The following is a 144,179-nucleotide window of genomic DNA, read 5'->3' on the forward strand; positions in this document are numbered from 1 at the left end:
TCATGTCGTGCCAGTCAGTCAAATTTCTGCTTTTACAAAGTCTTTTTCCTCTGCACAAAATGCGGCATCTAATAACAGAACGTAGCACGCTCAGCTCCATCATTTACCATTCTCTATACAAGGTGTGTATTGGCAAGCATTTTGAACGACGCGGAATGCTTTTCCTTGTAAAAACTCGTTCGTGTTGGATTCAATATGGTCCATCGACAGCATTACTCTGCTGTTGCTCATCCGGTCTAAGAAATTGGGTGTCACGTAAACAGGCCTAACCAGAACAACGAAGAGACTTGGAATTAGACACCTCGCACCTGACATCAACTTGGAATAAGCCACTAGTTTTAGATGATATGCAGTTGACGTAATAAACTAAAAATTTCTAGGTTAAACGCTATTCGTTGCCTCCCTAAGTATGCAGTCTCACTTCGCAGTGCAAGTATAGCATTATAGTATATATTAATCAGCTGTCTCAAGAAACACTTTGAAAGAGCAATTATATTCTTACTATGGCTTCTCTACTGGATAATTGGCAACATAGTAGAATATGTTTGGCCACTACGTTACCGTCGAGTTACTCCCTGGACTAATTCAGAATTACTCTGCTAAATTCATTTGATACTTCCTTGTTATTTTCAATAAAAGATGTGTGTGATTCTTATTTAGGACATCACACTGAGTTATAAAATGCGTGATTTGATTCCAGGAGGAACGTTCCATGCTAAGTGTACACCTACTCTCATATATCATGTTGTGGATTTTCTGTGTAATAAATCAGCATGTCAATGAGAGCGTACTATCGGCAGCCCTCGCTCTCTAGCTAAGTGGTAACGTGTCCCCTGTATGGAAGGAAATATGTGTGAGGTCTTGTTTCCAAATTCGCTAGAGACCTAAACAGTTTGTCAGTTTTTACTTTCTCTGTTTGCAAGTTATAATTGTCCAGTTAGAAATCTGTAAGAAAGTCTTAATTTCTCTGTCTTAAGCATTCTCAATACGTCGATTTAATACCTCACTAGATATAAAGGTGAAAAATTTAAGAAACTTTTACATTGTGCTCTTGCTACAACTTATAATTTTCTGCTTACGCCGGCATAAATTTTAGTCTTTTGTGAATGCACAGTTTAATTGATTTATGTGTGGCATTGACTAATTTGTTAACTGGATTTTGTTTTAGGTCTAACCTCACTGTCAGATTTACACACTATGTGATAGTCTCAAACTGCTTATTGGGAATAAAACAGGACTTCAAATAGACACAGATCAGAAAGAGGTCAAAACTGCATATAATTTTATTAATGAATCATATTTTAAGCAGGGTTTTCTAACAATGATTTCTATTTATTAATGTACGCCTACGTCGTAATGTTATCAACGTATGTTGTTCATTTTAATTCATTCGTATTAGAACAGCACATATTTGAAGAGTTTCACGCTGATTTACTGATTATAACAGAAGAACCTAAGAAAAAAGTTTCTCCTCAGCAACATACAGTGACGTCTGTATAAGATATTTAAGTGACTAAGATTGCAAGATCACAGATTAATGTAAGTCAGAGATAATCCATTGCAGATATGAAATGCTGGTACATTAATATCCGGTGCTAACGCCAGAATGTTGAACGAAAGCACGCAAAGGCACGCAAAGGTGCATTCATTGTGTTGTACAAGAGCTGGAAGTCAGTTTGTGGGGTGGAGTTCCATAACTCATGCACTCGGTCGTTCTATAAATGAAAGGTTAATGCTGTTTGTAAATAAAACTGGAGTTGTCATCCGTTGATTTCCATTATGTGCTGAATTGGAGAGAGATCAGGGGATCGAGTAGGCCAAGGCAACATGTCGCACTCTGTAGAGCCTGTTAGGCTATGGCATTGATATGTGGTCGAGCGTTATATTGTGGGAAAATACCCAATTCAATGCTGATCACGAATGGCGGCACAACAGGTCGAATCGCCAGACTGGCTTACAAATCTACAGTCAGGGTGGATGGGATAGCCTCGAGAGAGCCCCTAATGTTCTACCAAATCATAGTGCAAACCATAGCTGCAGGTGTTGTTCCAGTGTGTCTAGCAAGTAGACAGGTTGGTTGCAGTCCCATAACCGGCCTCCTTCTAACAAACATACAGCCACACTGCCACCGAGGCTAAACTAGCTTTCATTAGAAAAAAAAAAAAAAACAATACACCTCCACCCTGCCCTTCAAGGAGCTCTCGCTTGCCACCACTGAAGTTGCAAATTGAGGTGGTCTGGTGTAAGCGGACAGCACGCTGCAGGGCGTCTGGTTTGGAGCTGTCCTTGAAGTAACCAATTTATAGCAGTTCATTTCGGCAGTGTTCTGCCAACTACTCCTCAAATTTCTGCTGCTATAGTCATACGGCGAATACGATGATCTTACCTCTCGGCAATGTAAAGTGGCCGTCCAGAGCCCGGCCTTCTCGCGATCGTACTTTCTTGTGATTATCGCTGCCAGCAACAACGTAAAGTGGCCACAATCCCCTCCGAACCTTTTTGCGGGATCGCACAAGCGACTTCCCGATTCTCATAGCCCTGTTGCACGACTTCATTCAAACACAGTGAGGTGTTGATAGTGGCGTGTTTTTCACCTTAAAGGCATTCTTGACTAACATCTCACCACGTGGGACATCAAAAATTTTGTAAAGCTCACGACCGTTACAGCTTGTATTTAAAGCAAATCCGATCTGCATTTTCACAGTGGCGCTACTAGCGCCACTCTTGTGTGATTGGTGGGAAATACAAATATGTCACATTTATTACACCCTTTTTCCGTATCTTGTTCCGGTTCCTTTATAACAGTCAAATCAGATTCCTTAAAACGTTTACCTGTGCCAAAATCAACAATTCATTGCTAGAAAAATTCTAGAACTTCCCATAAAAAACGACGATTGACAAATATACTTGTAATAACCTATCTGACCGCATGCCAAAACACATCTCTACGACCTTATGCACGAATCTACATTTTTCAACAAGTGTTTAGTGGAAAACGTTCTTGACACCATATGCTACATGACAGATTACAACGCTCTCACCTGAGGAGAAACATGGTTACAAATTAATACAGAAAAGTGTGTGCTCAATATCCCGGCTTTGTGATTATAACGTGCTATACTTAGTGCTACACTATATATACACCAACGGAAAAATGGAGCAGAAAAAAGGCTAATAATATGTTCGTCTCTAAAATACTGTGAAGGAAAGTAAGCAACCAGCTGTTTGAAGCCTGCCGGTGTGGCCGTGCGGTTCTGGCGCTTCAGTCTGAAACCGCGTGACCGCTACGGTCGCAGGTTCGAATCCTGCCTCGGGCATGGATGTGTGTGATGTCCTTAGGTTAGTTACGTTTAAGTAGTTCTAAGTTCTAGGGGACTGATGACTACAGATGTTAAGTCCCATAGTGCTCAGAGCCATTTGAAGCATTTTGAAGCTGTTTGAATCCTAATTTTGTTTTCCTAAGCAAAAATACTAAATGCTTTTACCCACTCTCTCGCTGTAGTTAAGCATTCATGTTTAGCGTCTCCTTCTCATTGCCATTGTCTATGTACATCTGTTCCATTGTTTCTTTTTTCACACAGTGGTTTGCAGTATATCCCACTGCCACGGTCTCCACTCTCAATTACACTCTATCCTTTTGTATTTGTTTCCCACTGCCACTGTCTTTATCGTATTGTTGCAGCTCAGAAATTCTGAGTGTCAGTTTTATCCCCTATACCCACGTGTGTAAAATTTCGATTGGCAATGCGCCCTCCCACATACCTACATGTTAAAGTTCGCCATTCAGGGATTAGACAATCCTCCCTCCCCCCAAACTTATGCACAGTCATCTCTCATCTATGGTTTACGTTTTCACTCTTTCCTCTCTCCTTTGCTCCCATTGTTTCTATCTCCATCGATCTTCCTTTATATTTTACTACCACAGTTTCTCACTGATCGTCAATATCTTCTCTTCCTTTGGCCCCCACTGCTTATTATCTTTATCCATCATTCTTACTTTTCATTACCACTTTCTCTCTTTTCCATCACTGTCCCCTCTCTCTTTCTCTCTCACTGGCAGTGGCTGCTCTTTCTCTCTCTGTTACTCTCTTTCATCATAAAAAGAGCGCATATGTTCGCATGCGAAAATTTTCGGTGAGGAATTGGAATGGTGTTGATGCAGTTTCTTCCCCACATTTCTGTCGGAGTCTTTTAAAGAGGAACATATTTGCCTTTTTTGTGCACTGACAGGAGCATTTTCCGCTAGTTCAAATCCATTCCCTGCTACTATGTTGTGTGCTACTTATGTAAAACACATTCTATTGCTTAGGAAATTTGTAATAGTTTATTTATGGCCTTCGAAAAATTCATAAAAGATGTAACAAAAAAGTACGATACAAATTGCAGGACACATTCCTCATACGTTGGCGAAGAAATTATGTTACATGAACACGAGTCTGGAAATGCTTTGTTTTCATGTTACAACTCATTTTCTCCAAATCACTAATCATGGGAAACATACCCGAACAATACGCATCAGCATGCCACATGTAACTCTTCCTCGCAGGAGACGTTCAATACGCCCTCCGTGGCCATTGATACATGTATCAACCCGCCGTCGCAGTGAAACTTGGGTGCGCTGATGTATTACTGGAGTATTGCGTATAATTTATATAATATTGACACGGAGACTCTGAACATCTTGTACTGCGATCCCATACACAAGAGCTTTCAAATGCCCCCAAAATATAAGGCCTGTGGGCTTAGGTCCGAAGAGCGTGGAGGCCAGGCAATTTGTCCGTCTCTACGTATCCCTCTGTCATCAAATATGTTAATTAGAAGCCGACGAACATTAACACTAAAATGCGGAGGTGCTTCATTGTGCAAGAAGTACATGTTCTGTCGCACAGCGAAAGGCACATATGGTACCAGATCTTGCAGAACATTCTCTACGAAATTATGATAACTTTGTCCGTTGAGCCTGAGTGAGGCCCTACCAAACAGTGACAGACAATGCCGGCCTAAAAATCGACAGAAAATCTTTCTTAATGACTTGAATTAACAGCTGCATGAGGACTGACGTCTGCCCATACATACTGATTGTGAAAATTTACCATCTGATCTCGATGAAACAAAGCCTCATATGTAAACAACACCATTGCATTAAAATTAGGGTTGACGCTTTGTTGAGTAAACGACTTTCAGAAGAGTACCCGTGCAGGAAAATCAGTAGCAGATAGTGCCTGCACGCACTGTCAATGGTATCGATGCAGCTGGTCTTCGTGTAATACTGGTCGGACAGTTATGTAGTCAGCTTTCAGCGTTACAGTTGCTTGTCGTGTACTGACTCTAGGGTTGTCGTCAACCGCATGAAGAACTGTCGCCTCCTGTAGCGGTGTCCGCGGCCTTCTTGGCTTCTCCCGGACGCGACTATGAGGCTTGAATGCCTCATGTTCCCTAAGACTACGACCAATGGCTTCAATCGTTTTACTGTTGGGGAACGTTCGGCCTGTAAGTCTTCCCCGGTTCAGACGTTGAGAGCGCAACCCCCTTGCAGTTAGCTAATCCATACATCAAATGGGCATCTACCATCTCTGCATTTGTATACACTACGATTGCACGAGCCAAGTCTGAGATTAACTCTGCGTGGTAACCAATGTGATCGCTGACACAGTTGATACAGTTGATGTTATCTGTAAACAAGCAATGACGTATGACGCATTGCAACAGGGACATGTAAAACAAACCACTGGCGGTGCACAACGTAACCAGACGTGACCAAGACTGCAAGTTCCCCATGATTCCAACGATGTGTTCTTGCGAGTTTCTCATGATTAATGACTTGGAGAAAATACGTTGTAACGTGGATACGAAGCATTGCCAAGCCCATGTTCATGTAACATAATTTCTGCGTCTACATTGTTTCGGATTCTTTGTTCATCGAGCCTAGTTCATTGTAAATGCCCAGTTTACGATTTATATACTAAAAGACAAATATTTTTATTACATTCGAAGTGTTTCCCGTTTTACAAGGATTCTTCATTCATTTTAAGTTTTATCGGGCACACTAAGAACCACTTTATCCCATTTTATGTCACTACACTACCATTTCGAGCATATTTGTATCTGACTAAAAACAAAGTTTTAAGAGCTAAGAACCATTGCGATGACCCAAGATCCGTGTCCATCGAAAACTACATTTACGTCTCAGTTCTGATATTGCCTTCGTATTTTGCGTGCAAAACGACGGTAACTTAGAAACTCTGGATATCGATAACGGATAGCGATAGCAGATAATTTCTGACTTCCGCTAGAACATTACACGTGGTAAAAGTTTCGATGCTCTTTCATGAACAGAAATTGTAGAAGTGGCCATCCCCACAACTGCAGTGTTTTGTATTCATAAAAGATAGTTTTCGGAAGTTCTCTGCCGCGCGGGATTAGCCGAGCGGTCCCGGGCGCTGCAGTCATGGACTGTGCGGCTGATCCCGGCGGAGGTTCGAATCCTCCCTCGGGCATGGATGTGTGTGTTTGTCCTTAGGATAATTGAGGTTTAATTAGTGTTTAAGCTTAGGGACTGATGACCTTATCAGTTAAGTTCCAAAGGATTTCACACACATTTGAACAATTTTTTTAAGTTCTCACAGTAACTACTCATAAACAAATGGTGCTTTTATAAGCCACCTCAGTTCCACCAAAGACCACGCCTAATGCAAAAGAACCACTCAATTTGCGCAATTTTCCTGGTTGGAGCATGCGTCAACTATTTAAATTATGACCCTGTGCTATAAGTTGGTTACAGTACGCCTGTTCTTCCGATAGGCATGGAAATGGTCGCCAGGCCAAGGGCTGTCCAAAGAATTTGACCCCCTTCTCTGGGTTCAACAGATTCCAAGACATACGCCCTGAGAAACGGTAATTTCTCGAGCGGTATTTGGGAACTTGTTAGTACCATGCACTGTAATGTCTTTGGAGACAGGTCGAACCACGGTCACTTTGCTTCTGTTAGCCTAATCCTGCCAGCAACAGCTAACTGGAGGAAACGACAGAGAAGAAAAATATCAGTGAGGAACGTAAAAGTTAGAAGTTCAGACATTCAGAGATTGAACTAAAGGAATACGACAGTGTGTGCGTGAAACAGAAAGTAAGCTGGGTTATATAAGAGAGTAGCAGAGACTGAGAATCAAATTGGAAAACTCGTACTTTTCTTTGTTTATCAGTGACCACCTTCATCCTCGCAACCAGATGATTGATGCTTAGACGTCTCAGACACAGCATCCAACGCAGAAACTAGAAATAAAAGAAGTGTATCGAGATGTGCGGGTGAAGTGTGATCCTGCTGATGGGAAGATCTCACAAAAAGTACAGTCTGAAAGTAAAAGTATTCCTAACTCCCGTGCTTCGTCTCAGAATACACAAGATGGAGGATGAAGAGTGGAGAAAATGTGATTGCTTAGAGTACATACTTGTGTTCCAAAGATGTATTAATTTTACCAACGTAATAATTAATGTATGTATAATTACATGTAAAAACTTAAGAGAAACTTATGTGTTCTTGTGTTTATTTGTACACACCTATGTAACTTTTATAAGAAAGGAGAGTAAAATTAGTGTCTGAGATTATGGGCGAATCTTCCCCCGATTAGGGACATGTAACGGCTAAACCGTGAGAGGTTTCACGACAGAAGGTAAGAAAATTACCCAAGTAGATAACTTCTGTTGAGGCACACAGTGCAAGCCGCTCTTGTCAATCCATTAAGAGATCACGCGCTTTGAGAAATCTCTCATTTCACGCGCACAGATACCAAGCATACTACATACCGATACAATATCAGCCGAAACACTGATATATTTTTTGCTATGCACTGCCCTCCACTACGACGTACGTAAACGGTAAGCAATAAGTAACGACTGACCTACGGAGCACAGGGAAAGGGTAACTATGAGAGCTTCTCGTGCAGAGGTTCTGTGACTACGTCTGTAGAGCGTTACTTTGTACCAAGTCCTAGGTTCGACCCCTGGTCTTAGCGGCCTTTTTATTGTAGTATATGCTAAAACTGTTAGCACCGACAACATTTACCTAACATGTAAAAGGACTGTTCGGTATCTACAGCAAAGTTCCACTGGCCGTCCACTTTCTCTTCGTTTATTTGAAATTATCAAATCTGTAGAGAAGATTTTCAGTTTTATAAAATAAACATAAACAATTGTAACAGAATAATAAGACAAAAATTGTATCACACGTGTAGAAGTGATAATAATAGTAGTAATACTAATAATACTAATAACAATAACAATAAACATAATAAAAATACTAAGGCTAATAGAACCAAGACAATAAGAATAATAATAAGAACTAACGTTCAGGAACCAATTAAAGAACTGCAACACACGCACAGTGTTGTTCATTCAGGAAGAATTATTTCACAGTAGTAGTTACCTACAAAGAAATGTATGAAGCAAATTATTTTCGTACACTTAGCACATCTGAGGAATCCCATATCTGCGAATCCAACCTGTATATTGCAGAATGGAAGTTTGTGTCTGAAACAGAACGGTGTCGAAGTTTCAAAGGATCTGGGTTTATCAACGAGTTTTTGCGACGGAGAGATTTGTAGAAGCGTGAACACAACTGATTGTGAAGGACTGCAGCTCAAGAAGGTTATTCCGTTGTTTCAGATTAATCTTTTCCGGAGAATCACGAGCAGCATCGAAGATTTTGTGAATTATGTGCTTGTACATTCTGAAGAAATGGAGATCAGGCGGTTGAAGAATGGAGGTTGTGTTTGCTGGAATTAAGTAAACTGTGATTTCGCCTTATGACCAGTTATTTGTACATTTGGGTGACGTAGAATACTGGCATATTTGCAGGGACTGTAAGACTCCAGAATTATCAGAAGTTTCCCTCTAGGGATGTCTTCCACTATCACTTCTTGTAGAAATATTCTGAACAGTTTTTTGGTCATTTCCTCCGGAAGAGTGAATGGAGACGACTAAACTTTGTGCTGTGAATATGGACTGACGTATAGGACCACTCAAACGACGAGACTCTTTTATGGATTAAAACAGCTTTTGAGTAAGTTTTCCTGTCTGTGGGAGCAATGGAATAAATGGAATAATTGTCTACGTACGGAACGTCGCTTGAACAGACTTAACAATCCCTACAATAACTGTAGAACCACTAGCTGCAGGAATGTGACTATTTCGTCTATGTCTCAGATATTTGCATCTGTGTAGGCTCCCATGGTTGCAACAGTTGCTTGTTGCTAGTTGCCTATAATTTTTTGGATGTCGTTTCTGTTCTGGGACGTTTTCACTGTAATAAAAAATTTGACTTTACGGCTTACAATATCGTTTTTAAGCTTCCAGTGCAAGACCAAAATATTGCCTGCTTCAAATCTTGGGAAATCTGACTGTCTTGTTTCTGTTTTGTGCACACAATTTTATGTCCACGTCGCGAACACATCGACACTCTTGGCGACGCTATTTAAAGGTCTCCATTGTCAAATCAGTGAGCGACTTCCTACTGGGGCAAGTGACCCTTGAAGTAATTCAGATTATTTTTTAAAGTATTTGGTTTTATGTCTTTAACATATATTGGAGGACACTAGACATGTTGGTAAATAAGAAAGTAACGATTGTGAAATCAAAGAGTATCTTTTATTTACGTCATGTGATATTTAGTAAAAGACAGTTAAGTTGGTAAATAAAAACGTAATGATAGTGAAATATTTTATTTAGCAACGTAAGCCTGTTTTTACCATATATGACGTGCTCTCACGATTATTTACTGATTTGTTACAAGATGGTGATTTTACATCTGGCATTTCAAGCAGAAACAATATTCTTCTTAATTTATGGCCAACCATGAGCATGACCACGCGTTAAGTGTCCTGCGATGTATGTTAAAGATAAAAAATCAAACACCTTAAAATGAAATAGAAGGCCGAAACTTTGGTCGTACTTAGAAAAACAATGAAACAGTCAAATGGCGGTGTGTTCCTTTAAAAAAAGTAGTCTTTGTTGCTCAGCGACATCAAAACTCTTCGTTCAGGAAAACTGGAGGCGGGAGAACATTAATGTTGACCAAGCGCTTCAGAGAGAGGCAGGGCGACACAACGGGGATAAGGGTCTAGCAAAATTGAATGCTGGTAACGTAGTTTTCGTTAAGAATTTCAGTGCCCAATGGAAGGACGGTAAGAAAATCTCAGATACGTTTTTATCTCGTTTTGTGGAACCTCCTAAGGCTAAAATGGACTCATCCCAGTTAGTCTCATCGTTCAGAAGTAATCCACAGTAATATGAACCGTGCTCATCTAAGCCATGTCAAGACTGTTCCTGGTGCTTAAAATTTTGTTAAGTCCAACCCTGCTTTGATTTAGTTCAAGGGGTGGTGAGAAATTGAGCCGTACCAGCTCTTATCGATACCGCACCTGATAATGCTCTTTGGCTGTTAACCAGCAATAGCTTTGCGCGCGGCTCCCAAGTGGATATGCGCAACTACTTTAATCGAGCCTTTTACAAATGGACCGGGGTCACGGTGGACGGTATATGTCTGGTGGTCAAGAAGGAAATATAAGTAGGCTGTTTAGGTTCTTATATTGGTAACGCCACGTAGCGCTCTGTATGAAAATCACTAGCTGTGCTGTATGCAGTCTGTGGCTAGTTTGCACTGTTGTCTGCCATTGTAGTGTTGGGCAGCTGGATGTTAACAGCGCGTAGCGTTGCGCAGTTGGAGGCGAGCCGCCAGCAGTGGTGGATGTGGGGAAGTGAGATGGCCGATTTTTGAGAATGGATAATCTGGAGGTGTGTCGATCAGAAACAGTACATTTGTAAGAATTGATGTCATGAACGGCTATATATATTATGACTATTAAGGTAAATACATTGTTTGTTCTCTATTAAAATCTTTCATTTGCTAACTATGCCTATCAGTAGTTAGTGCCTTCCGTAGTTTGAATCTTTTATTTAGCTGGCAGTAGTGGCGCTCGCTGTATTGCAGTAGTTCGAGTAACGAAGATTTTTGTGAGGTAAGTGATTTGTGAAAGGTATAGGTTATTGCTAGTCAGGGCCATTCTTTTGTAGGGATTTTTGAAAGTCAGATTGCGTTGCGCTAAAAATATTGTGTGTCACTCTAGTGAACGTTTGAGTACGTTCAGTTTTGCTCAGCTGTTTGAAAATCATATCATGTAAGAGGTTTATCAGCACAACAATTAATTAATTTTTCTAAGGGGACGTTTCATATGTCGACCCTTAGCCGAGGATACATCAGTGAAATCTTCTGATTTTTTCTTGTAGTTTGTGTAATTAGTGTAGATTTTGTTTATTGCTAGCGCGTAAATGTAGAGAGAATCTCCTTCGTAGTTGCAGTCTTTCATTGTTGTACAGTAAAACAGGTGTGGCACGCATGTAAATTTGCACCAAGTATTTCGCAGCTGCGCTTGCAATTAACTAGATATTATTTTCAGTGCTATGTTAATGTGTTCTCTTATTTTTGCTCTTCAAATTGTGTTTTTCTGTGTTGTCGTGTGAAATATTGTGACAATAATGGCGTGTGAAAAACGTAATACTAGGCTCCAAAGTAAACTGAGAAATAACAGTGAAGACGAAGGCAGTGTGTTAACGCCACCATGTAATGAATTAACAAATATTCAAAGTAGTAATTTGGTAACTGTGCGTAGGGAAATGGAGCGGGCGTCAAATAATGGTGTAGGCAGTGAAACAAGTAGTGAACAGGGAAGCATTATCGATCGATCGGTCGGTAACAGCTCGCCTCAGGATTCCGAAATGACAGGACACAATCTTGCAAATACTGAAGATTCAGGTTTTGCGTCCTCACCGTTTTCTCAAATAAATCAAGACACATTTTCTGCTTTTCAAAATGCGAATATTGCCGGTTCAAATGCACTGCCGAATAGCACTGAAGAACATATTTCAGACACCAGTGCACTGTTATTACAGTTAATGCAACAAATGGGACAAAGGCTACAAAAGTTAGAGACAACGCTTGAACAAAATCAGAAACAAATGAGACAAAATCTTCAAAAGTTAGACACAATGGAACAAAATCAGAGACAAAGACAAAGTTAGACACAATGGAACAAAATCTTCAAAAGTTAGACACAATGGAACAAAATCAGAGACAAACACAGCAACAGTTAGACACAATGGAACACAATCTTCGGAAGTTAGACACCACACTTGAACAAACACGTAAAGATTTAACTACTGAGTTACATAACAATGAATCGAAATGTCAAAAAGCCTGTAATGACGTAAAAACACAAATTTGTGAGCATTTTCAACCTATTTTTCCCCGCATGAAAATGCATTACAGAATCACGAAGCTGCCATAAAAGAACTGCAAACCATTGTTCATGAAAATAATGAGACCTTGTGGGCTAAAATTGACTCTGTTGCATCTACCGATTCAGTTACGCAACTTGCAAAAACTCAGGAAAACTTAAAGGACACAGTAGATTCGATTTCAACACAAATGGACACTCTGAAACTTGGTTCAGAAAAACACACTGAGGAAATGTGTTCACTATCGGAGAAAGTAGCCGAACTTTCGGATCAGTTCACTAACTTATCTGCAAAGGTAGATGATGATCTGAATGATACAAGACCTGTAGCCGTCACTGACACAGAAGAGTATGAACAAATTAAGAAATTCAAACAAAATCAGAATCAAATTAATGCGCAACAGAAAAGAGAAATCCGGGAAGTACAAGATCAGTTGGCACAAGTAATACAAAAATTACATATTTCAGACGACACTCGCACTCCAACGCGGGGAGAGGGACTTAGAAATACGGAAAAGCCACAAAATAATAGAACAGGGCATTTCGGAAATTATGAAAGAAATTGGCAAGGAGCACCGAATTTTGAGATGGAACCGCCGACACGACGTAACAGTGACGGATATGCTACTCGCCGACACGATGATTTTGACTATAAGCTGTTCATTACTACACGTAAATTCAAAACATTTAAGAATTCCGGCAACGACATTCATCCACAAGTGTGACTTCTTCAATTCTATGATTGCTTTCCTCCCAACTGGTCTTTAGAGCACAGATTAGAATTTATGTGTGGCTATTTAGAGAATGAACCAGCTGAAAGAATGCGATCGGTCATTCACGATTGTCAGTGAAGGAGAATTATATCATGCCTTCATTGTCACATAAGAAGAAACACTTGAGTCACAAATTCTTTCTAGTTTACAATGGACCTTACAGAATCCGACGTATACCACATGATAATTGCGTTGAAGTTGAAACTCTGCGTACTAGGAAGAGTAAAGGTTTACACCACATTTCTCATGTAAAACCATTTATTGACAGATAATCTGCTTTTTAACTTAGTCTTTGCAATTTTCACTTCACGCTACTTGTATAATTTGTCCCACTGAGAAACTGTTAACATGCAACTATGTTTCAAAGCTAACTAACCATCCAGTCAAGAGCATAGGTAACTTAGACAAGTAATTGCGAATGCATTGTGATTGCGAACAGACGACGCAGTGTTGTTATTTATACATTCCTCCTTGTTAGTTGCACGATTACATAACGAATATATGGCTTACATACTTAGAACATATACCAGCACTGCTAATGAAATTTTCATGCAACGTTTTGGTTTGCTTGAGAGTGGATTCAGGATTTGAGGTGCTTTCTGTGAAATGCCAGATGACACAGTGGTTAGTTTGTGTGACAGCTACACGATTATATCACGACGTTACTAATGAGTGACAATTCACAATGTTGCTTTTGCGGTGTATCTGTTTGATATCTGCACAGTTTTTCTGAATTCTTCTGTAAAGTAAAACATGTTTTAGTGGTGACTTTTGTGCTATTGCTACAAGGAGACAGCCTTTTCCGTAGCACAACAATACGTTACAGCACAGTACTTTCCTCATCACGGCAATAAGCGTAATAACTAAGAAATCTATACGCAAAGCATTTCACTTTTGTGTATCATGAGGTAAGTACATTGACTTCTGCAGAACTTAGCTTTCGGAGGACAATAACTACGACACTTCCCAGAGATTATCTTACAGCAAGACGCATATTTAGCGCTACAGGACACGTACTTGAGTGATTAATTTTGTACTTAAAACATTTATTTTTAGAGATTTTTGAATTACAAAGAAAGTTTTCGTGATACATTTCATTTCATTGCTGTAAGCTGTAATACCTGAGGATACAATTACAATAAACCTCAGGGGGGTACACGCCTACTTTGTGTATCATGTGTCTGGCAAGCACAAGGAGCCCTAGCTAATATGGTATTTGCTTATACAACTTTACACATCGGTACCATATTTCTCTAACACATAAATTACACAGCTATCTGATCATTTAACTGAGAGAGACAAACCTTTTTGCTACGTCAGTGACACATGTTTACGCAATTACAGAGTTGGATTATTTCACACTTAAGAAATTGTATTTTGTCTGTACTGTGTGAACTCTTCATATTTTTTCGGAACCATTGTGATACTATGAGAGCTTTGAATGATGTATTTGGTAAGGGAGCATGATTTTAAAGTACGTTTGAAGCAGATGACACTTTTGACATGAGCAGAGAATTTTGTTAGGTTTTGAAATTATTGGAGGAAGCTACGACGATTTTGAGATTTGACTGAGGTGTTATGATGTTATTATTACGATGACGATGAGTATTATGCTGCTGAGGTATGTTTATGATTAATAGGCTGATGCTATATGAGTTATTTGATTATGCTACTTATCTGTTATGATGCAATATTGAAGAAGTGTCGACGAATAAGGTAAGGAGTAATGAGTAGTGGTTAGGGACTCTGGTTTGTGAAAAAGGTTGTTGGAAACCAAGAATCGTACTTTAAGAGTTATGAAATGTATGTAAATGCGTGAATGTATTACAATGCCGACGAAAATTTTTTGGACTCTGTTATGTCAATTGGATTTTGTCTCTACAGATTTGTAACGCAAATTCTTGACCTGTGAAATATTTTTATATGAGACTGTCACTGTAGCGGAAACTGCTGTCGTAAATATTTCCGTAAGAAAGTTAAGTGACCACCTGCACATAATGCGACGTGGGCACCCAGGTGTGTCAGACACCTGGAGAACAAGCCTTTTCAGACGCTCAGGTAGAAAAGAAAGCCATTAGGGTGTGCCAGAGGCACAGGTGGAAGAAAAGGACAAAGGGAGGCCATTAAACTCGCTGTTGACATACCTTTGTAGAGGGCATCGCTAATGCGACACGCTCGTTACTTGAAAACATATGATTTTTGTAATGCGTTGTGGGCACACAGCTGTGTCAAACACCTGGAGAATAAACCATTAGGATGTGCCTTTCATCGCTAATGCGACACCCTCGTTACTTAAAAATTTATGATATTTACTGAAATGCCTAACGAAATGACAAGAAATATTTTTACATCTGCACACCTGATTATGACAAGAGTCTTTGTACGAGAGTTGAGAGCCATTAACTTATGAAATGAAATGTCACATGACTACTGAATGATATTTTTATGCTTTGGTTTGTGTAATTGCTTATTTCATTTGATATCTGGTTTCCAGCTGTGTTGCAGCATTGCTTTTATAAAATGAGATGCATTTGCTAATGTCAACTCTTTCTGTCAACAGATCTATTAAATGATAATTTTGTAATCCACATTCTTTAAAAAAGGAGCACTTGGAAAGGAAAGAACAATAAGAAGTAACTCGCAACAGTAACACTTAATTTTCTTTTCAGGTACATGGTAATATTTTTTTTTACAATAAGTTGTTATGGTGCACCACTTTAATTACATAGACATTAAGATGTGAATATGCATTTCCCTTGTCTGCATTGTTGTTTTTCCTGTAATATTTTTTCTGCTTGAGCTATGTCATGTTTAGGTATAAGTTGCTGCTGTTTGCCAGGCATAGTGTTATTGAATTTGACTTTTGCTAATTTATGCTGCTAGCTTTGCCAATTTGCATTTTTTGTCATTGCTGTTGGTGTTAATTTGTTATGTGATGCTGCATTGCCTCGTCCCTTGGTATATATATCTGAGCTCAGTAGATTTAAGTTAGCTTAAGAGGGGGTAGACTATATAAGAAACTGACTATGGAGAATAGGTAAAGAATGCATTGCGAAGAAAGATTTGGGCCCAAATGAGTATTGTACAATCAGAAATAATTATTTTGAAAGAAATATGAATAGAATACAGGAAGGAGGTATAGATAGGACTTTTTGGGAATAATGACGAATGAAGGGAGATCTCCAAGAAGCAAAGAAAGTTTTGTTTGCCAAATACTGCAGTAAAACAAACCCTGTCCTTTCCTTGTGTTATCCCACTATGTCTTTGTGTACCCTTGTGTATTTGTTTTCTTCCTGTCTCTGTGTAGTTTCATAGAATTTTTTCTTCTAATATTAAGCTACATTCACTATGATGAGGAATACTGTTCTCCTCAAATATAATTGGCATTAATAATATGGTATTTTCTTTGTAAAGATGTTAGACATTATTTATTCTGTTTTGTTTTAATGCTCATGTGTGAAGTTGACGTTTCAAAAGTGATTCTGATCTTTTATTTTTGTACTCATGTCATCATTCCTGTAACACTGATGTATATGTTTATTTCTATTCTTTTGTAAAGCCCCTATTACTACAAATAGTCTCTGTATTGTTATGTTCTTTAATGATGTATTTTGTACCTTTGTAATTGTATTCTCATGTTATAAAATTGTAATTGACACCAGTTCATCTAATTAAGTAACTTGTATGTTACATTTCACTGCACACATTTCTGTTGGTCATAGTATATGGACAATATGTGAGAAGTAGGGACTGATAGTGTTTGCACGTGTGTTGATAATTCAGCAAGGGACTGGATAACAGCATTGCTGGTTCTAAGGACAATTAGAAAAAAAAAACTTTGTGAGTGCACAAGTGGTGCTTATGGACTTGCTATATTATCTGCAAGACTCTTTGATGATGATTGTGCACCTGCACAGTCGCAGCAGATGGCTGCTGGCCATCTCTAACAGGACTACAGTGGGTCTGCATCTTTGATGACTCACCAATACCATTATTTCTACAAGGACTAGAGTGGGTCTACACCTTTGCTGACTCACCAGTACCATTATTTCTACAAGGACTGCAGTGGGTCTGCACCTCTGGTGGCCCACCAATACCATCATTTCTACAAGGACTGCAGTGGGTCTGCACTTCTGGTGACCCACCAATACTGTAATCTCTACCAGGACTACAGTGGGTCTGCTCTGTGACGACCTACCTAACAATCTTCTTCAAAACGTCGAATGACTCTGCTGTGGGTTTGCTTTGTTGTGGCCCATTAACTGTCAGCATGTCAAGAGTCAGCACTGTCTTTGCGTTGGAAGGACAACACTACTTCTTCAAGACTGCATGGAAATCCACTACTTCCGTGTGCATTGTCTTTTACTGCTCAGACTTTGAGAAAAGAAATGGCAGTTTTACTCTGATGAATGATCAGGACTGTCTTTATTGACTGTGAAAAAATTTTAGCTGTTGACTAACATTGTATCAATAAGTGTGTGCATTTGATATCTTTGTTATTGTAATTATGAAAAATTTTATCAAATCTTTATTGGCCACTGCCCAAAAATATTTTGTAAAATTTTTTTGTGGGGAGCATGGGGGCTATGTAAGTAGGCTGTTTAGATTTTTATATGGGTAATGCCACGTAGCGCTCTATATGAAAATCACTGGCTGTGCTGTGTGCAGTATGTGGCTAGTTTGCATTGTTGTCTGCCATTGTTGTCATGAACTGCTACAGCTGGATGTGAACAGCGCGTAGCGTTGGGCTGTTGGAGGTGAGCCGCCAGCAGTGGTGGACGTGGGGAGAGAGATGGCGGAGTTTTGATAATCTGTAAGACTGAATGTCAATTATGAATATTAAGGTAAATACATTGTTTGTTCTCTATTAATATCTTTCATTTGCTAACTATCCCTATCAGTAGTTAGTACCTTCAGTGGTTTGAATCTTTTATTTAGCTGGCAGTAGTGGCGCTCGCTGTTTTGCAGTAGCTTGAGTAGCGAAGATTTTTGTGAGGTAAGTGATTTGTAAAAGGTATAGGTTAAAGTTAGTCAGGGCCATTGTTTTGTAGGGGTTATTGAAAGTCAGATTGCGTTGCGCTAAATAATATTGTGTGTCAGGTTAAGCACAGGCTTGTATAATTGTTCTAAGTGAACGTTTCACATGTACAATTGTTCTAAGGGGACGTTTCACAATCATAGAAACAGACAATATGGCAACCAGAACTATTATTGTCACGGGAAACAGAATAACTTCAGACGCAACGGACAAGAAACTACAGGAACTACCGACATGACGACAGGCGATATAATCATAACGACAGACGATATAATCATAACGACAGACCTGAATTTAATTAGAACTGGCGGGATTCTAACAGGGCTGGGCCCTCTTGGCAAGGCGAATTTGTAGAAGTTAGGTCTCCAAATCCCAATAACGACGCGCGCCAACAAAGAGACAGACAATGACTTGGACCGCAGGCAGCCACGTTCGCCAGCTGGCTCAGAGAAAAATAACATAGACGCTAACCTTGAGAAAAATTTTAGCATTCCTTACCGACGTATACCACATGATAATTGTGTTCAAGTTGAACATCTGTGCACTAGGAAGAGTAAAGGATTGCACCACATTTCACATGTAAAACCATTTATTGAGAGATAATCAGCTTTTTGATTTAGTCTTTGCTATAAAATTTTTCACTTCACGATACTAGTACTCTTTGTCACATTTACAAACTGTTAACATGCAACAATGTTTTGACGGTTAATATCCAGTCAAGAACCAAGAGAACTTATTTAAACAGAAATTACATACGCATTGTTATAGTGAACAGATGACACGGTGTTATTGTGTGTGTACATTCTTGTTTGCTAATTGCACCATTACGTAATGACTATAAGGCTTACATACTTAGAACATATACTCCTAATGAGATTTTAATGCAACATTTTGGTTTACTTGAAAAGATATTCTTTATTTGAAGTACTTTCTGTGTGATTAAAGATGATGTAGTATTTGGTTTCTTTGACAGCTACACGATTATTTGACGACGCTACTAGTATGTGACACAATTTACATTGTAGCTTTTGCGGTGTATCTGTTTTATTTCTGCACAGTTTTTCTGTATTATTCTGGAAAGTAAAACATGTTTTAATAGTAACTTTTATGGTATAGCTACAATGAGACAGCCTTTTCCATAGCACAAGAATACGTTACATTATAGTACTTTCTTGATCATGGTAAGGTACATAATAACTACGATATCTATACGCAAAACATTTCACTTTCGTTTATGATGAGGTAAGTATATTGAATTCAGCAGAACTTTACTTACAGAGGACGATAATTTACGACACTTCCACAGAGATAATCTTACAACAAGATGCACAGTTTAGCGCTACAGTACACGTATTTGAGTGATTAATTTTGTACTTAAAACAATTATTTTTTAAAGATATTTGAATTACAAAGAAAGTTTTCTGTGATACATTTCATTCCATTGCTGTATTCTGTAACACCTAAGGGTATAATTGCATTAATCCCCAGGGGGGTAAATGCTTACTTTGTATACCATGTGTTTGGCAAACACAAGGAGACCTAGCTAATATGGTATTTGCTTATACAACTTTACACATCGGTACCATATTTCTCCAACACAGAATTACATAGCTACCTGATTATTTAACAGAGAGACAAACTTTTTTTTTTACTACGTTAGTGACAGATGTTTACGCAATTACACAGTTGGAGAACTTCACACTTATGAAATTGTATTTTGTATGTACTTTGTGAATTCTTCTTGTTTTTTCAGAACCATTGTGATACTATGAGAGCTTTGAATGATGTATTTGGTATGGGATCATGATTTTTGAAGTACGTTTGAGGTAGATGATACTATTGAAATGAGCAGAGAATTTTCTTTAGGTTTTGATATTATTGGAGGAAGATTTGGTATGGGATCATGATTTTTGAAGTACGTTTGAGGTAGATGATACTATTGAAATGAGCAGAGAATTTTCTTTAGGTTTTGATATTATTGGAGGAAGCTACGACGATTTTGAGATTGGACTGAGATGTTATGATGTTATTATTACGATGACCATGTGTATTTTGCTGTTGAGGTATGTTTATGATGAATAAGCTGATGCTATATGAGGAATTTGATTATGCTATGTATTTATTATGAAGAAATATTGAAGAAGTGTTGACGAATATGTATATGTGTAATAAAGCAAGAAATAATGAGTAGTGGTTAGGGACTCTGACTTGTGAAAAAGGAAGTTGGAAACCAAGAATCGTACTTTAGGAGTTATGAAATGTGTGTAAATGCGTGAATGTATCACAAAGCCGGCGAAAATTTTTTGGACACTGTTATATTCATAGGATTTTGTTTCTACACATTTGCAACGCAAATGCTCGACCAGTGAAATTTTTTATATGAGACTGTCACTGTAGTGCAAACTGGTGTCGTAAATATTTCGGTAAGAAAGTTAAGTGACCTTCATGTAATCTGTCGTGGGCACCCAGCTGCGTGACAGTCACCTGGAAAAAAGCATTAGGGTGTGCCTTTCAGAGGCACAGGTGAAAAAAAAGAGGCCATTATCCTCGCTATTGACATTCCTTTGTAGAAAGCGTCGCAAATACGACACGCTCAAACTTGAAAACATATGATTATACTGTGGAGCTCTAAATTTATGATATTTACTAAAATGCTAAATGAAATGATGAGAAACATTTTATATCTATTGTCTTCCTAGTTGAGAGATTGCTTATTTTGTTTAATATCTAGTTTCTAGTTGCACTGCAGCATTGGTTATAATAAATTTTAGTAGATGTACTAATATCACTGTTTTCTGTCTACAGGCCCAGTAAAGAATAATTTCATGGTCTACTTTCGTAGAAAAGAGAGCACAAATAGACATTTCCCTTCACAGGAATTGCAAAAATAATTTTTTAACAGTTTGGTAACTTGTCTGCTACAGTAAGTTGTTCTGATGCATCACTCTAGTGTTAAGATGTGACATAGGTATTAAACATGGCCATTTTACTGTAATAATTTTTCTGCTTGAGCTTTGTCATGTTTAGGTGTAAGTTATTGCATTTGCTGCTGCTGCTTGCCAGGCATAGTGTTACTGAATTTGACTTTGTATTACTCTGTTAAGCAGTTTTACTACTGATTTATTTTTCTTGTTGCTGCAGATTGGCTCATTTTAGTGATAATGTTGCATATATATATATATATATATATATATATATATATATATATATATATATATATATATATATATTGCTGCTTGCTTTGCGAATTTGCATTTTTTGTCATTGCTGTTGGTGTTAATTGTTTTGTGCTGCTGCATTGCCTCGTCCCTTAGTTCAGCATCTGAGCTCAGTAGATTTAAGTTAGCTTAAGATGGTGTACGCTATATAAGAGAACGAGTTGTGATGAATTGGAAGAAATCCATTGAGAAGCTATAAGAAAATGGTTTGGCCAAAAAGTATTTTGAAAGAGGATATGAAGAAAAAAGTAGGGTTTAAGGACAACAGGTTTAGGTACGATTTTCTTGGAAATAAATGATGAGGTAAATAATGGAAAATAAATAATGAGGTCAGAAATATGTGAACATATAAATACAGAAAGCATGCTTGGATAGGATTTTTTTGGTAGAAACAAATGTTGAAATAAGACGAAAGATCTATGGAATGAAGTTTTGGGTTGGACTGTAGTACCAAATGTTACCCCAAAAACGATCCCTGTCTTTCCTTTCGTATTATTCCGCTATGTGTTTATGTATCCTTGTGTATTTGTCTTTTTCCTGTCTTTATGTGTTTAGCTAACAAGATTTATGTTGTAGAATTTTTCAAATACTATATTATTTTCTTTGTAAAGATGTTTAGACATTGTTTATTCTGTTCTGTTTTAATGCTCATGTGTGAAATTAATGTTTCGAAAACTATTCTCATTATTTTATATATTCACTTATGTCATAATTCCTGTAACACTGATGTATCTGTTTATTTCTATTCTTTTGTAAAGCTTGTACTACTACAAATTTATCTGTATAGTTATGTTCTTTAATAATGTATTTTGTACCTTTGTTATTGTATTCCCATTTTATAAAATTGTAATTGACACCAGTTCATCAAATTTCTGATGGTCATAGTATATGGAAAATATGTAAGAAGTTGGGACTGTTAGTGTTTGGATGTGTGTTAATAATTCAGCAAGGGACTGATTAACAGCATTGCTGGTTTTAAGGACAATTCCAAAACCTTTGTGAGTGTACAAGTGGTGGTTTATGGACTTGCTATATTGTCTGCAAGACTTCTAAGGACAATCCCAGAAACTTTGTGAGTGCACAAGTGGTGGTTTATGGACTTGCTATAATGTCCGCAAGACTCTTCGATGGTGATTGTGCACCTGCACAGTCACAGCAGATGGCTGCTGGCCATCTCTACAAGGACTACAGTGGGTCTACACCTTTGATGATCCATCAGTACCATTATTTCTACAAGGACTGCAGTGGGTCTGCACCTTTGGTGGCCCACCAATACCATACTCTCTACCAAGACTATACTGGGTCTGCTCTGTGATAACCTACCTACCAATATTCTTCAAAACTTCAACTGACTCTGCTGTGGGTTTGATCTGTTGTGGCCCATTACCTGCCTGCATGTCAAGAGTCAGCACTGTCTTTCCGTTAGAAGGACAACACTACTTCTTCAAGACGGCATGGAAATCCACTACTTCCATGTGCATTTTCTTTTACTGCTCAGACTTTGAGAATAACACTGATATTTTACTGTGATGAGCGATCAGGACTGTCTTTATAGAATGTGAGAAAATTTTAGCTTTTGACCAACATTGTAGCAATAAGTGTGTGCCTTTGATTTCTTTGTTATTGTAATTATGAAAAATTTTTCAAATCTATATTGGCCACTGCCCAAAACAATTTGTAAAATTTTTTTGTGGGGAGCATGGGGGCTATGTAAGTAGACTGTTTAGGTTCTTATATTGGTAACGCCACGTAGCGCTCTGTATGAAAATCACTGACTGTGCTGTGTGCACTCTGTGGCTAGTTTGCATTGTTGTCTGCCATTGTAGTGTTGGGCAGCTGGATGTTAACAGCGCGTAGCGTTGCGCAGTTGGAGGCGAGCCGCCAGCAGTGGTGGATGTGGGGAAGTTGATGGCCGATTTTTGAGAATGGATAATCTGGAGGTGTGTCGATCAGAAACAGTACATTTGTAAGAATTGATGTCATGAACGGCTATATATATTATGACTATTAAGGTAAATACATTGTTTGTCCTCTATTAAAATCTTTCATTTGCTAACTATGCCTATCAGTAGTTAGTGCCTTCCGTAGTTTGAATCTTTTATTTAGCTGGCAGTAGTAGCGCTCGCTATATTGCAGTAGTTCGAGTAACGAAGATTTTTGTGAGGTAAGTCATTTGTGAAACGTATAGGTTAATTTAGTCAGAGCCATTCTCTTGTAGGGATTACTGAAAGTCAGATTGCGTTGCGCTAAAAAAATATTGTGTGTCAGTTTAAGCACAGTCATTTATAATTTTTCTAAGGGGACGTTTCAGAAGGTTCCAGATTGCAGCAGACGTGTGGAGTCCATTCCGAGCAGATCAGCCGAGTTGGAGTCTCCAGAGCAGCACATAGTCATCTGAACCACAGCAGTATAGTGCCTATGTGTGTGTGCAGACAGGAGGCGAGATAAGTGGCTTGTAATGTACCCCTTAGAAAAAATAAAAAGAGGGAGGATATGAACTGCTACTACTTGCTTTTAATTCCTCCAAAAGCTAATTGTCCAGAAGTGGAATAGAACACAGTGGCTGCGGTAGGGACGTAATGCATGACGATAAACAATGAAGAGGCAAAGAAAGTGGTACACCTGCCTAAAATTGTGTAGGGCCCCTGCGAGTTCACAGAAGTGTCACAACACGACGTGGCATGGACTGAACTAACGGTTGAAGTAGTGATGGAGGGAACTGACACCGGGAATCCTGCAGTGCTGTCCATAAATCCGTAAGAGTACTCGGGGGTGTAGATCTCTTCTGAACAGCACGTTGCAAAGCATCTCCGATACAGTCAATAACGTTCATGTCTTGGGAGTTTAGTGGCCAGCACAAATGTGAAAATTCAAGAGACTATTCCTGGAGCCACTCTGTAACAATTCTGGACATGTGGAGTGTCGCAAACTCAAATCTCCCACTTGATTAAAATAAAACTCCTGCGTTCCCACTTTTGTTTACTCTCAGGTGCAGAGTCGTTCTTGGAGAGCAGAAAACTTTGGCGACGGGAGATCTTGATAATGTGATGTATATTACAACGGAATAGCGTCCTTTACACAAGGAAAAACAGTAAGTAATTGGACCTCATGACAAGGAATTTAGATTTGAAGGTTTAACTTAGAGGATCGCATATGCACATGTAATGGTACGTGAATGTTGCGCAGTCGACACCTCACCAAACGAATTGACTCCCAACGCGATTAAAAATCTGAAACAGACACAGATTTTGAACATATAATTAGTAAATGGAAATATACCTTATTACTACGAAACGAAAATATAAATGAAGTTAATTGTGTCATTATTATTTGTTAAACTATAGTTAACAATGAAATGCGCCCTTACATGGAGGTCGACGGAAGAAGACTGGATGATGGGGAGGATGCTATGTGAGCCTCAGTTATTTATTAATATGAAGAACGAATGTACAGTAACAATTTTAAACAGTGTCTAGAATGAATTATTTAATTAGATCTTTGACTTACCACAACATGTTAATTTATTTAAATGGCCCCTTGAATGGCTAAGGCAGCTTTTGTTAACAGTGTTGCAGAAGCCATTACACTACACTGCTCAGGAGTTTCTATCGACATAATATTGTTAGAGAGTAGTAATTACGCCCTTCTCTTCAAACATATTTGAAATTAGTTTTCCAGTAAGTATTTGGGACGTTTTGAAATAGTATTACAAAGTTAGTCCAAGTGATGCACTCTTCTTAGGAAGACACTTGTTGAAATAGTTAATCATTACATATTGTTTAGTAAGTAAAACGTGTTTTATAATGACGTGGTATAGAGTCTGGAATTTTTATTTAGTGACTCAGGATATTTAGGTAATCATCTACCAACATTTACATTCAAATTACAAATAACAGAAATGGGCCTAGATTCTAAGAATAAAGTAGAGAATGATAGCCTGACGAGAAATAATTACAGTTTTTTGAAAAGATGAGTCGTTGTAGTTCAGTTCCCAATTACTGCTACAACGCAATGTATTTCATTTTAGTACTTTGTGAGTTCTTCCAATAGGAATCTTTCATGTGACGTCATCTACACAGGTGTTTATGGGTTTACCTTTTATTTTGTTACTCCAGTATTATCTACAAAATGGTCAAAATAAAAGAATATGTTCGTTTCTGTTTCACGAAGAGTATACAGTACAGTTTACGAGAGGTGGGTTAAAGAGGTGGTTGGATGTAGCTGTAGACAAGGATCAGGTGCGATGGAGCCGAGGATGTGGTTCAGCTGATGTTGTCGGCTGTAACAGGACCCAAGTTAGCGATCAGCTTATCAACAAAAAAATCATTAACCAGAACAAGAAGCGGAAACATCTGCTCAGTTTTCTTTGTATCTTAGAGTTTCTTGGACCACTGAACTTTGCCGAGTCACATGGAACTGTTGTATAATGGAAGTACTATTATGTTGAGTAAGATCTGTACAGGTTACATCGAAAGAAATTCTGGTCAGGTCACAAGCAAAAGTTTTTTTTGGAAACGTAAAGAACAAAACATATCTTTAACATATTAGAGGGATTCGTGTTTAGCATGGGAGGGGGAGGGGTATCTTTTCTTATTTTATTTATAAAGCACCACACACTGGCCAACACATGGTGTCTAAATTGCTAAAGTTTGTCATGAACAAGATCATAGAGTCAAAAACACTTACGCTATAAAGTCCACTACATGCGAATCGTTTTGTGTCTCTGCTGTTCAAGTCGTTTTGTTTTCAAACACATAGTTCAATTCAATAGTTACGACATTCAGAGCATATGCAGCGACAGTCAGGACTTGTGTTCCGCTTTCAGACGGTTAGTACAGGCCAGCGGCTCGCTGACACTTGCACCTCCAAATTGTTTAGTCATTGGTTTGTGTATTTGTTAAGTGAGCGATTGGGCGTCTCGTCTCTCACAGAGATAACATCAACATCATTCTGCACTGCACTTGGAGCGGATGGTCTTTGTTGAGTTCAGTCCCGGTAATTGCAACTTCGTCGTAAGGCATGCGCCAGTTGTTCAGTTTTGTATACTCACCAAAACGTCCTAACAAAGTTCTAAGTTGACTCTGCCGTACCTGTTCTCAGTATGTGTTTACCAGTACCTTGCTCTCTTCTCAGACACATCAATACAACAAATTTGTCCTTGGAAACGGAGTTCACTATATCACTGTTTGTTGCTCTCTTTTTATATTCCATGATTTTCGGACCCTCTACCGTCTTCATAATAACACGTAGTTTGGTAACACGTTTAAGGAACAAATGTGTACATGTGTGGATGGATCAGAATCATATGCTGCAGCAAAGTGGGATTACAATCGTTAAATACCTTTCATATGCGACCTGTCCTGATTTTATGCGCTTCCACACTGAATAAGAATAAGATATTGTACAGTCCGAACAGCACTGTAGAACAAAAGTCAATCTTTGCATAGAGTGTTCGATTAAATAAATAAATGGGACACGGAAAAGCAAAGTAAACTTAGGCTCAGTGCTGAACAAAACACACACTTATAACTCGGAAGGAGCTAAGAAATAAGTCATTCAAAACAGGCTTGTTTAACTAAGCTAATAATATACGGTTCTGAGGATGGTGAGAACTAGGTCGTTCTCTTAAAGCTACCTTATAGTGGTACAATAGATTAATATTTACAAAAGGTTGTAATTGATTAGCATCCTTTCCTTGTGCTTGTTCTTTTATCTGGTTCCAGAAGCACAGACAGTATATGTTTAGTTATAAGCCATGCAACTTTATTATTAAGACTGCAGACATCATTATAGACTCTTCATACTTCGAAAAGTTAACTCATACAACCGTATTAGTGTCTTCATTTTCTATTCTAAGCACTAACATGCTAAACCTCCTTTGTAAGAGCACAGTATTATTATTACCTAGTAATCGTAATAGCGAATCTTCTAATTCAGTTCACAGGTTAGAGTACCTGCATCACAGAAGACTGTAGTACTTAAGTTGCGTGCTTTGGTGTACTGTCCAAGCATTGCATAAACTAACATCGAACTGTTTTTGCTTTGCACTTCTGATAACTACCATTCACACGTTTACAGTGAAGCGCCAAAGAAACTCGTATGTTGTTGTTGTGGTCTTCTGTCCTGAGACTGTGCAAGCTTCTTCATCTCCCAGTACGTACTGCAGCCTACATCCCTCTGAATCTGCTTAGTGTATTCATCTCTTGGTCTCCCTCTACGATTTTTACCCTCCACGCTACCCTCCAACCCTCCAATACTAAATTGGTGATCCCTTGACGCCTCAGAACATGTCCTACTAACCAATCCCTTCTTCTAGTCAAGTTGTGCCACAAACTCCTCTTCTCCCCAATCCTATTCAGAAACTCGTGTATGCGTATTCAAATGCAAAGATTTCTAAACAGGCAGAAGACGGCGCTGGGTCGGCCACGCCTACGTAAGACAGCAAGGGTCTGGCGCAATTGTTAGATCGGTTACTGCTGCTATAGTGGCAGGTCATCATGATTTAAAATGATTTAAGTGAGTTTGAACGTGGTGTTACAGTCGGCGCACCGACGAAGTGGGGATTTTCCCGTACGACAATTTCACGAGTGTAACGTGAATATCAGGAATTCGATGAAACATCAATTCTCCGACATTGGTCCGGTGAAATATCAAATCTCCGACATCGCTCTGTCCGGTAAAAGATCCTTCAAGAACGGGACCAACGACGACGGAGGAGAATCGTTCATCGTGACAGAAGAGCAAGCCTTCCGTAAAATACTGCAGATTTCAGTGCTGTGCTATTAAAAAGTGTCAGCGGGCAAACCATTCAAAGAAACATCGTCGATATAGGCTTTCAAAGCCGAAGGCCGACTCGTGTATCCTTGAATACTGCAAGACATCTTTACCCCTCGCCTGGGCTCGTCAACGCCGGCATTGGACTGTTGTTGACTGGAAACATGTTTCCTGGTCGGATGAGTCTCGTTCCAAATTGTATCGAGCGGATGGACGCATAGGGATACGGAAACAACCTCATGAGTCCATGGACCCTGAATATCGCCAGGGGACTGTTGAAGCTGATGGAAGCTCTGCAATGGTGTGGCGAGTGTGCAGTTGGAGTGATATGGGACCCCTGATACGTCTAGGTACGGCTCTGACAGGTGACACGTACGTAAGCGTCCTAACTGATCACCTACCTCTGTTGATGTCCATTGTTCATCCCGACAGAGTTGGGCAATTCCAGCAGGACAATACGACACCCACACGTCCAGAATTGGTACAGAATGGCTCCACGAATACTTTTCTGTGTTTACACTTCTCCGCTGGCCACCAAACTGGGGACATAACATTATTGAGCATGTCTGAAATGTCTTGCAACGTGCTGTTCAGAAGAGATCTCCAGCCTCTCGTACTCTTACAGATTCATGGACAACGCTGCAGGCTTCATGGTGTCAGTTTCCTCCAGCAGTAGTTCACGCATTAGTCGAGTCCATGCAACGTCGTGATGCGGCACTTCTGTGTTCTCGCGTGGCCCTAGACGATATTAGGCAGGTGTACCGGTTTCTTTGACTTTTCAGTGAATACAAGCGTTACAGACCGCAGCGCCGTATTATGCCTGTTTACATATCTCTGTATTTGAATACGCAATCCTATACCAGTTTGTTTGGTGCTTCATTGTAGCTGCTAATGAACGAGCCAGTTTCTCAGATGATAAGTTCAATGGTTCCCACTTCAGGGTGAGGTTGTGAGATTAGTATCTGCCTAATTCCATATCCATGTCAAATTCTTTTCAATGTATAGCAAGTGAAGTTTGAAGCATTATCTTGCAGCACGGCCACAGGCTTACCAACTGTTGGTGTAAGTTATTTACTGTGTTGTTAATAATTGGACTGCTGCAGTAGATTTTGTAGTATATAATGTAGCATACTTAGGGAAAACTGTCATGTAGTGCTACCACTAGCTCAGCTCGACCTCTAGGTGAGGCCAATGACTTGCGACTTCAAATGAGATAATCTGCAACTGTGTTGTTGGTATTACTTGCCGTAGCTCAGTATTAGAGCATTTGTTTGTTGCTTTGTTTCACACACGCCTTCATGTTGTTGCGGCATATATATATGGGTAAAAGCCGCAACAACATGCAGCTTTTAGCCATATATATATGCCGCAACAACATGAAGGCGTTGTTAGGCATAAACAAAAATTGGCGGGCTTATTTCTACAACTGGAAGATGATAGCTACTCAAACATCGTCCCAATAGCGTTAAGAGTGGCACTAGTAGCGCCAGTATGAAGATGCCACTCAGGCTTGCTTTAAATAATAATTGTGATTAGACGGGATGACTTACTGTTAGTGAAGGTTGTCCTTAAGGCGAAAACGACGTCATTGTCAACACGTCACTGAGTATTTTATGTTACGAAAATAGAAACATAAACTGATCTTTCTGATATGTGCAGAAGTACCATTGTGACCCCATATGTTATGTACAAGTCGTCTCATAAACTTCGATAGTGGACCCGGGCTACAGTGCCGATTTGGTAGTACGCTGTATGACAGTTGTCGCCGCGCGAGGTAGCGTTTGACAGAAGTGGGGGCGTTAGCGAGTGACGTGGAGGCCGAGCGTGGCATCCGAAAACGGCAATAGCTTTGTACGAGGGTTATTCGGAAAGTAAGGAACGATCGGTCGCGAAATGGAAAATACAGTGATAATCTGACGAAGCAATGCGAAGAAGCGTTGGGCACTGTGTCTAGTACGCCCGTCGATCGGATCATGTCGCAATTTTCAGTTCTCAGCTCACAGTGAAAATGTAAAGATGACTAGAAATTAGCGTCTCCTGCCAAGTATGAGGGCCTGGCGAAATATTTCGCCTGAAGCTATGCAATACACATAACAGAACAATCATGCGGTTCGCTCTGACGACAATTGTTGGCCGCTCTATGCAGGGGAATGAAGATGCTTCTGCAGCACTTTCGATGGGCGGTGTTTGATCACCCAAAATACATCCCGTAATTGGCTATCCCTGAGGTTCATCTCTGTTCAGATGAGCCGCTGGCTATGAAGATAATATTTTGACACAGACCACGAGCTGCAGGGGAGAAAATTGTCGAAAAGCACTGGCGGCTGTCTTCTATAGCGAGGAAATTGAAAATTCGGAACAACGCTAAGACAGATGTCTTAAGTCTGAGCGGCGACTGTATATAGAAGTAGCTTGAAGGTGTAGCTAAACATTCTGACGCTTAACAGAGGACAAAACACGCTCTGAAAGGGCGTGCCCGGTATTCCCAGTGCTGGAAGACCGTTGAGGAGAAATTTCGTTAAAGGTAGCCATCACAGACTAAATGAACTTTTTAAAGATTGGAAAGCAGATGTGTAGTAATAAAATGTGAACCCAGTAACATACTGGAAATCCAGTGCCACAGAACTAAAGGGAAAATTACAACGAGTGAGAGGGAATAAGGCGGACCTCATTTCCATGAAAAGTTCGCAAGTTATTCTGTGTTAAGCAACTTATAAACTGTATGAAGTTTCAAAAATTATAGCTTGGTGACAACTACACTGATTATCCTGATCAAAGTGTTTTTTGAATAGGTCTAGTAGAGATCTATCAGAGAATTAAACTAAAATTTTGAACTATAGACCGGAATGTGTGTTCAACGCTGAAAAATCGGCAGATTAAGCCACAAGACTAAATTATATCGTAAAGGTAGAGGCAATATTAGAGAATAACAGTATTTAGGAAAGTATAAATAGGTTCTTAATTATTTGCTTGCATTTACTACAATAATATCACCAAAAGTAGCGTTTTTCATGTTAAAACTGTAGGTTTTGAGAAAACAAGTGTGTGTAGTAAAAATGTGATGTCATCACTGACAAGCTGATAAGTGAGTTCAGATGTAGTACTTGCATGTATGAATAGATTTATATTTTTACATGACCAGCAAGAAAATATACTCATGTGACCTACACGAGAATATGAATACCCAGCCTCCACCTTGGGTCGGGCAGGCTGGTTTGGGCAGTATTAACGAGTAGTCTTTATTTGAAATGGATAAGCGGCGAGTCGGTCACTTCGTGAAAGTCTTGGGATTTTTCTAAGTGTCGAGTTGTGGACTGGGAAGATTTTCGCTTGTGTCACTAGTGAACATTTAGAAATATTTTCGCATCGGGACTTGGAAAATTTTAGTGTGTGTCGCCAGTGAAAGCTTGCAAATACTGTCGGGTCGTGGACTCGACGAATCAAGTGTTTCCAGTGAGCAATTAATAACATTTTCGAGCTGTAGACCATTTGAACATTGAAATTTTACCACCAATCTAGAGTGTGGGCTCGAACTTGTGATTTTTGCCAGTTAGTACCTGAGAACTTAAACGTGAGTATGAAGCAAGATAGGCTTACAATTTTTCGAGGCTTTGGAGTGGCTGGGGACCTATCTGAGATACTGCCTATTTATTACCGTTCTCGCATAGCATGGACATTCATCCTTGGAAGTTGATTAATCTCTGGGCTGTGAATCGTAAGGAAAATAAATCTGACTGCTTCGTGGAACTCAAAACCCTTTCAGATGTGAACTTTGTTACGCAAATCGCTTCCTGCAGTTTTGATTGGTAATTGTAATTTTCTGTTGATTAATTTAGGCAAATGCGACAAAAGAATGGTTGGCCCCTAGACGTTCACGCTGAAAGACTTCAGAAAAATCCAGAATTTCACTGTGGCCCGTTATGGTGTGTTACTAACTGAAACAGAAATAAATGTATAAATTGTGCAGTAGTGCTAGGGGCTCAGAGCTGTTTCACTGATCCATTGGTCATTGACTATCAAGCTTAGTTCGATACTTCAGTTTTACATTCACATTTTCAAATTAGCTATTGCACATAAAAATTAGTGAACAGTGCAGTACGGCATGAGTGTATCACGTCTATAAAACAGAACATCATGCTGTGTCGTGTAGTGTTTCTTTTAACTGACCTGCAGGATTTAGTAAAAGTAGTATTGCAAGTATATACCATCGCTGGTCTACATTCAATAAATCAGCCATGTTTCTAGAAGTACCTAAGTAGTATTGAGAATAAATGCTATCGATCATTAGTAAAACACAGTAGTTAGTAGATTGTTCCATAAGCTCTGTGTGTGTCCTGGTAGGCCCTGTGGTAGTCATGAGAGAATATTTGTCACAGTGTTATCTTTTACTGAAATATGAATGACTGAATGACCTCAATATTGTATTATTGTAAAAACAAAGACCAACCTACTAAGCGAGCATGGAGGAATTTGAAAGACCTGAGAAAGCTCAACACCTGACGATCTCAGCAAATCTTAATTTGTTCACATAAATACAATTACTCAACTTTTTCGAGGCCACCACTATTGCTGGAGTTTCCAACTCTGTAACAGAGTAGGCACGTGCACACTCTAACAATATACAGCGAGAAACACAAGTAACAAGGATATTTGTGTCCCATATTTTTCACTTAATTGGAAAATAACATATCAGTCACTAGGTAAAACTCTTGGGACTTGTGTGAATGGTAAAAAACATGACAGTTAGCTAAAGCATCGTTTAACGCAACAAAATCTTTTGTGCTTTCGTATTTCTACACCTACAGTGCATTTTTCTTTAGTAAACGTAATGGCATGGTACTACTTAAAAGGTGTTTGGGTATGAACCTACGAAAAGACGAACATAAGGTGGAAAATGCCTTGACCTGCTTTTCCGACCTGGGGTAAGGGAAATGTATTAATTCAGAGTCTTGAGAGTAGAGAAGACAGAGACCTCAGCTTAGCTACAGCTACATATCAACAAAAAGGCTATGAGAGGAAAAAAACTCCTGGGCAGTCCATGTTCATTACGATATTAAAATTCACAACACTAGTATCGAAATCAGGGTATGTTAAGCTTTTTTCTGTTAGAGGCACAGTTTCTCAGTCTTTAAAACTACGGTCTGGTGAAGAAAAGGCCTTTCAAATTATTCCCATCCTTTGCTTATAAAGCCATAAAAATCTGGTACTCTTTTATCCTCTTACAACCACCTCATTTTGATATAACTTTCGAGTTAAGGCTGTTTCGTTAGTGTTGGTACGGTATGAAGGTCCTTTCGAACATTTGCGGGTTAGGCAAGGCATTTCCTAGTGTTCAAAGTTCCTCCTCAACAACTGTTCATCCCTTCTGCTGACATCTCACACTGAGGGAATACTTATTTAATCAAACTTCTTTTAAATTCCTGAGTACTTATGTCAATACTGTCGTTTCCGGTTCACACAATGTTTCTCCATTAAGACCGACAATGGTCACTGCTACTTGTACTGAGCTACAACATTACGGGACTGTGGCTCCAGGTCAATATTCGCCTTGGATTACCTAGATCCGTAAGGCACATGAACTGTCCCCTGCAGGGGATCTGAACATGGATTTTCTATGAAGTTAGTCATTAACGTAAGGCTTTATTCGTCCTGATTTATATAACATTGGAGAATCACACCAGGAGTGAAGTTCTTTGACGTTATATTTTGGTTGGTAGCTACCTCTACTGCAGTCACAATTTAACGGGTAATATAATATATGCAACGTCTTTTGTGACAGAAGGAAGAGTCATTTAGACCACGCCTTTGGCTTCATTTTGAAGTACCATCAGTAGTAACTTTATCAATGAGGTTTTTCTTGCAGATCTTTTTGCCAAGACTGTAAGCAAATTCTCAAGTTTCAAATTTCTGTTGTAAGCAGTTTTAAGTCGACAGTATTACTCTTTTTTTGTATCCTACTTCATTACTATTTATCATCTACCTACAGGTGTTTCGTTTAGGTCCACTTAACTTTAATGACACGGAATTTTTTGTTTTGTTTTCATGTTCTTCAGACTGACTTACACCTCGTGTTGTTTGGTTTGATGCTGCAAAGTACAATTTCCTTTTGTTTTTGTGGCTGTGGCAGTATCTGCTATTCCTCCGTGTGAGTGTGTGTTTCCATTTTTCTATTAGAATATATACACACTATGTGATCAAATGTATCAGGACACACCCAGACACATTCGTTTTTCATATTAGGTGCACTGTACTGCCACCTACCGCCAGGTACTCCGTATCGGCGACCTCAGTAGTCATTGGACATTATGAGAAAGCAGAGTGAGGCGCTCCGCGGAACTCACGGTCTTCGAACGTGTTCAGGTGATTGGGTGTCACTTGTGTCATACGTCTATAAGCGAGATTTCCACACTCCTAAGAATTCCTAGGTCCACTGTTTCTGACGTGGTAGTGAAATGGAAACGTGAAGGGACATGTACAACACAAAAGCGCACAGGCCGAACTCCTCTGTAGACTGACAAGAGTCCGCTGAAAGTTGAAGACAGTCGTAATGTGTAACTGGCAGAATCTATCCAGACTATCACACAAGAATTCCAAACTGCATCGGAATCCACTGCAAGTAACACGACAGTTAGGTGGGAGGTAATAAAACTTGGATTTCATGGTCCAGCGACTGCTCATAAGTCACACATCACGCCGTTACATGCTACACGACGCCTCGCTTGGTGTAAGGAGCGTAAACATTGGACGATCGAACAGTGTAAAAACGTCGTGTGGAGTGACGAATCACGGCACACAATGTGGCGATCCGATTGCAGGGTGTGGATATGGCGAATGCCCGGTGAACGTCATCTGCCACCGTGTGTAGTGCCAACAGTAAAATTTGGAGGCGGTGGTATTATGGTGTGGTCGTGTTTTTCATGGAGGGGGCTTCCACCCGTTGTTGTTTTGCGTGGCACTGGCACAGCACAGACCTAGATTGATGTTTTAAGCACCTCCTTCTTTCTCACTGTTAAAGAGCAATTCGGGGGGCAATTGCATCTTTCAACACGATCGAGCACCTGTTCGTAATGCACGCCTGTGGAGGAGTGGTTACACGACAATAACATCCCTATAAAGGACTGGCCCGCGCAGAGTCCTGATCTGTATCCTATAGAATACCTTTGGGATGTTTTGGAACGCCGACTTCGTGCCAGACCTCACCGACGGAAATCGATACCTCTCCTAAGTGCAGCACTCCGTGGATAATGGGCTGCCATTCCTCAAGAAACCTTCCAGCACCTGACTGAACGTATGCCTGCGACAGTGGAAGCTGTCATCAAAGCTGCGGGTGTGCTAACACCATTCTGAATTCCAGCATTACCGATTGAGGGTACCACGAACTTATAAATCATTCTCAGCCAGCTGTCTGGATACTTTTGATCACACACACACACACACACACACACACACACGCCTTCATGTTGTTGCGGCATGTGTCGCCTTATAGGCGCATGACCTTGAAGCGGACTTAGCCGCTGAGCGAGGCAGCCGTGCGAGTGTGCGAGAGAGAGCGCCATATATATATATATATATATATATATATATATATATATATATATATATATATATATATGGGTAAAAGCCGCAACAACATGAAGGCGTTGTTAGGCATAAACAAAAATTGGCGGGCTTATTTCTACAACTGAAAGATGATAGCTATTCAAACATCGTCCCAATAGCGTTAAGAGTGGCACTGGTAGCACCAGTATGAAGATGCCACTCAGGCTTGCTTTAAATAATAATTGTGATTAGACGGGATGACTTACTGTTAGTGAAGGTTGTTCTTAAGGCGAAAACGACGCCATTGTCAACACGTCACTGAGTTTTAACGAGGTCGTGTAATAGGGCTTACACAAGCTGGACGTTCTTTCTGCGATGCTACAGTAAGATATGGGAGAAATTTAGCCGCAGAAATGTCGAAATTAGGTTCTTCCTCTGCAATGACGGTAGCAAAAAACGTTTCAGTGAAAACCGCTGTATACCACTGAATATTCATTGTGTATGAAAACATCTCTGATCCGTTAATTTCGTGTTCCTCCACTGAATTGCTCAGCTGAAATACAATACCAGAGTCTTCGAAGTCCAAAATCGCTCTATGTTCTGTCAATAAATCCATATCTGGCATAATTTAAGTTGTTAAAAGTGGGACGATCCTAAAATCTGCATAAAATATGTGGCCATGAATAGCGGATTTCAAGTGTGTCTGTAGTCTTACATCTATTCCTTTTCCAGAAACTGCAGCTCTGACTTAAGTCTCTCGTAATGGGAATTAGGGCAAGAATTACTCGCATTATTAAATGCTGCATCACTAATACTGTAACTGGAGATCCAGAGTCAAGTGGTGAAATTAAGTGCGTCAATTTGTATATTGGTAATATGATGGTACACATCCATTTGTAGCTGTTTTTTTTTCCTGCAGTAAGGTGTCTATTATGTCTTACAATGTGATAATACGTTCTGTTACTGCTATCATATGGTGTGCATATAATGGTTTACTGTTTACATCTACAGTAAGCTGAGCTTCTGGTAGTTGTCTGTCAGCAGGATAGAAGCGACTATCGGGCTCATTTAATCCACAATATTGTCGCTGTCCGTAACTATCAGTTGGCCTGTTGGCATTGCGGTCACTGGGTCTGTAATTCTAATAGTGGTTTCGTTGTCTGTTACTGTACCTTCTGGCGTATGCTACGTGATGATTGCAATGTAACTCATATATCGATGAACTTAATTGTTTCCCTGATTGTTATTGTTGTAATTCTGCTGTGATCCGTAATTTTTCTGAAACGAACTGTGCCTGCTATTATCTTACTGCTGGAAGTGTTGGTAGTTCCCAGCAATATTTTGGCTTTGTTGCTGATTGTACTGAGGCTGTCCCGTAAAATTTTTTCGCCTCTAGTAATTACTCCGATACCTCTGACTATTGCCGGATCGTCTGTTGTGTCTGTTACTAAATGACCTGTTATAACCTTGATTCACATTGGCATTGTAACCTCTGTTACTCTGAAAGAAATTTTTGTTAACGAAAAAGTAGCTTTACGGGTGAGTTTCAAGTAATTGAAGTAAATCGCGAAATGCACTGTCTTTCTGTTGGTCTGCGAGTATTGAAACACCTAATGAAGGAGGAAGTTTTGAGATAAGAAGCTGAATGAGAACTGACGGTTCTATTGCACCATGTACTGAAAAAATTGCGTAACTACCGTGAATTGCGAAATCTCAAAATTGGGTAGGCTGATTAACTGGTCTTTGACGCCTCGCTGTGTCGCTTCCGACCAATAAGTTCCTGATTCATTTCATTCTGCCTACGTTTTGCTCATATGTAAATCCATCTGACTGGCCACGAAAAGTATTTGAATATACACAAAGGTTTTATTCATATGACACAATTTTTGCAATCTTGGAAAGATTACTTTTTAATCTTCTGTGCGTTTATGTTGTTCACTGCTTGATGGCCGTGTTGAAAATGCCGTAATGGAAGAAACTCTTTTGTTTGCGTTAAAGGTGTGAGAGGTGTGTCTGTCGAATTTGAGTCTGTGTTAAGCTCTAATTGTCCGATTTTCTGAGAAACGTCTTCTATTTGTGCTGTAAGAGATTTCGGTTGTGTCATAGTGTCATTGTCCACTTTATTAATTTCCGATTCCAAATGACTGATCTGTTGCGAATGCTTGAGTGTTTTGTGATGTAGTCTTGCTACTGCAGCACTGGGAACTACTTCATTTATTTTCTTAAGAAGCAAATCTTTCTCTCTGTGCATTGTCTCTTTAATATTTTTTAACTGATTATGAGCTTCAACAACTCGTTGCGAAAATAAAGTCTGCAGTTGTTTCAGATGTTCTGAAAGCGCTTCTAAATGGTCAGAAATTCAATTTTGTGTCAATGTGGTTTGTTAGTTGACTCTCCAGTGCCTCACTGTAATTTGTGGTCAGTATGACTTGATACGTGACTAGCTAGCTTTTTGTTACGGTTTTTTGTCTTCTGCGAGTAAAATCTGAAGCATAATCTTAAGGACATTGGCTCATAAAGAATTGCCGTTAATCAATGTGTGATGACAGGACTGTTCATCAATATTCTCATGTTCTATGTCTGGTCTCACCAGCCTTTCCATTGTCTGTGTTGTCGTGGTTTCCGCCTGTCTGGACACTAAAACTTGTGAAGCTTAAGTAGGTTCATCATTGACGGAAGGAATGCGTAGACTTGCAAAAACATTCCTATCCGAATTCGGTGACATTTCCATATTGATCGGAACGTGTCTCCGAGGGAAGGATCTACCCCTATAATTGTCGAGTTTGTCTCTATTTCTAAAATAGGATGCAGTAATTAGTCAGAAATCGCGGTGTTATTATCTTTTCAATTTGACATAGCTGTTAGCTAATGAATACTGGTACGAGAGCTATTGTTTGTCGTTTTACGCGGCATCGCAATAAGTAATAACAATCAAAAGAAAATTAATTGTCAAAATTAAGAAATTTGACCAGTACGGAAAAGAAAACACAAATGATTAATTTATATGTGCAGCCGAAAACATAACTACGAACGAAGTCTTACAGAGAGCAGTGTACATGTCTGACTATGAAATTCACAAAGGATTCCCCTAAACCTGAACCGAAAAGAGCCGTCACCAAGTGAAAATTTCCTTCAAAAATAGTTTTCGTTTGTTTGAGATTTGCAATTCGTTCTGGTTAGGCTGGTGATTGTAATTTCACTGTCGTTCAGCATTGTGTGAATGTGCATTTATAACTGCGAGAGAAACCCAAATATATCTGCTTGCGAGAATACAACATACTGGCTCTGTTTTATAACATTTCTATGAAATGTGCAAACTGATTAAATCCTGAACTTTACTATTAATATCTTTATTAAACAAAGGGTTCCTGTGTGTTAATGATCTGCCTAATAATGCTGTTCATGAAATGGTCCTTGGGCATTATTAATTGTCGTAGCAAATTGACCCTGAAATTAAAATATCTTACCTGTTAATGTAATTGCTTGAAAACTAGGTGCTTGCTGCTCTCTGGCGTCAGCGGCTAATTTCTAAGTACAATTGCTGAGAACTTACAGCAATGCTCCACACAACAAGAAACTATTTTATACACATCACTGAGTGAGGCACTCCTTTATGACTTGGATCAAGAATGTGGACAAAGCTCTTAAATGAAATATTCCGCTATTAATTGTTTTCAATGTGTCTCATATATTGTTACTTGTATGAAATTCATGTTGCAATACTCACTGACACTACCCTAGATACTGACGCGCATTAGGGTTAATGGTTGAGCTGATTCCACAAATGGTCGATTGGGCACAGATCTGGGAGCCTTTATGGCCGTAGCACAGATAGTGGATAGGAATATGGGCTGTTGTGGACGATCATTGTCTTGCTGAAAAATGGCGCCACAATATTGTCACTTGATAAGTAGCATACTAAGGAGTAGGATGTCTGTGACTTACTACTGTGCCTTTAGAGTTCTGTTCGTCACAGTCTGTGATTAGAATCATATCCATTGGCTCCACATTTGATGAGGCCAGAAGAAGCATTGTCGCGCCTCTCCAAATCATTGGAATATTGAGTCTCTTCTCATGAAGCTGTCATACTCCTCGATGATGGTCACCTGAGCAATTCATCGACGAGCAGAATATGCCATTCACCAGGATCTACCCATACCACTTATGGCACTACCCTAAAAGAAGCTGTTTCTGTTGTGATATTAATGGTAGTTGATGAATTTACAATAATTAATTAGTCCAATTTGTAGTGGCACCACCGTTTAAGATAGGAAAGTTCGACTCAGTGCAATATTTCTGAGAGCACAATTTCCAGCGAGTGTTTACAGCAAAATACTATTAGTGTGGTCGTATGGGACAAGTGCAGAGACAATGTACCCTGTCACTGAGGAATAGAGAAGGAGTTGGAAATGAGCAGATTGAAGGATGGAGAAGTGGAATTAGAGGTAGACAATCATTAAACGACAGAGGGGCCTAAGACCCACCTAAGGCAGCTCCCGTTTAATTTCAGTGCTACAAATACGTATGCAGAGGTGGAATATTCAGTGGTAGGAACTAAAAAGTTTAAGATTTTGTTGGACACAGGGGCACAAGTGTCATGGGGTACTAAGAGTTTAATGGGACGAACGAAGTTAGACCTACCACGTTATAGGTTGTGCGGAGTGGGGGATAGGGAGGTCACACCTTTGGGGTCAGTGACAGTTGACTTTCGCATGGGCAAAGTCCGATTTGATGCATGCATGGAGATAGTACCGTTTGTAAGCGAGGGCTACGACATGATCCTAGGAGTAGATTTCTTGAATCAACATCATGCCAAAATTGACCTTGGACAACGAACTGTGGAACGGTGGAATGTTATTTCAGCTATGGGAAACTTTTGTCAATACAGAGCTGTTGCTTCAACCGTGTACATTAGCATTAAGGCTTAATTCGCGTGATTGTGTGTCTAGTGGCACCAGAGAGTCACTTTGCGTAAGTGTAGAGTCAAATCTACTGCGGGTACGGTATGTGTTATTGAACTATTGGATGATAATGAAGTTTTGGATCCATTAGGTTGATTTTTGAAAGGTAGTAGAAGAGGGAAACGACGGGCGAGTAATCCCTGTGAACATAAATAATTTTAGCGCTGTAGACGCGAATTGGAGAAAAGGAGTTTTAGTAGCAAATTTGGGTGCGCCAGATGACGAAGACTGGTGTTTGAGAGGTAGGCGCAGCGATGAACCACTAACTGCCGATAGAACTGCATTCCGTAACAAAGTGAAGGATTTGACAGGAGGAGAAAAACAGCATATGGAAGAATTGTTGTGGGAAATGAATTATTTGGTTTTTTTTCCGATAGGGCCGTTTCCAGCAACTCCATTATTTCAACATACGATACCAACAGGGAACTAAGCACCTGTTTACCGTAAACCATGCAGAATACCGAGGTATTTGCAGCCGATTGTGGAGCATTTCATTGATCAGCACCTTGCGAGCGGTATTATAGAGCACAGTAATAGTTGCTGGGGAGCGGGCATTGTCCATGTGCCTAAAAAATCTATGGATTTAACTAAGAAATACAGCTTCTGTTGTGACTACTGATACCTCATCAATAAGACAGTAACGGAAGCATACCCCATTCCAAACACATCAAAGACGTTGGGTCACTTACGACAGTGCCAGTAATTTTCTACCATGGATTCGACAAATGGTTATTATCAGTTAGAGTTGGCTCCAGAGGATCGTCCAAAAACTGATTTCTCTACCCCTGGAGGCCATTACCAGTACATCAGAATGCCATTCGGTTTGAAAAACGCTTCAGCAACGTTTCAGAGGTTACTAGACAGTATGTTAAGGGTCTGAAACCACGGCAGTGTCTTCTCTATTTGGATGACGTTATAGTGTTTTCAAGTAGTATGAAGCAGCATAGCCAGCGGTTGAGGAAAGTCTTTATGAGGTTAAGAGTAGCTCGTTTCCCGTTGAGCCTAGAGAAGTGTCATTTTGCGTTGGAAGAAGTGAAATATTTGGGTCATATCGTCCGTAAGGACGGAGTGCAAACAGATACGAGGTTGCTACAGGCTGTAAGAGATTTTCGGGAACCGAAAACAGTTAAGGAAGAGCAATCATTCGTCGGAATTTGCAATTTCTATCGAAAGTTCGTGAAGGGTTTTGCAGATTTATTACAGCCATTGACGCCATTGTTACGGAAGGGTGAGAAATTTGAGTAGATAGAAGACTGTCAGAAAGCGTTTGACAAATTGAAAGAAGTGTTAACATCATGTCCGGTTCTTGTGTTTCCAGATTTTGAAAAGTAGTTTATTCTAGCATTCTATGCATCGAATCAAGCGTTAGGGTGTCCTTATTCAGGAAATTGATGGGAAAGAACATTCTGTAGCCAATGCGTCTAGGCAGTTGAATGCCGCAGGGTGGAATTACTCAAAAACAGAGAGGGAGATGCTAAGTGTAATCTATGGAATCACGTGTTTTAAGTGTAATTTATATGGGACAAGATTTCTGGTAGTGACAGATCATGCTGCGTTGAAGTGGTTGTTGGGGTTGAAGGATCCGTCCACTAGACTCGCTAGGTGAGCAGTGAGGCTTACTGAATTCGACTATGAGATGGTGCACAAGCCTGGGAAGAAGCATGGTAATGCGGATGCACTGAGCACAAAGGTGGCGAAAGTAGATGTCATGCGTTATGACATAGCATTATGGAAAGAATTACAGGACGCTGACAACGATTGTAAATTGTAGCGGACACAGCCACAATTTAATACGTACGACGGTCTTCTGTGCAGGTAAATGACGTTAGGGCCAAGTTGAGAGATGAGGTTTTAAAAGAAGCACATGATCCCGTGTTATCTGCTCATGGTGGGAGTAGAGCGACGAGTAGGAGAGCGGCGGAGAGGTATTGGTGGAGTGGTTGGAAAGTAGATATGGATCAGTATGTCTAGAATTGTATATCATGTCCGAAGAGAGCAGATTTGTGTTAGAAACGGACACAGCTACAACGATTGCCGGAAGCGACATGTCCACTTTCTGTGTTGGGAATTTTAGTCTAACACCATCGGGGAACACATTCGTTCTGACAATAATAGACTATTTTTCGAGGTATTTGAAGACTGTGGCTATGCCAAAACAACAGTCAGCAATGGTCGCACAAGCTTTAATAAACAACTGGATTTTAAAGTTTGGTGTACCAGAGACAATAATTACTAAAGGACCAATTTCATGTCGGATTTAATGAAGGAACAGTGGAAACTGTTGAATGTATAGAAGTTGAGGACGAGCGCGTTGCATACACAGGCAAACGGATGGACAGAATAGGTACACAGAACAATCGGGAAGATGCTGAATTTTTATGTGGATTCTCATCACCATCAGTGGGGCGAGTATTTGAAGCATATCGTTTAATGCAAAAATCCGTACCAATACCGGTTTGCCTCCGTATGAGGTAGTATATGGGCGAAAAATGCCGTCACCGTTTCATTTAGTGAAGCTGCAGAAAGGAATGACCGTTGAATCTGTACATCAATTTGCGAGGACAATTCAGGATGTTTGGAAACGGGTACAAAAGGCGAATACAAAGGCTTTGAGAGGCAGGAAGACGCAGTGAAGTGGAAAGGAAGTTTACTGCAGTACACAGTAGGCCAATGGGTAATGCTATCCAGCCCCTGTATCCCAAAAGGGAAAACGAAGAAGTTCGTCATGAGGTATCAAGGGCCGTACCATGTAGTTGAAACAATATCCCCGTCAATGTTAAGCTTCGGCTGGCAACTAGAACAAAGATAGTACACATTGGACGGTTGCTGCCATTGAAGGGTTGTCCAGATGTGATTCCAGGAATGTCACAAGAAAGGGAAGAGAAAGAAAGAGAGAGTGGAGAGAGGCGTTAACCGCAGGGAAAACCAGGAGGACAGAGTACAGCATGATGCTTTGCGATCCAGAAAGTAGTAGAGTATTTGTAGTTTTTTGTTTTCTTGTCATGTATCATTGGGTTTGTGTGGATTAATTAGGCGTTGTATTTTCATATTTTGTATGTGTTTTCGAGTATTGTGAGCCTGCTGGGGACAGTAATGTTTTTTAAGTAGGAGGTAGGTTGATGGTGATCAACGCCCTCAGGTTACTGAAAAGGAGAGCGTTGAGCAAGTTGGTAGAAGTAAAAAACTGAGGAGGTGTTGCTGATCTCGGCAGTTAACAGCAGGTACACTGAGATGACATACAGGAAAGGGTGATCAACACCAGTCTGGACACATGTACAGTGCAGTTATTTTTAGCCAGGGGGAAAGAAATGGACGGTCCAAGGGACATCGTGCAGCCCAAAATTGTGCTTGCAACGGGTCGGGATACACTAGATCTTCTCCACCTACGAAAATTTGATAGTGGTAGCAAGTTGTTTCGAGCGGAGAGTATTTGCAGAAGCGAAATGTATAGAGCTCGAGGGGAGCGGAATTTTAATCAATGGAACTGCGTGTAACATAAAAGGATCAACCTTCCATCTGCCAACGTCAACTTCAGAAGACACGCAATTGTATGTTACACAGCCACAGCTGTACTGGCCAGAAGGAACTTTTGAGTTTTGCCAAGGCAGAATCTGACCTTGTTAAATCAAACTCTGAACTCAGGTCTGTCGAGATCCATAAACCAGTCCATTTCACAGCAAGAGGGGCGCATATCAGCCAAGCAGCTTGTGCAGCATGTCGCTCAATATAGGCGAAGGCAATGCCAAGTAACGATCGGTTTCAAACCATGTCTGTGCCAAATGTCTTCACAGCCTTAACTTTGTTGTGTGTTGTTTTCATTCTGCTCAGGCAGAGAACCAGTTGCAAGAGGGAACCGACAGTAGTCCAAATCCTAGTGGATTGGATACCAAGGGTGTAGGACGGGTAGGTAAGGGGTTGGTCGAGCATTAAGTGGAGTGGTCATCCAGTAAGGAATTTTTACGTTTCGTCTCATCTCATGTGTTTAAGAGTACTCGCAGTGGTGCGTTAGCAAAACAGAGGTGCACAGCCAAGTGTAAATAGGCGTCTGTTTTCTAAGAAAGGGGATTCAAGTGTGGCAGTTTTCCTGGACAGCGGGGCATGTCACACCACTGGCTACATGCAGCAGCAGATGGAGCGCCAGTGTTCCAGTCCAGTCTCAGTCCGGCGCACAGTTTCAATCTGCCAGGAAGTTTCATATTAACGCACACTCTGCTGCAGAGGGAAAATGTCATTCTGGAAAAATCCCCCAGGCTGTGGCTAAGTCATGTCTCCGCAATATCCTTTCTTCCAGGAGTGCTAGTTCTGCAAGGTTCACAGTAGAGCTTCAGTGAAGTTTGGAAAGTAGGAGACGAGGTACTGGTGGAAGTAAAGCTGTGAGGACGTTTCGTGAATCGTGCTTGGGTAGCTCAGATGGTAGAGCACTTGCCCGCAGAAGGCAAAGTTCCCGAGTTCAGGTTTAATCTGCCAGGAAGTTTCATATCAACGAACACTCCACAGCAAATCGAGAATTTCGTTCAGGTATGTAGTCTTTCGCTCCTACTGTTCAGTCTGTACATCAAAGAAGCAATTATGGAAATAAAAGGCAGATTCATATGTGGAATTAAAATTTAAGGTGAAAGGATATCAATGATATTATTCGCTGATGACATTCCTATCCTCAGTGAAAGTGTAGAATTACATGATCTGATGAGTGGTATGAACAGTGTAATGAGTGCAGAATATGGATTGAGAGTAAACAGATAAAAGCTAAAGTAATGAGAAGTAACAGAAATAAGAAGATACAGAAACTTAACATCAGGATTGATGGTCATGAAGTAGATGAAGTTCAGGAATTCTGCTACCTGGGCAGCAAAATAACCATTGATGGATAGAGCAAGGAGGACATGAAATGCAGACCAGCACTGTCAAAAATAGCGTTCCTGGCCAAGAGAAGTCTACCAGTACCTAACATAGACGTTAATTTGAAGAAGAAATTGCTGAGAATGTACATTTGGAGCACTGCGTTGTGCGGTAGTGGGACATGGACTGTGGAAAAACCGGAAAAGAAGTGAATCTAAGCATCTGAGATGTTCTGCTAGACTCCAATGTTGGAAATTAAGTGAATGGTAAGGAATGAGGAGGTTCAGATCAGTATAGGAGATGGGAACTATATGTGGGAAACACTGACCGGGAGAAGGGAGGGAATGATAGGACGAGGGAAAGACTTCCATGGTACTAGAGGGAGCTGTAGAGGGCAAAAACTGTGGAGGATGACAGTAATTGGAATACATACAGCAAATAATTGAAGCCATAGGTTGAAGGTGCTTCTTTTGAGATGAAGAGGTTGGCACACGAGAGGAATTAGTGGTGGTCCACATGAAACCAGTCAGAAGACTGGTGACTCAAAAAGGAAATTACAAGAACTTCAGAACTGAAATACAGATATCCCAGTGCAGTTAGATGAAACTCTCGAAAATTCTCGAGAAAACGATCTTTAATTTTCCTGAGCGTTTTTAATGTGTAATATTCTAATATAGATGGCATGTCGCTCTGGTAGAATACTCATATGTCATGGGAGGCTTGGGTTTGATTCGTGGCTGATGCACACTTCTAAATGAAGGTGTGTGCTCTACGAGCATTTCTGTGGCATATAAAAAACATAATATTAAAAACATCATTAATTTGTAATGTTTTCCAATATTTTGTCAGAAATCAGTAATTAATAATTTACATTTTAATGAAATCTGGATTTATGTGCGCAATGTGTAATTAGGAACAAAATGACATGGAGTTTTCATAAAATGACTGGGTGTCCAAAGAATCAAAATAAGTGTTACTATAGAACTGGGTCTCCCCCTCCTGCAGGGTCAAAGAATGATGTTTTTTCATTTCAGTCTGTTAGTAATATAGTAACATGAGAATTATGTATGCGTAATAGGCACATTTAATGAAAATTACATGTAAATATCATAGATATACGAACTGAACAAAAAAAAAAAAAAGAGAAAAAGGTACGAAATAATAATAATGACCAAAAAATGACTTGATCCACCAATTTCCATTCTGGAGTGCTAGAGATGTTTTCCCATCATTTAAATACCTTACACTTTACATAACTTGTCATAGAACTTGCAGAGCTGTTTAAAAATCCGTTGCATCAAGAATGGAAGCCATGCCTCCTTCCACACGTAACGCAACAGCATTATACCACACACCAAGCTACATATTGAATACAAACCTTACATTAGTGCATTAAAAACCTCAGAAAACTTCAAATATGATTTTCATGAGAAGTATTTAGAGTTGCATCGAACTGCCTTGGAATATTGATTTTGACTTCTGAAGGTCACATACATTAAATATAAAAAATTAGAAAAGTCCAATTGTCCATGTGGTCTTCTTGATAGTGAAGGAACGTAATGCTGAGGGTGCTGCAATAGATTTACTTGACACAAGTAGTTGATTGAGAAAAAGTCACTTGTGTAAAAGGGGCTTTAGTATGGTAAGCTCTCCACATTCTCAGATCGAGAAAGATAAGAAACATTTGCCAACGAACATGGTAAATCATTCTTTTCACTAAATAATCTGTCTTTTTAACTGCTGAAACAATTTCAGTCAAACAAAAATCAATAAATAAAGGTCTACATATATTTGTATTCTTTTTATACACAGTGTAGGGTATTTTCTTCGTCAACTTATGGTAAAATGTTAGTAAGTTTTGGGTTTCAGATTATTCAGTCTCACATGTGGGAGAACACTATTACAAAATACTACCAGCCCCTTTTGCAACATTTGCGAACAACAAAGCAAAAAAACCACTTCTAATACATAATACTGAAAAGTGTAGCAGTTCAGATCTCCATCCAGGTACTCAGGCTCTGGTTTTCCTTTACTCATTTAAGAGTAGGTCATTTTTCGGTAACATGATAACATGATGAACTAATATGTTTGAGAAAATATTTTATGTTGCAATGAAAAATACTTAAGGTTTGGACTGTTTTGCCAAAACATTATTGTAACTTTGTTTGTTTTACTTATTAGAAATTGTATTATTATTATGATTTTACATGTAGGGATGGAGTAAGCATCTGGTGTCATCAATGCTGGAACAGTATTAGACAGGACATACAATTACAATTAACTGACATTTAGAAGGTAGTTTCATTCAAGGAAGGGAAATGCATTCAATTTCGTAAATAATTCGGCAGAGGATGCAAAAAATATGTTGCAAAACGTATAAACTGTGATAAAAAATCGGTGTAATGTTCCTCATGGAGCTCTGTGTCATCTAGGTAATATGTGTAAAAATACTTCATAATCTTGGTTTCATGTTGGTGCTAACCGGCACATGTTGTTCAAAACACATGAATGCAAAAATGCAAATCGATAATTTTGACATAGTTACCACTAACTCATATTATCATTCATATGCTAAATGACAGAACGTAATGTATTTTACATCGCTTTGCAGCATTAAGGAAGAAACTTTTCTGAAGAATTCACATAACTATAGGCTTACACATCATATTTAAATAGTTCTTAGAATTATACAGTTTCGTATTTTAACTACAAAATAAGGAATCTGCCCTGGAAATGCTCATAGCGTTTTTTTTGTGTGTGTGTTTCTACTACTGTGTCCTGAGGTGATAATATTCACAAATAAACAGAAAACAAGCACCATGAGATAATAATAGCTTAATGCTGATGGACACACATCATGTTGATAGCGAAGCATTCCACTTAAAATCAGAAATGTATGCAGTGGAACACATATGGCACAATGAACAGCAAGGAGCAGCAAATGAAATTAACATAGTGTGAAAATGGAGACAGAAAGTGGGACAGAAAGTCGATCAGAATCTGAATACAATCAAGAGACCAAAGCCAAACACCAACTTCATAAACTATTAGTGTGTTTCATACTATATTTGTGGAGTATATTGTTTCCACACTGAAATGTCATTTTTAGATTTAAAAATGGACTCCAGATGCAAAGAACATACCAAGGAACAAAATAATCGATTTACATGATAGTGACAGCACAGATATAAGCCAGGTACATTAACTAACTGTCTTTATTAAATATACTTTTTTTAACAAACTGGCATAAATTAAAAGCCAGTTTTCTAGCTTTTAACACTGAAGATTTTGTTACCAGCTGTCATGTTCTTTGAGAAATATTTTGATGTAAAAATATTCTCCTCTTCGTTAGTTCATTTTCTCTAGGCACTCGACGGTATGTCCTGTCTATCTCCCGTGAGAAATCAGTAGCACACTGTCATTTTATACCGCCTATTTACATTTTTCTAGCAATATTAATTCATCTGAACTCAGTGAAAACAATTATTATCTTGCATGAAACTCCTCAATAAAGAACAACATAGTGTAACGTAGTATTCGTACTCTGCTTCAAAACACACTTATCCACACTTTGATATTACAACGTTCAGCACCATGGTATATAACACTTAAGCATTCATATGCCTTGACAATCGACATTAACTCATACCTCGAAGAATAACTTTATTTGACTTGTAGTATTAGTTTAAGGCGAAAAAATTAAATATACTGTTTGCTATTCGAGAAAGTACATCATAGACCAACAAATTAAAACATTTTTGAATTATTGATAATTCTGAAAATAAAGTATTTTTAGTTGAAATCTCTTCGTTCCACTTGGTGTTAAATAACATAGATCTCTATTTAATTGTCTCAACTATGGAACCTGTAAAGTTACTGAAAGCTTTTAGCTGTCTATAATTGTATTTGAGAATTACAAAAACTTGATAAAAATATAAATGGTTAGTATTTTGAACTACATAGCTAATAATATGCTCTGACAGCATTCACAACAGAGTAATACGATTACAAAAGGACACTACTTATCATGTCACAGAAAAGAATTTAATTAAGGTATTATTAGTTGCAAATGTGTGTCTGTATTTGATGAATAAAGAAGTAGAAGATTTTGTCGTGTGTATTAAACCCGTTCCTTCTTCTGCGGCTACATCATACTTTATGGCTCTTGTTGTTGACGGCTCTAGCGATTGTACATTTGACTCAGCAATGCGTAGTATGAGTAAGAGGCATTTACCAACTGAAAAACAAAAAATCGTAACTGTGAACATCACAAATAATAATGTACAGAAATTAAATTCTATTTTGTAATCTCATTCCGATACTTAAACATTTCTTATTGAATTGGCCCATATCGTTAACGTCGATATGCAGCAGAATTTTGGAACATATATTGTGTTCGATCATTATGAATTACGTCGAAGAAAACGGTCTAATGACACACAGTCAACTTGGGTTTAGGAGACATCGTTACTGTGAAACACAACTAGTTCTTTATTCACATGAAGTGTTGATGGCTATTGACAAGGGATTTCAAACCGATTCCGTATTTCTGGATTTCTGGAAGGCATTTGACACGGTACCACACCAGCGGCTCGCGGTGAAATTGCATGATTATGGAATTGACGGAAACTCATCGAGTAAAGCAGAAGTAATTTCGGGCGTTCGCCAAGGTGGTGTAAAAGGCCCTTTGCTGTTCCTTATCTATACAAACGTTTTGGGAGACAATCTGAGCAGCCGTCGTCGGTTGTTTGCAGATGACGCTGTCGTTTATCGACTAATAAAGTCATCAGAATATGAAAACAAACTGCTAAACGATTTAGAAAAGATATCAGAATGGTGCGAAAAGTGGCAGTTGACCATAAATAACGAAAAGTGTGAGATCATCCACATTAGTGCTAAAATGAACTCGTTAAACTACGGTTACAAGATAAATCAGTCTAATCTAAAAGCCGTAAATTCAAAAGAAAATACCTAGGTATTACAATTACGAACAACTTAAATTGGAAGAAACAGATAGATAATGTTGTTGGGAAGACTAACCAACGACTGTGCTTTATTGGCAGGACACTCAGAAAATGTAACAGACCTACTAAAGAGACTGCCTACACTACGAGTGTCCGTCCTCTTTAAGAATACTGTAGCGCGGTGTGAGATCCTTACCAGAAAGGACTGACGGAGAACATCGGAAAAGTTCAAAGAAAGGCAGCACGTTTCGTATTATCGGGTAATATGGGAGAGACTGTCACAGAAATGATACAGGTTTTGGGCTGGATATCATTAAAAAAAAGGCGTTTTTCGTTGCGACGGAATCTTCTCAGGAAATTCCAGTCACCAACTTTCTCCGCCGAATGCGAAAATATTTAGTTGACACCGACCTACATAGGGAGGAACGATCATCACGATAAAATAAGGGAAATCGGAGCTCGCACAGAAAGATATAGGTATTCATGACGTACTCAAATTAAGTGTGATTATGTGACTTCGATAATTCAGCAATCCTAAATGCGCTTCATAAATATATCTTGAGTTTGTGTTAGTTACGAGGGAACTTCAAACACCAATTTACAGATGATGTCCATCGCTAAGACCATTGGACAGTAAGAACTGCACATTGTCAGAAGACAGTAAACGTTCCCGGTTTCCTGTAGTCACATCACTGCTGTAGCATGGACAACAGGAGCATCATAATGTGAGAGTGAAATGACTACTCAACTGGAATCGTACTCCAAAGTTGAAGTATATGGGACAGTACGATTCTTGTGGCCAAAATGTCTAAATTGCACATAAAAATTTTGGCTGTATAGTGACAAAATAAAATGTCGCGTCCCGGCGTAGTATAATGGTGCAAACTGTTTTACCAAGGCCAGACAGACATGTGTGATACCGACCGGAAAGGAACGCAAGCTACATCGCCCACAGACGACAATGTCCAGGCAACCTAGGAGCTGACGACAACAGTCGCAGGTTCTGCGACGATGACGATGTTCACATGGTGCTTCGTGACTAAGGAACGGTTTTCAGTCGTCAGCGAGTTGAGTGATCCATAGATCATTCTGTTCGGGATTTCCAGAGACTCGGTGATTACGTTGTAAGTAGTCTCATGTATCTCTGTCAATTTAATATTCAGTGAATTCTTCTATAGATACTACTTCGCCTGCCATAATAATGTGTAACTTTACCTTTGATGTCCCTTCATTGGCAGGCCGTTGTGGCCGAATGGTTCTAGGCGCTTCAGTCCGGAACCGCGCTGCTGCTACGGTCGCAGGTTCGAATCCTGCCTCGTGCATGGATGTGTGTGATGTCCTTAGGTTATTTAGGTTTAAGTAGTTCTAGGTCTAGAGGACGGATAACCTCAGATGTTAAGTCCCATAGTGCTTACAGCCATTTGCTCCTTCATTATTATTTACATATTCCTTGGATCATTTCAACGACTCTTTCATTGATGTGATCCAGAACGAGTTAGTTTACATTGTGTGCATGAAAAATAGACATGAAGAAATATGTATCGATAGGAATAATGATCGATGAATGAAAGACACACTATGTGATACGGAAGCCCTTGCAACTGAGTACACAACCATTTAATGTTGTTAAAATACAGTACAAGAGAAACTGATATTATCTAATTTTCGTCATTACGTTTTAACAGTCCGCCGCTCGTGGTCTCGCGGTAGCGTTCTCGCTTCCCGAGCACGGGGTCCCGGGTTCGATTCCCGGCGGGGTCAGGGATTTTCACCTGCCTCGAGATGACTGGGTGTTTGTGTTGTCCTCATCATTTCATCATCATCCAGGAAAGTGGCGAAATTGGACTGAGCAAAGATTGGATAATTGTACGGGCGCTGATGACCACGCAGTTGAGCGCCCCACAAACCAAACATCATCATCATCATCATTACGTTTTAACAGTTATCTTGCTTGCTATTAGGGGTCAGAAATGGAGAGAATATGTGTAACGTGGTTACCTACCAGACTACACAGTCCATCGTCGCACGTTCTGAATAGTGACAATGAACGCTTTCTGAGGAGCAATCTTCAATGTTTAAGAGAACGCTCTGTCAAGCCACTGACCCTTGCTGCTAACACCAGAGGCAGTGCAGATAATACTGGCCAAGTTACACCTATTTGCTGTGACGTCGTAGGATGCTGAGTACGTGCTTCCACAGCTGTAGCGGCAGAGAGAGCGGAAATCGCGTGGTGTCAGTCAGCGCATTCCAGAGAGGTTAGCACCCTGCCGTACGCCGCTACTGCTGGTTGCCGTGAACAGAGGCCGTGTACTGGGGACCAACGCGTTTGTTAATAATGTTTTATTAGAGTCTTTGGACACAGCTAGCCACGGCTCATCCATGTCACAAGGGTGACTGTCAGGTCTCATCCTGACCTCTACAACCCAATGCCGTCAGCTAATGTATTGACCGGTTGCCGGGTTGGGTTGCCGGATGGTTACAGTACTGACGCAATTGTATCGATATGTCTTTTGAAGACTGTTGGCGTGGGTACCTGAGGATGTTCTACTGAGCGCAATTGGTCATAAAGGAATAAAATTTTAAAAATACTGCAGAGGTGACTACTGAGTTATATTAGCGTTGATCATCTTGCGTTAGCCATTATTATTTACTCAGTCGAGACAGCAGTATACCAACCGCGAGGAAGGCTTCCTTGTCGATGGGGTAGAGATGTCCGGCGGTGAGAACCAGTGGCTTCTGTGAGCGACTGATGATGATCCTCAGAGCGCGCTTGAAACTCTCGCTAGCGTCCACCCAAGAGCAGCTGTATATTGCTTCCGAGACCGCCTCTGCCTGTTGAAAACCGTAAGCATTACAGCGTGGATGTTTTAGCAATTTTGTTATTTTATATTTGGCTTAAAGTACATATGTGAGAATTGTACTGAAGTGACAAAAATAGTGATCAGAACATGTACAGTTGGTCGTGGAATCGCGTACAACAGGGCAGAGAATTGCCGGCGCAGTCATTTGTACTCAGCTGATTCATGTGAAAAGGTTTCCGAAGTGAGTATGGCTCCGCGACAACAGTTAACAGTCTTCGAACGCAGAATGGTAATCGGAACTAGAAGCATGGGCTATTCCATTTCTAAAACTATTACTTGATAGAGAAAGACATCCATTGTAGAGGCAGACCGTTCAGATTTGACACAACTTTGAAGTATAGAAAGGTCTTAATGGAACAGTTCTTTACTAAGCGTTACACGTTTCAAAATATTATCATCATTCTGGAGCTGTGAAGTGAAACGTACAAGAAAATTATGTACAGAAAAAATGTACATAAGTGTGCGTTAAATTATTCTAATATACAATTAGTATGTACTTACATTAAAAGCAAACTTAACTACAAATTTCAAAAAAGTGAGCACATAGAAGGAATGAAATATAAATCTCTTCTCTTGTAGTGATATTTGCCAGAGGAGTTGTCTATTCCAATAGAACCAGTGCAAAACTAAGTGTGGTGATTAAGATATCAATGAGGTAAAGGATGGCCTTTCATACCGCATCCAGTAACAACGCTGGAAAGGATGGCAATGAAATAGGCGGCGTCCGAATGGCCCAACTAGTGTCAGCAGGAAGAACTTTATGATAAGTGAGGACAGAAAGTAAATTTTCAAAACGCTGAATACCTACGCATTGGACAAATGTAGAAAGCACATTGCTAAATGGCCAGCATATAAGGATATGTAAAGAATTTAATTGTTTGAAGAGTAATCTAAAAAGACGGAAAAAATAATCAGAGAATGCAGCCACAAGTAGTTTATGCGGAAACAGCTACACAGGAGCTATACCCTGTGTTATCGTATTATAAGATGGGTTGGAAAGTAAAGAGGATGCGCTACGGAACTATTGTGAACCTTATAATGATCCACAGATGCGGGTGTTATGAGCTCAGAGGAAAAATCAATAGATATTGAGAGTTGGCGAAATGAACTGTCTTAAAAGGTCCTACAGAGTGCCTCCGTTTGGACCAGTGGCCTAGGAGTAGCGTTTTTCATTAGCGATCAAACCGTCCTCGGACCCCTGTTCTAAACTCGTCATCGCTAAAGTTTTGATTAATCATCATGGGCGGCCAAAGACACCATCATTCTGCCAGCGCCCTTGTCAAGGAGAGCTGAGGAGCGTACAGAGTTTCAGGGCACCATCTTATCCTTGGGGTAGGAAACTGCCCCGAAAGGAGGAAGAATCAGCAACAATCAACGTCATGAGGATGCAGAAGGCAACGAAAACCGCTGCCTTAAAGATACATAACGTGTCTCCACAGGATATTTAGCTTGTAATTGAAAATGTGTGAACATGATCTCTTTGTGGGCAAAAGGTTCCAGAGAAAATATACTCCCCCCATCGGAAGTCCGGCAGGTGAATGCCAAGGGAGGTACCATGAGAAAACGAGTGAATAATCAATGAAAGGATAAAGTTCTATGAATCGGTGCCTGGATTGCCAGAAGCTTGAACGTGGTTGGGAAGCTAGAAAACCTTAAAAGGGGAATTCTGAGACTCAACCAAGGTGTAGTGAAGTGAAATGGAAAGAAGAGAAGGATTTCTAGTCAGACGAATACAGGGTAATATCAAGAAATGGAGGAGATGGTGTAACGGGAATAGGATTCGTTATGAATAGGAAGGTAGGGCAAAGAGTGTGTTACAATGAACAGTTCAGAGATACTGTTGTTCTTACCAGAATCTAAGCAGACCCACACTAACAACGATAGACAAGGTATACATGCAGACGTTGCAAGCTGAAGATGTAGAGACAGAGAAAGTATATGAGGATATTGAAAGAGTATACACTACGTAAACGGAGATGAAAATCTAATAGTCATGGGCAACTGGAATGTAAATAGAGAGGAAGGAGCAAAATAAAAGATTACTACGGAATATGGGTTTCGGACAAGGAATGACAAGAAGAAAGACTAATTGAGTTCTGTAATAAATTTCAGTTAGTAATAATGAATACCGTGTTCGAGAACCACAAGCGGAAGAGGTTTTCTTGGACAACACCGGGTCATATGTGAAATTTTCAGTTAGAATACGCCTTTTGCAAGCAGAAATACCGAACTCAGATACTGGATTGTAAGGCGTATCCAGGAGGAAACATAGATTCAGATCACAATGTAGTATGGATGAAAAGTAGACTGAAGTTTAAGACATTAGTCAGGAAGAATAAATAGGCAAAGAAGTGGGGTATGTAAGTACTAAGGAATGACGAAATAAACTTGAAGTTCTCTGAGGCTATAGATTTAGCAACAAGGAATAGCTCACTAGGCAGTAGAGTTGAAGAGAAATGGACATCTGTAGAAAGGGAAATTACAGATGTTGCAAGGGAAAATATAGATACAAAGAAGGCGAAGAAACCATGGGTAACAGAAGAAATACTTCCGCTGATCGATTAAGGAAGGAAGTAGAAAAATGTTAAGTGAAATTCAGGAATACAGAAATACAAGTTGCTGCGCAATGAAATAAATAGGCAGTGCAGGGATGCTAAGAGGAAAGTACTTAATGAAAAATGTGAAGAAATTGAGAAAGGAATGATTGTTGAAAGGACTGACGTAGCATATACGAAAGTCAAAACAACCTTAAGTGAAATTAAAAGCAGGGGTGGTAACATAAAGATTGCCGGTAGAGAGGAGAGTAGTATGATTTGTCTGATGTGATAGAACAATAAACAGGCGCCGATTTAGAAGAGAAAGGGTATCCAGCATTATAATCAGGATTTTAATGAGCTTTGGAGGACTTACGACTAAATAAGGCAGAAGGGATGGATAACACGCCATCAAAATTTCTAAAATCATTGTGGGAACTGGCAACAAACGAATATTCCGAATATGCATGCTCGTGTGAATAATGTATGACTCTAGTGACACACCATGTCACTTTTGGCAAAATTTCATCCACACAGTTCCGAAAACTGCAAGAGCTGACAGATGCGAGTATTATTGCACTATCAGCTTAACAGCTCATGCATCAAAGTTGCTGATAAGAATAATACACATAAGGATGGGAAAGAAAATTTATAATGTGTTAGATGACGATGTGTTCGGGATTAGGGAAGGTAAAGGCACCAGAGAGGCAATTATGACGTGGCAGTTAATAATGTAAGCAAGACTAAAGAAAAATCATGACACGCTCATAGAATTTGTCGACCTGAAAAGGCATTCGACTACGTAAAACGGTGCAAGATATTTGAAATTCTGAGAAAAATGGGTGTTAGCTATAGGGAGTGACGGGTAACATACTATTTGTACAAGAGCCAAGGGGGAATAATAAGGTTGGACAACCATGGACGAAGTGCTCTGACAGAAAAGGGTGTAAGACAGGTATGTAGTCTTTCGTCCCTACTGTTCAATCTACACATCGAAGAAGCAATGATGGAAATCAAAGAAAAATTCAGCAGGGAGATTAAAATTGAAGGTGAAAGGATATCAGTGATAGCAGTCGCTGATGAGATTCCTGTCCTCAGTGAAAGTGAGAGTAGAATGAGTAGTCTAAAAAAAAATGGCTCTGAGCACCTTGGGACTTAACTTCTGAGCCGGCCGCGGTGGTCTCGCGGTTAAGGCGCTCAGTCCGGAACCGCGCGACTGCTACGGTCGCAGGTTCGAATCCTGCCTCGGGCATGGATGTGTGTGATGTCCTTAGGTTAGTTAGGTTTAAGTAGCTCTAAGTTCTAGGGGACTGATGACCACAGAAGTTAAGTCCCATAGTGCTCAGAGCCCGCCACTTAACTTCTGAGGTCATCAGTCCCCTAGAACTTAGAACTACTTAAACCTAACTAACCTAAGGACATCACACACATCCATGCCCGAGGCAGGATTCGAACCTGCGACCGTAGCGGTCGCGCGGTTCCAGGATGTAGCGCCTAGAACCGCTCGGTCACTCCGGCCAGCAGTAGTCTAATCAGTAAACAATATGGGCTGAGGGTAAATCGAAGAAAGACGAAAGTAATGAGAGCAGCGAAAATTTTACATGAGGACTGATGATCACGATGTAGATGAAGTTAAGGAATACTACCACCTAGGTATCAAAATAAACAACGTCGACAGAGCAAAGAAGACATCAAAAGCGGACTAGCACTGGCAAATTGGACATTCCAGATCAAGAGAAGTCTTCTAGTATCAAACATAGACCTTAATTTGCGGAAGAAATTTCTGAGAATATACGTTTGAAGCAAAGTATTGCACGGTAGTGAAACATGGACTGTGGGATTACCAGAACAAAAGAGAATCAAAGCATTTCAGATGTGGTGGTACAACGAGCGCTGAAAATTAGTTTGACTAGTAAGGTAAGATATAAGGAGCTTCTGCGTATATCGATAAGGAAAGAAATATATGGAAATCACTGAAAACAAAAAGGAACAGGATGACAGTACATCTGTTAAGACATCACACAATAACATCAGTAGTACCCGAGAGAGCTGTAGAGAGCAAAAACGGTAGCAGAAGTCAGAGACTGGAATACATCCAGAAAAAAAGAGATCACGTGAAAAACAGAACTATTAGGGAAATGATCGAGACTCAAGGGAGCATGACAGGTCGAACAGAAGAACGGGTTTCACCTGTCGAAATACAACACATTGGCGGACGACAATGGCCAAAGCAAACTTTGATGTACCATTCTTAGAGGAGAATGGAAAGACGAAGACCGAATGTTAGATGGACTAAATGGGGTCAAGAAAAAAAGAGGAATGGTAGAAGGCGAGCAAGCGTTAGAAGATAGAATCAGATGACGACAGATATGAGGGATTCAGCAACAGCTGTAGGAACACCACAAAAAGAAGGAATTATTTCTCACTTACTGGAATAAAACGAAGAACATGTAATTCACTCGTGTAAGCGGCACGCTTGCAGTGGCCATATTACACCAGTTTTTTGGTGTAGTTCTTCTTCCTGGAGCCATTACGAAATTAGATTAGGGATACAAAAATACCGAAAGAAAAGCAACGTGATGCGTCACTGGTTTGTTTAGTGTGTTTTAGTGTGTCGAAGTAATGCCCAACAAACTGATTTCATTGGGAGAAAGATGTAGTTTGCGGAGAGGCTTACTCACGATCCTAAATGAGTGAAAGAAACATACTGTATCCTTCAGTCTAAATCTATCGTAAAGATTGCGTCGCGAAAATTTTGGAAATTTGGCCTCTTACGGTGGTGTACCGACTGCATTTCTCCCCATGTGCCTTAGGCATGCTGTTTCACATATGTGCGTTTCCGTTCGGTTCGGTTGGTTTTTGGTTATTTTTTGGTCGCTTTGAACAAGTGTGAAATGGTACTTCACTTTCTATTCCGTACTTAATGGTAACAGTACGTAACGGATGCTCCTTCGTCACGAACAGGTTCCATCAGGTTTCCATATGCTGCGAACTCGCGTTCAGGGAACAGAAAGTGATCAAGGCATGCCGGTTCAGTTTCTGTTTCAACGTGATAGTGACTGGATCTCTTGAATAACTATCTTTATTACTATTTTTGGAAAGTTGTTGCAGCAATTTCTCTGATGAAATGAGCCGTTTATTAGATGTTGATGTGAATCCCTAGATTTCTGCAGTGCTATCCGATCCAGTGCTGTCGGACACAACATGTGAAAAATATAGGCACGTGAGACGCAGAAAGCATGGAAAGACGTTCGTTTTGAAATTTTTAACGACTTCGATGACTATGGGCTCACTAAAAATTGGAATTTGGTAGATATCGAAAAATTCATTTTTGCCTAATAAGTGACGTGGTACGTTAGTTGATCGTTGTCAAGAGAAACAGAACTGACGTTCTATGAATCGGAGAGTGGAATGTTAGATCCCTTAATCCGGCAGATAGGTTAGAAAGTTTAGAAAAGGAAATGGATATAATGGGAATTGGTGAAGGTTTAAGTACAAAATCAATTAGGAATAGTGTAGGAGTACGTTTAATAATGAGTACAAAAATAGGAACGCACATAAGCTGCTACGAACAGCACAGTCAACGCATTATTGTAGCCAAGATAGATACGAAGCCCACATCCACCACAGCAGTACAAGTTTATATGGCAACTATCTTCGCAGATTAGAATGAGACTGACAAAATCTATGACTAGATAAAAGAAATTTTTCAGACACTTAAAGCAGCCGAAAATTTAATAGTCACTGGGTTCTGGAATTCGATAGTAGAAAAAGGAAGAGAAGGAAAAGTAGTAGGCGAATATGAACTGGGGGAAAGGAATGAAAGAGGAAGCCGCCTGATACAACTATGCACGCAGCATAATTTAATCATAGCCAACACTTGGTTTGGAATCATGAGAATAGGACGTACACATGGAAGAGGCTTGGAGACACCGGAAGGTTTCAGAATGGATGTATATCGTTACAAGAGATTTAGGAACCAGATTTTAAATTGCAAAACATTTCCGGGGGCAGATGTGCCCTCTGACCACAATTTATTGGTTATGAGCTGTAGATAAAAACTGAAGAAACTGCAAAACGGCAGGAATTGAAGAATATAGGACCTGGATAAACCGAAAGAACCAGAGACTGTAGAAGGTTTCAGAGGGAACATTAGTCAACGATTGACAAGAACAGGGGGAAGGAATACAGTAGAAGAAGAATAGGTCGCTTTGAGATATTAAATAGTGAATGCATCAGGCAAAAGAACAGAGAGGCTGTAGAAATACTTGGGTAACACGAGATATATTCAGTTTAATTGATGAAAAGAGAAAATATAAAAATGCAATAAACGAAGCAGGTGAAAGGGAATATAGATTGGTTCAAATGGCTCTGAGCACTATGGGACTTAACATCTGAGGTCATCAGTCCCCTAGAACTTAGAACTACTTAAACCTAACTAACCTAAGGACATCACACACATCCATGCCCTAGGCAGGATTCGAACCTGCGACCATAGCGATCGCGCTGTTCCAGACTTAAACGCCTAGTACCGCTTGGCCTCTCCGGCCGGCGGGAATATAGACCGACAGGAAATGGAAAATGGCTAAACAGAAATGGCTAGAGGACGAATTGAAGGATGTAAAAGCATAACGGGTAAGGTAGATACTGCCAACAGGAAAGTTAAGGAGATCTTTGGTGAAAAGAGAACCACCTGCATGAATATCAAGAGCTCAGATGGAAAACCAGTCCTAAGCAAAGAAGGAAAAGAGATAGGTGGAAGTAGTATAAAGAGATTCTGTAAAAGGTAAATGTATTTGAGGGCAATACTGTGGAAATGAAAAGAGGACTTAGAGGAATATGAGAAGGGAGATAGGATACTCCGTGAACAATCTGACAAAGAACTGAAAGACTGAAGTCGAAACAAGGCCCTGGAAATAGAAAACATTCCATTAGACCTACTGATAGCCTTGGGAGAGCCAGCCATGACAGACCTGTACAGTCTGGTAAACAAAATGAATGAGGCAAGCGAAATACCCTCATACTACAAGAAGAATATAATAATCTCAATTACAAAGAAAGTAGATGCTGACTGGTGTGAAAATTACCGAACAATCAGTTTTATAATTAATGGCTGAAAAATGATAACACGAGTCTTTACAGAGGAACAGAGGAACGGAAAAACTGGTCAAAGCCAATCTCGGGTAAGATCTGTTCGGATTGCAAAGAAATTTAGGAAACAGCGAGGCAATGCTGACCCTACGACTTACCTTAGAAGATAGGTTAAGGAAAGTCAAACCTACATTTATAGCATTTGTAGACGTACAGAAAGTCTTGACAATGTTGACTGGAACACTCTCTTTCAAATTTTAAAGGTGGCAGGGTTAAAATACAGGGAGCGAAAGGGTATTTACAATTTGTGCAGAAACCAGATGGCAGTTATAAAAGCCGAGGGGCACGAAGGGGAACTAGTGTTTGAGAATGGAGTGAGACAGGCTTGTAGCCTATCCACGATGTTATTGTGTCTGTATACTGAGCAAGAAGTAAAACAAATTAAGGAAAAATTGGAGTGGGAATTAAAGTTCACAGAGAAGAAATAAAAATTTTTATGTTGCCGATGACTTTGTAATTCTGTCACAGACGGTGAAGGACTTGGAGGAGCAGCAGACTGGAATGGACAGTATTTTGAAAGAAGGATATCAGATAAACATTAACTAAAGCAACACGAGGATAATGAAATACAACCTGATTAAATTAGATTAGGAAATAAGACATTTAAAGTAGTAAATTAGTTTTTCTACTTGGGAAGTGAAGTAACTGATGATAGTCGAAGTAGGGAGGATATAAAATGAAAACTGGCAATGGCAAGAAAAGCGTTTTTGAAGAATAGAAATTTATGAATGTATAGATTTAAGGTCAGGGAGACCTTTTTGAAGGTGTTAGTATGGCAATCTTCTTAAAATATTTTTTTTATTGGAGTGAGTGACCGGTTTCGACTCTATGAAAGAGTAATCTTGGGACTCCAGAACGGTGGATGGACACTCCTAGATGAGTTCCGTAGACCATCGACGCTCGTTACACGATGACTTTTCGTCAGTTAATAAGAAGTCTGTTACGAAAAGCGCTCTTGTAACACGACAATGCTCGTCCCCATAAGAGCTGCAAAACCATGGATGCCATCGCTGAAATGGCATTCCACGTACTGCCATAACCGCCTTATTCTCCTGACTTGGCCCTGTAATTACTATAGGCCATCTTGAATTACTTTTGTGGAGTGTTTCGAGCCCACCTCAGGACAGTAGCTCGCAGTTCATTGAAGTCTGCAGAAAAAGATGTCCGAGCTGGGGTTCCTTCATAACAGCGAACAGTAGGTAATCAGGCAACCAGAAGAGGCCAAGCCAGGAGAATACGGTGGGAGTGGCAGTATCTGGAACATAATTTCAGTAAGGGTAACCATGGTTTTTCGACTATTATGTGGAGAAGAGTTGTCGATTTCCTCCCACTGACATCAGCTGCCTGTTTACATCCTCAATGTTTACGACCTCCTTCCACAAAACCGGTTTGCCTGCGCTCTCCACGATGAACACACTCAATGTTGTTAGATCACATAATGACAACAGTAGGGAAAGTGACTTAGAAGGAATAACACTTCTGATGACTAACCTGCAATCTGCAGTTAGACCTGAGTACTACATACTATGACAATGTAATGATGAGGCACATGGCGCATCTTCACTGATGGGGAAAAATGAACTCTAAATCAATATGGAAGAGTCCCCGTATGTAGAGTATCTGAAATTAGTGACTGGATGGAGAGCAAAGGAAATAAGCGTCAGGATAAAAACGACCTAAGGTTTCTTGATAGATTGAATAGAATTACCAAAACTTAATTTCCTATGTTTGTGAAGAGAAAAGCGTATCATGAGTGGCTATTAACAGTTTGGACTTAGGGTATTGACACGTGGATTTTCAGTGTCAAAATCATCAAAAACTGAGACTTGCTCAGAGTGTTGGGAATTAATAAGAGGGACAAATGCATCACGGAACAAACTGCAGCTAAAGATGTGACTATGAATGTTATGAAAATGAAAAGGAAGTGAATGAGACATGCAACTAGGCAAATCGATGGTAAATGGTTCAGGAAAATTCTATGCTGAGTGGCAAGAGGTAAAAGAAATATTATATGACGACCTAGTGGAAGGTGGACAACTGACACTAGAAAACGTGCAGGAGCTACTTCGAATCATGGAAAAATCGGGACCAGGCCTTAATCCAGCAGTGGACCGTACATAGGTGGAATGTGTATGTTGTAAGTTCAATTTCGTTGTTATTTGTTATATATATTAGTTCCACTCTCAAATAGAGCTACAGTATATAAGAAATTATTCACTTCTAGCCGAAGTGAGAAGAACATTGCGGAGTTTCGTGACAGTGGGACTATTAGCCCAATCAGAACAGTTCGTTACCGTTCTCAACAATCGGACTTAAGCTGTTCTTCAGTATGGAGAATTCTCCGGTGTGATCACCATTACCACCCCTACAAAATTCAGCCACCTGCCAAATTTTCTGCGAAACAATTCAGCTGCTCCATGAGCGGTTCCCGGATCGCCTCATTTCCCGCAATGGCCACCAAGGCGTAGGAATTAATTGCTTATGACATTTTCATTTGAAGTCATTTGAATCAATGTTGTATGCCAATAAACTCTGCAACATCCATGACTTGAAGGAGGAAATTCGACGACCTGTCAGCGAAATGGATGTGGAATCTTATAGTCCAATCATAGTGAATTTGATGGACAGAGCTAGTGCAATTCAGATAAGTAGAGGTCATACGCTTCACATTTGTCACACATCATATAGAAAGGTTAGATGAACAAGTTTATGTGTTTTGTTTGTGTTTGACGTAAAAATGATTGTCTTATTTTGGTGTATCAAAGCCGGCTCTCTTTTTGAGCCACCTGTAATTGGTTTCAGAAAAATGAAAGCGTTAATAAACGAAACACCTTGGTTTGGGTTCCAGAGAGATATGAACCTCATATGAGTTGAACGACTGTAGAGGACATTGCCGACAAAAGCTTGGACACAAGTTAGTATATCAGTGCTCGAGGTTGATCCCATGCTCACCTGTTCTGTTACGTTAGTTGCTGCCCAGCAATAAAGATACAGCTGGCCAACAGGAATTGTAAGGAAAGATGCACATTTCAGTACTGCACTGAACTCTTCACTCTGCGAAAAATCAAAAGATATACGTAAGAATCTGAAAAAAATGTGTGGCTTGAATTACTTGTACAAAATGACAGCAACAAATTGAGAAATAATGTTTTTGGTTACGGGTCTCATGAATTCATTATCATAAATAGTCTGTTTCTGTCTTTGTTTTACTCTCTTCTATGTATATGAAAGTGAAGATCTTTCTGCTACTCTAATAAATTGTTGTTTTATCCGCAGAAGGTGAAAACCCTGCACACTAACTGACTGTATATCTTCTTTCTTTCAACTTTCTAAACTTTTCCTAGCAAATTTTTCCAGTGTAACTCTCTACCAACACTATGTTACCGATTGTTTCGAGAATACACCAAGACACAGAATAATTCTGTGCACATATATCAACCCAAAAATTTCATAGATCAGTTTCACTTTAATTACCATTTTCGGAGATAGGAGATGTGTGATTAGCATTCCTGAGGGCAAAAATAACGAAGGTGACGTCATCCCGAAGATAAAGTCGTCCAAGGTTGTACCCGAACCTTCCATTGCAATACTGGAGTAAATGTCACCATAACACAGTACCATTTTATTCGGAGAGACATTTGTACAAATGGATCAAACATCGATGTAGTCACATTCATTCTACACGCTGACTATTAGAATATATAAAAGACACAACAGAAATTTTACGAATCTCACTTATGCTATAGATTTTGCCTAGGCCTTACTTCAGCATTAGATTTTAATGTGTAAATTGGTTACAACATATTTAGAACAATTTTCAGAGAAGAATGTTTAATTTATCATTGTGAAAGTAGCTATGCGGAATGCATTCTCAGGCAACGTATTTTTTCCAGTGAATAAAAGGAATAAATGATGTGTTGTTAACTAATGCGTGCACCACATACCCTCAATACTCTGAAGTACTTAAGAAAGAAAAGTGATTGTAATCCCAGACAGTGATTAATTTAAAATATGATTTGTAAATTTGCATAATCCTATCTAGGAGGCTGAATTTCTGAGTCGATATTCAGACTGTTCTACTTAGGTGTTAGATTGACAATTTTACACATTCGGATTATTCAGTTTAAAGCCTACAATAAATAGAAGATGAATTGTCGCACTGAATGGTAGCACTCAAAATCAAAGTACAATTGTCGTTACTCTTGCACTACGCGGATTTTTATATGTAGCTATTCGCAGCCAGGTGTTGCTGTAGTTCAGTCTGGTTAAATGGAAGTAAGTGGAAAGGGAACACGTTTCTAGTGTGTATGGGAATTGGACGTACGTTCTCCTTCTCCACCTTTTCTCTCTCCATATCCCCCTCCCTCTCTCTTTGTCCACTTCCTCTTCCTTACTCCTCTCTCTCTTAAAATTACATCTCTTCCTATGCTCATCTTCTCCTGCCCTTCTCTCTCCATCACTTCCTGACACCCCCTCTCTCCCCTCTTTCTGTCCATCGCCTCCTCTTCCCTTTCCCTGTCCATCTACCGTCACCCTTCCAACTCCATCTCCTGTTGCCGCTTTCTCTACCCGTCTCTCTCTGTCTATCTCCACCTCCACTATCTTCTTCTCCTCGCACTGTCGCTCAATCTCCTTCTGTCCCCTGTCTCTAATCATCTCCTATTTCCCAATGTATATTACATATACGCGTTATAAGTGGCACTGTAGAAGGTAGTATAGAAACACACATGTATTCGAAAGCAACATTGTGTCCCAATTTCAAAGTTGTCAGTGAATAGGAGGTTTAAGACTTTCAGCCGACGAGCACTTCCATTATTGTCTATATAGTAATACAGGGTGTTACAAAAAGGTACGACCAAACTTTCAGGAAACATTCCTCTCACACAAAGAAAGAAAATATGTTATGTGGACATGTGTCCTGAAACGCTTACATTCCATGTTATAGCTCATTGTATTACTTCTCTTCAAATCACATTAATCATGGAATGGAAACACACAGCAACAGATCGTACCAGCGTGACTTCAAACACTTTGTTACAGGAAATGTTCAAAATGTCCTCCCTTAGCGAGGATACATGCACCCACCCTCCTTAGCATGGAATTCCTGATGCGCTGATGCAGCGCTGGAGAATGGCGTATTGTATCACAGCCGTACACAATACGAGCACGAAGAGTTTCTACATTTGGTACCGGGGTTGCGTAGACAAGAGCTTTCAAATGCCCTCATAAATGAAAGTCAAGAGGGTTGAGGTCAGGAGAGCGTGGAGGCCATGGAATTGGCCCGCATCTACCAATCCATCGGTCACCAAATTTGTTGCTGAGAAGCGTACGAACACTTCGACTGAAATGTGCAGGAGCTCCATCGTGCATGAACCACATGTTCTGTCGTACTTGTAAAGGCTCATTAGCAGCACAGGTAGAGTATCCCGTATGAAATCATGATAACGTGCTCCACTGAGAGTAGGTGGAAGAACATGGGGCCCAATCAAGACATCACCAACAATGCCTGCCCAAACGTTCACAGAAAATCTGTGTTGATGACGTGATTGCATAATTGCGTGCGGATTCTCGTGAGCCCACACATTTTGATTGTGAAAATTTACAGTTTGATCACGTTGGAATGAAGCCTCATCCGTAAAGAGAACATTTGCACTGAAATGAGGATTGACACATTGTTGGATGAACCATTCGCAGAAGTGTACCCGTGGAGGCCCATCAGCTGCTGATAGTGCCTGCACACGCTGTACATGGTACAGAAACAACTGGTAGTCACGTAGTACTTTCCATACAGTGACGTGGTCAACGTTACCTTGTACAGCAGCAACTTCTCTTACGCTGACATTAGGGTTATCGTCAACTGCGCGAAGATTTGCCTCGTCCATTGCAGGTGTCCTCGTCGTTCTAGGTCTTCCCCAGTCGCGAGTCATAGGCTGGAATGTTCCGTGCTCTCTAAGACGCCGACCAATTGCTTCGGACGTCTTCCTGTCGGGACACCTTAGTTCTGGAAATCTGTCTCGATACAAACGTACCGCGCCACGGCTATTGCCCCGTGCTAATCCATACATCAAATGCGCGTCTGCCAACTCCGCATTTGTAAACATTGCACTGACTGCAAAACCACGTTCGTGATGAACACTAACCTGGTGATGCTACGTACTGATGTGCTTGATGCTAGTACTGTAGAGCAATGAGTCGTATGTCAACACAAGCACCGAAGTCAACATTACCCTCCTTCAACTGGGCCATCTGCCGGTGAATCGAGGAAGTACAGTACATACTGACGAAACTAAAATTACTATGTGACACATGTCCACATAACATCTTTTCTTTATTTGTGTGTGAGGAATGTTTCCTGAAAGTTTGGCCGTACCTTATATTATTATTTATATAAATGTATAGCAACTTCTCCATTCCAAAATGAGATTTTCACTCTGCAGCGGAGTGTGCGCTGATATGAAACTTCTTGGCAGATTAAAACTGTGTGCCGGACCGAGACTCGTACTCGGGACCTTTGCATTTCGCGGGAAAGTGCTCTACCAACTGAGCTACCCAAGCATGACTCACACTCCGTCCTCACAGCTTTACTTCTGCCAGTACCTCGTCTCCTACCTTCCAAACTTTACAGAAGCTCTCCGGTGAACCTTTCTTTCAGGAGTGCTAGTTCTGCAAGGTTCGCAGGAGAGATTCTGTAAAGTCTGGAAGGTAGGAGACGAGATACATGCAGAAGTAAAGCTGTGAGGACGGGGCGTTAGTCGTGCTTGGGTAGCTCAGTTGGTAGAGCACTTTCCCGCGAAAGGCAAAGGTAACGAGTTCGAGTCTCGATCCGGCACACAGTTATAATCTCCCAGGAAGTTTCAGGCTTCAACTTCTCCATTGATTGCCTTGAAATTTTGACAGGAAGTGGCACTCTAACATTCGTGTGTTAATAAATGCATTCTAAAGTACAACATGGTTTATATCGATATACTCAGTTTGGGACTGGGTGCTGTGTTGTCCTCATCATCATCTGTACGCAAATCGTCCAATGTGCCATCAATTGGAAAGACTTGCAACTCGACGGCCGAACTTTCCGAGGTGGGGACTACCGGTCGTCAATGCCATACGATCAATTCATTTTTTACACATACAGCATATATTTTTATGTATATAGTATATATGTATACACTATACGGCGCTCCAGCACATACATACATACATGCGCGTATTGCAATACAAACCCCTCTGTCCGTGGCCTCAAAAACTCCATCCTCCGTAAAGACACTAGCCGCTTTCACTTCCGAGAACCGGCTGCCCCCCATCTCAGTCCATTTAGTTATGCTTCGGTCCCTCGCCAGCGCTGACCCAGAGTTTCAGTTGACCAGCAGCGGCATCATCGAACGCTTTGTTCACTAGATGCACGAAGCTCCATGTTGCGCATGCGAATGTCCAGTCTCGGCCATCTCATCTCGACTATTTGTGTCTTATATTCCAAGACATACTGGCGCCCAGCATACTGTACAATTTATTGCACGTATCCAATTTGGATCGCCAAATCGCAAGCATTTGTTCCACGTGACAGAACCCTGTGGAGAGGAGTTTAGCATTCGGGCCATGTTAAGATAGGTGTAATCAGCTGATAAACGTCTCCAATCTTCCCAACAAACATCGTAAAACAGCTCTGACATACCAGAAGTTCAGAAGACACCGTAGAGTTTGCAACTAGCCTCGAGCAAAAGGTTTCTAGCTTTCCCCGGAACTAGTGATGCAAGGGTGGCCGCTTCGTGAGAGGGCACCGACTGGTGACATCGTTGTGACGTCATTAGGTATTAACAGGTAGCTCAAAGTTTTTTAGAATAGTGAGAAAGGAATGAAGACTGCTGTTTTTTATTTACGTTTGGTCTCTTTTTGAAGGGATACTCTGTTAAGGGAACAATTAATCCATTGGTGGACCATTATAATTGTAAAGAGCTTTCGTTGCCAAGATTCTTGGTGGGTATAATGGTACTGTCAGTTCTTTACTGACAACGGAGAAAATGATTTCATTTCTGGACTTGGCGCTGAACGCTTTGGAATTTCGCGAGCTGCACTCTCAACTGGATCAGCAGATTCCTTCAGCAGACTGGGGACCTATATTCGACTCCTTGGTAGAGTGATTCTAGCTTCGTACTTGATGACGGATAGCCACGGTGTCGCCGTCCTGCACATATCGCACCAACGAAAGTGATGAGCATAATTAGCAGCTGCTGCGTGTTAGGACTTCCATAAGCTAAAAGCACAGGTTCTTGATTACATCGCTGTCTCTCGTTCGTCAGTGCATTCTCATGTGCATGGATCTTCTTTTGCTTTTCGCACATATAATCACCGTCATAGATGTTGTAGACAGGTCGACATAATTTCACAAAGTCTGATACTTATGTGTCTCCCAGATATGTACCGTATAGCATTCCCACCAAATCACATTGCCAACTGATAGTCCACTTTTCTGATTCTCGTATGCTATGTTCTGGTCTTGTAAATCTCTCAATTCAATGAATTATTTAGATGACAGTCCATTCTAATGCTTTTAGCAGTAATGCAGAGTTCACTTAAATCATGTCCTTGATTCCTGTAAATTTGGCCTCCCTTATTACATCTGATAGAATGGTAGGGCCAAGATCTTTTATAGCGTTAGTCAATTCGTTGCTTATGTTTATTCTAGCCTTGGTTCTCAAGGGTGTGTCTGTATCACGACTAGTTCTAGTTCAGTTAAATTCACTTATACACACTCAAGATTTGGCATGGTTAACGGAAGAGAGATAAACATTAATCCGTATAGATTTCTTTGTGGCAATAACATAGTTACTGGTCGTAAGTTCGTATGTAAGACTTTCTCTGTTACTACAAGTGTTGATAGGGAAGTGTAAATTACTGTATCTAGGCGGTGACTACGAATTAGTAAAATGTCCTTAAGACGTTTCCTAAATCCTTTCCCATCTTTTTAGAATGACTTGTTTCTGGGTAGGTCATCACGTTTTAATAAACAATGTTTCCTAATCTTACGAGGATTTGATGTGATCGACGTTGAGCTCTTGTCACATGTTTTGGAATATTTTTCAGCAGCAAGTCACTTGGCTCTTTCAGTCTTCTGGGAGACTTCGTTGTTTTTACTAGTGTTGCGCGTAGTCATTCCTAGCTTAACTTCCCTTCGAGGAAGTGAAAAGAAACCGACGAACAGTGTGTTTAATTGCGTATGAAGAAAGTTATTTGGTGCAGCCATCACAAGTGGTCTTGTCAGACTCCGTCGAAGTAGGAGAATGGTGGTACGGAGACAATGGAAGCACTGATTCACGGAAAACATCCATTTTTAATCTAGGGTGTAGCCTTATAGGAATGGCATTTCTTCAAATTGTGGCTTTGGTGTCAGTTATGGGATATACTGTGACATCGTGAAGAAGAATACTTACATAAGTTGCCTGAAATAACGCCATGCATGCGATGACAACGCTCATGACGAACTGCGTCATTGCAATGGGGCTCATGGTGTCCTGGAGGTACGCGACGAACCTAGAATAAGAAAGTGTTTTAAACAACACCATAAAAGGAAATGTACTATAGCAAGTTTGATGTAGTCATCAAACATGCACTCGAGAACATCAATAGAACCAGAAATTCGTACGGTAATTTCATTTTCTGAGATTACGCAGTGTAGAAGCCAGACAGGCACTGGGTAAATGCGAAAGAATTAACCTTATGTTAGAATGCTATTTCTCTGATAAACAAAACTTCGTGATTTTTTAATTTGATTAGGTATTGGGTCAGCTTAAATTTGAATGACACAATCTTCAACGCCTTATGTTCAAGATAAAGTACGCAGATATTAATTTTTTTTTGGCGGGTTTCATGTCCTGCTATATTATAATTTTGTCACAGATTTCTGACTTTCGCGCTAGGTTGTTTGTATAAAATACCCTCAATGCATTTGTGGTTAAATAAGTAAAATAAATTTCACCTGCTGAACTAAATTATTTCATCTTCTTTCACAAAATATTTTGAAACTGAAATACTATGTAGGAAACGTTATGAATTAGCGAAATTGGTCTGTATGTCTACTAGAGATTAAATGTTTATAGCAACAGAATGAGATTCGGTGCCCAACACTGGAATTTGGTGGAACGACCAAGAGCTGCCACAACAACCTTTTCAAATCGTAGCATATTCAGGAAAGCACAGAATGCAATGTTTTGTGTCCGATTTGACTGCTGTGGGTACAACACATTGTTGCTATTTTTACCTTCAGATGATGGCTTTAAACCCGTAACCGGAAATATATTTAAATAAATCAAAATACGGCTAAGATTCTGAAATCATCAACTTGTTCTTAATTTAACTCTTAGGATCGACAGACCACATAATCAACGAACTCATGTGGTTGGTTGTGGATGAGCGCCAAGCGTAAGCAGCTGGAAAATTGTTCAATGGATAACATATGAGGTACATGGACAGGTCCGGGATGAAACAAGAAACAATTCGAGGAAAGCATGAGGCCAAGCAGAGCGCTCATAAATCAACTTTCACTCAATTTCTCTACCTTTACACCATCGCACAGTGTTCTGGAAAAATGAACACTTAAATATTTTCGTATGAGCTCTGGTCTGTCTTATTTTATAACAATGATAATTTCTCCCTATGAAGTTGGGTGTCAACAAAATAATTTCACAGTCGGAGGAGAAAGTTGGAGATCTCACCGCAACGAAAACCGCCTTTGCTACCCTGATTCAAGCATCATGTCCGTAACAGTCTCTCCCCTGTTTTGCCACAGTACAATACTCGGTGTCCTTCTTCAAGTTTTGTCAGTGTAGTCCGTCAGTCGAATCTGGTAAGGATCCCATACCGCACAGCAGCATTCTAGCAGATGACGAACAATCATAGTGTAGGCAGTTTCTTTAGAGCCATCGCGATCCACAGAGCTGGGGTCGCATTGTATGGGGAAGATCACGCACCGAGTGTGAGCGAGAGCTCGGGTTCACGCCCAAAGGCGTCATTGGTGCAGTATTATAAGCAATAACGTTTATTTCGCAGGTAGCGTTTGCAGAGATACAAGGCATCTTCAGGGCAGCAGCTGGCAGCCAGGCATAAGGTCGTATCATGAAGACTGGCTCACACCTCTTCAGCGAGACGTGACGTAGACCCGAAAGTCAGAGAACCACAGCCAAGAGTCGTTCGGCAGCAGTTGGGGAGATGAGAAGGCGTCGCCTAACCAGACGCTCTGCGGCACAGTGCCCGCCTCCCATATCAGCACACTCGAATACAGCCCGTTGGGCACTTAGGTGAGTGTCGCTCACTGTGCTTCAGGATGTCAGTTGTTTTGAAGACAAGGCTCTAGTCATCCACCATGGATCCCGTAACATTGCAGACTCGGAAAGGGGGCTGCGCGAATGTGCCTCGTCTGGTAATTGTGAAGGCGACAAGTTTAAGGTGACCCACGATGAACTTCAATAGAAAGAAGCTGGCTGCCCATCAGGACTCTCTCCATTCACAGTGCTACAGTAGACCGCAACGGCAGATCATGGCTGTAGTACGCATCAGTTCTGCCGCATCCCGGTGTGGAATTCAGAAAAGATATAGCAGACCGACCATCATCGGTCAGTCTCTTTTGGTTTCACTGAAACTTAACCCGCGGTCGCTCGTGTATATTGTTGTCACGTTAACTTCCGTGTTAGAGTTTTTCTAACAATGAGACCTTGCACCTTTTTTATCTCTTTATGTCAGACGAAGACACGTTTATACAATAAATCATTTCATTATTAAAAATGGCTCTGAGCACTATGCGACTCAACTTCTGAGGTCATCAGTCGCCTAGAACTTAGAACTAATTAAACCTAACTAACCTAAGTACAACACACACATCCATGCCCGAGGCAGGATTCGAACCTGCGACCGTAGCGGTCACGCGGTTCCAGACTGAAGCGCCTTTAACCGCACGGCCACACCGGCCGGCATTTCATTATTATTGCCAAAGCATTAAAAATTAGTATAAACATGGTATGGCATATGAAAATTGCTAAACTTAAAAATATTTCAACATGCAAAAATTTCAGAAAATTTTTTGATTGCAATTACAACACCTGTGTGGACAGCAGTTCGTAATTTTTATAGCAAGTGATGAATTATGGTTAACCACACTCCTTTTTACTCGTCATATTCAGATATTTGCTTCTTGTTACATACACTCCTGGTAAATAAGAACACTCAATGTTCTCTATAGATAGGGCTGGAACAATGATGGCAGCGATGCCCTTTTAGGGCAGTAGTGACGTCTTGTTTTATCTGTCGATTCATTTTGATCTTTAGCTATCGGTAGTTTGCAAATGGGTACAACACCTTTTATTTTATCCTTCAAGCAAAGTGATATCCTGGGAATCGACATGCGTTTGATCATGTGGGCTTTTGTAAGCATCGTACCTAATTCTGTGATGAATCTTCTCCGCGGAATTAAGTCATTTGTGTTTACCTTATATATTATTTGAGCATTTAATGTTCTGATGTTCAACAAGCTGAAAAAACAGTGTAAGAGGCCAGCGGTTGCTTATTGTTGAAACAGAACATTCTGATTTCAAACGGTCGACAACACATACACCTTTTGTGAGATTGTGAAATGTAATGACTTCAGGTTTGTTCGCTTCACCACTGTCAGCGTCTATAGCATCGTCGCTGTGGATGGTGGATAAAATTAGAGCATTCCTTTTTTCCAGAATGAGATTTTCACTCTGCAGCGGAGTGTGCGCTGGAAGGTAGGAGACGAGGTACTGGCAGAAGTAAGGCTGTGAGTACCGAGCGTGAGTCGTGCTTCGGTAGCTCAGATGGTAGAGCGCTTGCCCGCGAAAGGCAAAGGTCCCGAGTTCGAGTCTCGGTCGGGCACACAGTTTTAATCTGCCAGGAAGTTTCATTCCTTTTTTGTTTCCCTTTTGGGATGTATGAGCAAATCAAACAGCTGTTGGATGGTTTGTCTCCAAATGCGAATATGCTGCAGTTTAGTTGCCTACACTTTACGTCCAGGAGTTTCGGTGGAATTTCTCTCTTATTCTTCCGTAGAGTACCTACTACTGTGATTCGATGATTGCCGTACATTTTGTTATCCAATGGTATAGATGTATAATAATTGTCCATCGTCACATTTCTGCCTGTTTTGTCAATCGGTCTAATCAATCGTGACACCACATTCTCTTCATCATTGGGTACTTGATATGGCCCAGTAGGCTGTTTGCCTGCATATACTTCCATATTTAGCGTATAAAACGTTCTGGCAGCACAGAGCGCATGTAACTTCATGCTATATTTTGCAGGCTTGTCTGATATATACTGCCTGAATTTGCAACGTCCACAGAATGGTTCTAACATCTCGTCTATCGTTGTCAATGCACCGGTACTATAGTTCTTCTTGCAAACATCCACAAATTCGTCAAATATTTCTCTAATAGGTGCCAGATTATCTGTTTCCTTTCTCTGAGCTCTCGTAGATTTGTCATAAAATCGTATAGCTTCGAGAAGTGTGTGGAATCTTAGTTTGTTCATCGACGCAATGAATTAATGCGGAGCAGTCCCATCAGTGGCCCATAGCTCGTCAGTATTGAGATTCAGTGCCTTTCTCACTCCTGCGAGATCTAATACATCAAAGAAAGCAGATAACTCTTCACAATCTGTTAGTGGGCAGTCTCGAGCAATCCGTGAGTAAGATGCTGCCTTGTGTTAAGTTCTTGGTTTCTTTATTCTACAAAGCGACCAATTACACTAACTGGAAAAAATAATTTCCAGAGTTCCAAAACTGTTTACGAATTTTTTGCTACACCCTTCACACCTGGAAGCTGTGTTACAATACTCTGACGGGCAGTTTTTGCTGGCGGAGCGTGTTGCTTCAACCATTCTGTTATTCCATCCTTACCAAGTAAGATTTCACGATCTGTATATTGAGAAATAGCTGTAGCAGAAGCATCAGATTCGATGTCTGACTGATCTGTTGCGGTATTGATCTCTTCATGCTCAGAGGGTGCGTAAGTACCTGATGTCAAAACCTCGGTGTAAATATCCTCGTCTAGTGGTTCATCTAGCCACATCAATATCTGCTCCTCTGACATGACTTCTTTCCTGAAAAGTTTTATATATTTTCGTATCCGACAGAGAATGTCATGTGTTCTGTACAAACAATTGCTTCACTCAATTCGTAAAACCCAATAAGAATACTTACTTTTCTTATAAAAGATGTAACATACGCTGAATACTTTCAGGAGGAAACAAACGAACACAGCCGCATGTTACAACAACAAGAAACAGACTAAAAGTGAAGCGAGGCGGTATTCCACGGAAGGAGAAGTAATTGTTGCATAAAGACTCCCGAGTTAGAAGAAATCTAACACTGCGTACCACTCAAATAACAGCACAATTAGGACGCTATTGAAAGTCTCTTCGGGTTTGCTGCCGGATCCTAAAATCAACTTGACTCGATATTTCGGCGATCCAACTGTTCGCCATCTTCAGGAAATGCTGCTTCTGCTGATGAGTCCCGCTGAGAACTGACGCAAGATTGCAATTCGACGTCCTATATACGCCACCGTTCAGTACACGGCGCATGCGCCGCCTATCACGGTTTCTGGCTTCCAAAGCAGGGAGGTGGCGCCGCCCTTAGTGAAACACTGCTGGCAACGATATATCGCAATCAAGGCCGCATCGAAGAACGTTCAGTTTAGATGCGAGATAATACAGGATTCCACGTTTTGCTAAGAGGAAACCCATTGTCCCTGTTGATTAAATTATCAGCCAACCTAATTTCAATCGCCTCTTTATACACACTATTCCAAAAACCGGAAATGTTGGCAATTACAACAGTTTCCTCAAATTTCATTTTGTGTCCCTCATTTGGGCAGTGTTCTGCTACGGCCGATTTTTCCGGCTGTTGTAGCCTCGTGTGACGGCGATGTTCCACACACCTGTCATTCACTGTGCGAATAGAACGGCCAACGTAAGCTTTCCCACATTGACACGGGATTTTGTACACCCCGGGTTTCCTAAGTCCCAAATCACCCTTCACAGAGCCGAGCAGAGCCCTAGTCTTAGAGGGTGGACGGAACACACTCTTGATGTTAAAACTCCTTAAAATTCGTCCAATCTTAAACGATAAGCCTCCAGCATAAGGAAGAAAGGCCACAGATCTATGTTCCTCTTCGAACACCTCCGGAGACGGTCCAAATTCCATAGCCCGACGAATCTGTTTCTCGGTGTATCCATTTTCCTTAAAAACAGTCATCAAATGCTCAAGTTCTTGGGTTAAGCTGTCTGCGTCGGAAATGGCATATGCTCTCCGTACCAAAGTCCTAAGGACGCCACTACGTTGGTGTGGTGGATGACAACTCTGAGGGTGCAGGTACAAATCTGTGTGTGTCGGTTTTCGGTGAACACTGTGTCCCAAAGTTCCACCTGGTTTTTTATAAACCATTATGTCTAAAAATGGAAGCATCCCATCATTTTCAACCTCCATAGTAAATTTGATACGGGGATGAAGACAGTTGAAGTGGTCCAAAAACCTGTTAAGAGCATCACGTCCATGCGGCCATACGAAGAAGGTATCGTCCACGTATCTCCAGAAGCACGTTGGTTGCAAAGCTGAAGTCCTCAGTGCCATAGCCTCGAAGTCCTCCATAAATAAATTGGCGACTATGGATGACAAAGGACTACCCATAGCCACTCCGTCATTCTGTTCAAAAATGTTACCGTTAAATAAAAAATACGTGGAGGTCAGCACATGACGACAAAGATTCACCAGCTCTTCATCCAGTTTTTCACTGATCAAACTAAGGGACTCTTCCAGAGGAATTCGTGTAAATAGGGATACCACATCGAAACTCACTAACAGATCTGAAGGACTCAACCTCAAAGATCCCAATCGTCGAATAAAATCCACCGAACTGGATATATGGTGTTCACATTTGCCAATAAATGGACTGAGAGCAGATGATAAATACTTTGCCAGGTTATAGGTCGGTGCACCCAAATTACTAACAATAGGGCGTAGAGGGACCCCTTCCTTATGAAACTTAGGCAGACCATACAACCTAGGCGGAACGGCAGCACCAGGATGAAGTTTCTTACGTAAATCATCTGACAATGAACTCTTTTTCAGCAGTGAAAGTGTCTTACGTTTGATCCTTTCTGTGGGGTCATTAGGTAGTCTTCTGTACGCCGGGTCGTTGAGAAGTAAATCCATTTTTAAGACATAATCATCCCGCGTCATTACAACCGTGGCATTCCCCTTGTCAGCTGGTAAAACTACTACTTCGTCATCATTCTTAAGGGAACGAATGGCTGCTCTCTCTGCGGAAGAGATGTTATCCCGCGTTGGTCGAGCCCGACGTAATGTGTGCTACACTTCTTGCCTTATTTCCTCTGCTTGATCCTCGGGTAGGCTGTGTACTGCTTGTTCTACAGAGCAAATGAACTCTGTGATAGGAAGTCTCTTGGGAGTGGGCGAAAAATTTAAACCTTTCTCCAATATCGACACTGTGGGCCCATCCAACGCCTTGTTAAACCCGAAGAGACTTTCAAGACTTATTACGCCGGGAAAGCCTACGTAGTCATAGGAAGCTATTGTTGAAATTTTTTTGGTATAGTCACAGATTAATTGAAGCACGGGATATGAAAGAAAGCATTTCTAGATCGTCAGTTCATTAGCTTTGAAATGTGCTGGAACATTTAACTAAAATCATAAATGTTAGATCTGTTCTAAAAACAGTGATTGCGAGTTAATGGACCATCATTATCTCTGATTGTCCCACCAAGGACAGAATGCCAGCACGATTGAATGTTCCTTTGTGCTCCGGAAGTATCGTTATTTAAAGGGCCTAGCGCACCCCTGCGACGAGGTGGCTCTGGGTGTATGAATACAGTACGGTCAGCGCTCCTTGCTTCGCTGTGGTAGTTCAGTGATTATTATGGGTAACTGAGCATCTCTGAAGCTATGGACACTGTGATGATCAACAGCTTAGTAGGCAGTACAGTTGAAGAGAAACGGATATCTCTAAAGAGGTCTGTCACAGACGATGGAAAGAAGAAACCATGGATGACAGACGAAATACTTCAGATGATCTAAGAAAGAAGAAAAAACGAAAATATGCAGGGAAATTCAGGAATACAGAAATAAAAGTCACATAAAAAGTAAATCGTTGATATTTCAGGAAAGATAAGGCACAATGGTTGTATGAAAAGAGTGAAGACATCGAAAAGAAAAAATGATTGCCGGAAGGATGGAGTCAGCACACAGGAGAGTCAAAACAGTCTTCGGTAGAATTAAAAGCAAGTGTGGCAGCATCAGGAATTCAGTGGGATTTCCACCCTTAAATGCAGAGGAGAGGACATCTCTTATGATTTCATAGAAGAAACAGTAGTCGACGGGGAAGAGTTCGGCGGTACAGTATTAGAATCAGAAGGCACAAGATCAAATAAGGCAGAGGGGATAGTTAACATGCCATCTAAATATCTAAAATCGTTGAGGTAAGTGGTAACAAAACGACTATTCACATTGGTGTGTAGAACGTATGGGTCTGGCGACATAACAAATGACTTTCGCAAAAATATCATCCACACAATTCCGAAGACTGCAAAGTGGACAAGTGCGAGAATTATCGCACAATAAGCTTAACAGATCATAGATCCAAGTAGAGGAAAAGAATAATACACAGAAAAATGGAAAAGAAAACTAAGGATGTATTAGATGACGATCATTTTGGCGTTAGGAAAGGTAAAGTACCAGAGACGCAGTTCTGACGTGCGGTTGATAATGGAACCAAGACTGAAGAAAAATCAAGACACGTTCATTGGATTTGTCGACCTGGAAAAAGCGTTCGTCACTGCAAGACGACGCAAAATTTTCGAAATTTGAGAAACATAGGGGCAAGCTACAGGGAAAGGCGGGCAATATACAGTGTATTTAAGAACCAAGAGGGAAACTTAAGACTGGAAGACCAAGAACAAAGTAGTCGGATAATGGAAATGCCGTGTGGCTAGGGCCTTCCGTCGGGTAGACCGTTCGCCTGGTGCAAGTATTTCGAGTTGACGTCACTTCGGCGACTTGCCTCTCGATGGGGATGAAATGATGATGATAAGGACAGCACAACACCCAGTCCCTGAGTGGAGAAAATCTCCGACCCAGCCGGGAATCGAACCCGGGCCGTTAGATATGACATTCCGTCCCGCTGACCACTCAGCTAAGAGGGGTAAACAGTTGTCAGATTAAAAAGGGTGTAATGGAGGGATGCAGTCTTTCGGTCCTACTGTTCAATAGGTACATCGAAGAAGCAATGAGGGATTGAAGGAGAGGTTCAAGAGTAGGATTACAATTCAGGGTGACATATTTCAATGATAAGGTTTAGAGAGGGCATTGCTATCCTCAGGGAAAAGGAAGAAGAATTGCGGGATGCGTTTAACAGAGTGAACGGTCTAATGAGTACAGACTATGGATTGAGAGTAAATCGAAGAAAGATCATGGTAATGAGAAGTAGCTGAAATGAGAATTGCGAGAAACTTAATATTACAACCGGGGATCACGAAGTAGAGGAAGTTAAGGAATTCTGCTACCTAGGTAGTAAAATAACCTATGACGGACGGAACAAGAAGGACATAAAATTGAGACTAACACTGGCGAAAACGACATTCCTGGCGAAGAGAAGTCTGCTGGTATCCACAATGGGTCTTAACGAGAGGGTGATATTTCCAGTAGTGTACGATTCGAGTATAGCGTTATTACAGACATGGTCAGTAGAAAAACCAGAGCAGAAGAGAATCGAAGCCTTTGAGCTGAGGTACTACAGAACAATGTCGAAAATTAGGTGGACTGATATGGTAAGGAATGAGGAGGTTGTCCGAAGAATCGGCGAGGAATGGAACAGCCGGAAAACACTGAAAAGATGAAGACAATATCTGCCTATGTTTGGCTTTGCAGTGGCACTCCGGTGCTGAAGTTACGAAATGCTACTTCTCACAACCTTGTTGTGTAGCGCTGCGACATTTGCTCTCCGGCTGTCCTCTCGCTGGGGTCGTCTGGAAATGCTCGATTCATATCTTGACTTTCTGGTTGGCACACCGGAACAGAGACAGCCTTCTCTCTTGTGAGCTCGCCTGGTAAAACTTTAAAAGATTTAAACATGTACGATAAAGCTATTCTGCTGTGCAAAACTGTTCCCTTGTTTCAAAATAAAATTGTCCTTTTTTTTCCTTTGATTATCCTCTGCAAAGATCGCATAGACCTACTTACATAATAGTACATCATGCCTATTGCACCAACCTTTTTGCTCGTGAGAGCTGGCTCATAAAAATTTTGTCTTAGTTTCAAAATTCTTTACCTTTGTTCTTACGTTTCAGTTTGCTAAGTCCTTCGCACAGTCATTCTGCATTTTCCTTATTTTCGTGTTTACGAGCTACCATAGTACTATAGTTATCGCTCTGAGCGCTTTGGGACCTAATATCTGTTGTAATCAGTTCCATAGAACTTAGAACTACTTAAACCTAACTAACCTAAGGACATCACACATATCCATGCCCTAGGCGGGATTCGAACCTGCGACCGTAGTGGTCATGTGGTTCCAGACTGAAGCGCCTAGAACTGCACGGCAACATCGGCCGGCTACTATAGTTATCTTAGTCTATCTTTGCTACACGATATTCCAGCCTGTGTTGTTCAGAATTACGATACAATGTTCCTTCAAACATGCATGCTTGTGAAAAGGAAAAGGCACTCGCCGACTATAACTGTTATGAACTACTTTAAACGTATTCGCAGTTGCAAATATGGACAACCATTAGTTGTGTAACAGATGACGACATCGAAAATTTGTGCCGAATCGGGACTCAATTCGAATATCCAGCTTATTGCGATCGGTCATCTTACCATTAGGCTATATGAACACACTCCAAGATCAGATCCAGACCTCCCTCCATATGTCATCAATCATGCTTGTACGACCTGTACTCGTACATTAATTATGTGTATTCCTGTACAGGGGGGAGGCATTTTAATTAAAAGTAGCTTGGCTGGTGACGGCAAATATACACAGTGTTACAGGGCATGTTTTGTTCAGAATTACGAAGCAATATTCCTAGTGTAATGGTAAGGCGACCACTCGCGGCAAGCGAAAATCCAGATTTGAGTCCAGGTCCGCCACAAAGTTTCATTGTCGTAATTCCCTTATACAGGTGATGGTTGTCCATATTCGCAACTGTGAATAAATTTCTAGTATTTCATGACAGCTGTAGTCGGATCAGTGCCTTTTCCTTCGCACATGCATGAATGTGTGAAGGAACTTTGCATCGTAATTCTGAACAACACAACGACTGCAATATCGTATTTATTCGCCGACACCGGGCAAGCAACTCCTTTACGGGATGGAAGTACGAGTACGGACTGTAGACACTTGGTTGACGACATATGGAGGACTTATTTCAATAGTGGTACAAGTCCATTTTTGTTCATTCTGAGATACAGAGTCCTAAAGTTTTTCTGGTATCTCAATTGCAGCTTTTTCAACTCTCATTTTACTTTAGGACTCTGCATCTCAGACTGAACAAAAATGGACTTGTACCACTATTGAAATAAGCCCTTCATATGGAAGGTGGTGTCTGGCCGCAGAGCGTGTACAGCCCAATGGTAAGGCAGCCGCACGAAATAAGCGTGATATCCCGATCCGACACGTATTATCATTGTCGTCATTCAATTAAGCAGCTTACGGTTGTACATATTCGCAGACTGTTAGACTATAATTCTCGAGTTATGTTAGTTAACCAATCTACACGTATATGTTACGTCGGTGATGCTGGAAAATGAATACTTCTACGTCTGAGACAAAAGTGAAGTACGCAAATTGCTATCACACACACTGCAACACTGGTGGTATTATTCCCAATGGTTACCATACGCCGGTCTTAATGTTGCTGTATATGTTGCAATATTTTCTGCGTGGAAGTTTTGCCTTACTGAGGCACTATAGGTGTTCCCAAAGAGTCTAGGAGATAACGATTCATTGTGTCATTAACGTAGGTTAGAATTTGCGATGCATAGCGGTCAGCATGGCAGCATGAAACAGGCGCCGGTTCGGCTGCCCATCCTCAGCAACATTCACTGAAGTCATTGAGAGACGCTGTTGGTAGCCCCTTGGTTCGTCTGAGTGGTCAGCTGCAGTTGCGCGTATATTCGTCCGTAAACATCTCAGCAGCCACTATACACCCCTGTCATTGACAGCCTTTGGTGCGCTAATGTTTCCTAGGCAACTGTTTTGGATACTGTCGTTTTGCCACACGAACTCTTTACGAACTTAGCCACTTCGAAAACGCTTCCATTCTTGGCCCCAAATCCAATGATCATTCCCCTTTGGACGTCAGATAAATCATTCTCTTTCTGCACTGTGACAACGACTGCACTCTATATACGCTCCACTGTCACTGGTACCACCTGCCGTCTGTGAATGGTTACTGTACGTTGACGTCTGGCATGGGCGGTCGTTACATTAATGTGACTGGACCGTGTAATTTCGCTGTACCCATAAGAGCCCGAAACAAATTCCAGAATTTTCCATCTCTACGTGACATCTCGGCGGTGACATCATGCAGAAGAACATCCAAACCCACATTCTCGGTTTTCTGGAGGATGACTCTATCCGCTTCTGCGTTTTGCATGACATATTATGTCCGTGCATTGATACCTTAGATCCTATCTGAAAAGGTTTCCACTCATTCCTTCTCCTCTCGACTTAACGTATTCCTAGACAACTTCGCGCTATATTGCTTCTCATAATGTTTTCAAAAATCATCAGCTAACTGCTGGAATGTTTCTTCGTGATACAACACGTATGTTTTGCTCCCGATCAGTGTTAAATAAGTTCGTATAACATTCCTTCTAAACAATGACAAATCAGCAGATTCTTTTGGCTTAATGAATTATACCTTAATGGTGCTCCTGATGTCTCTGTGACTTGATATGGTCCAAACAGATACACACATGCCACAAAAAGGCCATCAACAAAGAGAAAGTCTACTCATCACATCACACTGCGCTGGTACAGATCGACGACGATCGATGCTGTAGACATGTCCTGCGGTGACAGCCAATCACGACACCGATGTTGCGACACAGAGAGCTGGGGTTGTATTTTGAGCAAAAATAATGGGATGAAGTGAGTATTAATGGACCAGTTTAAACCCAGAGGCACCAGTAACGAAGTAGTATAAGCAATAACATTTATTTGTGAGGTCGACTTTACAGAGTTATACAGTGTGTTCAGGGTGCATTTCAGTGTCCAAGCGTGAGTGAGTCCTGGGAAGAAGTACTGAGCCTCATCGGTGCATTCTGATGTCACCCAACAGGACAGTGAACCATGGCCACGAGTTCTGCTGGCGACAGCTGGAAGGAGGGGGGGGGGAGGGGGGATTTGAAGGCATCATCATCCCAGACGTCCTACAGGACAGTGTTCTCGAACATATCTCCTCGTGTGCTTACGTGAGATTAGCTGACTGTGGTCCAGGATGTCAGTTATGGTGAAGATTAGGATCTGGCCATCCAGCATGTATCGACCAAGCCAGCAGTGCTGCAGTCTTGGCTGATCCATACTGGATTGGAGTCGGCCAGAGGAATGGTCAAATGCTCTGCATCTGGTAGATGTAGAGAGAAATGGTTGTAGATCATCCGCGACGACTCTGAGTGGAGAAGGGTTGGCCCCACGCTACTCATTTTCTTCATTCGCTAAACCATTGTAGACTTCAACGGCAGGCCATGGCTGTGTTATGCATCGGGTTGGCTGTGTCTCCGTGTTGAAGGTAGCAAGCAGGTGGGCTGTCAGATCATTATCGATAAGCTTGTAGTGGTTTCACAGAAACTCAGTAGATCGTCATTATCTCTGGTTCTAGCAACGTGGACAGAAAGGCAGAATGGATGAATCTTTCTGTGAGTTCTGAAAGCCTCACTAATTAAAGAACCGGGCCCGTGCCTATAACATGGTGTCTCTGTGTGTATGAGTACGTTTGTTCTTCTTTTATCTGTCCCATCAGCGCTATATGCATTGTTGTAGTAATTCTACAGTAGTTCTGGATTGCTGACCTTAGGTCTTTGTGCCTACGTTTGACTTTGGAGTGGCGCTCTAGCACTGAAGTTTCGAAGTGTTACTTCACAGTACTTTGATATGTACCACTGAGACGGTTACTCTTCTGCCTTCATCCCTTGGAGGTTGTGTGACAATGCTCACTTCACCTCCTAACATCCGCAACATGAGCGGTGCATCTTACTGGCATACTAAGTGACACAACAGCTAAGAGTTATACTTCTTTGTTCTGAGTTTATCTGGTAGAATCTTAAAAATCCAAATATTAACAATAAAACTATACTGCGGTTCAACAGGGCATTTACTACAATTTTTAAGTGTCTTCATAATAGAACACAGTCTTTGGTTCGACATCTCCATCAGATTATCGATGTGCTCGTTCCAATTCAACTCGTTCGTAATTCTTATTCCTAGATATTTAGTTGAATTAACAGATTTGAACTTTGTGTGACTTTTTGTGAATCAGAGATTTAAAGGATTACTTTTAGTACGCATGTGGATGATTTACATACTTTTCATTATTTAATTTCAACTGTCACTTTTCGCAACACATAGATATCTTGTCTAAATCAATTTGCAATTGGTTTCGATTATCTGACGACTATACTAGATGATAAATTACAGCATCATCCGGAAACAGTCGGAGATGGATGCTCAAAATGTCTCCTAAATCATTTATAGGGGCTTCATACAGCAGACGGTGTATAACACTTTCTTGGGAAACACCAGATATCACTTCAGTATTATTTGATGACTTTCCAATAATCACTACGAAATGTCAGTTTTCTCATAGAAAATCACGAATCCACTCACACAAAGGAAACCATACTCCATAAGCACGCAGTTTGATTAGAATGCGCTTTTGCGGTACCGTATCAAAAGCAATTTGGAAATATAGAACCATGGGATCAGTCTGAGATCCCCTGTCAATTGCACTCTTTACTTTATTTGAATACAGAGCTAGCTGAGATGCGCAAAAGTGATACTTTCTGAATACGCGTTGACAGAATGTCAATAGTCGTTCTCTATCTCGAAATCTGGCAGAAAATGTAAATATTAGCGATGATAGTGGCACTAAAGCGGAATCAGTGAACGGAGTTTTCCAAATATCTTCACCAAAGAACACGAAGCAAATATTCCCGAATTCGAGTTAAGAACTGCTGCCAACAAAGTAACTTAGAAAAAGATATTCTCTGTGTAATGAAGCAATTAAAAAAACTTTATATAAGCAAGTCTTCCAATTAGATTTCTTTCACAGTGTAGTGATGTAATATGTCTATATTTAATGGGGGATGTATGAGAAAATACACAGGCAAGTGCTGTAAGATAATGTAACTTTTGCAGCTTGAGAGATGATTTAATCAAATCTTGCACATGTTTTCATTATGTTATTTGTTATAATGTGCATTTTTAACTTTTTTTAAATGATTTGATCTGGATGTTGCTGGCTACTTTTAGACCGCATACTGTTATATGAGGAATATTTTCTCAATGGTTTCATAATCTACCACTTTCAAAAAATGGTAGGTTATTCTCAGTAATTTGGCAAAGAAATCTGTGTACCCGTTTTTTAATATGTCTTAGAGCTCTCGCCACAATTTTTTAACTTTATGTGCATAATAAACAGCAGTTTCTTGTTTCTCATAAATTTCAATAAAGCTGACAGTAACGCAGTATGAAAAATTTTGTATCACATCAGGCTGCATTATAGTACTTACAAAGTCATTACCAAATTTCGGTTTGTTATCTGCAATGGGTCACCAGAGAATGTTTCTTATGAGCTGATAAACGACCTGCGGGAAATGCAGGAAAAAGATTTTATTTGCATTTATGCCAGAAAAAAAATACCTTAATGTTGGCCATAACCGTACGTTTTGGTCTTTTTTGGTCCTCATGCAGCTCTTTTACTCTAGTCTAATGCTTTTGGCAAAATCCTTCACTGACAATTCAGATTTAGCATTTTATCTGGATTGAAGGAAGAGGGGCTGAAAGTAAAGGGACGGGATTGCCGTTATCAGCTGCATCAGCAGTGTGAAGCATCAGCGGCAACAAATGAAAAGTCTACCAGACCGGGATTCGAATTCGGGACGATTTTTTTACTAGGGATTTGCATTAACCACTGCGCCACCCGAACACAGTGTCTGTCGCACCCTCGTAAACTCTCTCGGCATGCCTCTCGGCCGAGCCTTAGTCTCGCCTAGCGCCACATATCCGCAGTTCCCATCCATGCCCTACATGTTCACTAGTGAGATATTCCCGTAGAAGGTCTGACGTACTGCTGCATCCGCACTGTATGTGGTGTACCCACTGCCCTTTGAGGCAAATCGATTAGTTGAATGGATGGTGTCCGTTCTTTCGGACATGTCCAGAAGAACTGGCACCAAGCATTCATCTAAAAGAACTATTACTGCCCATATCATCCCTCTTATTCAGTATGTTTCAGTGAAGCAAGGTGCAACATATCCCAGTCTTATTAGGGTCCTCATTTATCCAGTGTTACCATCACTGAACACCAGACAAGCATCACATGAACAAATCTTAACAATAGTACGTGTGTGTAATGTCGTCTTTCGGCGTCTCTTTTAAACGAGATTATTAAAGATTTAGTTTGGGATTTATGTTGCAACATGTGTGCATTTCTATAATAAATCGTAATTAGTCGCATCTTGAATGGGCTCGTAGGGTCATATACTCTACAGAAGTTTTCTCTTATTCCAGAAAGTAATAAGATATCGCAAGCAATGACAGAGTCATTGGGAAGTTGGTGTGACACAGCATGTTGGTTGAAACAATGTGGCTTTTGTATTCTTTGTATTACAAATTAAACTCTGAAAACTGAAGACAATATTTATAAGGTGCTACTGACCTATCTGGTGGCAAAAAAATTCAACACTTTTCACCAATTTTATATACATACCCTTTTTACAATCTTATCGCTCGACGAAAGATCCGTACCTAAACTTTGGGTAGTTGCATAGACACACTAATATTCAAGAAAGAAATAGGAGTAATTCGCTGAATAGCCTGAGTCTTACATCACTGACATCGATTTACGGTAGGCTTTTGGAGAACATATTGTTTTCAAATATTATGAATTACCCCGATGGCAACGATACATCGACTAATGGCCAACACGGATTTAGAAAATATCGTTCTTGTGAAAAACAACTAGCTCCTTATTGTCATGAAGTAATAACTACAATAGATGGAGGAAGTTAAACTGTTTCCAGATTTTTAGATTTCCAGAAGTCTCTTGGCGCCGTTTCTCACAAGCGATTTATAAAGAAATTGTGAGCCTGCCGAGTGACACTCGGTGTCTGGATTTCTGTTTTTCTATCATATATATCACTGAATGCACCTACATAAAAGCAGTAAATAAATCTCTTAAGCAATAAGAAATACGTTCAAGTGTGGAAAAATTATTATTGTCGATGACAAAACGAGATTTACTACTACAACTTAGGTATCTGTGCCTTTCCCCATGAACTCATCTGGAGAAAGGTTGTTCACTCAGTTGGATTTCTCGCGCAGATGGTGTGGGCATGTGTCAACTTTAGTTATACCATGCCGACTGGATCTAATATGTGAGTGTGCGATCGTAGGGCTTTCCTTCATCCAACCCCATTGCCGCAACCTCTCTGAAAAATTCCACACAAAAAAGACATTACCTTAGATAACGTAATTATTATCATTATTATTCACACATGCTGAGAGAGAAGAAACCTTTACTTAGCGTCACAAACTTCGCCTGTTAAAGGTTTAGGTTCACCAATTATGAACCATCAACCAGTCTCTGAAGTGGCTATTGTTCCGCACTCGGACTTCTAAGGTACTGGCTGACCTGCTTTAGTGCTAATGGTGTACTTCTATCCGCAACTATCGACTGAAATTCATTCGACCAATGTCTTCAATTCGACTGCATTTTGCAGCCTCTCAAGATGAGCCAGATTGGTTTTTCACCATTGGTCTAACACTTTTTATTGAAATGTATTCCACATATCTCTATATTTACTTTATTTTAATGCTTTTTATGTCGTTTTCCGTATTTTAATCAAAATGCACAATTATTTTTGTGCTTTTATTGCTTGTTTTACCAGGTTTTTCAACATACAACAGGGATTCGGATTAAACCACCACGCCAGAAATAGTCACCAAAGTTGCTCCTACATCACTTTTTTCTGTTCTACCTCTTCCAAATTTGAACCGAGAAACAAACTTCAATCAGTCTTTATGTACTCTAAGCCACACATGGATTGCAGTGGTTTTGAAATGCTGTCTTTAGATATCTTAAAACCTACTGCTTTACACCTTCTGATTCTTACAAAATATTGTTCCTTGGCCACCTAAATGTGGCGGCATCTGTTTGCACTTCCCCTACATTAATAAACACATTGCAGTTCAACTACTGTTTACAAAGCTTCTTATATACACTCTGAAGCAGCTACAAGATATGTGTAACACCGGAACAGTGTTGAGAACTCTCAGCAACTACTGTTATCGGGCTAATATACACTGATTATCCAGAACATTATGACCCATCCAGGCGAGAGCAGGGTCACCTGGCGAAGAATGACTGCTAGTCAGACACACGCACAGTGCATCTACAGCCAGGGAGCGCACTGTCCATGTATAGAATGGGGAAAGAGAGGGATCCATCTCAGTTTGTCGAGGGCAGATTTTGATGGCCAGGCGGCTTGGCATGAGCCTTTCAGAAACTACACGACTTGTCATGTGTTCAAGGAGTGCTGACGTGAGGTCTTAAACACATGGCCAAACCAAGGACAAACCACATCCTGACATCGTGGGGTTGGGTGGCGAAACCTTGTTACAGATATCAGATGTCGTAGTCTGGGCAGACTGGTAAAACAGGACAGGCGGCGAACTGTGGCTGAACTAATATCAGACTTTAAAAAAATGGTTCAGATAGCTTTAAGCAATATGGGACTTTATATCTGAGGACATCAGTCCCCTAGACTTACAACTACTTAATCCTAACTAACCTAAGGATATCACACACATTCAGGCCCGAGGCAGGATTGGAACCTGCGACCGTAGCAGCAACGCGGCTCCGGACCTCAGCTCCTAGAACCGCTCTGACACAGCGGCTGGATCAGTCTTTAATGCTGAGCAGAGTGCAAGTGAGTTTCACCACATAGCACTGAACATTCCTCACGATGCGTCTCCTCAGTTTATGAGCCATGCGTGTATCAATGTGAACGCTATGTCATCGGCAACTACGACTGAAATTTGCACATGACCATTAGTACTGGACCCTGCCACAATGGCGAAGTACTGCATGATCTGATGAATCCCAATAACTTCTTAATCTTTCCGATGGGATGGATCGAGTCCATGGCTTCCAGGGGAACAGCTCCTTTCCAACCATACTCAGGGCAGAGGCCGGCCGGTGTGGCCAAGCGGTTCTAGGCGCTACAGTCTGGAACCGCGCGACCGCTACGGTCGCAGGTTCGAATACTGCCTCGGGCATGGATGTGTGTGATGTCTTTAGGTTAGTTAGGTTTATGTAGTTCTAAGTTGTAGGGGACTCATGACCTCAGAAGTTAAGTCCCATAGTGCTCTGAGCCATTTGAACCAATCAGGGCAGAGACAAGCTGACAGCGGCTCCATTAAGCACTGAGGAACATTCACATGGACATCCATGGGTCCAGGGGAAGCAGTGGAAGGCACCATGATGGCCAAGGACTATCATACACAGGTTTCCGATCACATACACCCCTTCATGATGATCAAGTTACCCGATGGCCGGGGCATTTTTCAGCAAGATAATGCACCTAGTCAAAAGACCAAGAGTCTGATGGAGTGGGTCAGGCAACACAGGGCCAGTTCCAGGTGATTGCTGCCCCCCACCCCAACTAGCCAGATCTGCAACCATTGACGTGATTGAACATTGATGTGATTGAATGTGGCATCAGAGATCTTTGCGCCCGCTCCGGAATTTACCATAATTATGTGACTTGTGTGTCCAGATGTTGTGCCAACTACCTCCAGCAACCTACCAAGGCCTTATTGCTTCCATGCCATGATGCATCACCACTGTTATCCGTGTCAGAGTTGGACATGCTGGCTATTAGTTAGGTAATATTCTGGCTGATCAGTGTGTATATACATACTGAAGATCCAAGATGTATCCATGTAACAGTTGAAATTGATAATGCTTGACGAACTGACTTTCTTCTATTGTGAACATTTGTAGCCCAATTACTCTGTGTGTGTATGTTTCTCTATTTTGTGCAGCTGCTCCCAGACCATACCCCTCGGACCTATCGCCGATGGATCCACCTCGGATGTAATATGGATGGATCCCTCTCCAAGCAGCTACCTCAGACTGAATGTGAAATGCACTCAGCTCTGGATACTATCGCAGATGTAACACTGGTGGATCAACTTCCAGAAGCTTCCTTAGATCAAACACAGGGTCGATTCACCTCTGGAGGCTACCCCTCACACTATCCCAAAAATAGTGTGGACAGTGGGGAGCCCAAGAGAGTAATCAACTCATGCACGTACAAAAATAGTACATTTAGGCAATGCGTATTAACAATAGGCTAAAGTTAGTGTCTCAGACATTATTATTTCAATCTATTACATGCATTTTGTAGCCTTAGAGTGTGTACAAAGTTTTGAAAGCCTTAGTTGGACTGCTTTCTTTGTGATTAACATACTAGAAAGTACAAATGTATGTCATCGTTGTTACGTGGTCAGGGAGTGATAGTTTTCAAGAATAAGTAGGAATAAATCTGTATTTTTTAAATTGCCTAAAGTCAGCGCTTCATCACCACTGCTGTCCATGTATTGTTTAGCGCATGTAAGTGCTGCATTTGGCAATTAGCATTGTCTGTTAATAGGAGTTTTTTCCTGGGTTAACGAGTGTAACAAAAAGAAGGGGAACAAGTGATCTCGCAGGAACTTTGTAGATTCTCCCTAGCTTGGTGTGTCAGTTCAATCCCTGTTGGGTGCTAAAGAAATCTGGTACTGTAAGCAATTAGAGCACAAATGTTATTATGTACTGATATCTAGACTATGGAAAAATATTTTGTAAAAATTATGTTAAAATAAAGAAACAAGGAAGAAATCCCTGTCTAAAATTATGGAATTATCGAAATTTGTAGTATAAGCACTAGATATGTAGCAGAAGGATGGCATTACACGTACACTTAGAAAAAACAAAAATCTTGTTCAAATAACTTACGGGAATGCAGTCAGGTCACGTCATCAACTACTGACATTTCGACAGGAGCACACTCTGGGATTTTCAAGCAAATCTGCCATTTACAAAACATAATTGCTGACGGGTGTAATGGATGGTTCTACGAGCAAGGCAGGAACATGCACTGCTTGAGGCGACTGGCGGTAGGAGAATTAATACGATGCACAACTGTGACAAACGTTGGAACAACATTTTCATCACGACACATCAGCAAGGACGGCAGCGCACATTGCAATCTTCCTCTGCTGCTGTGAAATTTATCTTACCTCCACAAGGAACGAAACATGTCCTCCGTGTAGAAGTAAGCACAGACTTGAGTTTCTCCCAGCGTATACAATGTTCAAATAACTTACAACAATGCTGCGGGGTGTGCTCCTGCCGAATTATCGATGATTGTCAACGATATCACCTGGCCTCATTCCCGTAAGTTGATTCAACATTGTATACACTGGGAGAAACTCAGGTCTCGGAACAACAACCATGATATAGAGGAAAAATTGGTAATTATGGTAGGACGTTTAATTTAAACACTAGACAGATATAGGAGAGGAATGGTATCGTGTATGTGTGTTTTACTATTGCAAAGACAGGACATTCTAGAGAATAGGTGTCAAGACGAAACTGTCCTATTCCCTTACACGTGCACGAAAATACTGGAGCACTACGCATATCGGGAAAAAGTAATTTGGTAGGGAAGCTGTGGATGTCATTCCGTGGAAGTATAAAGAACCTATAGCTATGTCATAGGAAACGGAGTTTGCGGAAGTTAAAATGCATGTTCTAATGAAGTACTGCATCAGCTGCTTGTAGACGTTTGTCGCTTTATGGGTGCAGATATACTCCATACTTCGCTCTGATCTTTCAAAAATTGGAGTTACTATATATACATACAAACGACGTGGCTGTTTTTTTATTAAAGTGGTATACCACACACATAGAAATTCTACATATAGAGATCAATATGTAGGTGGGTCAGTTGTTACTATCATTACATCACGATGTCGAAACTTCCTTCCTGGTCGCTATTAAGAGTCACGATCTTTCAGTGCTAAAATATAAAAATAACAGATAATGCCACTGTTTGTCAACGTTCAAGCATGGATCTAAAAAGATATCATTTTATTCCTCACAGAGTGCTGTTAGGAAAACATCGACATGTGGATCCTCCATTAATGTTCGAGTGAGGCTAACAGCACCTTGATACAGATGTCCATCTCTGTCCCCATTTAGAAAGCAGCATATATGCCATAGGTGAGGTGGTGACTATAGCTGTCACCTGGTACTGGACACTGAGCATTGCTCATGTGTGGTCTTGCTGGCACAGTAAAATATTCTCCCTATTTGCCTGTTGTTATTACTGCTGAAGTAGTGCATTGGACGATTAGCTACCAGACTCCGAGGGACGCCCAACGCCTACCTATTACCTCGTTGGTAGAGCTATCCACATTACTGTACACCTCCAATATGGGCACCTACATGCTACTAAATTTAATATAGTACCCCTGGACCAGTGCCAACAGCGTCGAAAGGGCTGCCTGATAACAGCGTTCCAGATTATGTGCGTCAACTCCCAGTGGAAGTGGGTGTTGGAGGCGTGCGCTGATTGCACATAGGCAGGAATGAACTAGCCAGTGCCTACGTTGTGGGGATTAACCATCCTCGATTCCAACTGGTCGGATTCCCTACAGAACCTAGATACATCTGGCTTTCCAGAAATAAGTAAGACACGTTTTCCTACCAAAAGCCACGTTTATTCTAGTTTGAGTAATGGTAGTATCATCAGTGCCAATCATATAGCAGAGTTTAAACGCCATCCTGACGCACCTGCAGAGGCTGCTAACCGTCCTCGAATATAAGATACTGCTGATATGAATCTTGCTATTTGCGGAACTGGTGTGGATAGTTTAAGGTGTTTGCCCGATGTCTTTAATATTACCACCAAGCGCTTTTGGGTGATGGATCTCACATGCAGACACAGAAAAGTCTAATGCTACCAAGACACTGCCACTATTCTTAATGCACTTCAAACTATTTGGAAAAGTGAGATTCTCAGAATCGTCAACAGCCAGTGGTATCCTAACACTAAGTGAATTGTGGGTCTATGTCGTTAGGCCACGCATTCAACGAAAGAAGGTATAGATGTGGAACAAGAAAGCATTGTCCACAAGTGGGGTACTCAGTTGAAGATTTCTCTAGAACTATTATCATGAGCGTTATAGTGGACCGTTATTCTGAAGTCCAGGGAAGCGGACATGTAAGGCACTCAGCCATGTACTCGATGAGTACTCCCTTGTGTCTGATTTAGTAAATGTGGGTACAGCCTTTTCTACCAAGGAATACTCCCACTAATCACACATCTTTTAATGTCCAAATTACTGCTGGTGATTTTTACTTTATATAGCGATATCTAGCTTGCAATTGGAAGTGCCCGATATATATAGATCATACGTGAATGTACCACACATTTAATGTTTGGGAGCATTACAAGATATCACATTCCCTTACCAAAATTTGAGATGAAGAATCAGGATTTGGAGGTATATATCATAAAGCCAAAAGATGATAAAGAACACCCTGTGCTGAACAAATAGAAACATGTAAAGCATAAATGGCCTGGAACTATGCGAAAGCAAGCCAAAAGAAGTTGAAGAGCACACTGTGCAAAATCAAAACAAAGATCAACAGCGTAAAGTAGATGGACTTCTCTACTCCTCAAAAGTATCTAGTTAGTTCCCCAACTTCCAGAAATTCGTTGTAATTCTCTGCGGCTGAGACACAACACTACTTCTGGATTAAAAATATATCCCACCCATTTTCACTCCAGTTGTCAAAACGTCGCAATGCAAGGCATTTTTGTCAGAAGCCTCAACCGATTCTGTACGCACGAGTATTTAGAAAAGCATCTAACTGACTGATCTAGTCAGGAACAGACACACGTGGAAAGTGCCTTCTGAGACAAACAATTTCTTGAAGTTTGAGATTGCACACCAGTAGTAGGGATGTCCCTTTGCTGTATACGTGGGTTTCCCATGCTTCCTAGTCCTTGAAGATGACCCCATTGCCTCCCATACAACCTTCACCGAACTGCATGTGCCATACGTGGCAGCATACAAAATTGTATGCTCAAATGATACCACTCTTAAATATTTCGTTTCATCTATTGAGCATAACTCTATGCGATGGTTGCTCACTAAGCCCGAAGAACTTGCATGACATGCTGATGCAGTTAATCACAACAACATCCCCATTATTAATTTTCTGGAGAATGCCTTATTATGAGGAGCCAGTTGACTGTAGCCCTTATTGGCTGCAGTTGTGTAGAAAATTGGAAACTCCGTGAAGAGACCACTGCCATCCAGCAGGGAGATCTCTGGTTCAGCAGAAAATGGGTGCGACTTAAAATACCAACTACCACAAGACATACCTTTTCTCTTCCATAATTTGAGAAAATGTGTTTCTTACGTCCTTGTTCAGCACTAGGGGTGATTTAGGGCTGAAAATGAAAAAAATTAAGAGTCGCATGTGACACTTTCAAAACATATATTTCAATTTTCGAGCGAACGACCCTGAGAATAACGCTCTGTTCCCTGGATGCGCTGCGTTTTATGCATGCGTTTCTTCAAAATCTTGCTGAGACAATTGTCAGGAGAACGTGGATGTCACAAGAGATACATATTCATATGATGCAAAGTTCTGCTTGTGACAAGTACCTGGATTTGATTATGAGACTCGATGGAACACTATTGCCAGGTATAGACACATTCTCCAGTAAACTTACAGGCACAGACGCAACGGATAGTGGATACAGGAATGAAGTGAAAGTTTGGCAGGAGTTCAACATTCCTGATTTATGAGAGTATGCTAGATTATACATGAACCCAGACGTACACCAGCTTACAGATAATTTTGAGAAATTCCAGAGTGAGCGCATATATACACATTGGACACTACCTTCTACCACACCACATCAGGTCTTTCGTGGGACATAGTGGATAAAAGAACATGTGTCAGCATATAACTGTTGAGTGATGTTGACATGCTGCTCTTTTTCGAACACAGAGTTCTCAGTGGGGATTGCTGTTGTATGCAGAGGTACACAAAGGAAAGTTTGTAGGGCTTACATCGAAAGTGTGTACGTACCATACACAAACAAAATTTCAGCCGAAGGCGGACTAAGGCTGCGCATCTTGTGGCCTCAATGACTCTCACAGTCAATGATTAGAAGGAGTGTCGGCTCGGTGGTGTCGGCAGTGCTCCGTCTCGAGCTCAGAGAATGGACCATCAGATAAGGGGGTACACAGTGTATCACAGCTGAAAGTGAGTCTATCATGCCATGATGACAGGCAGTTCGGTACCACGCTATTCACTTGAGTCATTGAAAGTGGATGGGAGTTTGTTTGTAAAATATGTATGTGCATAAAGTGGCGCAGTAGTAGTACGGACTATTAGACATCGATGTGCCTGACTGAGACAGGGTGTTCCACAAATGATGTGACAAGCTTCGAATATTTTTAGAGAGTGTGTTGAGGAGCAATTCGAGGACAGGTACCTTTGTCCGTAAAGTCCTCAAACGATGCAACACATCGCCGAAGTTATAGGCGCTGCCGCCTCCCACTAAACCACCCCTTCGGCAGCGGACGTGACTTTCTACACTAATGGATGGAAGGTGGAAAGTCTCACAAAGTTACTTGTTATGCAGTGACCTCAACTGACTGCCGTGACTGTTAGTGGAGAAGAGGATGCTAGCTGCTGAGTGAAGAAGCTCTTAATCTTGTGAGGAGTAGGAGTAGGAGATTAGCGTTTAACATCCCGTCCACATCGAGGTCATTACAGACGGAGCTCAAGCTCGGATTAGGGAAGGATGGGGTAGGAAATAGGCCGTGCCCCTTCAAAGAAACCATCGTACCATTTCCTGAAGCGATTTAGAGAAATCACGGAAGACCTAAATCTGGATGGCCGGGTTTGAACCGTTGTCCTCCTGAATACGAGACACTCGCTCGGTTTTCTCCTTTGCGATACGCTGATGCCTTGGTGGATGACGGTAATGGACACAAGTTTCCATTTACAGTTTATCTTTCTCCTGTATACCGAAAAACGTTAGAGACTGTACACAGTTCCAGGGAAAAAATAAAGTGCAGAAGGAAACCTATGTCCAAAACCGCCATCTACTGAGGCAACAGAGCGTCTCATTCATAGGAGACCAGGCCTTTCTAAGCGGAAGCTAGCTCCATCTTCTCCACATGAACGAAATACCGACACCTACGGACGAGGCAAAGATTGACTCTACGAAGGAACTGTTAGACAGTGAATAAGTGACGCTATAGGAGCAGACAATGAGGAGTTATTATGTATCAGATATATATTAAAACAGCCAAAGCATTATGAGCGCCTTTTTCAAGCCTACCGAATTGCAACCTTGAATATAAATGGCATGAATATAAATTATGTGTATGAGGTGGTGCAATAGCAGTATGGATATAAGATATCGGTGTGCCTGACTGAGACCGGGAGTTCCAGAAATGTTTTGACAAGCTTCGAATAGTTTTAGAGATAAATGAATATAAATAGCCTGTAAGACTTTTTATATGTAATCGATATCGACTTTGCCTTGGTGCAAGAGTGAAAGATATTGAATTAAAAGACATAAATGGGTATAATGCTATTTTTAACTCTGGGCATTGAAGTGAACTGGAGGAAATGATACTAATGAAAGATGGGCTTATCGTTAATGACGTTGGAACTCTTCCTAGTAGTAGAGGCATCGCTTGCACATTCTGTAGCACGAGTATTATCAATATCTACGCACCGCAAGAAAGCAGTAGTCGACGCAACAGGGCAGAGTTTCTGAAACAGGAAATTGCTCAGGTGTTTGGTGTGCGCCTTGACAATATCGTAATTGTGAGAGACGTTAACTGTGTTTTAAATCCCAAAGATCAAGACTCCAATTTTAACGCGTCCATTTAGTTAGCATACATAGTCAATGAGTTTAGACTATCTGATACGCAGGAGATTAAAAACGGTGACGTGCCTGATGTTATTTTCTTTACAAACACTTCAGTGAGCCACTTAGAGAAGATCTACGTGTCTAACAAACTTGAAAAATCGTGTGCTGCAATTCGAGGTGTGGTCCATAAGCTTTTCCGACCATGCTACTTACTTAACCACATTAAATATGGAACGCCAGAAAGGGACTACAGGGACACTGGGCATTAAATGTTGCCGTATCTGCAGGAGCCACAGGTCGCGAACTGTTTAGCAAGGAGTGAATATGAGAGGAAGTTTACTTCTTATAACTTTCCTTTCACATGGTGGATTCAATATGCCTAACCGAACTACGAAAAGCATTAATTGATTATTAACGCGAGAAAACTTTCTGGTATAAAAAAACGGTCGAATTTTATTACCAGTGTCCGAGGGATCTCTAAAAATCAGATGCATCGGCCCCTAGAAACTATATCCATATCAAGAACATAAAATCAAAAATTTTAGCTCTGAAGCGCAAACAATTACAAGGACACAATGTTTAGTTGGGAAGACAGGACACCATTTTCCGCGAAGAAGCATCGGTTTTTTATGTTGCACGCGGAAAAAAATAGGGTGCAAGGGAAAATTTTTACAGAAGTGAAAAAGGAACCGTTTTAACCACCCAACATAAAATTAAATGAGGAATATATAGACATTTTGCTCAAATTATGTTCCGCAGTGCTGTTGATAACAAAGCACAGGCAGAAAAACTGTGCAGAAATTTTCCGGGAAGCTTGGTATTATAGCGTCTCACAGAGTAGATCGATGAAGGTGATACACATGCCGCAATAGCGTTTAGTCCGCAAAAGAAATGACCTAATAAGATGGCATACCTGCAGAGTTTTCCAGCTCTTCTAGGCCCCACTGGCCACTAAACGGTTACAAATATATAACGAACTTATGAGACTTGACTCGAAATCCAGAAATATTACACGGAAGGAAAGGTTGTACTCATTCCAAGACACCCCAGAGTGTCTCTTGGAAACCTATGACACATGGCACTGCTTAGCAGTGACTACAAAATAATGGCCAAAATCATAGCACGTAGTCTCAAAAGAATGATACATGAGGGCAAACGAGCCCATTAAACAAATAGAGGCAAGGATATATCGATCCTCCACACTATATGTTGTTATATAGGCATGGCTCTGAGCACTATGGGACTTAACACCTGTGATCATCAGTCCCCTAGAACTTAGAACTACTTAAACCTAACTAACCTAAGGAAATCACACACATCCATGCCAGAAGCAGGATTCGAACCTGCGACCGCAGCGGTCACGCTGTTCCAGACTGAAGCGCCTAGAACCGCACGGCCACACCGGCCTGCTAAGGTTTATCAACATGATACATAGAATAATTAAGAACGAGTAATCAAGAATTGCGATCATGCCAAAGGAAAACCAGGCTAACTTCAATGACACACTAGGCCCGATACTTCTTGCTTTACTACAAAATCGTTGAAATGACTCTGAGCACTATGGGACTTAACATCTGAGGTCATCAGTCCCCTAGAACTTAGAACTACTTAAACCTAACTGACCTAAGGACATCACACACGTCCATGCCAGAGGCAGGATTAGAACCTGCGACCGCAGCGGTCACGCGGTTCCAGACTGAAGCGCCTAGAACCGCACGGCCACATCGGCCGGCTAAGGTTTATCAACATGATACATAGAATAATTAAGAACGAGTAATCAAGAATTGCGATCAACGGCCAGTTGTCGAGGAGTTTTGATTTGAATAGTTCAGTGGTGCATAGCTGCCCGATGTCGATGGCCCTGTGTTCCTTCCATCGCTACTGAACCTTAACTCGTCACTCTGCAGCAAAAGCTTCAAGGATTACACGGGCGAGTCTGCAAGGCATACGCCGACTATGTAGGTTTGTGGTAACAAACGAAAACGACATACAGGTCTCAATACACATTATACGCACATACGAAATAGGGTCAGGTGCAAAACTGAACAAGGGAAATTCAAGGATAATGAATGTAGGACGATGACTTCTCGGGAGCGCGGCTTCCCCCGTCGGAGGTTCGACTCCTTCCTCGGGCATGGGTGTGTGTGTGTTGTCCTTAGCGTAAGTCAAGTCATGTTTAGTTGGACTGAGTAGTGCGTAAGCCTACGGACCGATGACCTCAGCAGTTTGGCCCCATAGTCCTTACCGCAAATTTCCAAAATTTACTTTTCGGGCATAACACTGAGGAAATAAAAGTGGTCTCCTACACGCATACATAAGTAATTAAGTACAGGTGTAACATAACACACACCATCGCGCCAGCTACGGGAATATCTTAAAGAGCATACATGCAGCAGTCTAGGCACACAGCTTGAGATATCTAGACGAAGTTCAGTGTCTAGGACTTGAAAACACACACATAATACCCTAAATGAACTATGTGGCCCAGTTGTTATCAATACCAAAGCACATAGCAACGAGGATAATGTCAGTATTAGAACGCTACATGAGCTGCGCCAATAATTTCAGAGCAAATTTCGGTAGCCTACCTCTTTCAGTAGAAAACGGAGGGCTATACCTCACTGATGTCAGTGTTCAATCGCAATTGTATACTTGCGTAACTCCTTTAAGCTCAATAGTTTAACGGCCCATATACTGAATGAGATCACTTCTGTTAATTTGGATACGCCCTTACATGTGAAGCACATTCTAAATCGTCTTAACCATTTCAAATAATTTTTCATAAAATTAAGTTGATGCAAATGACTTTCACTGCTAAAAGTATGGCAAAAGTTAAAAGTTGAAAATAAGAGAGGATAAGAATAGAGATGTGACAGAGCAGAAATACCACACTACGATTGGAAGAATATTTGGAAAAAATATTAGTCCTGGAACTTACCTTCGCATGTGAAAGCGTCTTGGTATGAAGCTATGAACAGAAAAATAGCTACCAACTCCAAAATTCACTCCATCCAGCTAACAGGGTCCTCTCTGTATGCTTCTTGTGGCTGAATGGATACCGAGGAACTGAGATTAATTTACGTTAAAGTGTAGGATATCTGGCAAACTATTAAGCGGAAGCTAGATTCGATATTTAAGATAGCACCAAAGTATCACACCAGCAGACATTATACACAGATGAAGTTGAAGTTGCACACCCGAAAACGAAAAAGAATGCCAACAGTTGGTACAAGCTACAATCGGTTGGTTGGATCCTGACAGGAGATACCAAATGTAAGGAAGAATTTTTTCTGTATCTTGCCATGCAGTACCAAAATTATCCAACACGAGAAAATGAAAGGACACATATGTAAATCTTTGAAATACACATTAGGTAAGGTAGAATCACCATTGTGTTGCATTATGGAACAGTGTGCTGTTTTGGTTACATGTCATTTACTTTTCCTCAATCATTTGGATAACAACAATGTTCAGAAGAACATTGATAAGTTAATCACCACGAATGAATGTAGCAGGGTTTACCATTTATTAAAAAACTATATGGCACAAAAAAGAAAAGTAGTCCTTTTCATTTTATAGTGCGTGATTATTTCCCACAATTTCTTTTAAATCAAGAGGATGACATTTACTTGTATTATGTGAAGGATTAGAAGATGTACAATAGAAAATACTCAATATAATTCAGGCGAATAAAACATTTCATGGCAAAACAATCCCAAAGAAGCTATTTTCATTTCAAGATAGTTGAGGCTGGAAGGAGGAAGAAGATTACCCAGCCTCCCACCTCCCACAAGGAAAAAGAAAAGAAAAGGAAGTGGCCTGCGGTAAAGTGCTTGCTTAATAACGGAGACATCACGAGATGAATCTTAGGTAGGAAACGAATTTCTTATCTGTCTTTTATGTAGCAATCACCTCTCAGCCGGCCGAAGTGGCCGTGCGGTTAAAGGCGCTGCAGTCTGGAACCGCAAGACCGCTACGGTCGCAGGTTCGAACCCTGCCTCGGGCATGGATGTTTGTGATGTCCTTAGGTTAGTTAGGTTTAACTAGTTCTAAGTTCTAGGGGACTAATGACCTCAGCAGTTGAGTCCCATAGTGCTCAGAGCCATTTGAACCATTTTTGAATCACCTCTCAATAATAAAGAGATTAATCACAAATAAAACGTGTTTTGGATTCCATTTTGTCTGTTGGGTAAACGGCTAGGGAAAGGCAATTCGTGGATGTGACGTCGAACCAGAACACTTACGACAGAACAACAAGCCACGCGAAAGTATTTATACGAAAATCCACCTTCTATATTTGTTATAAATCTAAGTCCCACGCAGCCCTTTTCTACCTATACTTGGAGGCTAATTGCAGAAACTAGTAGGCATTTCGATACGGTTTCACGAATATATACATTGATTAGCGAGGGGGGTTGGTGTATTTATAAATATGTGGGGCATATTTACTGAGCTATGGTGAATAACAGTCCCTGAGTACCTTTTTTCTGTCTGCATATGAAGGCTTCTCTCAGATACTACTGTACAAATTTGGATACATGAGATGCAGTGGCGCAGTCTTCCTTGTCGACAAATGATCGACAGCGGTGCCTTTAATGAAAGCGTCACACTGTTAGCGGGTTGCCGTCTGGCAAAGTGCTCACATTTTTGAGCGCAACAGCCATCAGGCAAGTGGTCCGTGTTGTTTAAATCGTTTACGTTGTATGAAAGCGATGATAGTAATTCTACGTAGAGCCCCTTAAACAAAACAGCCTCTACACCAGACAAATACACTGCCGAAAGAAATTAGTCCTCCTGCAAAGACGACGTCGATTTTAATCCGATGATCGCATATGTCTAGGGTATAGTGGATGTAGTGATAACGATTTCAACGTCGCCCGCCAAGAGATAGTGGCATAGCTATCAGAGCGCCATCTGTTTGTACCCTTTAAGTGGGGTAGGACGTCAAACGGACCGACTTGGAGCAGGAGAGGCACCACAGGACATTTTAATTTCCAGTGTCTACACTTTTACATAAAAATTCATAAAACTTTGTCATCATGACCAGGAAGGATTCAGAATTCACCCTCATAGCAGCGGAAGTTCGCAGAAATTTCATCATTTTTTTCACTTACTAATGACACTATTGTGCACAGCATACAACCCATACTTAAAAGTGTATGAAACTCTAGAGTTTTCGAAATCTATTGAAACCTGTGGTAAAAATTGAGGTAATTAACTATAAAATTTGTGTTTTTCCAAACATGAAGTTTAAAATATAACAATTCATTCGTCTTTTCATAAATTAAATAAATTCTAGAGTTTCATACATGTGTGAGTATGGTATGTATGATGTGGAAAATTCATCGAAGAATCTCTAACTTATGAAGAAAAGTGTACCTATAGCAACAAATGCAGCCATTAGTAAGTGAAAAAATGATGCAATTTCACACGTAAAAAAAATTATTTTGTTATGTTCTCGAACTTCCACTGCAATGAGTGTGAATCGTGAATCCTTCCTGGTGATACTGACAAAGTTTTATGAATTTATTTGTAGAAGTATAGACACTGGAAATTAAAGCGTCCTGTGATGCCTCTCCTGCTCCAAGTCGGCCCGTTTGACGTCCTACCCCCCCTTAATAGGGAATGCTCACTGACAGAAGGATTAGTTTGGGGCAAACGTGTGAAGCAAGCAGGCAGCTATGCCACGAAGACGCACTCGTGCTTGCTGCTAGCCAACTGAGCAAATTTGAAAGAGGTCAAACTGTGCAGTCTGACCATCCGAGTTGCTGACGGTTCTTTCGGAAAATTGCCACTGTAGTTTGACGTGCTGCGTCAGTTGTGCAACGGTGCTGGTATCAGAGGTTACGTGAACATTCTCTCGACCATAGACGAGGTTCTGGCCGCCCACCCACCACAGACGCCAGCCAGGGTCGTCGTATCGCAAGGGCGTCATTGCCAGGCCGTATAGCTACCACAGCACTGATAAGAGGGTTTGTGAGCTCAGTTGTGTGAACCGGTTGTGAACCGGTTATTAGCAGTGGGAGACTACGGGCACGCACCCCTCTAGCCCTTCTTCCATTCACGCCACAGCACCGACGTGCACGGCTCGACTGGCGCCATCACAGGGTGCTGTGGTCTCCAGCGATGAAAGCGGACTCTGCCTGCACGCAAGGGATGGTCGTTTGCGCATACGACGTACATCACGTGAATGCTGGTTCGTAGAGTGCATGTATCCAAGACATAATGACCCCACCCCCGGGCATTATGGCCTGGGTTGCGATAAGCCACAACTCTAGTTCACTTTTGTTGTTTCCGGAGGGGACGCTAACCAACGTTCGGTACGTGCAGAATGTTACTGAACCTTTTCTTCTGCCATTTATACAACAGGAAGGTGACGTGTGGTTACAACAAGATAATGCTCGCTAACACATCGCCTATGAAACTCAACGTGTCCTGCAAGACTTGCAGCAGCTTCCCTGGCCACCATGATCTCTGAGCTTGTCTCTAATCGAGCACATGTGGGATATGATAGGACGAAAAGTTACTCGTGTGACTCGACAACCAACAACTCTCAGAGAATTACGTGAATACGTCGAGCGGGCGTGAACGTCTCCCAGGACAGTACTTGCCGTCTGTACGATCGACTGAATGCCAAAGTCAGATCCTGCAGGCTACGCCACGTGATAATATGAAATGATAACAAAATCAATACCCTACGCTGTCGACAGGCGTTGATGTACATCAGCGGGGACAGTTGAAAATGTGTGCCCCAACTGGGACTCGAACCCGGGAAATCCTGCAAACACGGCAGACGCTCTATCCATCTGAGCCACCGATTGCACAGAAGATAGTGCGACTGCAGGGACTTATCCCTTGCACGCTCCCCGTGAGACTCACATTTCCAGCTTAATGACCACACACTACATTCGTACTGCCCGTGACCATTACACTCATTTCTCGCGGCAGACAATAGCACTGAGTCCCGTAAGAGTTCGGGCAATACATGTACATCCAGCACAGACGAAGAAGGTCAATGGCCGGTTAGCCTTAAATATATGAACATGGTATCTGTTCTTTCGGATATGTCCGAAAGAACAGATACCAACTTCATATACGCGCTAATATGGCTGTTCCAACATGGGTCAGTACTTCATAACTCAGAACAGCTTGTGCTACTGATCCGTAAATGTAATCATTTCGTGCACCCCATATGCACCGTTGCAATAATAAATTTTGAGTGAATTGGAAACCTATGAAAGGATGTGCAATTATATTTCTTCCGGCAGGATAGCACTACGCGTAAGAACAGGTGGGAAGGGCTGGTGGATATAAAGTCACCGGTGGCGTTTTTCTGTCTGTATGTGAAGACTAATCTCGGGAGGTGTTAAGGGATTTTGACACTTTTTTCACTAAGAGATAAACTGTTGATTTGTATGCATTATTTATTACGGCTACGGTAGACATGTCATCCGGTCACACTTATTCAGTGGCACACGAGAAAAGCTGCAGCAAATCACTAACGCTTATATCAATGCGCACCAAAGAGTGCAATAATTTACGCATGAAACCGCAAAACTCTAATAAAATGGTTTCGTTTTAGACGAATATATTTTTGGGTATCTATTAATATACAAGCTGCTTTGTACATGTGTTTGTATACGGTAAATGTAAGTAGAATGTAAAGGTGAAGCTACAAGGTTCTATACCAAACTGTAACTTGTAGGACTGGATAGTAAAAGGCATTTAATATGAAGTGTCCGCGAAATATCTGTAGAAGAATTCGTTACAATTCCGACAGTTGCAGATGTTAAAACGAGTGTAATATGATTTCAGCAATAATCAGTGTGATTCATTTAGTCAATTATCTTACTGACGTAGCGAAAACTTCAATAATTACATTCAGTAACTTATCTGCTGAGCGCCAGAGACAATTTAACAACATCTCGATTACAGTGAGGGGTGGGGAGGCAGAGTACACGTATCGGACATTTCCTGACGAATAAATTTAAATGTATTACAGCTTATCGGCATGTTCCTAGTGTATGCCATGTCTATAACTTAGTATAATTTGGCAACAGAACAATGTCTACCAATATTTAAACCTTCGGAACGAGAGAAATATTGTTATGGAACAGTATTTAGATACGAGCTTCTTCAACTTAAGATGATACTACTATTCGTCATAAACAATTTCGGTTTGTTTCTCGAGCACAGTCCAAAGTAAGCTAGTTTATTGTTAGGATATTCTTTGAGATGTGGTCCGTCTATACAACTACTGAATGTGTATAGCACGAAATCAGATGGATGTTCACTTAGTTCCACAGACGGACGACTTGTCCAAGAAGCTAGTAATAGTAACGATATTAATAACAGCACAGAATTAATTAACAGACTACAGAGAGAGAATAAGTTGGAATCAATGTTCAACAATGACAACACTAGTGACGTAGCGATGCTCAAAGTTGGCAAACTATTTGTTGCAACATTTAATAAGCAATATAATAGTTAAAGAAAAATTTCGACTCATTTCGTAAGCGAAAAAAAAAAGTGTCAACATGGGTTTGTAATCAGATATATTGTGCCCTGTGACTTACCTTAGGATATCTTGGTGAGTTTTAATACAAAGGCGCAATTCGTCGTACATGTTTTCATCAGATTTTCTGTCAAGTTCCTTCTTCTCCAAAACGGCTGTCTCCTTGCACACTATGTCCACGTCGTTTCTGACGTTCAAGAGACGGTGTACGAGGATTTCCAGCTGGGCAGCCACAAGAATCATGACGGCTGCGAACAGGCAGTCCACACCCAAGCTTATCTGACTCACCCAGACAGCCGACAGGCATTGCACGATATAGGAGATCCCATAAAAGTTGTTGTTGTGGTCCCACTGGTGCTGAACAAAGGGCAGACGGCTCTCCTCTGGGTAGGCTACGAGCGGCACCGAGATCCACAAGAGAGTCTGCGACAGCATGAGCAGTAGCAGCCCCTTCGTGAGGCGCGCAGCCTTCCGGCGGGACGATGCTAAAATGGCTGCCAAGTTAGGGTCCTCTGAGCAGGACCCACGCTGGAGTGACAACAGCTCGTCTAGCTGATTAGCCAGGGAGTGGTACTGCCGTCTGTTGTAGACAAAGACAGCCATTTTCACGACGCCACTGCCACCGGTGAAAGTGATGAGCAGAACAAGCGTGGTTAGCTCAAAGTTCCCCCAGATGAGGTAAACAGCTACAGCACGATCCACGATGATGAAAGCGCCCATCCCGAACGCGATGATAAACTGTAGTGTGAACAGGCTGGTTTCACCCAGTTCCCAAATTCCCAGCAGCCACAGGTGGCGGATATTGAGCATTAGAACAGATTTGCCACTGGCTGTCCAGGACAAATTATCGTTCATTTTAGCGATCTTTGAATCTTATATCAGAGCAATATAACATCGAGTACCTAAGATATCTTGGTGATTACTGTACTTTCTGTCTGAATACTCTACTCTGACAAAACAACAGTCCTTATCAGCTAACCATGGTCAGATACAGAGCTGAAGAAAGTCGACCCACCGCCCCTGTAGTTTACTGACTCTCTTCTGCCGGTGAGGCTGTCATTTATATATAAGTACATCCACGCCATTGCAAAATCTTACAAATTGCAGTGTCGGAAGTAAGTTCTGAATTATGAAGACCCACTGCAGCATTTTGTGGATGACTTATTTAGGTCCTTTTGCAAGTGGTCCCATCTGAGTTATGTAATAGGAAACAAACGTAATTCGTCGATGGAGATAAATTATGGAAACTTCTCATTTTTCTTTTCCATCAGACTGATCGACGGTGACAATTAAGTTTAAAATTTTTATTCTCACACTTGAAACATTTATTTGTTGTGTGTCAACGCAAGACCGTTATCAATATGAATAAAATACTGACAATATTAGGCTCCCTACATAAAAGTAACGTATTCTATGAATTATTAAAATATTCATGTCTCAGGTCAGCTAACAAATCACAGGATACTTACCTCGTAGCGACGGCAGACAATACGAACACGATGTAGGAGGATTATGTTATGTACCATGAGAAACGCGGCAGTGATATACGAGGGTGATTCAAATAAAAACCTGAGAAATGCTAGAATATGTTTATTGTAACTATGAACAGAAAACTCACGTGTCATTTTCGACATAGTCTCCCTTACGTTGCATGCACGTATTCCACCGCTTGGGAAGTGTAAAGACACCGCGATGAAAGAATTCTTCTGGCCATATAAGCAACCAATCGTGCACGGCGGTTTCCGCCTCTTTGTCACTTCTGAAACGCCTGCCTCCCATTGCTTCCTTTAATATACCAAACAGATGAAAGCCACTAGAAGCGAGATGTGGTGAATAGGAAGATGTATTAGACAATCAAATCTAATTTTGTAAATTTGTGGTTAGGGACGAAACTGCTGAGATCATCGGTCCCTAAACTTACACACTACTTAATATAAGTTAAACTAACTTACGCTAAATACAAAACACACACGCATGCCCGAAGGAGGATTCGAACTTCTGACGACGGGAGCCGCGCGAAACACGGCAAGGCGTCTGAGACCGCGCGGATACCTAGCGCGGCTCAAATGTAATTCCCTTACTGGCAGTATGCAGTCCGTTGTTGTCATGCTGTAGAAGCACTCCTGAAGTCAGAGGTCAGCATCGTTTACCCCTGGCTGCACGGCGAAGTTGATCTTTCAGGATGCCTGAATAAGAATTGCTAGTTACTGTAGCTCCCAGCTCCAGAATCACTCCATTTGCATCTCCGATGAGAATGAGCGTATCTTTTCCAGCAGACGGTTGAGTCCGTAGTTTGTTTGGTTTCGTTGATGAGCTATGGCGCCATTACCTGTTTGACCTTTTCGTTTCTGTTGATAGTCACAAATCCCATCACCTGTAACCATTTTGCATAGAAATGCGTCACTTTGGAAATGGAAACGACGGAAAAATTCTTCACGGGCACTGAAGCGAGTGCCTTTGAATTCGACAGTCAAATGACGTGGCATCTATCTTGCAGACACCTTACTGAAGTGCAGTACATTGTGAACTATATTCTGCGATGAACCAATACTAATTTTCAAACTTCTGCCTATTCCATTCAGCGTTATTCGGCTGTTCTCCCTTAAAAGTTGCTCCACTAACGCAGTGTTCTTCTCCGTCACTATGGTCTTGGGGCACCCTCCACAGAACGTATGACACTTTCAAACTTCTTGTATCACTCGTACCTTTTCTAGAATGAAAAACAAGAATCATCGTACTGAGCTGTCATTCTGCAACAAATTTCGATTGATTCGACACCCCGACTACACCGCTGCTTAATAGCGGTGCATGTTCACAGAGGGGTGGCCATCTTGTAGTGGACGCTTCTGACAGCTGTCGATCAATTTGTGGACGTCAGAAAACTTTACTGCCACCTACCAACCCCATCACACAACTTTTTGAAATTTTATGGTAATTTTAAGGTTTTCATTTGAATCAGTCTCGTTGTTTGTGATTCTGTCTTGCAAAGGCTGAGTTCATCACAAAGATACAATTTCACTTCGCTAGAGGTTTGACAACAACTGTGCAAACTACACCGTTCTCCCTTGGTAGTTAGTTACCAATGGACTGGTCAGCAGAACTATGCGTATTACCAGACACTGGAGCCAAATATTATGCAGTGAAGCAGTTGTATACAGTACTTCAGCTCTTAAAGTAGATAGAAACATTAGTTAATCCAGTAGTCAAAACATACGATGGTATTACGCTTCGTAAAGAGCACAACTTCGCTTCCTTCTACATTCAGAGCGTGTTACTAGTATCTTCACAAGATTGACATTTTTTCTAAAAACAGTAGAATATTGCTGCAATTTTTACTGTATAGTACTTTCTCAATGATAACTGCATCAGCTGCAAAGAGCGTTAGATTTGTAAGTAGCCTATCCTCAAAGTCATTGACCTATAACTTGAAAGTCAAAAGCATTACTACGCTCCCCTGCGGCACAGCAGATACAGTTTCAGTTTCTAGCGAAGATTCTGTTTCCAGGAAAACTTGCTGCGTCCTGTCTGAGAAAAGTCTTTGGCTTCCCAAACTAAATTGATGATTAAAATGTTTGAGTTTCTACAGTGTCTATATCTTCGCAACACAATGCCCTTCAGAGAAGCATGCATGTAAGAATGACATTGTATTCTGAACATCCATGCCTCGATGGGCAAAAATGACGGTATGGTAATTGTCTTCCTTTGCGGGAATCACAACTTATGCGAGCATAAGGATTTGTGACTACGGGACATAGTGAAGTTGGATCCGTCCTAGAGGCATACTCGGATGGCCGAAGAGTTTATGGGGACCGCTTTCGATAAGCGGAAAGCAGGGTTCGATACCTGATCTGGCACAAATTTTCATATGCCATAAACAGCTATTGTCAAGCATAGTACCAGAATGAGAGTCTATTGCGTAATGTTTACGACACCTGTAGTCGTCAGTGGCAGTGTCTATTTCTACAGACATGCATGCATGTCTGAAGAATACTGCATTGCGGACATTCAGGCACTGTATAAACACAGACATTGTAAACATAAATCATGCATCCATGCTTCGACAGACAAAAATGACAATGACTCCACGATTTTATCCAGGTGTATGATAAATGATGGGAGGAGAAGTAGGAGGAGGAGGAGGAGGAGGAGGAGGAGAGATATTTCCCTGTGGAACAGCTTCCAGCATAGAAAACAAAGCAGAAACTGTCATGTAAGTATTGAAAAAAAATCTTTGTAGTAGTAGTAGTAGAAGTTTTTTAATTAAAAAAAAAACATGTTTCATGTTCTTACAGCATCTTTTCAAGTGGCCACTGACAGATCGCCGGAGACTGTTCATAAACTACAACACTCTCCAGCACCCAGTGAGACAGCTGAGAAGCCTAAGTGGTAAAAGAGAATTCAAATATATATTTTTTTCTTCTATAACAAATCTGTATAGTCTTCGTTGAAGGCAAGATGGACGGTAGATGACTGTAGAAGAAGAGCTACACAGCCAGCAAGACCCTTTTTCGATGAAAGGCTCTCGCCTTTGATGTAGAGTGGGAAGGGTGATTACTCCTTCACTGACTCACTCTGCAGACGATGTACTTAGTTTTGTTATTGTACAGTGGTCTCGTCACCACAGCCACAGCATTCTCTGAAGCAGTTACCTACGGCAATTAAGCCTGCCTTGACGAAGCGTGGCCCAGTGAGATGCACCTCACTGGCAACAGCGCCGCTACTTGTGGTGGGAGAAGCTTCGTCCGCCGCAGCCATCGGTGACCCCACACCGGTCTGGCCTCTGTGGATTGAGCCACAAGTTACCACCCCTCCAGCTAGCGGGTGTGGCCTGCAGCAGCTACTGCCATAGCCGGGCTGCTCCCATTGGCCTGACCTGGTAGCGCCGCCTCATCCTCCTACTCATCGTAATTACAATCGTAGACCTTGCAAGGTACATGTGCGTCTACGTGTACCTCGTTGCACCTCACTGACTCCATCAACAACAGGATGCACAGGATGCATCGCATCATCGCCTAGTAGTAGTAGTAGCAGTAGCAGTAGTAATAGAAATGATTCTGTGGCTAGCGGCAGTTCCCTCTCGTAGCCCTTTAGCAAACGACATCGGATCAGTGACACCATACAGCAGTTACAAAACTAGGTGATGGCGGACGCCATTGAGGAGCGAACCTCTTTCACTAGGATCGAGAATCTGGCAGGGTGGTACCCGGACCCTGATGGGTTTCTATGAGCGTGCCTTCCAATAGTGGAAAAGGAACTCCTCGTGGTTATTAATGATCCTTGGTATCTCACCATTAACTGTGGTGCAGTGCTGTGTATAGAAATGTAACCCACCTCCCCAAAGCTGCCTCTGATGTTGAAGAGACAAGTCTTAATTCTCTTTGGGGGGAAAATGGCGTGCCTCTGATGTTGAAGATACTCTTTGGGGGAAAATGGCGTGATAGCACTGAGCACACCAACCACTGAGTGGTTTTGTGAATCCACCTCGAGAGCTGTATTGGCCTGAGATGGAAGTTTCGGGGTCAGCTAAAACACTCAGCTGAATAGTGCATCAGGACAGCAATACATTTCTATCTTCCAGCAAATAGAGGGCCCAGCTATACAGAACTGCCTAAAGCTTAGCTCATAAGAAGGAATGCATTAATGTCCAAAATAAAACCGATCAGGTTTGGTTTGCATGGTCAGTTCTGGCTCAGGAAAGAAACTACACAGAAACCTACACAACAGACATATCTATTGGTATTCGTAAGTGTTGTAACATTGGTGGTATCGAGTTCACCGTCAAAATCAAGATCCGGAACGTACACAATTTTGAGGGGCAGAAAACTGGAACATTTGTTCATGTTTATGGACTGGAGAAACGCAGTTTAGATGAGCAGAACAAGCATATGGTCCTCGGCCCCCTCCGTTTCTCAAAATTTACCGATGTGTATAAGATGCATGTAAAAACTCTCTTATTAAAAAAGGAGCAAGGCAATTGTTTGGGCCACAGGTCTGTCCCACTTTCTCGACCCCAAGATGAGTAAACATAAAGATAAAAAACATATTGGCTTAAGGTTCCACAGTGCCTTTACGAAAAGCGAGTATTTAGCAAAGCATCTAGTAGAGTGCGCTTCCAAGTACCAGGTACGTGTTATTATGCATGCTGAGGAAAACAAATTCATGAAAATTAAAATAGAGCACAATCAGAAATGATGCCCGTTTGTGGTGAATACCGACTTCGAGTGCGTCCTCGCTGCTGTGGTGGGGAACCTATGGCCTCACATACGACTCTTACAGAAAACCACTTACCATATACGGCAGCTTACGAAATTGTATCGTCCTATGATTCGAGTCTTGAGCGCTGCAAATCTTACGTCGGGAATAATCCTACAATTTAGCTTCTCACTAAGCTCGAAAAACTTTCATTGGTGGTTGATAAGCTTTACAGTGACAACGTTCCCATGACCAAGTCGGAGAATGAAAATTTGTACAATAACGCGGTTTACTGTCTTATTTGTGGACTGCCATTAGACATAAAAGCCGAAACTCCTTGTAGGGACCACTGTCATTTTATGGGGAAGTTCCGTGGCACATATCACAATAAATGCAATTTGAGGTACTAGTTTCCAAGGCACACACACGTTATCTTCCCTAATTTAAGCAGGTGTGACGCTCACTGTCTTGTTGAACACTTGGATGATTCCAACATGGAGAAATGTTACTTCAGTGTCCTACCTGAGAGCGTTGAGAAATGTATTTCATTCTCCAAATGATTAACGCCAAGAATTACGCTCAGTTTCCTTGATTCACTATGTTTTGTGCAAGCTTTTAGGCAGGCACCATACCAGAAACTCGTTGATACTCTACCTCGGGAGGCTATGCATATCACTCGAGCTGCATATCCCCACGAGAAAAAGTTTCGACTTATGACTAGGAAAGGGGTTTTCCCATATGAATATCTGGATAGTATGACAAAACTCAAATCAGGCTACTAGACATAACTGCAGTCTCCAGAAACCTTATAGGTGATGCAGAGTATGAGCAACCTGTGAATGTCTGGTGGAAGTTCGACATCTCTACTTCAGGAGAGTACACACGGCTTCACATGGACACAGTCATGTGCTTACTTACGGATGTTTCTGAGAAATTTCGAAGTCTCTGCATGACCACATATTCTCTGAATCTCGCCTTTTATTGCATGGCACCTGGCTTATCTCGGGATGCAGTGCTGAAGAAACCGAAGCGCACCCTCGAAGTATTGACCGATCCCGACAAGTTTCTTTTCATAGAGCAAGGAATCCATGAGGGACTTTGCCAGTGTGGCGATAGGCACGACAAAGCAAATAATCCACGCATCTTTTGGTAAGAGTTACACCATGTACTTAAATGTAAATAACTTGGGCTACACGATATGCAACAATTATTGCTGATTGGAAGGTTTCTATGGACGTTCGAAGATAAATACAAGGGATAAGGTGGAAAAATCAAGCGGGGTATGGTGGCTGATTCTGATGTAGGGTATGTTTTTGGAGGCAGACAGCACTCCCACACCTTACTAGTCTGCATTTGTCGATTTGCCGCTGGGTCCAGAGCAACTAGTTCTGTCAAGAGGCTTCACCCCAGAACTGATGACAATGCTGGAGAATAAGCAGAGACACACATTCATCAACATAATCTCTGGAAGCGCCTCAGCTTCGGGATAGAGCTAGTTAGGATCCCCCAGGTTATCTCCTTCAAGCAGTCAGCATGGTTGAAAGAGTATACCAATCGGAATTGACATTGAGCGCTTCCGTGACGCGTGACTTTGATAAGGGTTTTTTTTAAAAGTAATGAAAACTCAATTTTCGGCAAAACAAAGGAGAATTTCAGGGAACAGCGTGAAATTTCGATTAGAACCGAATGGGATTTTCGGTATGACGTACGAAAATGCATAAATGCATTGATAGATCAAATTTTAAGAGGGTCACCACAGTAAATATCAACTTTGTTCCTGTCGAGATGGCGAAGACTGCTGCAGAGTTTACAAAGCCTACTTATGTGGGGATGTGCATACCAGACCTATCCAAACTCCACATGTACCAATTCCAGTATGAGTTAGCGAGACACTCATTTTACAGATCCTAAATTACTTTATATGGACACAGATAGCTTCATCTGTTGGGTGAAGAATTGACCCATATAAAGTAATAAGGTACCACAGAAATGAATTCTATGTGTGGCCGATAATTCCTAGGGTATTGTTCCACAGTACAAGAAGGTTGTCTGCCTTAATAAAGACGAGGCGAATGGATTGCCGATTGTCGACTTTGTACGTCTGGGATCAAAAATGTATGCGTATCGCACATTGGAAGTTATCTCCTAGAGGTGGGTTAAGAGTGTGCGCCGTACGGCATAGAGAGCACTCTCTATGGATGACTATTTGCAGTGCCCGTACAACGGTGTTCACGGAGCTGCACCTTAGCCGCCACATGTGGTACGGCAAACTGGTAATCGATCTAGAGGACAATAGCTGTACACTGTGCTGCACTCTAAAACCTACCTGTCGCGTCATGACGATAAAAGCGTCATTCATGATGACGGGCTTATAACTGTCCATTACTCACACTATTCACATCTAGCAAGAGAAAGATTTTGGGGAACTCTGATTGAGAGGCAGAGAATGAGTGATAGAGACAGTGTGTGTGTCTGCAGATTAGTATGACCCTTTTATCATAGTTTCAGTAAATCTGTCTGTTTGTGTGAGTGTATATATTTATTTACTTATTTATGCGCACAACATATGTTTGCTGGAAAATATTTCAGTATCTCTATTGCTAGTCATCCAAACATTTACTTATTTATGCAAATCGTCTTTACTGTGTACACCTGAAAAGGTATATGTGCACCATGTACGTCGTATAAAAAGAAATAGGTCTAAGTTTCCCCTATACCTAACCATCCGGTCCGGAAAATTTTTAAGTATACACGTATGTAGATCCACCCATTGCATTTTTAATTATTTCGTCAGTTTGGGATGAACGTGTAGATCTATCGAGCTCATTGTAAATTATTTCGTCTGTGTAGGTGGAATTACTTTAGTGTTAGTGTAAGAGAAAAATGTGTCTTTGCATTCGTTACAGTCCTTTGCAGCTGTGACGTGATCCAAATATTTCAAGCAGTATGACTTTTAATCTTTGACGTGAGCCAATATATATATATATATATATATATATATATATATATATATATATATATATATATACACTCCTGGAAATTGAAATAAGAACACCGTGAATTCATTGTCCCAGGAAGGGGAAACTATATTGACACATTCCTGGGGTCAGATACATCACATGATCACACTGACAGAACCACAGGCACATAGACACAGGCAACAGAGCATGCACAATGTCGGCACTAGTACAGTGTATATCCACCTTTCGCAGCAATGCAGGCTGCTATTCTCCCATGGAGACGATCGTAGAGATGCTGGATGTAGTCCTGTGGAACGGCTTGCCATGCCATTTCCACCTGGCGCCTCAGTTGGACCAGCGTTCGTGCTGGACGTGCAGACCGCGTGAGACGACGCTTCATCCAGTCCCAAACATGCTCAATGGGGGACAGATCCGGAGATCTTGCTGGCCAGGGTAGTTGACTTACACCTTCTAGAGCACGTTGGGTGGCACGGGATACATGCGGACGTGCTTTGTCCTGTTGGAACAGCAAGTTCCCTTGCCGGTCTAGGAATGGTAGAACGATGGGTTCGATGACGGTTTGGATGTACCGTGCACTATTCAGTGTCCCCTCGACGATCACCAGTGGTGTACGGCCAGTGTAGGAGATCGCTCCCCACACCATGATGCCGGGTGTTGGCCCTGTGTGCCTCGGTCGTATGCAGTCCTGATTGTGGCTCTCACCTGCACGGCGCCAAACACGCATACGACCATCATTGGCACCAAGGCAGAAGCGACTCTCATCGCTGAAGACGACACGTCTCCATTCGTCCCTCCATTCACGCCTGTCGCGACACCACTGGAGGCGGGCTGCACGATGTTGGGGCGTGAGCGGACCGTAGCCCAGCTTCATGGAGACGGTTGCGAATGGTCCTCGCCGATACCCCAGGAGCAACAGTGTCCCTAATTTGCTGGGAAGTGGCGGTGCGGTCCCCTACGGCACTGCATAGGATCCTACGGTCTTGGCGTGCATCCGTGCGTCGCTGCGGTCCGGTCCCAGGTCGACGGGCACGTGCACCTTCCGCCGACCACTGGTGACAACATCGATGTACTGTGGAGACCTCACGCCCCACGTGTTGAGCAATTCGGCGGTAAGTCCACCCGGCCTCCCGCATGCCCACTATACGCCCTCGCTCAAAGTCCGTCAACTGCACATACGGTTCACGTCCACGCTGACGCGGCATGCTACCAGTGTTAAAGACTGCGATGGAGCTCCGTATTCCACGGCAAACTGGCTGACACTGACGGCGGCGGTGCACAAATACTGCGCAGCTAGCGCCATTCGACGGCCAACACCGCGGTTCCTGGTGTGTCCGCTGTGCCGTGCGTGTGATCATTGCTTGTACAGCCCTCTCGCAGTGTCCGGAGCAAGTATGGTGGGTCTGACACACCGGTGTCAATGTGTTCTTTTTTCCATTTCCAGGAGTGTAAATATATATATATATATATATATATATATATATATATATATATATATATATATATATATTGGGTGTTTTGCCCTTAAAGAGCGTAGTTGGATTAAACTACATGGCCAGTTCCTTTTGCTGCCTTCCTTGCTGCCCAAACTTCCCTCATTCGCTCGCAGTGTTTCTGTTTCCGGTCCTCTGTCCATGCTTCTTGTCGGCTTCGTGTCTTCGGCTGCATCTTGATTGCCTTTTTGGTTGCCCATATTTTTTTCATCTTCCGGCTGTGATCTTGCTTGCGTTCTTCTGTCCATTTTACGCCTGTTCGTTTGTCACAGTGTATCTCATGTAGTTTACTTTTCTTAATGATGTTTCAGAATTTTACTGTGTCTGCTGTTATGTTGAGTTGGTTCAGTTCATTTTTTACCTCGGCCTCCCATTTGTTGTTTCTAGTGGTTACCCAGTCAAAGATCTGTTTGGTCTGTGTGATGGCATTCTGTATAGGTGTCCATAGAATTGTAGACTACGTTTTCTAATCTTTTCTGTAATTGTCTCCGTATGCTTGTATAGTTCCTCAGTAGGTTTCTTGATTCATATTCCGTTTTTGTTAGTTGCGCCAAATATTTTCCTAAGTATTTTCCGTTCTACTTTTTCTAGTTGTCTAATACGTGTATGCCCTAGGATTAGGGTGGTCTCTGCTGCATATAGTGCCTCGGGAGGCACCACCGTGTCGTAGTGGCGTAATTTGGCTTTTTGTGAGGTAGACTTCTTGCTGTAATGATTCCACACTACTTTCTATGCCTTCACCAGTGTAGTTTTCCTTTCATCGTTTGAGTCTCTGTTATGTCCGCTCATTTGTAGTGTTTCACCGAGGTACTTGAAGTTTGCCGTTTTGTAAATCGTGCCGTACTTTGTGTTCAGAGATGAGAGTTTCTTTGGCCTCATAAACTGTTGCTTTTCGTAAGAGATCTGTAGTCCAGTTTTGGAAGGGATTTCGTGTAGTTTCTCAGTAGCGTCTTTTGTTTCGTTTATACCTTTCGTGACAATCGCCAAATCGTCTGCAAAAGCCAGGCATTCAATCTGTAGGTTTCCTAAGGTTATCCCCTGTTGTGATGTTTCCCATTCTTTTATTTCCTTATATAACACTAGATTGAAAAGGAGAGGTGAGAGGCCATCGCCTTGTCGGACACTTGTGCGAATTTCAAAGGGCTCTGGTAGTTCCCCACAGAACTTTAGTTTGGAGGTCGTGTTGGTCAAAGTTTGCTCTATGATAGCCCGTGTTTTGTTGTCTACTTTGTATTCTGCTACAATTCTGAAGAGAGTTTTCCGGTTGATACAGTCGTACGCCTCGTTGAAGTTGACAAAGGTAATAATCAGGTTCTGTTTGTGTTGTAAAATCATTTTCAGGTTCCAAATTTGTTCCACACAAGACCACCCTTTACGAAAGCCTGCTTGGTATTCCCCAATCAAGTGGTCGGTCTGGCATTCTAGTCTGTTTAGTAAGGCTTTAGAGAGGATCTTGTAGGTGACCGGCAGTAGGGATATTCCACTGTAGTTGTTCGGGTCAGTCTTGTCACCGTTTTGTGTAGTGGGTCTATCAGGACAGTTTTCCAGTCGTCAGGAATTTTCATGGTCTTCCAGATATCTTCCAAGATCCTTTGGATGTCTGGTGAGTTCTGAGTCTCGTAACTTCCAGATTTCCGCGATTATGCCATCTTCTCCTGGTGCTCTACTATTCATTAGTGACTTGATTATTTCTTTAACTTCTTCTAAAGTTGGAGGTTCATTATCTGGATTGTATGTGCTCGTTTCTGTCGTCATTTCTTCCAAAGGGGGGCCGTGTTGAGGAGTTTTTCAAAGTACTTTGCCAGAGTGTGGCAATTTTTTTTTGTATTGGTTTCTAGGGTTCCATCCGGTCTTCTGCAGCACAAGTTGGGTGGTTGATATCCAGTCATATTTTCTCTTGTATTGTTCTTCGTGAAGTCCGATTCGATCTCCGCCAGTTGCCGTTTATCATACTGTCGTTTTTCACTGCGAATGATTTCGCTTGATTGTTTCTGTGTTTTAGGAAGTTCATCCAATTCTCTTGGGACTTATGGCTACTAAATTTTTTCTTTGCACTGATTCGTTGGTCAAATGCTTGGTCACATGTGTGGTTCCACCAACGGTGTTTCCTTGTGGGTGGTGCTTGTGCTGTTTCATAGCCTCTCGGACTCTTCAAAATGTCCAAATGTGTGTGAAATCTTATGGGACTTAATTGCTATGGTCATCAGCCCCTAATCTTACACAATACTTAACCTAAATTATCCTAAGGACAAACACACATACCCATGCCCGAGGGAGGACTCGAACCTCCGCCGTGACCAGCCACACAGTCCATGACTGTAGCGCCTTAGACTGCTCGTCGGATTCTTCCTGAAAGTTGTGTCCGGTCTGTCGTTTTCTCCTTTTTAATTTTGCTAATATTTGTGTGTGGTTTAAAGTGAGGTATTCTGGGTCTGGTCTAACAATTTTGTTCTTCTTGAGCTTTTTCTTGGGCAAAAGACGAATCCTGATATGTAGTAGGTGGTGGCCTGAGTCGAAGTAGCCTATACGTATGTCTATGTTCAAAATTACTTTTTGTGAGTCTTTCTCGACTATTACGTGGTCGATTTTTAGTTCTTCCTTTCCACTGGGGAATTTCCATGCAGTAAGTTTCCGTGTCGTTTTTTTGAATTTTGTTGACATAATAGCGAGGTCGTGGCTTTTGCAAAAGTCTATCAGGTGTTTTCCATTTTTGTTTGTGTCCTTGTGTGGAGTATGTTTTCCTGTGGTATGTCAGTATATCTTTCCTTTTCCGAGTTTAGCGTTGAAGTCTCCCAGTATTATTTTGACTCTTGTGTAGGAATTTTCCTGATAGCTTCCTCCATTGTCGTCCAGAAGCCATCAATTTCGTACGGGTTTTTCCTGTTGTAGTCATTAGTCGGTGCATGTGCGTTGATTACTGTGTAGGATTCGTTGGCTGATTTTCATGTGATGCTGCTGATTCTTTCGTATGGTGACGAAAAATCGATTATGCTGTCCCTTATGGACCTGTGTACTGCAAATCCTGTGCCAAAAATTCGTAGGATTTTCAGTTGTCTCGATGGTTTTCCTTTGTATATTCTGAAGTTCCCCATGTTGAAATGGTCTTCGTCTGTGAATCGTGTTTCTTGCAGTGCACATATCTGTATAAAAATGAATTCATTACCATACGTCTCTGTTGTTATTTCACAAGTCCCACCCTCGCAAATTTATGTAAAGGCTGTGCAAGATGCACAAAGTATTCGTTTGAAGCGTGAGGGAGATGAAGTTTATGATGGAGAAAAAAAATACACGATGTGCTGCCATGGGACTTTACCTATCGCGCTGCTCATATTGGGTCATGGAAGCAGATGGCACGTAACTGTGTCCGTCACCAAAGATGTATATAGCAAACATGTCTAAAATCATATCGTCAGTGCTCGGGAAAACTACAGACGCAGTATCTGGGATAAGCTACATGGATCATGGTGAAATCAATAACAAAAAAGAAAGTATATACATATTATGACGTAAAAATTCATTTATTGCCCATCCAACTTAAAAGTGATTTTACATTTTCGTAACCAGACGCAAGACTATTTTCACACATTTTCTTTGTCTTGAGTCGATGGAGAGCTGGACACTCGTAGAATTCCAGGATTTGAATGGTAGCAAACTTGAAGATTCGACGCATCCATGTGATCCTCTTCTTCCCCTTCATGTGTGTGATGGTATCTGCGTGGTCTAACAATCTAAGTGGTGTTGTAAGACGTGTACATTGCCGGCGATGGGCGAGGCATGACAGAATCTCAGACCAGAGACTAGTTTATCGTTAGCTGTTGCTTGTGGCTAGTCTGCGCTTGTCTGCGCGATTCGACAGTAGTCGGTAGTAGGCGTCTGTCAGTTGTAGTAGTCAGTCCGTGCTAGTAAGCTGTAGTCTGCAGTAGTCGGCGCGTGTCTGCAGTTTGCTCTGGTCGGGACTCTGGAGGATGAGTATTGTTGTAGAAGGTAAAGAAGCAGCCTTGCGCATATTTAATAACGTTTGTTAATTGTAATTTAATTTGTTCCAAAAAAATGCCCCAATAATAATTTTATAATATAAAGTAACTCTTTTACAGAAAAGCATTCATTTCAATTTAAAGAATATTTCAAATGCATGATCATTCCTTCCAATAATCAAATATATATATATATATACGCCAGCATTGCACGAAGCCGTGTCGAAAAATTCCAACTTAAGAGCAGATATAATTGCAGTTTTTATTGAGGTAAGAATTTTTGCTTTTTTTTACTCAGAATACAGGGCCGAAGGTCAGCGCTGTTGTCCTCATAAAATTTATCAGGTTACTAAACATTTCTTATTATTTTGGTGTTTAGGAATATTACTGTTACGAACTTGACATAAATTGAGAAAAGAATTTTGCGGTTGCATTACATGTGAATGCATTTCTGCACACAGATTATAAATGGGAGCCAATTTTGTTCAGAGGTCACATTAAAACTAATTTTGTTCAGAGCTCACAATAATTAAAAATTCATTTCATTATTTATATTTTTTGTGGGAAGGTTACTCTTGGCTCATTTACATTTACATTTTCTGTGGGGAGGTTACAGTGTCACCTTTCTTTATAGGGTACACAAGCATCATCCCAGTGAATTCCCTGGTAGTAATGTGTTAACCATTTTACTCTCCTCTGTGTTTTAGCACTCTTCATATCTTTGAAAGACCTTGACGATGAATAGTTTGCTGAGAATGTCTTTATTTTACCTGCAACTTCCGTGCATTCTACAAGTGCAACATCTTTAAATATGAACTGTTACGCTCATCATCATAGAAAGCCAAAGTGTGTCCAGTTATGTACACACCTTGAGATACTTTTCTGGAGTGCTCTGAGTATGGCGCAGCAGCTGTTTATTTATGCAGTTCGTTGCACAGCACCGGTGAGTTGGCAACAGTTAATCACATGATCATGTAGAACTAGACCATACGCTGTGGTTTGTTCTGGAAAATTTGCCGAAGATTCAAATTCAGTTCGTACATCTATAGGTTAACATTTAATCATCTCGTTCTGGTTTGAGCAATCTATTACGAGGGGCATGAAAGAGAAGCAGTGGTTGGGTAGGGAGTGATACAGGGTTGTAGCCTCTCCCCAATGTTATTCAATCTGTATATTGAGCAAGCAGTAAAGGAAACAAAAGAAAAATTCGGAGTAGGTATTAAAATCCATGCAGAAGAAATAAGAATTTTGAGGTTCGCCGATGACATTGTAATTCTGTCAGAGACAGCAAAGGACTTGGAAAGCAGTTGAACGGAATGGACAGTGTCTTGGAAGGAGGATATAAGATGAACATCAACAAAAGCAAAACGAGGATAAAGGAATGTGGTCGAATTAAGTCGGGTGATGCTGAGGGAATTACATCAGGAAATGAGACACTTAAAGTAGTAAAGGAGTTTTGCTATTTGGGGAGCAAAATAACTGATGATGGTCGAAGTAGAGAAGATATAAAATGTAGACTTGCAATGGCAAGGAAAGCGTTTCTGAAGAAGAGAAATTTGTTAACATCGAGTATAGATTTAAGTGTAAGGAAGTCGTTTCTGAAAGTATTTGTATGGAGTGTAGCCATGTATGGAAGTGAAACATGGACGATAAATAGTTTGGACAGGAAGAGAATAGAAGCTTTCGAAATGTGGTGCTACAGAAGAATGCTGAAGATTAGATGGGTAGTTCACATAACTAATGAGGAGGTATTGAATAGAATTGGGGAGAAGAGAAGTTTGTGGCACAACTTGACAAGAAGGTGGGACCGGTAGGTAGGACATGTACTGAGGCATCAGTGGATCAAAAATTTAGCATTGGAGGGCAGCGTGGAGGGTACAAATCGTAGAGGGAGACCAGCAGATTCAGAAGGATGTAGGTTACAGTACGTACTGGGAGATGAAGAAACTTGCACAGGATAGCCAACTCCTTGAATTTCCGTGGACTGAGTACAGAACCTTATTCTTCATAGCATGAAGCATAGAACCTCGCATACATGTCATATGCAAGACTGTATTCATTTTCATCCCGCTGTATGTGTAAATTATCACATGTGTAGAATCCGGACTTCAAGTACTCTCTGGCATTATTTAACTAGCTATTATCAAATTCGGTAGAATCATTTGCTGTATTCCTCTTTCTATTGGTCTGAAACGCAAGTATGATGAACCTGGGAGTTTCTAACTGAGCAGAGGTTTAATTGGTCACTTTCGTCTGCTTGCAGTCGGAGGAATGGGTACTCGAAAACCTCTAATGAACGGAAAGATGATTGTAAAAATACACCAGCATTCAGAACTTTCAAAACTTTTGAACGCTAATCATCCGATACTGTGTCGTGGGACATGTTCCATATTATTTTGTTGATGGTGATGTCGTTCTCCTCTTGAACTCCTTAAATGTATGAGGTTCGAATGTCAGTGTAGCAGTACCATCCCCTTTCGTAACCAATCCATCAAGATATGTGAAGCTCCTGCAAGGGAAGGTTGAAGTATCTTCGTGTTGAATGACAATCCCAATTTCATCGTTCTTGTGGAATGTGGTTGATGCATAAGATGTAAGCAAGAAGTGTTCCTGGCGTATAATACTATCAACATACTCCACCAGCCTAGTTATATCGAAGGGCATCATTGCGCGGCTTCAGACCTACCGATTTGTGCACTTTCGTATTATATCTGACACATATCAAGTACTAGTTGACACTACGGGTCGCTGCAATTCCTCTTTGGTCGAAGCTCGCCGCCTATACTTCTGGTCCGGCAAGTTAAAGGCCGCCGCTTCTGCCTCCAACAAATCCCGGCTGGTTGAAAGTCAGTGCCGCTTCTGGGTCTCAACATGTTCAAAGTCACTGGTGTCTCTACTTTAGATGTAGCCGCACAATGATTTCCTCCCCATGAAAGTCGACAAGTTGTCCTGGTCCACAATACGCAGCTGCAGGTAGTCCAATGCCTGCACTGTTACTAGGAGGTAAATAGCGTTGGTAGAGGTCTCAACCATCTTATGTCCTTTTCCCACTGATGGGAAGAATCCTTACATTGTCTTACTTGTCGTGATAAGAGGTTGTTACGAAGTTACATTCAACACAGATTGTACTGATGTGCCGGTCGGGATGGCCGAGCGGTTCTAGGCGCTACAGTTTTGAACCTCGCGACCGCTACGGTCGTAGGTTCGAATCTTGCCTCAGGCATGGATGTGTGTGATGTCCTTAGGTTAGTTAGGTGTAAGTAGTTCTAAGTTCTAGGGGACTGATGACCTCAGATGTTAAGTCCCATAGCACTCAGAGCCATTTGAGCCATTTCTTTTTATTTTTCTTATTTTGTATTGATGGGAAGTATATCGACTAACTGGTCGGATCTGTAGATTTTATTAAGATCCTCGTTCAGACTCCGTCCTTTTATGGAACCCAGCAGCCGTATTTTTGATCCTTTATGCTTAAAGTCAGTCGTTGCGGTTATTGTCGTTATTTCAGATTTAAGTATACTGATATTTGCATGTTGCGCAATCCCTTTCCCAGACCGTTTTAAAACTTCTTTTAAATCGTCCCTGTAATATGCACCAGGTTATATTTCTACAATTTCTTTTCAACCATTAAGATCCAGATGATGTTTATTGTTAGCCTCTGTGATATGCGGAATGCTGTTGTAAGTCTACAGTCCAATCAGCGCAATACTCTACTCCCCATTGTCCAAATCAATCGTTGGATAATAACTCAGATGTAATACTGATCGTCGATCTTCTTAAGTCAGAATATACGATATTGCATCTGAACCTCAAGTGATGAGTGGCAGATTAATATATCTTCTACATAGATGATTCTTTGTAAACGTTAGGAGGAACATGCTGCACAGATGCCTGCTGAAGTAGGAACTAAAATCTTGGTAGCGATGGAAGTTGTAGACCACACATCTTCTGTCGGTGAAGTATCGTTGTAACTCTTCTGGTGGCTGTAAGTCTCCAAATGAGTCCAAATAATAGACATTATCTGTGAACACACACCACCCAGTGGGTTCCTGGCCCCCAAGCAACCATTTCATATTCTCCGGGTTTCCAGATAGTCTTTCGCAATGTATCTTGCATAAACGCACCGTGGAATCTTGGAATGCTGAAACGTTTCCTGACAAACTTGAGCAGGCCTCTGTAAGCGGTCTGTCCAGAAGGATAGCAAATGGACTTTTCCTTTACTTATGAATAGACCCAATCCTTCTTGTATGGTATCAGGTATGGCCCTTTTGCAAAGTCTGCTGCTTCCATAATTTATGTCTTCTTGCTTCCTCTAGCTGTTCGTGAGAGTTTTGCGCGTTGTTAACTGTTCTGGAAATAGCTACAGCACCACCATCCAGTGAATCCATCGTTGAGAGAAATGCGAAGGCAGGAATGAGCAGGAGGATAGTTGCGTCTGATATCTTGGGTATCAGCAGAACCCTGGGTGCTGTAACCGGTCTGTTGTGCACCAGGGCACTTTTTGCTGCATACATCGCTGTCAGGATACCGATTTTAAACACCCCTTCTTCTTCATCGTTCTTTTCTTCTTCTTCTAATTCTTCAGTGCACGATGTGCAGTGTTGATAACTTGCTTGAAGTTCACACCCAAACCCAACTTAATTCTACCACGGATGGTTTTATCAGTTACAAATGCTGCAGTACGCTGTCCTATACCAATATACTTTCTCACACTTATTGCATTGGCTATATCAGCTAAAATTCGATCTGCAGCGTGGCGTCCTGGGAAATCTTTATGTTTTGTGTATGCAATGTCGTGTTCCAAATAAGCATCCTCAAGATCGTTAATCCCATTATCACCACAAGCCAACGATTTGGAAGCTTTGTACCGGGTCTGCAATAATTATACCCCAGAATGTGCAATTCGCTGTGAAGTTTGTCAAAAACCATTTCTTATAATGCATCTCCTTTCACTCAAGTTATGCTCCTGTGGTGGTTGTGCTCTGTGCTCTGTAGCAAATCATCGGCGTCGATCCAGCTGATTTGTGTTGGAAGGAAACCAAGCCATTCAAGTTGTACCCTATTCCCTCTGTGTTTTATGAAACACTCTATGAGAAACACCTGTGGTTCTGAGCTCTTCAGCATTACCTCATCTCACTTATCCAGTTTGGACGGTATGGCTTCTCAAATGCTGTCTTGTATTTTTTCTGTTTACCTGGACCGAGCACTTCAGTATGATAACACACCGTATCCATGAATCCATTATCGCAGACATCGACTGGGTTCATTTTTATTGTGCTGTGTTTGCTTAGATTATACACAGGAATTATTTCTGGGAGGAGATCTGTCCATTTCTATAAGCTGTGAAGATTAAAAGTTATCATTGTTCGAACTTTTATTGTTCTGTTCAAACATTCCACGATACTCGCCTTCAGATGGATGAATGTTGTTGTAGATATGTTCCATACCGCTGCATTTAGGTCTTGAAATACCTATTGTAAAACCCTCCACTGTGATCGGTTTGGAGATTATCATGGCATCGAGTCATCCCGGTCTCCAACAAATACTCAAGCACCTCTGCGACATTCCTGCCGATTTTTGTAGTTACAGGTGATTGAGCCGCGACTTCCTGTGATGCTCTTGGCATGGTAGTTGTGCTGTCGAAGTTACGCGCTTTGCAGCGTCCTGGTCAGCTTGTGCCCCTTTTTTAGGACATCCGTGGGTAGCGAGAGGAGACTCGGTCGGGGTACAGACAGAGACTCGCTCGGCAGCAGCGATAGAGGGAAGCACGTAGCATCGCGAGTAGTCAGTCGGCGCTTGGTGTACTGCGAGGACGCGCGGTGTTGACATTCCAGCGCCTGGGTCTGGTGGCGAGCGGAACTGGAGTGCGGAACCAGTTACCGGTCAACATAGTCCCTGTTTAAGAATCGTGTCTATCTCGAATCCTGAGGAGAGCGCGGGAGTTTACCCTGGCGTGGGTGTTAACGGCGAGCTCCTGGACTAACTTTATATTGTGAGCTATTTTGTGGTGGAACTGTTGGATGTCATTGCTCCGTGCAGGCACTTTAATTTTCATTAGTCATTCCTTATCACTTGGGCGTTGGTCCGAGATACTTCGTATTGCAAGTCCGTGTAACAGCGCTGTCTCCTGGTTCTGTTGCATTACAAATGTGGCCGATATTCAGCGATTCCTTTTTTATTATTATTGTTAATATGTCAAGTGGTCAGTGTTATGACTCAAAGTTTACTCTCTATATAAGACTTCAGTCGCCAATTTAAATTGGAATTGCCAAATCCTTTTGGTTGGCAACTATAACAGTAACAATTTTCCCCGTCAAACAGTGGTTGGTATTTAATGTAGTGTGCGAATTGTCTGGTCATTGTCACATTGAACTTCTTGTGGTTTATAAATTTATCATGTGAAATTTCACGTCATTCGAGATTGTGTAATGAACTATGGCTGTAGTAGGAACTGCAGCTATCACACCATAACATCTAACATTTCTTTCCGCATTTGGTGCTACCCAGTGCTTCGCTGCTGGTTTTAGTATTTTAGTGAACTGTGTATTAATAAGGTAGGTGTACCGAATTAGGCCCACCTAACTTTTAGGGATTTCGTATTCAGTATGTGTAAGTGGTAAGCTTCTGAGATCATAGGTGCAACATCCTACAACTACATTCAGTTCAAAACTAAATGAACATTGAAAGGTTATGTAATTAATAACGCCACTTTAAAGAAAATGTTTAACTCTTGCAAATGTGTCTTGCTAGGAGACCTTGTTCCTAATATGGCCCATAGCCACAACTTGTTAATATTAACATTCTGCGACTTATAAATAGCCGGAAAACTGTTTGAATACACTGCAATATTTGTAATGTAATTTTATTTTAAAAATAAGTGTAATGAGATGATATATAGACTTTTATAATTACCAGTTTCTACAAACGGTTCAATCAGAAATGTTGGTACTTACTGCTTATTAACTTTTCAGATTATTAAATTTCATCAGCAATCGAAATTGTTCTGACAGCAGTAAGTTTCCTTATCGTAATAGGAACAATAATTATAATAATTACATTTTCAATGAGCACGTGAATAATGATTCATGAAACTGGTTTGGCTCATTTAAATTATTTGTTAAGGTGGGGCACAGGAAATTTCGCACTTTTTCTTTTTGTGTCAACGCTACACAATCTTTATGCACATATTTCATACATCTTTTGCAAAGTCTTTTGTCGAATACCCTGTCTTCAGAGTACACATGACAAAACCAGCCAACCTGTTGAAACACTTTCTTAGAGGCAGAGCTGCTGCTTGCTTCAGCGTAGTCTTCATTTTTACATTTTTTCTTCCGAATATTTATTACCGACAGTGAAATTTTTTGCGGTGTGTATCTTACTTAGACCCAGTGCATCGTTCGTACCATTTTTCTTTTGATTCTACGTGGACAGTGCCTTACATTCGACTTGCGCCTTGTAATTTAATGCCTTCTTCCACGATGTCTGTTTTTTCCTTCAGCTTTGGGGTTTGCAAAATTTCCTTGAAAGCACAATCGAGATCTTCAGCTGTGTCACTATCTTTGAGACGAAGTCACTTGAACTATCCTTTACTGAATATGCCTCTCTTTCTGCTGAACTGGAATCAATGGACTGGTGTCTCTTTTTTTGGGAACCCTTTGGGACTGATTGAGTCTCTGGTGGTTTCCTTGTTTCAGGCCAGCTGGCATGTCCTCTTCTGGATCAGGACGCTCTGATAGACGAGAGGGAGCAAATGTAGTGTCTGTAATAGCTTCTGGGTCAAAAAGATAAATCCCTGTTGCACAGAACCCAGACACGACATTTACTTGGGATGCTGCTTTTGGCTACACTTTGCTGAAGGTATTTCCAAACACACGTCTATTAATCGCTCCGTTTTCTTCCTTTTCATGTGTAGACCAGTACAGCTGAACTTCGTCATCCCAGTAAGACTCAAAGGACTTGAACACTGATATATCCGTGGGTTGCAGCTCATGTGCTGTGTTGCTTGGCAAGCACTAAAGTCTGATATTCTACTCTTCAGAAACGTCGCAAATTTCGGGGTCCAAATGTGACGATGCTCCATGAGACATTAAAATAACATGTTTAGCAGGCTTGTATTAGGCAAAATGTAGTATCCATCTGATGAATGTCGGCAGTATTTATTGGACCTTATCTGTCATTTCTACTGCTATCACAGGTCGCTAATGGTCTTCCCATTCTGGTTTGCGTCGCTTTCCTTTGAAAAACATCATAAGAGGAAAACCTGTCCTATTTCATTCCCACATGAGGCATTTTTCCCATGTTCTGGGGCAACAAAGTGCAAGCGTTTCTCACCTTTCTTCGCTAAGGCTTCAGGAAACTGCTGGAGTGAGGGGCGATATACCTTTTCGTCCATTTTGTAGATAAGGTTGGGTGTGTCGAATAACTCCAATTCGGACAAGACCGTTTTCAGTTTATGACAATGATCATTTACAATAATCTTGTTGGGCTTTGCAGCTCTTCCTGGATTCAAATTTTGTGCCTTCCTTCTTGCAAAGTCTGAGTATCTTTGTAGGAAGAGTTTGAGCCACTTGCATCCAGCCAATATCTTCGTCTCATTGAACAGATTCTGCACACTATTATTTTAACAATATACATACAGACATTTTCTTAGCACTTTTGTTGAAATCTAATTTCAGCGAGTCGAAAACTTCTTTTGCAAAGTTCTCTCTCCTGAGCTTCGTCCAAACAAGTTTTTCATCCCAAACTTTTGGTTGTTATTTCAGTACTCGTGTGTCTGCGTAACATATGTCGAGGAATCCTGTATGTTTTTGAAGTGGCTCTGACAGGCATCCCTTCAGCAACAGCTTCCATAGCTCGTTTTAAATTATCTGCATCCATTGTTGCTCTTTTCTCTGTGACTTCTTCTAAAAACAAGAATTTCCAGTAACTCTGACGTTTCTCAACTAGAGCTGTAAAACTGTGATTCTATGTTTGTTTAAAGTACCATACTTCAATTACAGGTACTAGAAATTATTGATCTAAATGCAGAACGCCCTGACACAAGGATTACCAAGACGGAATTTAAAATGTTTTCTTTCGACATTTCTTGCAATGACCAACTAATAGCTCAGTAAAAATGTATAAAATAATTTACATTTAATTTAGAGACAGTAAATACGTGTTACATGAGCTTTCCCACGATACGCTATAATTAGATATGCATTGTCGTTATGTGCAGCTCTCTACAACAGGGTGCCCAATAAGGCCCAACCGGACCTTGTTTGGAACCCCACGGATGGGCCTTTTAGGGAACAACCAGTTTAAAACATATGTGCGTTTATTGTTTAAAAATAAACTTATCATTAGGAAGATAATGCCACTATGTGATGGCTAGTGTTACTGGCAATAGCGTCAACGTCGTGGCTGTGTAATTTCGCTGAGAGTTCATCGAGAGAGTTAATAAGTGTTTTAAGCGTTTCTTGCAGTGCCTGCTCTCTATAAAAATGTTCTAACCTCAGCAACTGTAACTTCTCCCAAATTGTCTTCTGTGCAGTCATGATTTTATGCTTAGGTGACATCTTCCTATGTACTAAGCGGCCAGATTTATAGGCTGCACATCGTATAAATTTGGCTCAACCTTTACACTTAAGTCACGTTATTTCTTTTCTACTCATTCAACCTTTACTGCTAAGTCGTCTACTTTCTTTCTCAGACTAAAATGGGCATATGTCTCTAGTTCCTTTATCCTAGCTTCTAATTTGTTTATCACTCTTAAAGGTTCTGGGCATATATCTCCAGCTATTCAACTTTACATTCGCCACATTCTCTTCCTATGCGCACCTAGTCTCTCAGGCTCAGTGCCTGACATACATGGGACATTATCCATGCTATGACGTATACTGAAATACTCATAATTTTTATCATAGCTGCATATACAGAAACTCCTTGAAGATCTGTCTGTACCTACCGTTTGTGTGATTCCAGAAATCTGTATATATCTGTACAAAATTATTGAATGACATGTCAGTTCCTACATGCACATGGGAAATGTGTTTTACATTCAACTTGTCTTGCTTGAAGGGAAAATGAGATTAGCATAATCCCTCGCCAACTTTTTAGGGATTATGCAATATGTCTAACTAAAAAAAAAGGTCAATACCCATATCACGACTGTAACAGTAATGCCATAGAATTTGATCTTGGTTTTCCACAGCTACATTGTCAAATATGAACACTGTGTTTGACTTTATTTTTTCTGGCGTAGGGATCTGACTGCTTTGAGTGAATGTCGTCAGTGTTATGCCATCTACAGCGCGCAATGTCTTTTGCAGTAGCTGGTACTTGGATTGATACAGAATTTTTGAAAATACACACACATGCTCTAACGAGACTACATCCAGGTTTGTTAGTAGTGACACGAGAACATTTGTCATGCCACTGTTGGACGGACCCACAATAATCATAGCTCGTAATGATATCAGGAAGGAGTATCCCTTTAATATTCTTCTTTTTCCAGTCTTCTTCCACATCGTCACTGGACCAGTCACTTACAACAAATTCCTGAAGTTTCACCCACCCTGCCTATACTGTGTTTTGGTGTGCAATTGCCACTTGTAGAAAAAAATTTAATAATAATATTAATAATAACAATATGTGTAGCAACTATAACCCAATACTTTATTGACTGAACTACCGCAGCTACGTCATAATGAGAGTGTCACGAAGTAAGAAATAACTCATAGGAGTTGAGATTTTATATACACACATACATTTTATTTAAAACTAATCCAGTGGATGAAATAGATCTACAAGGTCAACAGATCCTTTCTTCACATTCTTTACCGTACAGAATTTCCCAAATAATGGTTTCTTGTATGTGCTGAATTCTGCTTGAATTTCTTTCAAACTTATAGGTTTTCATTTGATTCTTTAATTTCTTTTGCTACTGTATTGATACACAGGTGTAAATCGTCAGCATGTAAACTTTTCATTCGGAGAAAGCCTCCATATCTTTGTATAAACTTTTAATAAAATGCAGCCATTTGATCAGTCTTTCCAACACACAGGAAAACACCATCACTATACCGAAAATATTTGCAACAGTAGAGTGTCACAGATAATTGATAGTGTTTCTTGAAATCACATCGAGTGCTGAGACGTCATACACTGTTGTAACTGAGAGAGTTAGAGCACCATAGTTAATGTCTGGTGAGATACAAGTTGTATAATACTCGTTGATCGTTTGATGACTGATAAAGGGTTCTGCAGGTTTCATTTCATCCCACTCGTGTTCATTAACTTGCACTATAACATTTTTAGGCACATTTTCAATTTCTAATAACACAAACAAGTCACTCGCTTCCACAATTGCTAATATACTGATATGTTAATAAGTTTATCGGGTACAAAGGAAGGATGAAACACCATTCCACTACGTTAACCAGGTCCATCTTGCTATCTTAGCTTTATGTGTGGAAGTCTCAGACGCAGAAGCGGTCACGAATATTTTGGAAGGTATGCGGTTCGCCGATAGGAGTAGAATTCTCTTTTGCGGTAAACTATCTTCGTTTGCCGAATTAGACAAACTGTTAATTAAAATTGAAAATGTTCGTTATGGTGATGGCAAACGCGGAGTATTAAAGCAGGCTCTAGTGGGGATAGTGTAAATAGAAATAGTATTGAAGTTCAGCATCATTAGCAGGGTTCGACAGCTAATGTAGTGTGCTACTTTTGTGGAGATAAAGGGCATTTCGTTAGAGATTGCCCGCATCGGAAGAGTAGGAAAATAAACAGATTTCGCCAGAAGAAAAAGGTTCAGTCAGCTTTCCGCAGAAAACTGCTGGCAGGAGGTCGTAAAATATGTTCTATAGATGGTGACCTCCCTGTTTGTGCTTTACTTGATTCAGTCAGTAGTGTTTCCCTCATTCATTACGATTAGTATCAGAGATACCGACGTATAGCTAGATTACCGATGTTGGGTCGAGTTGATTGTTCCTGTTGATCTGTGGATGGGCGGCCTCTTGAAGCATTCAAGGCCTTACATGTCCCTTCGAATACCTTGTTGTTAAAGGACTGGCAGGTTAAAGTCCTAATGCAATGTATTTTTTGCTCTTAACGCTATGTAGAGAGGATTATGCGAGTGCAATTTTTCTTCTAAATTTGGGTCAAGTGAAAATTTTCATTTAGGCCCTAATAAGGGTACGGCGAATGCTTGCAAGGGGATTGTTCGGTGAACAGGGCAGATGTGAGTCATCAGCCGGAAACTCAAGCAGCTGAGATCATTAAGTTGTTGGACGAATTTCTTGAAGTATTTACGGATCGGTTGGGCGTGATTAATAAAATGGAGTTTAATATACAACTCAAGGATCAGAGCCCGTACGCTAGACCCCGTACCGATTGTCTCCTCTTAAAATGAAAAAAAAAATACTTCGCGATATTGTAGATCAACACTAGCGGATGGTGTAATTCATCCTTCCGTCTCACTATATGCAGCTCCGATTTTCTTAGCTCCCAAGCCTCATGGTGAAGGTTTTCGGCCAGTGGTTGACTAGCGGGCCGTAGATTGTTTCGGAATCCGTTCCACTTCCAGAGCTTCATAATTGCTTTAATTGATTTTCTGGTACTTGATTGCAATTTATTCGAATTGCCTTCTGGGTTGGCAACTGGTGCGGCAGTTTTGTCGCGTCTGTAAGGATAGATCTTCGACGACCGGAAATTAAAGTTTTTGTATAACTATTTAGATGATGTGGTTATCTATAGGGCGAATTTCCAGAAACACTGCGAACATCTTAGGGAAGTTTTCCGGCGTCTCAAGGGAGCAGGGCCCACCGTTAAACCTACTACGGTGACCCTAGCCCCTGAGCAGATTTCCTTCTTGGGGCCCACTGTTTCTCGAAGGGGAGTCGAGGTGGACCAGAGCCCCACTAAAGCCATCAGTCAGCTCCCGGAACCACGAGATAAAAATGTCGTTGCCCGATTTATTGGCTTGGCTAATTTCTTTCTTAAATTTATCCCTAGTTTCTCTCAATTGGCGGCGTTCCTTAATCATTTACGTAGGAAGAGGAAAGTTTACTTGTGTAGAACAGCAGCAAGCCGCCACTGAAGGGTTGAAGCAGGCGTTGACCACGGTACCGGTGTTAGGTATACCTGACTTCGGCTTGCCCTTTGTAGTACAAACGGACGCATCCAGTGTGGGGGTGGCGGCGGTTCTGTTGCAAGACACACGTTAGCCTACGCGTCTCGTGCATTGTCAGCGACTGAAGCTAAGTATTCAGTGTACGAGTTAGAGCCATTAGTCGTGCTGTTTGTCCTAGAAAGATTCAAATATTATCTTGAGCATAGCAAATTCAAACTTGAGACTAATAACCAAGCGCTAAGTGGTGTTTTGTCTCGAACCTGCAAAACTGGGCTGATAGCCCGATGGTTGGTTAGGATATAGGTCTTTCAGGCTGACATTTGCCATATAAGAGGTAGACAGAATCAAATTGCCAATGCCTTAAGTCGAATGTTCCATGAGCCTCAGAGGTAACGTGGCATGGAACGTCAGGTGGAAGTGGGTCATGCCATGGGGGTCTTATTATTTACTAATCTCAAGGCACAAAAACTACTGGACCCTGAATCAGAATTTGTTGGGGTAAGTTAGAGTTTGGTGAACTGGTGCCCGGATTTTCCTTGCACAAAGACTTCTTGTGTTGTCAGATGCGTAGAGATAATCAGCCTAAATTGTGCATACCTAAGAGCCTAGTATCAGGTGTGTTTAGTTATTTTCACCAGTCCTTGTGCGGAGTTCATCTGGGATTTAATGAAACCTGGATCAAGGTTGGACAACAATTGACCTGGAGGGGCCTGGATTGGGATATTCGCTGAATGGTTGCCCAGTGGGAGGTGTGTATAGCCTCCAAGCCAGACACAGGGCATAGGAGAGGGATCCTTCAGTCTACTTGAGAATTTCAACCAATGGACAAATTATATATCGGTTACCTGGTACCTATACATCGCACTCAGAGGGGAAACCGATTCCTGTTAACAATTGTAGACGCTTTCACCAGGTTTGTCTGGCTCATCCCAAATAATAGTACTACAGTATCCAGCATTTGGAGAGGATATTCGCCGGTTATGGATTTCTGGTTAGATGAGTATCGGGTAATATCAACAGCAGCAGAAAATGGTATAACAGGTGTAGGATTCGTTATGAACAGGAAGGTAGGGCAGACGGTGTGTTACTGTGAACAGATCAGTGACCGGGTTGTTCTAATCAGAATCGACAGCAGACCAACACCGACAACGATAGTTCAGGTATACATGCCGACGTTGCAATCTGAAGATGAACAGATAGAGAAAGTTATGAGGATATTGAAAGGGTAATGCAGTATGTAAAGGGGGACGAAATTCGCCGCGGTGGTCTAGCGGTTCTAGGCGCTCAGTCCGGAACCGCGGGACTGCTACGGTCGCAGTTTCGTATCCTGCGTCGGGCATCGATGTGTGTGATGTCCTTAGGTTAGTTAGGTTTAAGTAGTTCTAAGTTCTAGGGGACTGATGACCATAGATGTTAAGTCACATAGTGCTCAGAGCCATTTTTGACCAAAATCTAATAGTCATGGGCGACTGGAATGCAGTTGTAGGTGAAGGAGTAGAAGAAAAGGTTACAGGAGAATATGTGCTTGGGACAAGGAATGAAAGAGGAAAAAGACTAATTGAGTTCTGTAACAATTTTCAGCTAGTAATAGCGAATACCCTGTTCAAGAATCACAAGAGGAGGAGGTACACTTGGAAAAGGCCGGGAGATACGGCAAGATTTCAATTAGATTACATCATGGTCAGACAGAGATTCCGAAATCAGATACTGGATTGTAAGGCGTACCAAGGAGCAGATATAGACTCAGATCACAATATAGCAGTGATGAAGAGTAGGCTGAAGTTCAAGACATTAGTCAGGAAGAATCAATACGCAAGAAGTGGGATACAGAAGTATACAGAAGTACTAAGGAATGACGAGATACGTTTGAAGTTCTCTAACGCTATAGGTACAGCAATAAGGAATAGCGCAGTAGACAGTACAGTGGAAGAGGAATGGACATCTCTAAAAAGGGCCATCACAGAAGTTGGGAAGGAAAACATAGGTACAAAGAAGGTAGCTGCGAAGAAACCATGGGTAACAGAATAAATACTTCAGTTGATTGACGAAAGGAGGAAGTACAAACATGTTCCGGGAAAATCAGGAATACAGAAATACAAGTCGCTGAGGAATGAAATAAGTAGGAAGTGCAGGGAAGCTAAGACGAAATGGCTGCAGGAAAAATGTGAAGACATCGAAAAAGGTATGATTGTCGGAAGGACAGACTCAGCATACAGGAAAATCAAAACAACCTTTGGTGACATTAAAAGCAACGTTGGTAACATTATGAGTGCAACGGGAATTCCACTGTTAAATGCAGAGGAGAGAGCAGATAGTTGGAAAGAATACATTGAAAGCCTCTATGAGGGTGAAGATTTGTCTGATGTGATAGAAGAAGAAACACGAGTCGATTTAGAAGAGATAGGGGATCCAGTATTAGAATCGGAATTTAAAAGAGCTTTGGAGGACTTATGGTCAAATAAGGCAGAAGGAATAGATAACATTCCATCAGAATTTCTAAAATCATTGGGGGAAGTGGCAACAAAACGACTATTCACGTTGGTGTGTAGAATATATGAGTCTGGCGATATTCCATCTGACTTTCGGAAAAGCATCATCTACACAATTCCGAAGACGGCAAGAGCTGACTAGTGCGAGAATTATCGCACAATCAGCTTAACAGCTCATGTATCGAAGCTGCTTACAAGAATAATACACAGAAAAATGGAAAAGAAAATTGAGAATGCGCTAGGTGACCATCAGTTTGGCTTTAGGAAAAGTAAAGGGACGAGAGAGGCAATTCTGACGTTACTGCTAATAATGGAAGCAAGGCTAAAGAAAAATCAAGACACTTTCATAGGATTTGTCGACCTAGACAAAACGTTCGACAATATAAAATGGTGCAAGCTGTTCGAAATTCTGAAGGAAGTAGGGGTAAGCTATAGGAAGAGACGGGTCATATACAATATGTACAACAACCAAGAGGGAATAGAAAGAGTGGACGATCAAGAACGAAGTGCTCGTATTAAGATGGGTGTAAGACAAGGCTGTAGCCTTTCGCCCTACTCTTCAATCTGTACTTCGAGGAAGCAATGATGGAAATAAAAGAAAGGTTCAGGACTGGAATTAAAATACAAGGTGAAATGATATCAGTGATACGATTCGCTGATGATATTGCTATCCTGAGTGAAAGTGAAGAAGAATTAAATGATCTGCTGAACGGAATGAACAGTCTAATGAGTACACAGTATGGTTTTAGAGTAAATCGGAGAAAGACGAAGGTAATGAGAAGCAGTAGAAATGAGAACAGCGAGAAACTTAACGTCAGGATTGATGGTCACGAAGTCAATGAAGTTAAGGAATTCTGCTACCTAGGCAGTAAAATAACCAATGACGGAGGGAGCAAGGAGGACATCAAAAGCAGACTCGCTATGGCAAAAAAGGCATTTCTGGCCAAGAGAATTCTACTAATATCAAATACCGGCCTTAATTTGAGGAAGAAATTTCTGAGGATGTACGTCTGGAGTACAGCATTGTATGGTAGTGAAACATGGACTGTGGGAAAACCGGAACAGAAGAGAATCGAAGCATTTGAGATGTGGTGCTATAGACGAATGTTGAAAATTAGGTAGACTGATAAGGTAAGTGATGAGGAGGTTCTACGCAGAATTGGAGAGGAAAGGAATATGTGGAAAGCACTGATAAGGAGCAGGGACAGGATGATAGGACATGTGCTAAGACATGGGGGAATGACTTCCATGTTACTAGAGGCAGCTGTAGAGGGCAAAAACCGTAGAGGAAGACAGCGATTGGAATACGTCAAGCAAATAATTGAGAACGTAGGTTGCAAGTGCTACTCTGAGATGAAGAGGTTAGCACATGAAAGGATTTCGTGGCGGGTCGCATCAAACCAGTCAGTAGACTGATGACCAAAAAAAAAAAAATATGGACCGCCCAGGGCATTGGTCAGCGATAATGCTCCGGGTTTTACTTCAAAAGAGTTTCGGAAGCTTTGTTTCGATTAGGGCATAGAACATGTCAGCCCAACACCCTATTACCCGCAACCCTCCTTTTCCGAAATGATTAACCGTAATTTTAAGGCGGCCCTGATTATGTATCATTCTGGTCCGCAGAGGAGATGGGATCTATCCCTTAAGGGGAAGTCCTTCGCACTCAGCTCCGCAAATCCCGAGGCGGATAGGACGACTCCCAGGAAATTAATGTTTCCTTTCCGGATGAAATCACCATTGGACAGTTTGTGGACTCTCAATGTGTTGAAACTTCCTGGCAGGTTAAAACTGTGTGCCAGATCGAGAGTCGAAATCGTGAATTTCGTCTTTCACGGGAAAGTGCTCTACCATCTGAGCTAGCCAAGCATGACTCACGTCCCGTCCTCACAGCTTTACTTCTGCCAGTACCTCGTCTCCTACCGTCCACACTTCTCAACGAGTTGTTGCCAAAACAGTTTTTCCTGAGGACGTTAAGTGGTCCCGGGAGAAAGCCAAAAGGCTCATCAGAATAGTGCATATCTGAGAAAGAGAAAGGCATAATAAAGGCAAGATTGGAGAAGGATTGGAAGTAGGGGACAGAGTAGTTTTGAAAAACTTCCACAGGCAGGCTCAAGGCAGCCACGGGATTGTAGATAAGTTGTTGCCGAGATTTGTGGGACCATACCTGGTCTTGAAGAAGCTATCACCAGTGAACTTCCTACTCAGGAATGCAAAATCAGGTAAACAAACCAGGGATCATGTCAGCCAGATTAGGGCAGCCGGAGTAGGTGACAAACATAAGGATTCCAGTCACGAGAATGGAAATTGTTCCCTTCCAGTCCCGCAATAGGGTTAGGGGGGAAGGAGGTTGAGCCATGACTCGATTGGTGGCAGTGACAAGGCGAAAGGGGAAGACAGCGCGCGGAGCATCGCGACTACTCAGTCGGCGCTTGGTGTACTACGAGGACGCACCGTGTTGACATTCCGGCGCCTGGGTCTGGTGGGGAGCGGAACTGGAGTGAGGAAGCAGTTACCGGTTAACATAGGCTCTGCTTAAGAGTCCTGTCGATCCCGAATCCTGAGGAGAGCAGGGGAGTTTACCCTGGCGAGCAAGTTAACGGCTAGCTCCGGAACTAACTTTAAATGGTAAACCATTTTCGGTTGGACCTTTTGGATGTCATTACTCTGTGTAACCACTTTAATTTTTTTTAGTTATTACATAAACCACATGGACGTGGGTCCGGGATACTTTACATTTATCGTAATTTCTTTTCTACTCCATCAACCTTCATATATCAAGTCCGCCTTGATGCAAAACACCTTGTTATTTGTTTACTTATTTATTGTCCAAAAATTAGTTTCGGCGACTAATGTCACCATCATTTCTTTAAAATATAAAGCATGCAGAAAATAACATAGTTACACAAACACGATAACTCATTATTACATTTTTACTGTTCGTTTTTTCAAATATAGTTTTCTATGGATACTTTCATACTACGTTATGTATTGTACGCTATGCCATGTTTTTAAGAACTATTGTCGCTGTTTGCGGCATATTTTCTGTTGCCGTTTTTTTTTTTTTTTCTCAGCGCACATCATGTCATCTCTAGTTCCTTTATCCTAGCATCTAATCCGTTGAACAGTCTCACAACGTTCTGGGCATATATCTCTAGCTATTAAACTTTACGTTAGCAAGACTGAAATTTTCTAGCCATGTCGGGAAAAATTATCATCATGAAGGAGTTACGGGGCTTGCAACCATTGTACGATGTTCTCTGGCCGTTATGGTGCTTTGTGTGAGCTCCACTGGACCTGTAGATCCCCATGTGAATGTTCCCCAGACCATAGCGGGGCCGCAACCAGCTTATCTCGATCCTGCAGTACAAGTGTCAAGGAGCTTTCCGCGTGGTAGACGACAGATTCGCATATTGCCATCGGCATGATGGAAAAGATATTGGGATTCATCAAACCATCCAACGTTCTGCCACTGCACCAATATACCATGCCAATGAACATATGTCCATTTCAGTCGTAGTAGCCAATGTCATAGTTTTAACATTGCCACATGCATGGATCGTCTGCTGTGGAGGCCTATCTACATCTACATCCATACTCCGCAAGCCACCTGACGGTGTGTGGCGGAGGGAATCTTGAGTACGTCTATCAGTTCTCCCTTCTATTCCAGTCTCGTATTGTTCGTGGAAAGAAGGATTGTCGGTATGCCTCTGTGTGGGCTCTAATCTCTCTGATTTTATCCTCATGGTCTCTTCGCGAGACATACGTAGGGGGGAGCAATACACTGCTTAACTCTTCGGTGAAGGTATGTTCTCGAAACTTTGACAAAAGCCCGTACTGAGCTACTGAGCGTCTCTCCTGCAGAGTCTTCCACTGGAGTTTATCTATCATCTCCGTAACGCTTTCGCGATTACTAAATGATCCTGTAACGAAGCGCGCTGCTCTCCGTTGGATCTTCTCTATCTCTTCTATCAACCCTATCTGGTACGGATCCCACAATGCTGAGCAGTATTCAAGCAGCGGGCGAACAAGCGTGCTGTAACCTACTTCCTTTGATTTCGGATTGTATTCCCTTAGGGTTCTTCCAATGAATCTCAGTCTGGCATCTGCTTTACCGACGATCAACTTTATATGATCATTCCATTTTAAATCACTCCTAATGCGTACTCCCAGATAATTTATGGCATTAACTGCTCCCAGTTGCTGACCTGCTATATTGTAGCTATATGACAAGGGATCTTTTTTTATATGTATTCGCATTACATTAAACTTGTCTACATTGAGATTGAATTGCCATTCCCTGCACCAAGCGTCAATTCGCTGCAGATCCTCCTGCATTTCAGTACAATTTTCCATTGTTATAACCTCTCGATACACCACGGCATCATCCGCAAAAAGCCTCAATGAACTTCCGATGTCATCCACAAGGTCATTTATGTATACTGTGAATAGCAACGGTCCTACGACACTCCCCTGCGGCACACCTGAAATCACTCTTACTTCAGAAGACTTCTCTCCATTGAGAATGACATGCTGTGTTCTGTTATCTAGGAAGTCTTCAATCCATTCACACAATTGGTCTGATAGTCCATATGCTCTTACTTTGTTCATCAAACGACTGTGGGGAACTGTATCGATCGCCTTGCGGAAGTTAAGAAACACGGCATCTACCTGTGAACTCGTGTCTATGGCCCTCTGAGTCTCGTGGACGAATAGCACGAGCTGGGTTTCACACGATCGTCTTTTTCGAAACCCATGCTAATTCCTACAGAGTAGATTTCTAGTCTCCAGAAAAGTCATTATACTCGGACATAATACGTGTTCCAAATTTCTTAAGCTGATCGACGTTAGAGATATAGGTCTATAGTTCTGCACATCTGTTCGACGTCCCTTCTTGAAAACGGGGATGACCTGTGCCCCTTTCCAATCCATGTAGTGCACTGACTGTTCAGTGCACTGCCTGTTCAGATACACATGTACTGAAGTGTTCGGTGCACTGAGTGTCAATTACACTTGTATTCTGCCCAGAATTGTTCGGCCTTATCTTTTACCAGTCTGCACAGCCTACAATGTCCGACATCAGTAATGAGAGGTTGCTGCTCGTCCGCACCATGCCTGGACATGTTTTCGCCTTGCTTTTGCTACATGGTGAAGAGACTCACCACAGAACTCTTCGGACACACGACACGTTTTGCAGTTTCCGAAGTGCTGAGTCTATGGGCCATCAAAATCTGTGCTTGATCAAACTGAGATAGACTGAGCGCCTCTCCCATTCCACATATGAACAACATGCTCACTGATAGTACAGGGACCATGTGTTTGTCTCACTGGCAGTTATTCCTCGCCAGTTGGCATTGCTATCACCTGAATTGGCTTACAACGATAGTAGGTGGTTATCATAATGTTCTGGCTGATATATGGTAACAGATAACTTCACTGTCAGCCTCGGATTCGACCTCAGGATTGACAACAATTTTGTCATCTGCAATGAACACACCTATCCTATGGCGTCTAATCTATCTTTTCCATATATGTTCCATGAATCGCCAAAGATCTCTGAGCTTCGTAGTTCAGATTTCAGCCAACTCTTGGTCTCAACAATAATTTGAGTGCGGGTAGTTCCCTGAAGGACAATAAATTTCGGGAACTTTAATAAATGTACTTCGACAACTAACTGTTAAGCTTTTGACAGTCAAAATGTATTTACTCAGAATGCGAGTCGTCTGGCAAACATTCATCAGAGAACGTCAACCTATCATCTGTCTAAGATCCCCCATGTGCACTCCACAAGTCTCTGCTATCCGAGTAGCTGCCTCCTTTGTGGAGTGCACACATCACCTATCAACGGGAGTCCTACAATTCCACACCCTCTAACGCAGGCCCAGAAATCAGCCATCGAGTCTGTCACAGAGTCGATGATTTCGGTGAGACCTTCCACTTGCCTGCAGACGAAGGAACCCCGAAGAACTCTGGGAAGAAAGCTGCAAATTGCGAACTCTGGATGCACCCCACAAGGGATGCCAGTAGCCTCCACTAACTACACAAGCCGCCCATATGAACTCAGGATGGCCTCAGAACCCAAGCAACAGGCATCTTTGGTGACAACATGCAGATGAATGCACCCTTTACACTCAATAGCCACAAGTAATTCCTCCTGCACATGAGACCCCAGCAGAAATATCAAGTGCAGATCTGACTAACGTTGAAGCTCCTGATAACTAGTAAATACCTTCCTCTGTGTGCCTGCCAAGCCTTGTTGAAGAGGCAGCCATCTGTCCACTCATAGGGTGAATGGATGAGGCCAGACAGCCACCCTCCGCATTGGCCCTCTGCTTTGAGTAACATGCACCCCCTAATCATCCTCCTGTGTGGGCAGATCCACTATGTCAGGTACACTGGAAAATGCATTGGCAGTAGAGCCCATGTGCGAAACAAATGGGACCTGAGACGTCTGACTGCAATATGCCTGCCGGCCGCTGTGGTGGAGCGACTCTAGACGCTTCATTTCGAAACCGCACTGCTGCTACGGCCGCAGGTTCGAATCCTCCCTCGGGCATGGATGTGTCTGATGTCCTCAGGTTACTCAGATTTAAGTAGTTCTAGGTCTAGGGGACTGATGACCTCAGATGTTAAGTCCCATAGTGCTTAGAACCATTTGAACTTTTCAATATGCCTGATTCTCCATCACTGCTGCACACCGAGGCAGCAGTCTGAAGACAACTGTTCCTAGCCTTGCTCTTCTTGGCATATAGCCACTATGGTATTCTATAACTTACTAAAATTCTTTCATTAATTATGTATTAATTATTCCACTCGAGCTGTTTACCTGTGTATAACCGTTAACCCATATTAAAAATTTTGTTGCCAATATATACAGACTCCTGCAACTAGTAACATTTATTGAAATCTAAAATTTGCACTAGTAATATTTGTACCATAGTACAATGTATCTCTTGGCAAAGACTGTTATATAGTAAAGTGTAATATTTATCATATACGTATTTTTTAAAAACTTCGAGAGCTTACATTCTGTGAATCAGTGTAAAATCAAGTATAGCTAAATACAGTGTATATTTGAGTAAATAGCTTAATACTGTAGGTTACAAGAAGCAATCTGATATGTGGACACCACAAGGCAGTGCACTGTAAGAACCTAAAACATATAAAAGCTTTCGGGTTCGTAAACGTGTCGTCACCGATTACTAAATTTACGTCATTAACCCCATCAGCACCAACACTGCATCTAGCTACGCTTGGTCCGCAACATAATGTTCTTGTGACACCTTCGTCTGATGATGAGCCCGCAGTGGCTCTAAAACCTGTTCATGGTTGAATGAATCTTAAAAAGGCGACTGGGTGCATATTTATTACAAGATAAACAGCCAATAAGAAAACTCTCGTAGGAAAATCACTACAGGTGCAAAGACTGTCAAGGAAAATTTTTGGTAAACCCCCAGACTGCCAAAGATAATATGCATTGTTGATATACTGATTGATTAGCCACAGATGCTGACACTTAGAACGCACTTTGTTACAATTACCTGCAGTCTAGAAGGATATTCAGAGAGGAAATGAAAGAAGCAAAGAAGGCAACTAACTATATAGCGTAATGTCTCAACGTTTGAAGATTTTCCATCATCGATTGTGTCTCTGTCACGATAAGTAGTAGAGTAGGTTACGCTATTTTGCTTGAATGAGTGGATAATAATTTTATCGCATTAAACATATTTAGCAAATATTCCAAACTGTGTTTTTTCCTGTCTGTTTCATTTAAAACACGAGGCCCTGACGGCAATGCTGGGATTTTCTTGTTGATGGTGAAATGACAGACCAACTTGGGTCCAACGCAACGGTCATGCACCGCAAGAAGATGCTTCCAGCTGTGTTAAGACGTCGTAGAAATATACTATAAAACTGTGTCAACGAATATATTTTATGCCTCAAAGATGTTCTATCAGCTACGCTCAAGGTCAGCTACGTTGTATTGCACTCCAATGTCAATTAACAGAAGTCAGATTACGTTGCCAGAAACGTGCTTAGTGTGGACAAGCAAGAAAAAGTTATGAAGTATTCATCATTATTTAGTGGTCTTATTGAAGACTTCTTACATGAAGTGAAGATAATTTTCAGCTCATACTATCCGATGGGGATTGGCTTATTTGTGTCCAGAGGAGAGATACCAATATATTACTATGACATGATTTCTCAAAGACTGGTTATCTCTTACAGCAGTTG

General features: G+C 41.3%; 1 protein-coding gene across 1 annotated transcript; it reads right to left on the minus strand.

The window, feature by feature from the left end:
• Window positions 1-49,244: 49,244 nt before the first annotated feature.
• LOC126100791 (odorant receptor 43a-like) lies at window positions 49,245-106,727 on the minus strand. Its single transcript, XM_049911413.1, has 5 exons — window positions 105,772-106,727; window positions 70,359-70,458; window positions 63,889-63,990; window positions 53,067-53,222; window positions 49,245-49,663 (listed from the first exon to the last, which is right to left on the minus strand). Exons 1-5 carry the CDS (start codon window positions 106,563-106,565, stop codon window positions 49,607-49,609), a joined length of 1,209 nt encoding a protein of 402 aa, XP_049767370.1. The 5' UTR covers window positions 106,566-106,727; the 3' UTR covers window positions 49,245-49,606.
• Between the last annotated feature and the right edge of the window lie 37,452 nt (window positions 106,728-144,179).

This window comes from Schistocerca cancellata, chromosome 9, assembly GCF_023864275.1.
Source record: "Schistocerca cancellata isolate TAMUIC-IGC-003103 chromosome 9, iqSchCanc2.1, whole genome shotgun sequence".
NCBI classification, from domain to species: domain Eukaryota; kingdom Metazoa; phylum Arthropoda; class Insecta; order Orthoptera; family Acrididae; genus Schistocerca; species Schistocerca cancellata.

Coding starts and splice junctions, on each gene's coding strand:
- LOC126100791 (XM_049911413.1), bottom strand. CDS start 106,565: ATGAACGATAATTTGTCCTGGACAGCCAGTGGCAAATCTGTTCTAATG. Junction 70,459..105,771: donor ACTCACCAAGATATCCTAAG/GTAAGTCACAGG, acceptor TTCTTATTCTAG/GTTCGTCGCGTACCTCCAGG. Junction 63,991..70,358: donor CGTTATTTCAGGCAACTTAT/GTAAGTATTCTT, acceptor GATTTTTCGCAG/AGTGAAGAGTTCAGTGCAGT.